At 37.1% G+C, this 144,179-nt stretch overlaps 7 protein-coding genes and 1 long non-coding RNA gene across 13 annotated transcripts in view; 4 read left to right on the top strand and 4 right to left on the bottom strand.

Annotated features, from left to right (window-relative positions):
- The window catches only part of LOC103026764 (mucin-12), a 103,639-nt gene extending 87,629 nt beyond the window's left edge, over window positions 1–16,010 (top strand). The window contains exons 12-16 of the mRNA XM_049474997.1: window positions 2,658–2,728; window positions 3,429–3,539; window positions 4,516–4,613; window positions 13,486–13,555; window positions 15,441–16,010. Coding sequence (XP_049330954.1) covers window positions 2,658–2,728; window positions 3,429–3,539; window positions 4,516–4,613; window positions 13,486–13,555; window positions 15,441–15,692 — 602 coding nt within the window. The 3' untranslated portion in view covers window positions 15,693–16,010. The remainder of the gene's footprint in view (window positions 1–2,657; window positions 2,729–3,428; window positions 3,540–4,515; window positions 4,614–13,485; window positions 13,556–15,440) is intronic.
- A 5,189-nt stretch (window positions 16,011–21,199) lies between these two features.
- On the bottom strand, window positions 21,200–22,452 carry ascl1a (achaete-scute family bHLH transcription factor 1a). The gene has a single exon (XM_007258998.4). The coding sequence runs from the start codon at window positions 22,256–22,258 to the stop codon at window positions 21,638–21,640; it is 621 nt and encodes a 206-aa protein (XP_007259060.2). The 5' UTR covers window positions 22,259–22,452; the 3' UTR covers window positions 21,200–21,637.
- Window positions 22,453–30,683: 8,231 nt separating this feature from the next.
- On the top strand, window positions 30,684–59,675 carry pah (phenylalanine hydroxylase). Of its 2 annotated transcripts, none has more exons than XM_049475006.1 (13): window positions 30,684–30,813; window positions 33,656–33,763; window positions 44,014–44,197; window positions 47,260–47,348; window positions 49,983–50,050; window positions 52,008–52,204; window positions 53,798–53,933; window positions 54,037–54,106; window positions 54,417–54,473; window positions 55,052–55,147; window positions 57,156–57,289; window positions 57,389–57,504; window positions 58,266–59,675. In XM_049475006.1, the coding sequence occupies exons 1-13, from the start codon at window positions 30,769–30,771 to the stop codon at window positions 58,307–58,309; spliced, it is 1,344 nt and encodes a 447-aa protein (XP_049330963.1). In that variant the 5' UTR covers window positions 30,684–30,768; the 3' UTR covers window positions 58,310–59,675. The 2 variants fall into 2 exon arrangements, with proteins under 2 accessions (XP_049330963.1, XP_022527492.2); XM_022671771.2 differs by having other exon boundaries at window positions 33,653–33,763.
- Window positions 59,676–60,206: 531 nt separating this feature from the next.
- th2 (tyrosine hydroxylase 2) lies at window positions 60,207–70,459 on the top strand. The gene is made up of 12 exons (XM_022671770.2): window positions 60,207–60,943; window positions 62,200–62,380; window positions 63,583–63,671; window positions 63,772–63,839; window positions 63,928–63,978; window positions 64,656–64,801; window positions 65,785–65,920; window positions 66,013–66,082; window positions 66,751–66,807; window positions 67,958–68,053; window positions 68,447–68,580; window positions 70,093–70,459. Exons 1-12 carry the CDS (start codon window positions 60,698–60,700, stop codon window positions 70,256–70,258), a joined length of 1,440 nt encoding a protein of 479 aa, XP_022527491.2. The 5' UTR covers window positions 60,207–60,697; the 3' UTR covers window positions 70,259–70,459.
- Window positions 70,460–79,151: 8,692 nt separating this feature from the next.
- On the bottom strand, window positions 79,152–80,398 carry LOC125799094 (uncharacterized). The gene is made up of 2 exons (XR_007437946.1): window positions 80,141–80,398; window positions 79,152–80,037 (listed from the first exon to the last, which is right to left on the bottom strand). It is a non-coding gene; the product is annotated as an uncharacterized LOC125799094 (long non-coding RNA).
- A 2,856-nt stretch (window positions 80,399–83,254) lies between these two features.
- On the bottom strand, window positions 83,255–105,358 carry nup37 (nucleoporin 37). Of its 4 annotated transcripts, none has more exons than XM_022671767.2 (10): window positions 105,166–105,358; window positions 103,360–103,564; window positions 103,132–103,256; window positions 102,023–102,095; window positions 100,979–101,073; window positions 86,922–87,012; window positions 85,887–86,068; window positions 84,572–84,622; window positions 84,389–84,482; window positions 83,255–83,449 (listed from the first exon to the last, which is right to left on the bottom strand). In XM_022671767.2, the coding sequence occupies exons 2-10, from the start codon at window positions 103,513–103,515 to the stop codon at window positions 83,336–83,338; spliced, it is 981 nt and encodes a 326-aa protein (XP_022527488.1). In that variant the 5' UTR covers window positions 103,516–103,564; window positions 105,166–105,358; the 3' UTR covers window positions 83,255–83,335. The 4 variants fall into 4 exon arrangements, with proteins under 4 accessions (XP_022527488.1, XP_022527490.1, XP_022527489.1 ...); XM_022671769.2 differs by having other exon boundaries at window positions 103,360–103,561; XM_022671768.2 differs by lacking the exon at window positions 105,166–105,358 and adding an exon at window positions 105,023–105,165.
- A 1,057-nt stretch (window positions 105,359–106,415) lies between these two features.
- Window positions 106,416–133,807, top strand: LOC103042771 (PARP1 binding protein). 2 transcript variants are annotated; one of them, XM_022671764.2, is made up of 11 exons: window positions 106,416–106,543; window positions 107,645–107,797; window positions 109,278–109,511; window positions 109,633–109,746; window positions 112,626–112,796; window positions 113,878–114,032; window positions 121,774–121,951; window positions 122,063–122,244; window positions 123,342–123,423; window positions 130,007–130,181; window positions 132,285–133,807. In XM_022671764.2, exons 2-11 carry the CDS (start codon window positions 107,648–107,650, stop codon window positions 132,590–132,592), a joined length of 1,749 nt encoding a protein of 582 aa, XP_022527485.2. In that variant the 5' UTR covers window positions 106,416–106,543; window positions 107,645–107,647; the 3' UTR covers window positions 132,593–133,807. The 2 variants fall into 2 exon arrangements, with proteins under 2 accessions (XP_022527485.2, XP_022527484.2); XM_022671763.2 differs by having other exon boundaries at window positions 132,282–133,807.
- pmch (pro-melanin-concentrating hormone) lies at window positions 133,769–137,511 on the bottom strand. Its single transcript, XM_022671766.2, has 3 exons — window positions 137,166–137,511; window positions 135,206–135,377; window positions 133,769–134,013 (listed from the first exon to the last, which is right to left on the bottom strand). The coding sequence occupies exons 1-3, from the start codon at window positions 137,409–137,411 to the stop codon at window positions 133,964–133,966; spliced, it is 468 nt and encodes a 155-aa protein (XP_022527487.1). The 5' UTR covers window positions 137,412–137,511; the 3' UTR covers window positions 133,769–133,963.
- Window positions 137,512–144,179: the final 6,668 nt, after the last annotated feature.

Genomic DNA, 144,179 nt, shown 5'->3' with positions numbered 1-144,179 from the left:
TCGGCCATTTTGAAAAAAGTGTGTTTTACACACATTTTTTGCATACTTTGTCGAACTCCTCCTAGGGAATTTGTTGAATACTCTTGATATTTGTCTGTAATAAACTGCTAACATACCTGATTGTAAATTGCGAAGGAATAGTCGATATCTTAAACGAGGACGAAATGGCGGACAGTTGAATTGCTTGAGATGCCCCGTTAAAACAGGAAGTGAATACATTCTGGTGTTAGTAGGTGTTTGAGGAGGTTAAAAAGGTTGAAAACTATCGAAAATTTACAGGCCTGCTTGATTTAAGCAGTAGTTTGATCTGAAATTAAAATTTCATATATACGTATTTCATTGGCTCTATAGCGCCACCTAGGTTTCAATGCATATTTGACATTACGGGAATGCTCAAAACCCCTTGAAAATTGACAGATTGCATAAGACCTAAAAACACTTTACAAATATTTTGACAATTTTTTCATGTATAGCTAGCGGACTCTACAGCGCCCCCTAATTTGTTCATTTAATAAATTAGCTGTGGATGTGTCAAAATTTGTCTAATCTTCTCAAATTTTGGTAGGAGTGTAGATAGTATGACCCTGCACATATTTGCAATTGGCTTGTATTAGCTCCGCCCAACAGGAAGTCGGCCATATTGGAATTTGTAATATTTTTACACATTTTTCACAAACTCATTTAAACTGCTCCTAAAGTCTTTGTCAGATTACCTCTTATTTCGCTGTAAATGAACAACAGACATATTTGATGATAACTGCCAAAGGATTAGTTGATCGGTAAAACGGTGACCCAATGGCGAGCAATTGATTCACTAGAGACGCAACACTAAACCAAAGTGAAACCATGACACGGTCAGAAAACAGATTTTTGAAAATTCATGAAACTTGGCAAAAACACAAAAGACATCATTACACACATTTTCAGCATTGGTAGGACTGACTCCGCCCAACAGGAAGTCGCCCATTTTGAAATATCTGCATTTTACACACATTTTTTGTGTACATTGTCAAACTACTCCTAGCAAATTTGTTGAATTCTCTTGGTATTTGGTAAAAATAAACATTGAACATATCTGATGATAAATTGTGAAGGAATAGTCGATATCTCAAACGAGGACGAAATGGCAGATGGTTGAATTTGTGAGATGCCACATCAAAACAGGAGGTCAAAACCTAGGTAATGCCAGGTGTTTTGAGGAGGTTATAACGGAGAAAAACTCACAAAATTTGACCGGCCTGCTTATCTAAGGCTGTTGTTTGATGTAGAATTAGAATTTCAAATACATGTATTTTAACAGCGCTAAAGCGCCACCTGTATTTTAAATGGATATTTCACGTGTTTAACAGGATAGAAAACTCTTGAAAATTGGCACACTCAATAAGACCTTAAAATTACTTTTACCGGTTTCTCGGTTTGGCCCGGTACGATTTGCGCTGTTGTGCGAGGGCCCTACGTCCCCCTGTGACAGGGGGACAACTCGTGTATTGTGTATTTGTTGAAAAAAGAAACAAAACTTCTATTAAACTACTGCTACAGATTTTATGACGTATCTAAAATTTGGAAACAAAATCAAACTCAATTTAAGAATTGCTCCACTTATATATAATAAGCTTTTATATCATTTTATATCTATTGTATGATGTTGCTTCAGAGTAACAATCCCACTTTCTTCACTTTTACAATATAAAACATATATATTGGTAAAATAAATGCTTAGTAACATGATAATAAACTTTTAATGACCTATTTTGTATTTAGTTAATCAGTAAATCAGTTAATACTGCGATTTTAAACATGTTTTTTGTCCTAGAACATCTTGTAGATGTTGCGCCATCATGTTTTAGCATCAGTTTATGGATCTATATGGATGAAAAATTATTATTTAAAATGTATTTTTTTTTTAATAGTGTTTTAGAACACTCCTATTGTTTAGTACTTCAGTAATGTACAACCCAGACAATCTGCTGTTTATTTATTTATTTTTTAATGTATTTTTTTATTTATTTATCTTTATCTTTATTGTCAATGACTTTATTACTGCAGTTCTTCACCTGTCAGATTAACTCTAATTCTAATTCTTCTCTTCTCTGCTGAAACTGAGACTCAGTTCTTAATCATGTTAATCTAAAGAGCTAAAGGCTAAAGCTGTTGTTTCCATGTGGGTCAGCCAGACGTCTTCCTGTAGCAGTTTTTTTTCTCCAGTTTCCAAGAGTCTTTTGAAGGTGTGGGAAACAAAATCTGTGTTGTCTACATAATTAAGTATGGGTGCGTTTAAACAAAAAAAAGAAGACAGCTTTTATGGAGATGCGGATTTCATTTTCCAGCACGACCTTGCACACTGCCCACACTGCCAAAAGCACCAATGAAAATCCTTGAAAGCTTTAATCATCAATACAAGAAATACTTGCATAAAATAGATCACTCTGTGTGTAATACATATATATATATATAATATTTAGGTTTCACATTTTGAACTGGACTTTTTTTTAATTATATTATGTGTAAAAAATACCATAAATACATAGAGGTGTTCCATTTTTGCCCTTATTAACACCATATTGTTGTCGTTGCTGTTGTTTTGCTTTTGCTGCTGCTGCTTTTGTTGTAACTGTTAAATGATACCCTTTCTTATTTTCTCTCCTTTTTTCTTACAGTTGATTTCCTGGCGAAGTATTGCATTATCAGCCCTGAGAAACTCAGAGCTTATGAAAGTGCTTTTGAAGCGGTATGTTCATTCATATTCAAGTATTGTGGTTGTTCCAACAATAAGAGAATAAGGAGCAATAAATGTTTAATAAATGTTCTGTAATTGTTGCGGATACCAAACGCTTATGAGAATAGTCAGGGACAGGCAGGGTCAAAAACTAGATGGCAGCATAAACACACAACATACCAGAGAGAGCAGGCAAAGAGGTCATACACAGGAAATCCATAGTAAGGTAGTCAAAATACAAAAAAGGTCGACAACAAAATGGCTAGCAAAAATATCCAAGGGCTAGGTAAAAGAGTAGTCAGAGAAGCAACAAGACAAGACAAACAGACAAAACACAAAGAAAATACGAGGTAGAAGAGATATAAAAAATACCAGGCTATAAGTGAGTGAGAGCATGGGGGGTATTTATACTGGGAAACACAGGTGTGAGTAATTTCAGAAGCATGGTGAGCCAGAACGCTGAAGTGTCACGTGATCCGGCATGTCCGGGAAGTGGAGTGCAGGTGCATCCTGGGAAGTGGAGTCTTTATCGAGAGCATAGAGTCCGTGGCAGGCAGACAGACAGTGATATAATATAATTCCAGTAACTCGTCTAACATCGTAGTATGTTTAATTTAATTTCTACACTGTAGATTAATATTAAAGAATGAAAAAAATTAAGGGACACATACCGAATTACTGTATGTAACTTTTTCTGGTACTGTATCTGCAGGTGGACAGTGATGGTGATGGATACATCTCCTGTTTCCAAGTGCTGCTGGCTCTGAAAGAGATCATCCCTCCAGAACTGCTGACTGAAGAGGAAGAAATCTACGTATACAGGGTCTTTATTACTGCACACACACACACACACACAATCTCCTTTATGCTCTTTTTAATAATTTTGCCACTTTTAACCCCCAACTTCCTGCCATATTCCACACTTTTAACAGAGTCTGGTGACCTTTTAGTGTTTTTTTAGTATTTTAAGGCTATTTTTTTGGTGTTATTTAGTTATTTAGATTAATTTTTATTTATATTTAAACACCTTTACCTCTACCTTTTTCATATTTTGCATTCATGTTATGACTTTAACTTTTACATTTACTGAGTATTTAAAAATATACATAGTTAAAAAATGACAATCTGTGTTCAAAGTAAAAAAAAAGTACAATTAAACTTAAAAAAAAATCATACATAAGGCGCACCAGACTTCAAGGCACACTGTTGATTTTTGCAGAAATTAAAGCATTTAGGTGCCCCTTATGTACACCCAATTAAATGCAACTGAACTCTCAGCTGAATACAGTTAAATACAATTAAACAAATATATTTAAAAATGATTGATTAAATATCATGATTAGCAATTTTAAATGTATCAATGTTAAGAAAAGTGCATCAATCACAATCAGTCACAGCCACAATTCAATTTTTTTGATCGACAACAACAACTTTAGACACAGTATACCAAATTTACCAGCTTTACATCAACACTGTGAGTGTTAAATCACTCCAAAGGTGTAAAAAGTATTCCCATTCTTTACTCAGTATGTAGAAATATAGATACTAGGGTTTAAATTACTTTTGTAGAAGTCAAAGTATCAACTCAAGCTTTTTTACTCTTTAAGTAAAAGTACTGGTTTTAAAACTAGTTTAAGTATAAAAGTAAAAGTAATGTAAGAGTCCTATAGTTAACCTACATATCTATTTAATTAAGTTAACAAAGTAATTATACCATAGATTTTAAGAAAAATAGTAGCTAAACATCATTTCCACAGTATAATTGTGCATTAAAATCCTTGAATCCCTTTTTCTCTCAGATTCTGGAGCTGGTTGATTTCAGGGTGATGGAGGGTCTAACTGATCTGAGGCTCTTCGCTGTGGTCGCCAGCCTGGCCCAGAAAATAGCCACACTGGAGTGAGTATCCTGGATCTCACATTCAATACTGATACACAATAAACTGTGAAGAGGAGTCACTGACCCTCCATAAATTAGGAAAACCACAGGACTGTGTGTGTATGTGTGTATATATTTATGTCTAAGCCATCAAACCACCAAACTGAACTGCTTGAATTTTTGCACCAGGAGTAAAGCAGCATAAAGTTATCCAAAAGCAGTGTGTAAGACTGGTGGAGGAGAACATGATGCCAAGATGCATGAAAAAAAAAAAATTGATTAAAAACCACCAGGGTTATTCCACCAAATATTGATTTCTGAACTCTTAAAACTTTATGAATATGAACTTGTTTTATTTGCATTATTTAAAGTCTGACAGTTCTGCATCTTTTTTGTTATTTCTCATTTTCTGTAAATAAATGCTCTAAATGACAATATTTCTATTTATATTTTGGGAGAAATGTTGTCTGTAGTTTATAGAATAAAACAACAATGTTCATTTTACTCAAACATAAACCTATAAGTAGCAAAATCAGAGAAACTGATTCAGAAACTGAAGTGTTCTCTTCATTTTTTCGTCAGAGCTGTAGATATATATGTGTGTTTCTGCTTTTGTAAGGGTGACCCTGGACGTTTGACCCAGTGCAGGCTGGGAGTCAGAGTTTTGGCCTGAAGTCCATTAGAGTGATGAGGCTTTTCAGTTGGACTCTGGGTTATAGCCCATATGCCAGAGATTCCCACACACAGACTCTTTTTGTTTGGGAGTTTTATGGGCCCTTAACTGCTTCTGCTGCTCTCTGGGGTTGGCTGAGGTTGTTCTCCGTGTCATTTCAGAGTCTGTGTGTGGGTGCAGAAGATTTTCGAAGAGTTTATATTTATACTTATTTGTCTGCAGTATCAAAAATTATATCCCAGCAAAGTAAAACCCCATAATTGAATCAATATATCTAATATTTATCATTCTGAGATTACTGATGACTATAAAATAATTGTTTTAAAATAAAATATTAGGTAGATAATCATATTACATTAGTTTACAGACTGTAAGGCACAATAGTAAGGAACAGGGGTGTCTCCATGTCTTCCCTTAAAATACAGCAGGTCTCATTGCTGGGGTGTTTTTTTAACTCATTCATTTTTTTTTATGCATTTTTTATTAATTTCACTCATTTTTGCCTTAAACTTTCTGTCATATTCCACTCTTTTCACTCTTTTCAAGTCTGGTGATATAGTAATTAGTGTTTTTTAGCATTTTAATGCTATTTTTTGGCTTTAATATGACAAACGCATATTCGGTGGCATCATCCAGACCTACCGATAACCAGAACTAGTAAAAAATAATTTCTACCCAAATACTCATCCACACTGCTTTTAAGCAGCCTCTAGATGTAAAATCAGATCCTATGAACCCTGTAATCATAATGCCCTATAAATGCATTCGAAGTGCATTACATGTCATGCATAACACCTTATAATGATTGTAATAAGCCTGTATAATAACTCATAAGTACTTACAGTTACATTCATAACACATTATTAACTACAAGTATAAGGCTTTATGAAGAAAGAGCTTGTAATGCCTTATAATATCTGTTCAAAAGAACATTGTACAATGTAGTGTTGTAATGCACTATAACACAGATTTGGTATATTTTAGTTAATTGCAATTATATTATGCAGCTATGATTTCTCAAATTAAGCTTTTATATAAGTGCGTAACACATTATAAAGCCTTATATACAATCATTACTGACTTTAAGTGAAGTAAAGTTTCATATGCTTTTTAAACATGAAGAATGAAGAATTTTATTATGTCTCGCTGTAATGTCTTGACAGCAATGACTGTATATAAGGCTTTATAATGTGTTACGCACATCTATAAAAGGTATTTTTTTAGAAATCATAGCTGCATACAGTATTATAATGCATTATACCAAAATATACCAAATCTTTTTTATAGTGCATTACAACAGTACATTGTAGAATGTTCTTATGAGCAGATATTATAAGGCATTATAAGCCAGTTCTTTAAAAAGCCTTATACTTGTAATTTATAATGTGTTATGAATGTCACTGTAAGTACTTACTTATTTAATCAAAAATTAAATCCTGGCAAAGTAAAACCTTATAATTTAATCAATATATCTAATATTTATCAGTTTGACATTACTGATGACTGTAAAATAATTGTTTTAAAGTAAAATATTAGCTAGATTATCATATTCCTGTAGTAATATGATAATCTAGCAAATACAGTATTATAATGCATTATACCAAAATATACCAAATCTGTGTTATAGTGCATTACAACAGTACATTGTAGAATGTTCTTATGAACAGATGTTATAAGGCATTATAAGCCCGTTATTTATAAAGCCTTATACTTGTAATTTATAATGTGTTATGAATGTCACTTTAAGTACTTAAAATGAGTAATTATACAGGCTTATTACAGTCATTATAATGTGTTATGCATGTTATATAATGCATTATAAATGCATTAAGGAATGGCAAGCCTTAACATTTTTTTAACCAGCCATGCCGAAAACGTACTGAAAATGTACCGAAAATGTACCAAACCGTGGGATTTTCTGTACCGTCACACTCATAGTAATTAGAGTTAGAGTTACAAGTTTCGAACAGGATTTACAAGTAGTGAACAACAAAAGGATGGTTTTAGTTGTGGAAATAGAGCAGATAGATTAGGTGCGCTTAAGTTGTGCTTGCAATAAGCATCACGTCAGCACTTCTGTGGGGTCAAACCAATATCAGGGTTCAGTGAAGGTTGATGGAGGAGGTTGAACTATGCAATGGCCGCCATTGTACGAGTTCCATAGAAACGTCCTTGTCCCTTTTCATTTGTTTAATTACTGGTCTTCTAGAATGGTGAAAGAGCTACACTCACAAAGCAGAGAGTGCACTAAATCAGCAGAGTGCCACGACCCCAGATCACACACATAGACTCACAGACATACCACACACACACACACACACACACACAGACTTTACTTCATCTAGTAATAGTGATTCATCGTCTCCATATATAGAGACTGTTGTGAGAATCCTCTTAGAATATATTAGATAGTAAAGGGATTCAGTTTGGATTACTATTGGTGCATTCCTATTGATGCTAAACTAATATTACACTAAATGTCAATAAAATGTCAGTTAACTGAATTCAAAGTATAGATAAATGTAAATGATCATGGTAACACTATGACATCCATGAATGTCATCTCTATAAGACTCTATAAACATACCCATAACAGCTTATAATGCATTGGTAAAGCATTGTAAACATGATTATACTTTTTTAAAATAAAAAACTGTATAACCCATCATAACCATGTTTATGCATGTTATGCATTATGAACTTAATGATCATAATGCATCATTAGCTGTGTTTATAACATGTTATACGTCAACACCAAGAAACTCAGTCCCAGCTTGCAGAATTATGCACCATTATTACACCTTTGGAGTGATTTAATTCTTACAGATTCAGAGTCAGTAATGATTGTATATAAGGCTTTATAATGTGTTACGCACTTGTATAAAAGCTTAATTTGAGAAAATCATAGCTGCATATTATAATTGCAAAAAACAAAAATATACCAAATCTGTATTATAGTGCATTACAACACTACATTGTACAATGATCTTATGAACAGATATTATGAGGCATTACAAGCCTCTTCTTTATAAACCCTTATACTTGTAATTTATAATGTGTTATGAATGTCGCTGTAAGTACTTATGAGTTATTATACAGGCTTATTACAGTCATTTTACAGTCATTATAAGGTATTATGCATGTCATATTTAGTTCACAGGGAACCCACAGTATTCCAACACAGTTGATTTAAAGATCTCATTCCATCATTTTTTCATTCATTTTAAAAAGTCTAGTTGTGTCTCTAGTATGAATGAATGCTATGTGAGCTATTTTTTGTGAAAAAAAAAATGATCCGGTGTTTCTATTTAGCTCTGTTTTAGTTCACTGAATGAGAGGTCCCTGAAAAAAGGCTTTGGTTTTGGCTCTTGCCTATGAATATTCATACATGCAAATATAAACTATATCACCTCTGATTGGCTAACAGCACTGCAGCAGAGAACACCTGCCTGCCTTTTCCCATACAGTAAATTTTACAGCTCTAAAAATACAGAGAGCCTTAGTTATAAAGTTACAGCACTGAGTGCTAGGTAAATTTAACCTCTTAAACTTCACTTAACGCCAGACCTGTGCGTCCCTGTGGCCGAGAAATGTTACCAACATTTACTGTATACTTAGATGTACTGGTTTATCCCATTAATAAAGAAAGTTGACTAATTCTAAATACAGATATCATTATAAGACACATTAAAGAACATGTTTACTAAAAAAATATATGTGCCTTATTTTATGTTAACATATTTTACCAGCCTTTATTTTAGATGGTTGATTTAGTCATTTACTATACTTTGCATGGTGCAGTCAGGGTGATTTAAATGTGATTTTTTATGTGACACTAAATACACTTTAACACTTTATTTTGTCAATATTTGTTAATGGAAATGCACCGATTCATCATATTCAGAGCCTTTAGAGCCCTAAATATATTGTAACTGAAAATGGCTTTATTTAATGCTCACTATTGTGACCAATTGGATTAAATGGGTTCAGTGCCAGATTCAGGAATGATAAATCTGGGCTTTATTTTCTGTGCTGATTCAGCAGGATGACTAACAGATACTCACCCAGTTTAACAGTTGTTTTCTCTCTCTCTCTCTCTCTCTCTCTCTCTCTCTCTCTCTCTCTCTCTCTCTCTCTCTTTCTTTCTTTCTCTCTTTTTCTTTAATTTCCTTCTTTCCCGCTCTTTCCCTCCTTCCTGACCTTGTTTAAAATCATGCCATCCGCTCTGAATAGCATGCCGCACGCATGCCGCCAAAACCTGCGTATTGAAAAACAAGCTATGCTATTTCTAAGCCCCAAAACTTTAAAAGTGGGTCACCCCCTCTATACACACACACACACACACACACACACACACACACATATGCAAACCCATGCATGCAAGCCCATGACCCTCTCTGCCCCACCCTAAACAAAAAAACAAAAAAGAAAAATGAAGGGCGCCAAAATTTAACCCATTACGTAAGCCAGAGATCTGCTAGGGTTGGCAGTGGCGGGATTTTGGGGGGTGGCACCCCAACAATAGAACTGGGTTACAGCTACCATTACCCCCCCCCCCCCCCAACCCCCCCTCCCCCGTCCCACCTCCCTGTCTCTGCGGGACCCGCGCGGGACCCTCGCTTAGGCTTGGCTATCCACACTGCAGCACAATTAATGATCATTAGCTGTCCTGTCCTGCCTCGTTCTCATCAAACCCACCCCCCCCCCCCCGGCTCTTTCTGCATCGGGACACTGCTCTGAAAAAAAATGATGAGTAAAATTTACTTTAAAAAAAGTTTCGCAACTTTCTGCATTTCCTTTTTTTAAGTAAATTTAATTTCAGATACATTTAAGTAACTTCAACTCAGTTTCAAGACTTAAATGTTACACAGAGTAAATAAGTGAACTGAACTTCAGTCAATCCTTTCTTTTAGTAAACTTTACTTCATTTATTTTACTGAATCAATCCTTTCTTTTAGTAAACTTTACTTCATTTATTTTACTGAATCAATCCTTTCTTTTAGTAAACTTTACTTCATTTATTTTTACTGAATCAATCCTTTCTTTTAGTAAACTTTACTTCATTTATTTTTACTGAATCAATCCTTTCTTTTAGTAAACTTTACTTCATTTATTTTTACTGAATCAATCCTTTCTTTTAGTAAACTTTACTTCATTTCTGCATACAATATTACCTAATTACAATTACTTCATTTACTTAAGTGCAACATAAGACTATAACACTAGAATAAATACAATAAATACAAAAGACGAGACAATTTAAAAGACAGGACAGTGCAGTACCGATACGGTATATTTAAGTGTATAGTGAGGATAAGGTGCAGAGATATGTAAAATACTTAACATAACATATGGAACATATATAATCACAGCAGTTACTGAGGTAGAGAGTTTATAGTATTTATAGTAAAGAATGTATTGCATGCCATCCATGTGTTGAGACAGTGTACTTATATGTGTGTTTTAACTAAAAATATATACATTTCAGGAATTATATGATTTATTATGTATCATAAATTATTTAAGTAATAATGTATAAATGAAGTAATTGTAATTAGATAATATTGTATGCAGAAATGAAGTAAAGTTTACTAAAAGAAAGGATTGATTCAGTAAAAATAAATGAAGTAAAGTTTATTAAAAGAAAGGATTGATTCAGTAAAAATAAATGAAGTAAAGTTTACTAAAAGAAAGGATTGATTCAGTAAAAATAAATGAAGTAAAGTTTACTAAAAGAAAGGATTGATTCAGTAAAAATAAATGAAGTAAAGTTTACTAAAAGAAAGGATTGATTCAGTAAAAATAAATGTAGTAAAGTTTACTAAAAGAAAGGATTGATTCAGTAAAAATAAATGAAGTAAAGTTACTAAAAGAAAGGATTGATTCAGTAAAAATAAATGTAGTAAAGTTTACTAAAAGAAAGGATTGACTGAAGTTCAGTTCACTTATTTACTCTGTGTAACATTTAAGTCTTGAAACTTGAAGTTGAAGTTATTTAAATTTATCTGAAATTAAATTTACTTAAAAAAAGCAAATGAAGAAAGTTGTGAAACTTTTTTCAAGTAAATTTTCCTCATAATTTTATTTTAGTGTGTGGGGGGATGCGGGTGGTGGGGGAAGTGGTGTTTTTTGGAGGGGGAAGCCTCCAAAGCGTGTGCTTCGTGGACCCGGTGGCCAAAGAGCGGCGTCCACCACGGCCGTCCACCTCCCAGCATGCTCTTGGAGCGGAGGAGGAGGCTTGTTAGCGGCCTTCGCCTCGCCACATGCTGGACAGCAGAGCTCTGTTCTAAATGAATGGACTGTGTCTCTGGATAATTATCTGAGCATGTGGGGAGTGTGTGTATGAGTGTGTGTGAGTGTGTATGTGTGTGTATGACTCTGTAATAATGTGTGTGTGTTTTCGGTCAGTAAGTAGCCACATTGCGCTACACTCTGTCCCCAAAACTCCCATTTTAAACCCCCAACCCCCACAAACCCCCACCCTGCACCCCAAACTCCGCTCTGCTGGGGCAGTTTTTATCGTTATAGTGGCGGGTTGGCCTTGTGTCCAGGATCTTTGTTAAGGGGGACAGGCCGCAATGAGCAACCACAATGGGCTCAGAACACTTTACCGTCAACAGCAAACCACTCCACTCATACCCCCCCGACCCCCCCAAAAAAATACTGAAACACGCGGTGCAAAACCCACCCTGCCAAAAAGGTTCGCGCCAAAACACCAACAGCATTATAACAGCTTTATAACAGCATTATATATAATAAATAACATGCCGGAGTGAGCATTCAAATGACTAATAATAACAATAAACCAAACAGATAAAGGACTAGCCAACTGTGAGTCAGAAACAAGTAAAAACAATAAAAATGCTTAGTAGAGGAGCTAGAAAAATAGATCTAATACTCTAAAAGCAAATAAAACTGAGGGGTATTCATACTAACATAGACCAGGTGAAAGCAATCAGAAGCTCGGAGAGCATGAACGCTGTAGCGTCATATGATCATCCGAGTCTGTAGAGTCAGCCGGTGTCAGTGCATGCTGGGAGTTTGAGTCTTTAATGTGTGAAATAATGTCCAGAGCAGGCAGACTGGCGCATACAGTATGCCTCCAGCAGATATTATACTGACACCAATCAGCTTTCTGCTGAAATAGACTAAATAAGGAATTAAAAGTGAAGATTAAAGCTTATGAATCAGTTGTCATAATAACTATATGTTGTAATTAGCTCGTTAAAAGCATCAATATATCAATATAAAAGCTGATTTTAGAGTAAAAGCAGATGTGGATCATTTAAGTCATCATATAAGGGTGAGGTTATATAGTACTATTACCCCCCGCCCCCCTTTCCCAAAACACATTTTTCTAAAAGCCATAATGAGTAATACTTGAAGAGCATGATTGGTAAGAGTGCCATTACTGTGCCATACTGGCACTTCTATAATCTCTAGAACCTCTCAGCTCACACTGTGGGATCTGTATACTGTAGCATTAATAAGGTTTAAATGTTATTACAAATAAAAGAACGTCTTTTTCAGTACTGTTTAAAATTCTAGTACTGTTTGAAATCATTGAATTATGTACAGTTACAAATCAGTAATTCATTAAATGAAATGACAGAAGTAGAATGCTAGTATCAAAGCACATCTAATTTATTTAACCCTCGAGTTATGGTCTTTTTTCAGGAACAGTAATGTTGTTCCGAGTCAATTTGACCCGGTGCATGTTTAACTCCATTACTTATTATTCTATCAATATTTAGTGCAATAGTATTATTGTGTTTATGTTTCCCAACGTTATTACTTTTGAAAGACCAACACATATAAAACAGTAGTTTTACATAACATTGAAACCTAACATTCAATTTTGTTTTAGTTGTAGTTTTTGCAAGGGATGTTTTTTTTGCAAATATGTGAGATGGACCAATTTAATATTATATGTTGATTATTACACTAATTAAGGCAAGCAGAAAAAGTTTCATACTGAAAAATACTTTTAACTACTTTTTTTAGATCTTCAAACTTTAAAATGGGTTAATTTGACCTGTAACATAACAGGAGGGTTAATGTACCAACAATAATATTGAATATTGAATATTGAATATCTCGTTTCTAACTTTTAGAGAGATATTCCAAACTTCACTTAATAACTGAACTTTTACAACAACATCTGCTCAACTAACACTAACACTAACACGTGCATTTTTATTTTTTATTTTTGCTTTGCAGTGGCTTCATGCGTTCCCTTATCAGCAAGATGGACTTCCAGTCGCTGGAGATGAAGCTGTACAAGGCGAAGGTCTGTCAGCCGGTGATGGTGGATAAATCAGTGTGCTCTGTGTGATTTAAACACATCAGCAGCATCTTAGCATCTCTCTCTCTTTTCTCTTTACGTCCTTCTTCTCTCACTTTCCTCCTTCTCTCACTCTGCTCTGCTCTGCTCAGCTGTGTCTCAATGGAGCGGGACAAAGCACAGAGGGGACTAATTATAGTGAAATAAAGACTACTAAATGCTTTGAAGGGCAATTCAAATGCTGGCTTAGTAAAACTAGCTGCTTGTATGGAGCGCCCTGGTGTGTGGGGCTGAGAGAGGGAGAGAAATTAGAGAAAGAGAGAGAGAGAGAGAAACTCTCTCTCTATTCTCCCTCTCCTTCCATCTCTCCATCTCTCTCTCTCTCTCTTTTATTCGTGGATTACAGGCGGTAATCTCATTAAAGTAGCTGGCAGTATACGGCTAGTGCTATGCGCTCTGTAATCAAGTAAAGACACACTGCTCATCTCAGATGGAGCTGGGGGCGGATAGCGCGGCCATTCAGGAGCGAGGGCCGGCCGGGCCCTCAGAACAGAGAGAGGCTGTGGAAAGGAGAGGAGCTTGAAAGCCCGTGGCGGAGGGGCCGGCTGGGCCCCCACCGCCGGTTCTTAGGGTTAGTGGAGAAAGGGCCGACTAATTACAGAGCAAGTTCTGGGTGGAATTGCTATTGGGGAGGAGTGGAGAGAGGAGCAGGCACATTGCCAGGGGATTACAGGACACACACACACTCATACACACACACAAAACCCTCACACACACACACACAACCCTTACACACACACAATCACACACACAGTCGTACTCATTACCTTGGATGCATTTAACTGTGCAAACAGGTGCACTCACAGAAGAGTCGGAACAGGCCTCTGTAACTTGAGCCTCCTTAGACACACGTGTGAATGGGGGAACACACATTACACACATTACACACACATTACACACACACACACACAAACGATTGCAGAGGAAATAAAAAAAATGTTGTGAAGAGTATAAATATATGCAGTACACAGCTCTGCAAATAAATTAAAATATGTTTTTTACTTTGATTTAACCAAATTGAAAACCTCTGGAATATAATCAAGAGGAGGATGGATGATGGATGATGGATGAATTGTTTTGCACCAGGAGTAAAGGCATCCAAAGTTATCCAAAAGCAGTGTGTAAGACTGGTGGAGGAGAACATGATGCCAAGATGCATGAAAACTGTGATTAAAAACCAGGGTTATTCCAGCAAATATTGATTTCTGAACTCTTTATGAATCTCTTTATGAATCTGAACTTGCACATCGTGCAGCTTGATTTAGGACATTGATTTGGTCTATCTTTGGCATCGTGCGAGCAAAAGCACAGCAAGAAACATGCAAAAGGCATTAACTAACTAATTATCTTAATTAATTATGGATGTGTTTTGGTCACTTGCTCATAATTCCCTTTAAGAGCCAGATGTGCTCTGACTTTGGCACATTCGTATCTTAACAGCATGCTGCTTTGTGAGAGACAGACAGACAGACAGACAGACAGATAGATAGATAGATAGATAGATAGATAGATAGATAGATAGATAGATAGATAGATAGATAGATAGATAGATAGATAGATAGATAGATAGATAGATAGATAGATAGATGGCGAACCTGTGTAGCTTAGATAGGTATGAATGGACTTTTGACTGTTGTCAGGGTTTAAATCGGTCAGTGGCGCACCTGTGTTTTCCCCCACCAAGATAGAAACACACCAGAAATTTACATGAACACACCTCACTTTCAGACCACCACACCCATAAGTGAAGATATATTCCTAAATATACGTATTGGGTTGTTAAGATAGAGCCCTAAGACTCACTTCCGTTTCCTGTGTTCTCGCTTCACAGCAGCTCTTCCTGTTCCTGATGGAGGGTCAGGGTGGAGGCGCTGCAGCGACGCAGGGCTACATCAGTGCTGAACAGTTGCTGGTGGAGCTAAAGGCTGGAGGAATCAGAGAAGAGCATGAGGCAGCGGTGAGGCGTGAACTCCGCAGTCTTCGCTCTCTCGACCTGCTCGACTTCCTTGCCCACCTGCCTCTCTTCATCCTCATCCACAACTCAGTCATCGCCAACCCTCTCGACGACTCCAGCAACCTGTAATAACCTGTCTATACACAGAGACGGAGCCTACAAACTAAGTATTGCAGTGTGTCCAATGAAATCAGAAGAAACCAATCAGACGAGACATTTGGTTTGGTATCCAAATTTTGATTATTTTTTTTAAAGGTCACCTTCCGTCGTTTTTTCTTTCATTTTAAAATGTCTAGTTGTGGTCTCTAGTATGAATGAATGACATGTGAGCCGTTTTTGTAAAAAAAAAAAGTGCTCAGGTGTCTCTGTATAGCTCTTTTTTAATGGACTGTTTTAGGGGTGTGTCCAAAATGACCGGATTCCAGCTTTGCTCATGAATATTCATACATGCAAACAGCATGCAAATATCTCTCCTCTGATTGGCTAGGAGCACTGCGACGCCCCTCCACCGCTCTGCCGCTCACTGCCTCCCACCTCCTAACTGATGAGCGGTGATGTTGCCTCGCTTCAGCTCCGCCTCTGGGAGTTTCTCGAGCCAAGGTGGGCTGGTCTGTGAGTTTCTGCCTAAGTAGGCAGAAAGATAATTCAAAATTCACCCGTTTTTCGGAGGGGGGGAGGGGGGATTTCTTTGCTTAGCTCCTGCAGACAATGGGGGCTGCAAAACAGTTTAATGTGCAGGTGTACACATTCAACTCGGAGAGAACTACTGTATTCCACAAAAAAACAAGAAAAATCGGATTTTCGCGGAAGGTGAGCTTTAAAGGAGTGTATAGTACAGTATATAGAACTGGGTAAGGGTTTTAGTGTTCACCTTGAATCAATAAAGAGAGCCTTTAACTAATGTCACTTTAATGAAACTCAGTCGGAGTACAGGTAGCTCCAGTTAATACAGTAAAAAATATATATATTTATTTTGCTTGAATTTTTCACCAGGAGTGAAGGCACAAAGTTATCCAAAAGCAGTGTGTAAGACTGGCGGAGGAGAAGATGCCAAGATGCATAAAAAACTATGATTAAACCAGGATTATTCCACCAAATATTGATTTCTGAACTCATAAAACATTATGAATATGAACTTGTTTTCTTTGCATTATTTGAGATTTGAAAGCTCTGCATCTGTTTCGTTATTTCAGCCATTTCTCATTTTCATCAAATAAATGCTCTAAATGACAAAATGTTTATTTGGAATTTGTGAGAAATGTTGCCTGTAGTTTATAGAATAAAACAACAATGTTCATTTTACTCAAACATAAACCTATAAATAGCAAAATCAGAGAAACTGATTCAGAAACTGAAGTGCTCTCTTCATTTTTTCCAGTGCTGTATAATTTGGAAATTATACACCAACTTGGCCCCATAGAGAGCAATTAACAAGCTGACCTCTAATTGGCTCTGCTTTCTCACCAGTTTTGTGTAGAAATCCCAAGCCCAACGGTTTCGTAAGGTTGTCGTTCCTTCTCACAACATTTAAAAGACATTTTAGCACCAGAGATAACAAGCAATAGAATGTTTCAAGTGTTATTATTTTGTCCCATTCTTCCTGTAAACATGTCTTAGGGATTGTTATCATCATAGTTAGGGATTGTCATCACATTACATTATTTGTTCAGTATGTTCAAAAGCCATACCTTTTTTGGCAGCCATCAACCTGACCACAATAAAGGTGATTTATGTAGCTTTTATTTTGTCTATAATATTCAATGTACAATGCAAATATATATATATATATATATATATATATATATATATATATATATATATATATATATATATATATATATATTGGGTTCATATTGTCTGCAATGAAATAAAACCCAAAGCAAATGTATATACTATATTTAAATTTTCCATGGTGTCCCAACTTTTTGTCTGATTTGGGATCACACAGAGGAACCCTAGAAGAACCATAATTTTACCACTGTAGATTTGATCACAGCACTCACACACCTGTAGCCTGAGAGACTTGCTTGCTCTGAGCAGAAAGGAGTGCTGCTGTCTGTGGTCCTGAAAGACCTTCAGCAACTTCAGCTTCTCCCAGTCAGACTGAAAATAAGTGATCTCAGTCTGCTACCACCCCATTTTCTGCAACATACTGAGAATGGACAACATATTTACAACGTGATCCACAAGTGTTTGAGCAGAAGTTGCTGAGAAATTGTCAGCAGAAAGAGAAACAGAGAGAGAGAGAGAGAGAGAGAGAGAGAGAGAGAGAGAGAGAGAGAAATAGAGAAAGAGAGAGATGTCTAAACATAGAGAACCTGGAGCCAGAATAAGGAGAATCAGCACACGAGAACTGTGGTCTTCAAGCATGTGTAAAAAGTGTGTGTTGAGAAGTTCTTCAGCACTTTTAGAAGGACTGAGAGGATAACAACCCCATCCCCCCCCCCCCCCCCACACACACACACCATCCCAGCCCCCTCCCACCCTCACCCAACACAACCAATGAGCACCAAAGAGCCGAGAAACCAATCAGTGCGGATTACGGAGAGAGCGACACACTGCCCCGTTCATGCAGCACAATGAGCGGTCGCATTCTTACACAAAAGCGTGGAACAGTGAGCGCGCGCCTCCGAGCACGCACGCACGCGCCAGGAGTCAACCTGCCTGCCTGCGCGCCCCAGCTTTCTATAAACTTAAACTAGAGTTTAAAACACTTCTGTAGAAGTTGAAGCAGAATCAACTCAAGCGTTTAAGTAAAAGTGTTTAAAAAGTACAGCTTTCAAAACTACTTAAATGTAAATACTTGTACCGTGCACTACCCCCCCCCCCTTTCTCAAAACACTAAAAGTTCTAAAAGCTATAACGACCATAATGTTAAAATTCATTAAACATATAAAAAATATAATTTTGGATGCACTCGGCTCCGTAGTGTTTCAGCTGCATAAATGCTCATTGAAAATTAATGTATTTTATTAGAATGTAAATATATTAAAGTTAAAACTTAGAAGGGACGTTTGAAAAACTAGAGTTCTCTTGAGTCTCCGCACGGATCATCTTCATACTAGGCTACATACGTCTGCTATGTTCTTGCTGGAGTGTTGACGTGTGCAGGTGTGATGGATCACAGTATAAACCAATAGAGAGTCGGAATGGTATATGTTTATACTTCTCTACATCCAATCACAATCAGATTCACTCTATCTGGATGGAGAGATCGTTTTTTAGAATAAAAACGAGATGAAATTAAATAGGAGTAACAAGGCATTTTTTTAAACGTAAGGAGTAGAAAGTTCAGATAATTGTGTGAAAATGTAAAAAATAATTACAGTTATGAAAACCAATTAAAGTATAGAAAACCAACAATTCTACTTAAATAAGACGCCTTTGCAAACATTTTGGCTTCATAAGTCTGTGGAGTCAATGCCTCTGTGGTTCTGAACTGTTTTGACAGGTGGTTTTAATGTTATGGCAGTTAACATGTTAACTAAATAACATGTTGACCAAGCATTAATAAAAAAGATACTTGATACCGAAAGATTTACTTGTATTCAAGTGAACGCATCTTAAATGCACCTGTGTTTAATGTTTCGTCAAGCTTACGATCAATACGATCAATAATAATATTGCTTATTTTATTTATCATTTATTAATCCTGTTATTTTTTACTTTCGTGCAACCATTTAATTCGGTTTTTGGTGGGATTTCTCGGCACATATTTGTTCTTTGAATCAATGTTGAATAAATGAGTCAGACTGGGTCTCGAGTCCTAATACAGTAAAACTGGTTTAGTCTGGAAGAGCCATAAAAGTGAGGGAACAAAAGTGTCCCTCCTACCTGCGCGTGTCTCTGTTGGAGTGTGTGTGCGCGTGTTTGTGTGTGTGTTTTGGGTGTGGACGTGAGCGTTCACGCGCGCGCGTGTTTTCTACCACCTGCCTCCCGTACAGAGCGCGCGCTCGCCGCGTGTCCTTTTCGTTAAGGGCCGCAGCGGTTGAGTGGCCGAGGCGCGCGCTGCTGTCAGAGAGGCACGCGGCGCCTTCAGCTGCGCTCGAGCGCCGCACGCTCCCGCGCCATCAAACATCAAAGGGAGCAGCACGCGCCCGTGGCCACGCGCGACTGACTTTACCTGACAAAGAGTGTGTGTGCGTGTACGTGTGTGTGTTCTGGGGGTTCTGTAAGTGTCTCAAATAGTTATAGAACTATTAAAAACGGATTTCTGGTTTTAATCTGACTTTTAAAGTGTTGCATTTTGGAAAGAAACGATTGATTTAACTTTTATTCATTTGACTTTTGAGTTAAAAAAGTTAACAAATTAAAACCTACACTTCCCTGAAAATACCGCATACTTATATTATACTATATTCTAACTTTAACGCCAGTTTAGAACTTAGAACAAAGTTGAATCTTACGTGTCTAAACAACACTGATCCACATGAGTGCATGGGTTTGATTGAATACCTTGCGAACTTTTATGTTGTTTTTGTAAGTTTTACTGTAAAATAAACTCATAAAATATGTGATTTACTCTGTGTGAGACTTGTAGACTTGTTTTAAGTGTGAACTTTATGTTTCTTAATCACCAAGTTTCTTTACTAGGCTATTTCATATCTATTATTGTCAATCAACACTGTAAAAAGAAAGCTTAAAATCTGACTCAATTTAAAACCTATTGTTTTTTCAGACTTTTTAAAAATGTTAATGTTGTATTTTATGCACTTAACTCTCTACAACTACTTTAACACAGATTCTCAATATTTTCCTTTGTTAATACTAGCTAAATTCACTTCAAATTTTTGGTCATTTTAATATTTAAAAAAATTAGGTTTCTTCATATTGATGGTGTTTAGCTTTTTGTTTAGAATCTCTCTCTCTCTCTCTCTCTCTCTTTTCACGCTTTCTCTCACTCCCTCTCTCTCTCTTTCTATATCTTTTCTCAATTTCTCTCACTCTTGGATGCTGGTCACGTCTCCTGGGGCCTGACAACAGGCAGACTGCCGAGAGAGCCCCGCATTAGCATTTATAGCACTTTGTCTCTCCGTTAAAAAAGAAAAGAAAGAAAGTTCTATTTTGCACCATTTTTAAAAAATATTTTGTATTAAATATATGAACCAACCAATCAAACATGGTCACACACATTCTCCTTTTAAACACGACATGAGTCTCAAGTATTTTAGAAACGTTTTATTGCAAGACTAAAGTGGTGTACAAAAATATGGACGTATAAGGCATTTATTTCCATTTCATTCTGAGAATCCCACACCCACACCCATCCCACCCAACCCTCCCTCCCCTTCAGTGTTGAAAAAGGCAGAGCTGAACAGATTACAATGCAGTTTCCATTCAATATAAGACACGTTGGTGCTGAAATAATTAAAAGAGGAACCTCAGCAGCCAGTTCCGCTGCGTTTAGACTACTAAAGAGTCTGAAGAGGCAAGAGGTAATAAGAGTAGAAGCGACTTAAGGTGTTCAGGCTATGCATACGTCGAAAAATATATATATACATATTAAAAGGAATGTGTACAAAACATCTATAAATCTCTTACATACAAAAATAGCTTAATATACTTTTACAAAAATGTTTTTTTATACAAATAGAGCTTCATATAATTAAATTGCTCCGGGCTGGAAGCGTGTGACAGGGACGGGTCAGTGTGGGTCACACCGGCGGCCGGTTGACCCTCTTCACTCTTGAGTTTTCAGCGCTTTTTTTGGGTCGGGGTGCCATTAAGAGTCCCTTAAATGGACATTGACGTTTAGGGGCCGAAGGAGCCTGGAAGACCCCTGATCTTCTTCTCTGTGTATCTTTATCAGTCTGTCTTTTTTAGGGGCTTTGCTATTCTTTCGAGTTCTTTGGCTCCAGGTTCCTCCACATGTGCTCCCCCTGGTTTCTTGGCTCTCCGCGAGACACGGGGGTCTCTGTCCGGGACAGGGAAGCGCGAGCGCAGTCAGTGCTCAGTGTCATCCCTCTGGAAACTGGAAAGTGACAGGGGATCTGGAGATAGGACGCCCCGAACCAGTGTTCGGGAGGGTGACCATCAAGTAGGGCAAAAGAGAAGAGAGGTTTTACTGCGCGTGCTCAGAACCAGCTGGCAAAGTCCAAGAGCTCCTGCTCCTCAGGGCTGAGCGGGTCGCACGAGCCCTCGTCCGACGAGTACGAGGACACCGGCGAGCCGGCCATGGAGTTGAGTTCAGCGGCGTGGCCGTGCACTATCGCCCCCGATCGGAAGGCCGCGCTCACGGCGTCGTGCTCGTCCAGCAGCTGCTGCAGCGCGCGGATGTACTCGACCGCCGAGCGCAGCGTCTCCACCTTGCTCATCTTCTTGTTGGCCGCCCCATGCGGCACGTGCTCGCGCAGCGTGGCGAAGCCACTGTTCACCAGCTTGACGCGGTTACGCTCGCGCTCATTGCGCCGCGCCACCGCATGCGGCTGCTGCTGCGGAGGGCTGTAGCCGAATCCCGCGAAGCTCAGGCGCCGCTTGCAGCGCAGCAGCTCCGGCGAGGAGGAGCGCGGTCGCTTGGAGTGAGCGCTGGAGGACGCCAAGGGCGCGCCGCTCGCGCTCGGCTGCACGGCGAAGAAGCACGCAGGTGGCACGAGCTGCTGCTGTTGCTGATGATGATGATGCTGCTGCTGCTGATGTTGATGATGATGATGCTGCTGTTGGCTCGCGCTTACTTCCATCGTCGTAGCCACGTCCATCACGCGAGGAAACGTGCAGTCAAAACAACAACTGACGAGAATGGAGTCAATCCTTCTTGGTGTTTTCCTTAATTTTCGAGCTTTTTATCGTGCTCGCTCGTTCGTTCGTTTGTTTGTTTGCGCTCAGCTCTGTAAGAGCTCTCCGTTAGTCGCGCGCACGCACCGGCGTGTAGATTGCTGCTCCTGTAGCTCGGAGCGCGCGCCCTTTTCAAGCGTCGCACCCTCCTCCCCGCGTACCCGCGTGGCCACGCCCCCACGCGCACAGCTCCATTCAGGGCTGCGCACCGCCGGGCGCGTGCCGCTTAGCCGCTGAACAAACAAGATCCCGTAGAGAAAGAGAGAGAGAGAGAGAGAGAGAGAGAGAGAGAGAGAGAGAGAGAGAGAGAGAGAGAGAGAGAGAGAGACTCTTGTGGAGTACTACTCTTGTGGATATCTTTAGAGATGTTCACAGCAGACGTCACACTGTTACGCATTGGATTTTTATGTGGAACTTTTTTAGATAATTAAACAACGCATAATGCTGGCACGCGTCATGATAAACCAATCATTCCCACTATGAATGTGTATTTATTGATTATGATTGTTTTTTATGCACAGAGAGGTACTTAACTGATCAGAAATGGTACTTTCTGCATGTTTTTCATGGATGAACAGGTGATCTGTGCATCAGTCTACACATAGGTCTATTTAGAGAGTCTTCTTAAGTGGCTGGTTGCATCAGTTTCAGTATCAGTACACGTCAAATCTACACATCTAAACAGTAGTGAACAAACAGTATTTTCTTGTGTTAAATAAACAAACACTTGTAGTGTAAGTGTGTAACTGTTTATTTAAACACTCCAAGTTATTTTCAGTTCAGTAATGGCGTGCACAGAGCTGAAGCTAGCCTTATAGAATGTAAACAGTAGTTTTTACTAAGCTTCTTGTGCACTTGTGCCTCATTTTAAATGTCAGGGCTCTCCAGATTCTAGCAAGGAAGTGTGGAGCTACTTTGAGCTGGATAACGGTGGAAAAAGTGATTTATCGCTGCAAATTATGCCCTGTGTCACCCAGTCCAAAGGGTGTTTTGACAAACTGTTTCTGGATCTCGGAAGGCTGTGGGAGAACGGATGTTAAAGCTAACATTTTATCATGTTTTACTACAGCAAAAGTCCATTTTACACAGGAGCTCTCCTTTAATCTTACTTTTACAGTAGGAGTGTCCATCTATACTTCACACGTTTGCGAGCAGCGTGCAACTCAAGTTGGATTACTTACTGCTTTGCTTATTGTTAATGCTGGTGTTCGCGCGCGCAAGTGCGTGTATATATACCATACATGTGGAGGAGAGTATTTGCCCATCACTGCTCGCGCTGCTGAGCGTTTGGAGAGGCGGAACGGCGCGCGGGTTTTGTGCCTGATTGGTTACACCCTATTTTGTTACAGTAGATGCGACACAGTGTCTTTTGATTCCATTCGTTTTGTTTCTTTGGAAAAAGCGTGATAATGGAACTTTCAGCCATTCTTTTCTTTCCAAGAGGAACGAAGACGACCAGACCAAGCGACCCTCAGTGAGCTTTAGAAGAATTGCACATGTGTGTGTGGCGAGGATGATGATGCATGTGTGTGTGTGTGTGTGTTTGGCCAGTCAATTGTGTAATTTTTCTTCGTTGGCTCCGGCATTCAAGATCAGGGCAGCATTCAACTCCTCAGCCCCCTCCAACTTTTCTCTTTTCTCTTTTCTTGTCTCTCTCTCTTTCTCTTTTTCTATCCTCCTCTTTTTTTAAGCCCAGCAAGGGAGTTTAGAAAGGAAGCGTGGGTTCTATTGAGCTCTCCCCGGAGCCCTCCCCCTATCTGAAACCTATCCACCATGCTCTGCTCCCACAGCCCAATTAGTGCTTTCTAAAGCCTGCCCTTTCTTCAGCAATCTTCTAGGCACAGGCCTAGCCATCCCTCTGTTTGGACGGTTCCAGTCAATAATTAATATGGCGTGCGAGCGCCCGCGCGCCCATTCAGACACCTCCGTGCGCCTTTGGAGGCTTCACTCACACATAACTAAACAAAACACGCACACGGGCCCATTTTTGCCTCTTTTATGGGTCTAGTTCAGTGTGCAACATTATTTGTGAGTTTTTTAGCTGCAGAAACTGCACTATAGTCATTTACCATTCATTGCCGCTAAACAGGCAGGTGCCTGCACGGTTTTTAACGCAGTGGCTCTTCAGAACTTTTTAACATGAGAATATAAACCCCTGCACCACCGACAGACAGAGATGTCGAGGACCACAAACCTGACGATCAATATATGCATTTATATGCAATTAGTATTAATCCCAATTTCTACAAAGCCTATTTTTTGATGGACAACCGTCGAAAAAATGATGTGATCTGCCAAACAGACAATGAAGACGCCAATAGTGAGTGTTCATCAAGTGTGGAAGAGCATTTAGGGGTTTGCAAGTTCAAGTGATGACAATCAGCAAACTTAAAAGTACTTTGGGACCGAGTTGGGAAAATAAAGAAAAAGAAAAAATATTTGTCTTAAAAAGGTGCACTATATATATATAAAAAAATAGACAACTTGACAACAAAGTTTGAATAACTTGAATTTGAAGATAAAGATGCTCGAGTTAAAAGCTTTAAAAAACAAAATCGTTTTGAGTATCAAGAAGATTTATAGTGAATTATACATGTATAGCTCTGAACTAATGTGTTTAATGTTCAAGCGTTTTAAATGTAAAGGATTTTAAAAATAAAAACTAGCATTTAAAATAATTAACAGCATTTAGCAAAGCATACACTGTCAAAGTGTGTTTTTGTTTTTCTTACACAACAAAAAAAGATTGAGAGTTACAATACTTATCTTGCCCAACAATTATTAATCCTATAGGATTGGACTGGAGAACATACCTGGCAACCCTACACTCTGTACATTTTTGTATGTTTTCTCTGTAGTTTATTCACTTTACCCTATTTGATTAGCCTCAGGAAAAGAAGATTTATTAGTAAGTTAATGAGTAGTGGACATAATGTGAAAACATCTGCATATACCATCTACAGGGCATACCAAACTTTTAAAGGACATTTTTCCTCTTTTTTGTGATTTTAAAGGAGAAACACCAAAGTTTTTTTCACACCAAAGTTTTCCTTTAAGATCACAAAGCAGAAGGAAGAATGTATCTTAAATGTTTGGTATGTCCTGTAGATTGTATATGTCACGGATTCCACATTATTCCCACTATGTATTTGCTACTGCTATGCCGCTATCACTAGCATTGTAAGCCTGTTGGGAGCATCGGCTAAAAGTGCTGTATTTGGGAATGAACAGAGGTAGGCTATTCAACAAAAGTTCCTACTCGTTATCATATTTCAAAGTCCATTTCACACCAGATTTCTTCTTTAAAAACCTCCTTAAACAAATTAGTAAGGTTTAAACATGAGAGGAACAGCAAAATAATATATTATAAATATATATATATATATATAATAAAATATATATATAAATATTTAGATTGGTTGATGGTTGATGGATTATAAATATACTAACTGAACAGATATAACATATTAAAGTGTCATTAAAAGTATATAAAAAAATACAAATGTAGATATAGACTATTCATGTGTGTACGCTGAAAAAAAATATATTCATTGGCTCAACTCAGTCAAGTTATCATTTAGATTTGATTCAGTTAAGTTGTAAATATATAACATTTTAAGTTCATTTAACTTAACTCAGTCAAGGTATCATTTTGCTTACACTCAGTTAAGTTGTAAATACATACAATTTTAAGTTTATTCAACAACTTAACTGAGTCAAAGCTAGATATTAACTTGAATCAGCTAAGTTTATTCATCTTAACTACGTTTTGTACACACAACAATAGTTAAATTAACTCAACAGTTATTTTTCAAAACTGTGGGCTTAAAGAATTTAGTTTATTTAATATATAAGAGCAGCATAAGAGTGAACTCTGTAAAGAAAAGGGAACTCAGCACCTCCAAGACAACATACTGTGAGCAGCAGGAACTCAGAATAAAGGTAACTTGCTCTTATAGCCTACAACACTGAGACCTGGCAACCAACACATATATTTCACTAAATCAGACTAGGATAAGGTAGCTTTGGGCAACAGACAACACTAAGATGGTAAGTAAAGGAGAGGTCACACCCAATATGCAAATATATGTTGCCAGCAGCCTATGGGAAAGCTGTATGAACCCTTACTGTAGAAATAGCATTGACATGTGTAGTATGACTAAAAATGTGGTTGAAAATTAAAATAACAACAAACATTTTCAAGATTTCAGGTTGAACTTCTCTGAATTTATATTATTGAGTTCACTTAACTTGATAAAATCAGTTATCCTGACTCCTAAAACACAAAATCCCTTTTTCTTAGAGTGTATGTAACTGCTGCTATCTGAATAGAGCGTTTTTAGTACAACAAACAAACGTTAAAAACAGCCACTCCACAACAAAGCCCTTAATCACTCTGCTTCAGAGAACCACGGTTAGTCTTAAACAAGCACTCATCTATATCCTCCCTCAACCATTGGAGTGAATCTGTGCGTTAAACAGCGTTATACAGTGTGGCCTGATGCTATCAACCCACAGCTAAAAACAAGAGAGAGGAATCTTATCCCAGTCAGGAAAACCCCTTCATAAAACACACTGACATGAGATCCAGCTTAACTTCTAATCATCAGTCAGTTATTGTATATTTTAGGGGCTTTTTGGGCTTAAACTGTCAGAACCAACCAAATTAAAGAGACATTAGTTTCATAATTGAGCTAAAATCAGAATTCAGAACTTTATCTGTGGTCATAAACAGCAGAATCCTGTTTATAATCACGGTTTTTGTTTAACTGAAAGTTAAGGTAAAGCATTATGTAACTCACTGCGCGTGTATCTCCGTGAATTATTATTATTTAAGGGCTTAAGCGATGATTGGTGAAAAGAACATTTAACTGGAGGATCATTCATATACTTTTACAACGCTTCCATCTAGTGGTGGTTTGGGAAAAGACAAGAGCTACGAATGAAAACAGAATTTCAAATAGAATATCACTGAAAAGTTCACTTTATCACTTTATTTCAGTAATTCAGCTCAAAATGTGAAACTCGTATATTATATAGATGCATTAAACACACAGAGTGATCTATTTTAAGCGTTTATTTCTTTTATTGTTGATGATTATGAAGCTTACAGTCAATAAAAAAAACCTTTTAAAAATCAGTATCTCAAGAAAATTAGAATATTATATTAGATCAATTAGTACTTTTGGCTGTAGTGTGGGCAGTGTGCCAAGTCCTGCTGAAAAATGAAATCTGCATCTTCATAAAAGTTGTCAGCAGACGGAAGCAAGCAGTGCTGTAAGTCAGGGCAGTGTTTTCCTGCAAAATCTTACAGCACTTCATGCTTCCCTCGGCACACTGCCCACACTGCTAAAAGTAGCTATTGGTCTTATATAATATTTAAATTTTCTGAGACACTGATTTTTGGGTTTTCATTGACTGTAAATAAATCAATAAATAAAGTAAATAAATTTTAAAAAAATATTTTTTAATGATATTCTAATTCTTTTTCAGATGCACTAGTTTAACCTACTAGAGACTCAGACTTGAGTAAAGGTAAAAGTGGTGCACATTTAAGTGGCAGTACTAAACTATTTAGCATGTTTTGTACTTAAGTATTGCAAGTAGTTTATACTAAAATGTACTACTTAAGTACAAGTATTGTTATTTAAAGCAATTACTACAGAAAGCACTCCCAGCTGGCATTTCAATATTGAATTAACGTTGATTCAAGTGTTGATTTTGAAAAGTGAATCAACGTTGATATAGCAATGTTGTTTCAACGCCATACATTCAACCTGTAATAAACTATAGCTCACTTAAATCAGAAAATCCTATGGTTAACAAAGTGTTAATAAACTTACATCACTGCAGTAAAGCTGAGTATAAAGAAAGTTTATAACCACCACTACCAATCGGATTCAATATCTGATCTCAAAAACACAAAGAAAATGTAAAATGCTGATTCAAAAGGCAGAAGGTTGAGGACATTATGTTGATTCAATGTTAAAATTTCAATGTTAGCACAACTATTGAACAATAAATGTTGATTCAACGTTGTTGCAACGTTAAAACAACAACCTAAGTTACTTTAGTCATATTTCAACCACATTTCAACGATGAAGGTCGGTTGTGTTCCAGCTGGGTTATTTATAATTTTTAAGGACACTCACAAACTCTGGAATGTGTAGCATAGAGGAATATAGGACACTTACATGCAGTCTTAATTAATTCTTAATTAACTCTCTCTAACTAACAAACTCGCCCAAAAAAGAGGCTAAACAGAACTGACAGACATTAGAATATTTTAACCAATTCAGTATAAAAGGTCAATAGTTGGTCTATCGCTACTGTAAAATCAACTAAAGCTCTCAAAGGCCACATGCAATATCCATGTTTTAACACACACACACATGATGTGAAACTGCACCATTAATAAATACACTCAGAATATTGATTTTAGAAAAATGTATTATAATGTTTAGTCTGTTAACTTCTTTTTTGTTAACTAACAACAGATATTTGTCTCCCTCTGCTGGTATTAAAGCTGAAACACGTATCAGATGTTACTTCCTGCAATATCTAATCTTCTCTGGCACTACAGTTAGCAAGGATTAATCAATTATTGACTTAATAAAGGAGTTTTCTATATATTATCTAATACAGGAGTTAACCTTAACCTTTTTAACTGTTCGACCCCCTTGTAGGCTCCAGAATAGTTTTACTAAATTGGCAACACAATTATTAGTTTGTTTGCTTAATGTGAATTATTGGGCTGTGTTAATGTGTTATGCGTATGTTAGCAGAGATTTAGGAACAGTGGGTAATCATAATCCACGTTTTTTAAACATGTAATTGCAGAAAACCCCATTGTAAAAACTTAGTGCTGGGAAGTCAGTTAACAATGAAGTCCAGTAATCAGGCGCAGAGCGTTGTGTAATCCTCTGTTTCTGGGCTGCCTCAGGGCTGTAAAAAAAACAAAAACAAATTACAAGTATTTTTCATCATATTCTCTGGAAGTAGGCTTGTTTAATCTCCACTTATAATTCAACCTTATTAAAAATGCTCCATTTAAATCCAGCCTGGACTTGCAGAGGCGTGGCACACATATGTGAATCAAGACTGTGAATCGATGAGTCCAGTAGAATGGCGAATGAGTCAGTTTGAATGAGTGAAAAGAAAACTAAGCATCTGGCAACCTGGAACAAGACTGAGAATGAGTCGGTTTGATTCAGTAAAGAAAAACTAATGTTCTCCTCTATTACAAAACTACTGAGACGCTGTCAGTGGCCGAAGGAAACATATTTTGCTGCCAAGAAATATATTTTTCTTTATAAAGCTGCTTTTATTAAAGTAGAGTTATGTGTCCTGGGCAGGGGTGATTCCAGGATCAGAGGTTTAGGGGGGCTGAAAACACAGAGAGTCTTATATCACAAGAAATAGAATTATTTACATTAAAATCAGACACACAAACTATCATATACAAGGGATATACTATATCTTTTCAGCAGATAGGAAGATAAAACATGCATTCTCCATAATCTAGTCTAATTTAAATTACTAAAAGCTAAAAGATAACTCAGCAAAACCCAGACAGTACTAGTCTAGCACCTCACCTTTAATATAATAAACACACAGACAGGACTAGTCTAGCACCTCACCTTTAATATAATAAACACACAGACAGTACTAGTCTAGCACCTCACCTTTAATATAATAAACACACAGACAGTACTAGTCTAGCACCTCACCTTTAATATAATAAACACACAGAAAGCTACTCAAAACTCAGTATATATATATATATATATTTATAATTGTAATAACAACAACAACAGCAACAGTAATAATAATAATAATAATAATAATAATAATAATAAAAATACGAAGAAGTAGAAGAAGAATACAGTCACAGTCACTTTATTTTATTGTATTTAAATATAGAATGAATTTCAATGCATCTAGATTAGAGTAGTAGAATTTTCTATAGAATTTACTACAATTTTCCTCTGGAATTCCTCTGATTCTGATTTGATATATAATATTTTGATGATAAGAAAAAAATATTTTGGATAAAGTATGTCAGATGTATATTGTTTTTATTTATTTTTTTGTAGTTTAGTTTACTTTAGTTTTTTAGTACTTCATTTCTTTATTGTAAAAAGTGGAACATTACTTTATATTAGTTTGTTTTTTTTGTCTGAATTGGGTTTGGTGTTGAGCTCACGTGCTGTGCTGGTTCTATAACGGCTTACAGGCTCGCGCTCCGCTGAATCCAGGAAGAGGACAGGTTTTTGGGGTGGCGGGGTGGAGGGGGCGGGTGGAGGTGGGTATCACGTGACTTAGGGAAACTTTAAAGTGCTTGCGTTGTTGCGCAAAATTGACCAGAGACTCCAAACATCCAACTAAACTCAACTGATTAAGAAGAAGAGAGAGAGAAAGAGAGAGAGCAGGGATGGACAGAGCTTTCAGCAAGATGAATGGAGACAGTGGAGTGCAGGTATGTATATATTATTTGTATTATGTGTTTTATATATATATATATATACGTATATATATATATATTATGTATTATATATGTTTATTATTAAACATGTAAGTCTATAATGTTATAATGAATACTGACCACTGTAAATATAAAACATATGGTTAAATATTTGCAGTAGGTAAACAGACAGTGCAGACACAGATGTTAACACAGTGTGTGCGTGTGTGTGTGTGTGTGTGTGTGTAGTCCTGTATTCAGTCTATTGTTGCAGTGGTTGTGGGTCAGCTGAACTGTTCAGTAGAGTCAGCAGAACTCTTTCATTCCTGAACATCATCAAAATAATCACCTGTTAATTAGTGCCTAAACTCTTCTGCTAAATATATATATATATATATATATATATATATATATATACGTATATATATATATATATACGTATATATATATATATATATATATATACGTATATATATATATATATATATACGTATATATATATATATATATACGTATATATATATATATATTGATTTTGCTTTGTATAGGTTTATGTTTGAGTAAAATAAACATTGTTATTTTTTTATAAACTACAGACAACATTTCTCCCAAATTCCAAATAAAAATATTGTCATTTGGAACATTTATTTGCAGAAAATGTGAAATGGTTGCAGAGAAAACAAGTTCATATTCATAAAGTTTTAAGAGGTCAGAAATCAATATTTGGTGGAATAACCCTGGTCTGGTTTTTAATCACAGTTTATTTCATACATCTTGGTATCATGTTCTCCTCCACCAGTCTTACACACTGCTTTTGGATAACTTTATGCTGCTTTACTCCTGGTGCAAAAATTCAAGCAGTTCAGTTTGGTGGTTTGATGGTTTGTGATCATCCATCTTCCTCTTGATTATATTCCAGAGGTTTTTGATTTGGTAAAATCAAAGAAACTAATAATTTTAAAGTGCTCTCTTATGTTTTTTTCCAGAGCTGTATCTATATATAGTACCAGTCAAAAGTTTGGACACGTCTCCTCATTTAAAGTTTTTATTTACTTCATTTTTTTTAACTGACTCTCCAAATTGTAGATTAATATTAAAGACATACAAAACAATTAAGGGACAGATATTGAATGAGATGGTGATTTGAGGTGATTTAATTGGGATGAGCTGGAGCTTCACAGCGTGACGGAAAAGCAGCAGCTGTTGTTCAGCACCTCCAGGAACTCCTCCTAAAAAAGACGCTGAGAAAACTATTCCAGGTGACTCTCCCTCATGAAGACACTGAGATTAAAATCTCACCAAGAGTGTTCAGATCTGTCCTTAAAGATAAATCTGAAATATAAAACATATTTTGGTTCGTTTAAAACTCAGCATGTGTTCCTGTATAACTTGAATATAGTCTTCAATATTAAATTTACAATATAAAAATAAATAATAATAATAAAAAGAAGAAAATACATTGAATGAGAAGATGTGTTCAAACTTTTGACTGGTACTGTATACATATATAGGTCTTGTATATTAGTTATATGTGTGAAAGTAGAAAATACTTGCCCTCTCTTAAGAAGGTCATAATGGATTATCATTAAAGGGTTAGAGTTCAGAAGTCATGCCCACTTAAACATTTCTGAACCCTGGGAATGTAATGCAGGGAATGTGCTGTGATGATAGTCATGAGATTGCAAAGCCCCCCTGCCTATATATTTTCACACACACACACACACACACACACATGCAAAAAGTAATAGAACGAACTATTATATTTGGGGCCAATTAGACCCCACTTAATGTATAACACCTATGAAAAAATTATGTTATTATGAATGAGGACAATCAAGTGTCACCATGTTCTCCTCCACCAGTCTTACACACTGCTTTTGGATAACTTTACGCTGCTTTACTCCTGGTGCAAAAATTCAAGCAGTTCAGTTTGGTGGTTTGATGGTTTGTGATCATCCATCTTCCTCTTGATTATATTCCAGAGGTTTTTAAATTGGTAAAAACAAAGAAAATCATCATTTTTCGGTGTTTTTTATTTTATTTTATGCAGATAATATAGTAGTATAGAGAGGAAGATAGAAAGAGAGAGAAATATACTCAACTCAGATAAAATAAGGTTTTATTTACACATGAAACTGGACACATTGATCCCAGCAAAGCATTACGTAATACCCTCACGTGGTGAGCTCACTCGTGATTAGATAAGGCTGGTGAACAGCCAGTTACACTTACATTTACATTTATGGCATTTTAATAGATGGTTTTATCCAGAGTGATTACGATAACTCTTAGCCATTCACTCTGATAGAGTCTGCTATTGGAACCCAAGCCTGGATAAGTTGAGTTTACTTAAAAAATGTGAGGAAACCGTTTGCCTTAAAACGTTAAGTAATGGGTAAAGAAAACTTGAGTTAGCATAAATTAAAACATCAAGTTATTACAACTAAAGGGGAAATTGATTTATTTGTAAGGTAGCCCAGGGGGAATCACTACACACTGATGGTGAGTGTCTGTCAGAAACTGTTGGACACGCCCAGTATGCAAATAGATTGTGACAGAAGCCAATAGAAAAGAAGCTGTTAATGGCAAAACAGACTAAACTCAGTTATTATAAGTTGGTTCAACTCAAAGATCTTAGTTTAAATAGGACAGTATATAAGTGCCCAGAAATGTCCAACTAACTCAAAATAGTTGAGTATTGTTTAGAAATATCCAATTTTATGTAAAACAAACTCAAATCATTGAGTTCAAACAATGTATGGCATTACAGTGTAAGAAGGATGCTTAGGATGATGATAATAAATGTGTCTAAAGCTGGTAAATTCCAACGTTCCTCGTTGTTTCTCATCTTCAGCAGAGCTCCATGTACCTGGAGGAGCAAACCAACAAGTCCGGGGTTCTGTCCTGCATCTTCTCCCTAAACGAGGAGGTGGGATCACTGGCCAAGGCTTTAAGGCTGTTTGAGGTAAGTTCATCAAAGCTGTATCTACACAAAAATCAGTGCCTCTTACACGTCAGTCGAGTTGTGACTTAGACCAGCCGGTTCCGAGACAGCTTCTTCCCCCAGGCGACCAGGCTGTGGAACAGCCAGTAGAACAGTGTTCTGCCCAACCCACCCCACTGACTGACACCCATACAAACTCTGTACCCTGCACTTTTCTTTACTTTACACTGCATCTATCAGACTTTCCCATATTATACAGCATTCTGCCCCCTGCACTCCCCACTTCTCACTCTACTCATTCCTTACCTGCACTTACTCATAGTTATTCTGTCATCTACTGCACTACATTTCCTCACTTCCACACATATACACACACACTCCAGATATCTGCATATCTACATATGTGCAATATTTGTCTATAGTACAAGTTATTATGTGTATTGTTATTGAGTATACTGTGTATATTGTTTATACTGTAAAGGTATCTGTATGCCTTATTGTATATTATATTTTATTTTATTACTTTTCTTGTAAATATGGTTCTCTGCACATTGGTGGGAATCTGCACACAGATTTTTTCACTCCCATGTACACCTGTACTCTGTGTTAAAACTTCAACGTTGATTTATTTGTACTTTGTTACATTTTTCACAAACATTAAATGTTATTAGTAGTTGATGTGGTGTGCTGCAGTGGATAACACCACTACCTGCCATGTGTGAGCTACCCTATCATGTGGGAGATTGGGGTTCAATTCCCACTCTGGGCATCTGAATTCTGCGCTAAACCCATAAGAGTCCTTGGGCAAGACTCCTAACATTACATTTGCCCAACTCTATAACAGGAATAACCTTCTTAGTGGCTCTGGATAAGAGCATCAGCTAAACAAACAACACAATGGTAAATACTGACCTGATCCAAGACATACCGTTACATCAAAAGCCAAAATCAAACACAAGATTAACCCTGAACCCTGACGTCAGCGTGTGGAACTGCTGTGTAAATCAGATTGATTTTTAGTAGACATTTAAATGGCATTGGTTTCGGCCGTGACCCCTGTGATCACGCCCACTCTGCTCCTATCAAAGTGCATGTTTTGTTATGAAACTGTTGACTTTTTCACCAACTACGTGCACTGCAGCACATGATGACCCCTTCAACACAAACATTCCCTCTGCTGTCCCAATCTCAAAAACATGGACGTCCGGCTACACAGCACATTTCTGGAGTTCAAAAATCTGGAGTTTAACAAAAATGTGTGAAAGTGTTAAACTGTGTGATTTTATTCTCCAACTTAAACTACAAGTTGAGTTTACCATACACAAAAAAAAAAATCTGAGCGTTAGTAAATGTAGCGTAATTAAATTTGTGTTATTAACAACAAAAAAATATGTTTCTACCTTTACATGAATATATCTAGTTTTTAATTACTCCACATTTGTTCAAAATACAAGACATTGTGTATTTTTTCCTTAATATAATTTAATTATGTAATCCTAACAAATCTTTTTAGGTACACAACAAACCTGCACAACAAACTAAAGTCTTGTTATATTTACTCGGGTTTTAGTCACTACCTGTGTCAATGCTCTTTCTACAGTGTTGGCTTTCCTATAGGCTCCTGGTACCATATATTTGCATATTGGGTGTGGCCTCTCCCTTACTCACCATCTCTGTGTTGTCTGTTGCCCAAAGCTACCTTATCCTGGGTGTGCAGTAATTATAATTGATAGATAGATAGATAGATACTTTATTGATCCCGAAGGAAATTTAGCAGCCAGTAGCAATTACACAACACAGTCGAAACAAACAATAAGTATTATAAAATAAAATAAAAGAGCACAGTGAGGAATATAAGACTCTAAACTATAAAATTATAAACTGAGACTTAAAAATATATACATAAATATATAAATACAAAAAAACTATACAAAGTGTGAAAGTAATCAGTCATAGATATGAGGTAGTGCAGTAAAATAATAATTTAAGTAGAGAAGGTATCAGCAGATATGACAATATTAAACATAAACCTGTGCAAGTATTGTATTTAAGTAAGGTGCGTAGTGTAGTGTCCAGGGGTGCAAATGTACAAGATGTACAGTAAAGTGACAAAGTGTCCAGGGGTGCAAATGTACAAGATGTACAGTAAAGTGTCCAGGAGTGAAAAGGTACAGAGTGTACAGTAAAGTGACAAGTGTCCAGGAGTGCAAATAAACAGTATATACAGTAAAAAGGCAAAAGAGTCCCAGGGTGTAGATGTGTAGGGTGCTTTCCAGTACAGATAAAAAAAGGCTGATTAAGAAAGCACATAGAGACTCGTTCCTCATCTGTCCTCTCTCTTCCGGCTCCACTGGGAGGAGTTGAAGAGTCTGATGGCTCTCGGAACGAACGATCTTCTCAGTCTGTCCGTAGAGCAGCTCTGTGACAAGATATACATGTTGATTGGCAGGTCTCAGTGTTGTAGAGCTGTAAGAGCACATTAACTTTATTCTGTATTTCTAGTGATCACAGTATGCTGACTCTGAGCTACAGAGTTCACTCTTTACCCAGTTTGCTCCTGTATTACTCCAGTATTATACTGTTAAATAATAATATACTAAATATGTTGAGAATACCCATGGTTAACTTAAAATGATAAGTTTTGTAAGTATTACTAAAGTTTTATTAATTTGAAAGTGTGTGTTAAAATAAAGATGAAGTTTATTTGACTAAAAAGATCATTTTTCAAAAAAAAACTTTTTAAACACTTGAGTTAACTCAGCTTTTTAAGTCAGCAGTGTACAAGAGAAAATTAAGTTGACAATACTTAAATTTCCCATGTAGTGTCATTGGACTCTTTTAAGTTGACACTTTTTGAAAAAGTATGTTAGCCCTACATGATGACATGATTTTTTAAGTAGATCAAGCACACTATTTTTTTCAGTGTAGGTGTGAAGTCTTGCCCACTAGGACGTCCTTTTATGGGGTATTTCATTATATTTTTTATATAACGGTTGTTTGCGTAGCCGACGTGTTGTTGGCTATAAGAGCAAGTTACCTTAAGTTATCTTCTGCACTGTTAAGTGTGAAATGTGCTGATAATGCACTGAGAACTGCAATGCAATGAAAAATATACACTGGCATATACTTGTTTATGAGTATGAAATTGTTATTGTGATCAGTAATAATGCTTTTTGTTGTCATTTTTACTCCTAAATGTTCCAGGGTTTTAAAATATTACAATGTTCTTTAATAATATTAGGTTAATAACACTTTAATAACGTTTTTGCATTAATTGTTAACACTGTGAAGTGTTGAGTTTATGTTTAATTGAACTCCAGCAGCTGAGAGCTGTGTTTTACTCTAGATGGGATAAATATTAAATAAATAAACTTCCACAACAGATTATATTTAACTCCTGAACAGAGTTAAAAGACCAGAAAACGAGTTTTAACTCTTTAACTCTGTTATAGAGTGTATTCCATGGTTACGCATATACTGTACACTTAAAATGAGTTGATATTAACTCTACAAAAACAAAATTTGCTGTGTAGCTGTGCGCTGCAGCTCTTTCGAGCCTTCCGATTGGCTGAAACAACCCACATACGCAAACTCTTCCCCCCTGGTTCTTGTGCCAATCAATAGCAAATTCATGCCAATTCAGCATCACATGTGGTTTCGCTCGTAAACATTATAAACTTGCCTGCTCTGGACCTATGAGCTCCCAGGGGACGTGATCCACCCCCTGCTCCACCTCTCTCTCCTCTTCCTCCACCGAAAAACACCCCATAACCACCCACTCTACCACTCCACCCCTCCACCGGCTCCTCCACTGGTACGCTCACATCCCAGCACCACCCCATTCTCCACCGCCCCCCAAAAAACTCCCCCACCCCTCACATCCTCACGCACATCCTCACCCAACACCCTTCCTCTCTGCTCTCTAATTGTAGCCCAAGGCTGCAGAGCACAGGGTGAGCCTCTTTAAAATGTTAAAAATTGAGGGGGATCTTGGCTTGGGTTCACAGTTCTTGGAAAAAAAGGTTAATTCCTATAAAAAAACAATTATACTGTATTCTGTGGAGCTTTACAGCTAGCTGTCTTCCTTCTTAAGACTTCTTATTTAAATATAAATAAAATAATGAATGCAAAAAAAAAGTAAAATGCTTTTATATTATTATATTAGTGGTGTTAATTAAAACAATAGCCTATAATACTTGTATGTTTGAGGGATGCAGTGAACCATGAATGTGTGAGCCATCAATCTGAAGTATAAACATATACCATTCCGACTCCCTATTGGTTTATACTGTGATCCATCACACCTGCACACATTTTAATAAAATACATTCATTTACAATGGGCATACAGGCCAAACGTTTTTTTATGCGTTTTCTTTATTTTCGTGATTATTTACATTCTAGATTCTCACTGAAGCATCAAACCTATGAATGAACACATGTGGAGTTTTATGTACTTAACAAAAAAAAGGTGAAATAAATAAAAACATGTTTTATGTTCTAGTTTCTTCAAAATAGCCCCCTTTGCTCTGATTACTGCTTTGCACACTCTTGGCATCATTCTCTCAATGAGCTTCAAGAGGTGGCCACCTGACATGAAAAGTTTTCCAACAGTCTTGAAGGAAGGAAGGAGTTCCCAGAGGTGTTTATTAGCACTTGTTGCTCCTTTGTCTTCTTCACTCTGTGCTCCAGCTCACCCCAAACCTGGATCTGGATTGGGTTCAGGTCCGGTGACTGTGGAGGTTCAGCTCATTTTTTATTAAGTACATAAAACTCCACATGTGTTCATTCATAGTTTTGATGCTTCAGTGAGAATCTACAATGTAAATATCAGTCATGAAAATAAAGAAAACGCATTGAGAAAGAGAAGGTGTGTCCAAACCTTTGGCCTGTACTGTATATGCAGCTGAAACAAGGAAGAGCCTAGTGCATCCCAAATTATATTTATCAACATTAACATTTTAATATTTTTTAAATATTAAAAGTCATTGTGGCTTTTTTGAAAAAATATATATACTTTAAGTAGTTTTGTAACCAGTACTTTTTCACTTTTACTTAAAGAGTACAAATCTTGAGCTGATATTTATTCAACTTCCACAGAAGTTTTTTATTAAACCCTTTAGAATTATATATACCATTCTATTCTACTTTAACCACTTTTTAACAATTTCCAATGAAATTACCGGGACAATGTAGTAATTTAGTTGCATATAAGGAGTTTTAGAGACTAAAAGTACACTGTAAAACTTAATAAGTTGACTAAATTTTAAGTACAGTGAACTTAACAAATACACACACACACACATATATATACACTGCTCAAAAAAATAAAGGGAACACTCAAATAACACATCCTAGATCTGAATGAATGAAATATTCTCATTGAATACTTTGTTCTGTACAAAGTTGAATGTGCTGACAACAAAATCACACAAAAATCATCAATGGAAATGAAATTTATTAACCAATGGAGGCCTGGATTTGGAGCCACACACAAAATTAAAGTGAAAAAACACACTACAGGCTGATCCAACTTTAATGTAATGTCCTTAAAACAAGTCAAAATGAGGCTCAGTATTGTGTGTGGCCTCCACGTGCCTGTATGACCTCCCTACAACGCCTGGGCATGCTCCTGATGAGGTGGCGGATGGTCTCCTGAGGGATATCCTCCCAGACCTGGACTAAAGCATCCGCCAACTCCTGGACAGTCTGTGGTGCAACGTGACGTTGGTGGATGGAGCGAGACATGATGTCCCAGATGTGCTCAATCGGATTCAGGTCTGGGGAACGGGCGGGCCAGTCCATAGCTTCAATGCCTTCATCTTGCAGGAACTGCTGGCACACTCCAGCCACATGAGGTCTAGCATTGTCCTGCATTAGGAGGAACCCAGGGCCAACCGCACCAGCATATGGTCTCACAGGGGGTCTGAGGATCTCATCTCGGTACCTAATGGCAGTCAGGCTACCTCTGGTGAGCACATGGAGGGCTGTGCGGCCCTCCAAAGAAATGCCACCCCACACCATTACTGACCCACTGCCAAACCGGTCATGCTGAAGGATGTTGCAGGCAGCAGACCGCTCTCCACGGCGTCTCCAGACTCTGTCACGTCTGTCATGTGCTCAGTGTGAACCTGCTTTCATCTGTGAAGAGCACAAGGCGCCAGTGGCGAATTTGCCAATCCTGGTGTTCTCTGGCAAATGCCAAGCGTCCTGCACGGTGTTGGGCTGTGAGCACAACCCCCATCTGTGGACGTCGGGCCCTCATACCATCCTCATGGAGTCGGTTTCTAACCGTTTGTGCAGACACATGCACATTTGTGGCCTGCTGGAGGTCATTTTGCAGGGCTCTGGCAGTGCTCCTCCTGTTCCTTCTTGCACAAAGGCGGAGGTAGCGGTCCTGCTGCTCGGTTGTTGCCCTCCTACGGCCTCCTCCACGTCTCCTGGTGTACTGGCCTGTCTCCTGGTAGCGCCTCCAGCCTCTGGACACTACGCTGACAGACACAGCAAACCTTCTTGCCACAGCTCGCATTGATGTGCCATTCTGGATGAGCTGCACTACCTGAGCCACTTGTGTGGGTTGTAGAGTCCGTCTCATGCTACCACGAGTGTGAAAGCACCACCAACATTCAAAACTGACCAAAACATCAGCCAGACAGCATAGGTTCTGAGAAGTGGTCTGTGGTCCCCACCTGCAGAACCACTCCTTTATTAAGTGTGTCTTGCTAATTGCCAATAATTTCCACCTGTTGTCTATTCCATTTGCACAACAGCAGGTGAAATTGATTGTCAATCAGTGTTGCTTCCTAAGTGGACAGTTTAATTTCACAGAAGTTTGATTTACTTGGAGTTTTATTGTGTTATTTGAGTGTTCCCTTTATTTTTTTGAGCAGTGTATATATATATATTTAAAATATATATATTTTTCCTGAACTTATATATTTTATTTATTCCATTACTGTATACTGCATTGGTTTTTAGTAAGAATTAATTAATATAATTATTAATATAATTTCCACCAATTTAACCAGAACACAAAATATATGATACTATATTCTTTTTTATTATTATTTATATCAACTGCTTTGCACAATTAATAATTCTACTTCGAATGTGATGGTGAGGTGAATAAAAATGTTACATTTGTATTTAGTCTTTTTTATTTAATTCAACTATTTTTGTTTAAAACTCATTGAAAAGCAGATAAAGAAAAAAAAACAGTAAAGAATAAAAAGTATTGAGAGCACGGAGCAATACAGAGTTACTGCAGCAGCTCAGAAAATGATGCTTGTTCTTACAGCCTAAAACAACACAGATGCCAAGCAGTTCATCCTTATAAACTCAGTTATCATAAGTTGTTTCAACTCTTATTAAGATCTCAGTTTGAATGTATATGTGTTCAAATTTTTTAAGCAAACTAAAAATAGTTGAGTATTGTTTAGAAATATCAATGTTTTTGTAAAAAAGACTTAATTTATTTGAGTTCAAACAACTTCTGGGTTTACAGTGAACAGTAAAAACACAATTTTTGCTCAATATAAACTAAAAATGCTTCGTCTTTGTTTGGAAACATGCAGAGTTTATGCTGAATTCTCATCAAAGATGGGAAGTCTGTGGGACAAATTATACTTTTGCAAAATTCCCTGGACTAAAACACAAAGTTATGACCAAACAACAGCAGTTTTCAGTTAAAAAATGTTGTTGTGTTGTGTTGTGAGGGTCTGTAAGCAGGCAGCATCCATATGGATCCAACTGTTTCCAGATGGACGAGAAAGAGAGAGGAGGGAAGAGTGACACTAAACACAGAGAGAGAGAGAGAGAGAGAGAAAGAGAGCTCTCACGCAGCCGGTCCGCCTACTGTCTGGACCTATAGCATCAAAGCTCCTCCCCTGTAAATAATCTGTAAATAAAAACCACATTGATGCTTTAATAACATGCTGCAGCTTTCTAAGGATTTTGCAGCAGAATGCAGAACAAAGGGCCTGAAGTCACGTACATGAGAAAATGTGCTGTGGCTAGAATTCAGAAAATATATAAATATATACAGTATACAGTATACAAAAACATATATTAACCTTTAAGTTATCCAGACAGACAATTTTTAGAACAGTTTACTCTATTTGCTATGATGGACTGACAAGTGCCAAAAAAAAACACTTGTAAAGAAGAATAGAAAGAGAAAAGTTGATCTATGCACAAATTAAACTAAAAGAATAATGTGCAATGTATAGAATGAGCCAATATATTTACACACGCCCAATTCTTCTTTTTCTGAAATAGATTTTGTATTGGTTTTTGCAAGTATATAGAGTTTACAAAGCAGAATATACATGTAAATTATTTTTAAAAATGATGAAAACACAAAACACAATGATGAGTTTCTTTAATTTTACCAAATTGAAAACATCTGGAATATAATCAAGAGGAAGATGGATGATCACAAACCATCAAACCACCAAACTGAACTGCACCTGGAGTAAAAGCATACCGTTATCCAAAAGCAGTGTGTAAGACTGGTGGAAGAGAATGCATTAAAAACCAGGGTTATTCCACCAAATATTGATTATTTCTGAACTCTTAAAACTTTATGAATATGAACTTGTTTTCTTTGCATTATTTGAGGTCTGAAAGCTCTGCGTCTTTTTTTGTTATTTCAGACATTTCTTATTTTCTGCAAATAAATGCTCTAAATGAGAATATATTTTATTTGGAATTTGGGAGAAATGTTGTCTGTAGTTTACAGAATAAAACAACTATTCATTTTACTCAAATATAAACCTATAAATAGAAACTGAAGTGGTTTCTTATTTTCTCCAGAGCTGTATATATGCAGTACACATATACACATACACATTTTTGAAAGACACTGGTGAAGAAGAATAGAAAGAGAAAATCTGATCTATGCAAAAATGAAAAAGAAAAAACAAATGCACTTATTAACTTTAATTAAATGAGCCAATACGTTTTCACATGCCTCATTCTTCTTTTTCTGTGATAAATGTTGGTGCAGTTTGTGTAAAAGCACAGAATCTGTGTGTTCCTGTAAATCTTAAACACGAGGTTCACCAAAGAATACTTTAGAGAAGCAGAAAGTCTCTGAGAAACAAGCTTTTACACAGCAAAGCAGAGAATCCCCCTTGTGGTAGAAAAATGAAGCACATGCTGAAGTTTATAAAGTCATCTTTTTTATTTATTTATCAGAACCTCCTAAATACAATAATATATATACAAGAAAGGAGTCGGTTTTGCAATCTGTAGTTAAATAATAATAATAATAATAATAATGTAAAATAATAAAATGCAGATAGTTCAATTTAATATTTTACCTTCACATTATCATTCTGCTCATTCACACAACAGAAAATATAAAATCACGTATGACACATATATTAGATATCTGGACAGTAGCAATATAATCCCTTATTCATTTCTATATATTCCTAAGTTTAAATATATATATATATATATATATATATATATATATATATATATATATATATATATATATATATATATATATATATAATACTAAGCATTGTTTCTAATTAAAAGTCCCAAAATGAGAATTAAGTTATATATCAAGCAGAAATCACTGATTGTTTGGTTTAAATTTGAACAATAGAATCCTAATAATTTCAGGGTGATATTTCAGATGTATTTTTTTATTCAAATTACATAATTTTAATTAATAAGGTGTAAATTCTAAGTGAGACTGATTAGAATAATTTCCTCTAAAGTAAGCAAAATAATCTTACACTTACACAATGATTAATAAGACATTTTTTTTGTCTTCATTGTATTTATTTTAAAATATTGCCTTGAAATTTGATAAATGCACTTGTTTTTTGTGCAATATATATAATATATATATATATATATATATATATATATATATATATATATATATATATTATACAGTATATAGAAATATTTACTATTTTACAATCCAGCTTATAAATGTTTACATATAATTAAGCACTTTATTTATTTACAGTCAAATACACTTCAATTAAATAACGTAAAAAAAAAAGGATATACAAAATTACAGTTGATCTCAAAGCAGTATTAACATTGCTGGACTCCAATGCTTAATTTTATTCCTCTATAGTCTCAGGCTATACGTTATTTCTTTCATATTTTGTTTCACCCATAGACACTCTATCTAAGCTTCACATGTTGGGACAGTGGATTTGAGCCAGTTCACAGTTATACCCTTATTTACTGCTGCAAATAAAATTGGAAGGAATCTTAACAGGATGCAAAATGTATTTGCAGGAAAAGGGCATCAACCTGACGCACATCGAGTCCCGTCCCTCCCGGAAGAACAAGCAGGAGTATGAGTTCTTCATCAGTGTAGATGTGTCCTGCTCCAAGGCTCTGGACGAGGTTATCGACGGCCTGCGCGCCGAGATCACAGGACAAGTGCACGAGATGTCTCGCAACAAGATAAAAGATACAGGTGAGAGAGAGAGAGAGAGAGAGAGAGAGAGAGAGAGAGATAAATATGAATTAATGGTGCCACTTTAAAATAAGACTACCTTTAAAAAGGGTTTATAATTGGTTTACAATTAGTTTATTAATAGTTACTTATTAGGTTGTAAATGCCTTAAAAATCATTAATAATCAGTTATAACACATAGAATACGTAGAAAGGGCAACAATATAGATGGCTGTGGGTTCACTATTTGGCAGCAGGTCATTGTGCCCTTTCTACGTATGTGTTATAACTGATTATTAATGATTTTTAGGGCATTTACAACCTAATTAGTAACCATTAATAAACTAATTGTAAACCGTTTATAAACCCTTCATAAAGATAGTGTTATTTCAAAGTGGTACCAAATTAAATATAATGATACGTGTGTATTATATATGTGTTTTGTGTATTGTAGGATAGAACACACGAACCAAACAAAAATAATTACAGTACATAAAAATAAACTCATAAGCAAGGAAAGAGGTAAATACTCATCATAACTAGAACAAACACTGCTTATTCAAATTTCCATCAGCAGGACTAAAACCTCCAGGTTAAGGTTAGCTATCTACAACACTGATGAGTACCCTTTCCATCAGCAGGACTAAAAGCTCTGTCTCTGCAAAGTTAGATATCAAACTACAATACTGCTGAGTTTAATTTCCAAACTCTTAACACTCGGCAGTTTTGTCCCCCCGTCAAAGCAGAGCATGTTCCCCTAGTCAATTTCAGACTCAACTCGACATTTAGCATGAAAATACGCATTCTGGCAACATTTTGAGGTAATTTATGCTGTTAATTTTAGATATTTCTCCATGTGAGGATTATGTTTTTTTATAAAGGGTACATTTTACAGACAGATAGATTAATTAACTTTTATTCAGAGCTTAGTATGTTTATAGAGTTTTAAACACAGTTTAGGTGTTCAGGTGTTTAAGCGACCAGAGCAGGCGTATTTTAATGATTTAATGATTTAATGATTTATTGATTTAGTGCCCGAATTCACTTGTGTTTCACCACTACTTAGTGAACTACATAATGACAGCCAAAATCAACTGTTTACCCTCACTTTTAAGGGTGCTGGGACTCGTTTTAAGGCTGCTTGAGCCCCAATAAAATAGGGCTAGCGATGCCCATAATGCTGGAACCGTTTTGGGATGTTAAGTCTTTGTCCTACAGTATGTAAAGCATCATTATTCCAACAGTTCTGCGCAAATGAGGAACATGGAAATCTGGAGATATGCTGAGTGACATGCCGAGATACTAACAGAGATAAATGAGCTTGAGGGAAGCTCTCCAGGCCTCAGGCTTAGAGTCTGAACTGCTGTTCTGGCTTGAATCTTGGTGGCATTACTGGGTTTATTACTGTTTAAAGACTCTGGTGGTCCAGTCATTGGTACACTGTGTTTGAGCAGTGTGGTCTGGCCTGAGGCGTCGGGGACAGAAGATAATGACGGCCTGATGAAGACCCTACGAACCCAGACTGGCTCTGGCCCAAGCCATAAATATCCCCAGCCTCGCTCTGTGTTATCTTATCGCACAGAGACATATATTGTACGAGGGTCATCCAGTTGAGGGCTATTGATTGAGTTAACATCCTCATTTTTCTGACATGACATGATGAGTCAGTGGAGGGGGGCTTTTTTCGGCGCGACACCGGGGCATTCCAGTTCCTCTCTATGAGTCTGTTTGTGCTCAAAAGCTAAACTAATATCATTTCAGAAGCAATCAATTAAAAACAGGGTCAAACGAGTGAGACGTGCCATGCGGCCATATAGAAAATGCATGGGTCCAGAGACACAATGGCTTTCTGTCTGAGCTTTGCCATTGAGTTTTTGTATTCTGTAGAACTGATAAAACTCCTGCAACCGGACTGCAATTGAAAAAACAGGCGAACCAGTGAGTTTTTAGGCTTTTTTCTCAGTCACATGACATTGTGTGTGTGTTCAGTAGCTCCTCTATTTCCACTCGCTGTTGTGTTTTACATGGATCTCCGTGGAAACACCCAAGCACCCAAAGTCAGAGATGTGCGTCTGGACGGGACTAAAATTACCAGAGGACCACGATTACAGGAGTTTAGCGAAAAACAGTAGACAATTCAGCCTGTAATTTTCTCTGTGGATGTTTAAATGTATTAATAAATAGTACACAATAACTCTAAAATATATTAAAAACATATTAAAAGCTGATGCATCCTGTTTTTTACCGTACATTTCCTTTACAATCAAAAATGTGGAATCTTTTATGCTTTATATATTCAACACCATTGAAAATCAGTTGAAAATGTGAAACCCATGTATTATATAAATGTATTAAACACAGAGTGATCATTTTTAAGCGTTTATTTATATTATTGTTGATGATTATAAATGGCTTACAGCCAATGAAAACCCTTTAAAAATCAATCAGTGTTTATCTCAGAATTTTAGAATATTAGAGAAGACCAACAGGTACTTTTGGAGCAGTACTGTGGGCAGTGTGCCAAGTCCTGCTGGAAAATAAAATAGCATCTCCATTAAAAAAAAAAACTGCACTGACTTTGGACTGGATAATAAAACACAGTGGATCAACACCAGCAGATGACAGACATGTCTTTCCAAACCATCACTGATGCACTCATGCAATTCATGCTTCCCTCTGCTGATAACAACTTTTATGAAGATGAGGATTTCATTTTCCAGCAGGACTTGGCACACTGCCCACAGTACTGCCAAAAGTACCAATTGGTCTTATATAATATTCAAATATTCTGAGATACTGATTTTTAAAGGGTTTTTATTGGCTGTAAGCTTCATAATCATCAACTATAAAAGAAATAAACACTTAAAATAGACCACTCTGTGTGAAATACATCTATATAATATATGAATTTCACATTTTGAACTGAATTACTGAAATAAATGGTATTTTTTCAATGGTATTCTAATTATAATACTCTAAAACTTTACTGAAAACTAGAAACTATTTACACAGATAAAGTGACTGAATGTAAAAGTATCATCAGAGTTTTTTTGTTCAATCTTGATTTTGTTTGATCTCTACAGTCCCATGGTTCCCCTCAAATATTCAGGACCTGGACCGATTCGCCAATCAGATTTTGAGCTATGGCTCTGAGCTGGATGCTGATCACCCGGTAAGACACAGTGATTTTTTTATACAATCAATAATGTGGAACCTTGCTTTTGATATTCAGTATCATTAAAAATCAGTTGAAACTGTGAAACTCATATATTATATAGATGTATTAAACACAGAGTGATCTATTTTAAGTGTTTATATCTTTTATTGTTGATGATTATAACTTACAGCCAATGAGAACCCAAATATAATATCTATATAATACATCTATATAATATATTTTTATGATCTTTATGTTCAGACTTTAATAATACATGTATATAATGCATAATAATGTATCTTCTACATTGGACACATATGAAATTACGTAGTAAACAAAAATATATTTATAGCTTTAATATACAGTAGTTTGCAATATTAAATTTACAATGTAATGTAAAAATCATGAAAAGAAAGAAGAATAAGAAGAATAAAACACATTGAATGAGAAGAGTTGTGATCAAAGGTTTGACTGGTACTGAATGTAAAAGTGTAAAAAAAATGTGTTTAGTGCTTTATTTTTAAGGGTAGAACATATATGACATTTCTAAAATTATGGAAAATGATTCAATAATGTATATTTTTAACCCTTTCAGTCCTAAATTACCTTCAGTGATGGGAAAAAATGTAAGAATGCTGTTTCTATCTGCAAGGCACAGAAAAGAAGAGTCTACTATAAAATCTACTATAAAATCTGTATAGCACATAAATCCAGTCAACTAAAATATTTATTAGTATGTGTGTAATATTTTATATTTTATATATTTTATATTGGCCTTTTTATTTCATGAATCATCCCTAAACAGTGAAAACGAAACTCTAGTACTACTGTTTTTCCAGTGTTTTTGCAGTGGGCGGGGCCAATCTACTGTTTTATTGGTTTGTAAGCTTGTTCATTGGTTGATTCACGGTCTATTCTGATGAACAACATCTTTCGAACAGTGTAAATAGTTTTATGTGCAACAAAACATTTAATACAAAAATAAAGAAAATACATGATCTGAAGGGTTAAAATGGAATACAATAGCTTAAGTTGCTTAAAAAGCAACCCTAAAATCTAACCCTACACCTAACTCTAACCCTAACTCTAACCTTAACCTTAACTTTAAACTTCTAACCCCTCTAAACCCAATACTAAAAATGTTAAGATTAGATTTTGGGTTAGAGTTGGATTTAGAGTTACATTCAATAGAGAATCATTTACCTTTAGCTTTTAGTTCAATTGCATTTAATAGACATTCAGTTGAATATTAGTTGGATGCCAGTTGAGCATCAATGAGACCATTAAATGGACCCTCCAAGTAAAGTGTTATCTTTATCTTTATTTATTTTACTGTAAAAAATACAGGAGTTGAATACAGTGTGGATGTTTGTATTCAATACACTACTGATTAATGTTTGTTTGGTTTGAGAAAAGGGGGTAAAAAATTGAGTGAGCTGAAATAGGGAAATAGAACATTTAAAAATAAAGAAAATATATGGTGTCCATTGTAATGAATGCACGGTCTGAAGTGGTTAAAATGCAATAAAATAGCTTAACCCTACACCTAACTCTAATCCTAACGTTAACCTTAACCTAAACTTTTAATCTAACCCCTCTAAACTTGATACTAAAATGTTAAGGTTAGAGTTTTGGTTAGAGTTGGATTTAGAGTTACATTCAATAGAGAATTTTTAGCTTTACCTTTAGCTTTCAGTTCAATTGCATTTAATAGACATTTAGTTGAACGTCAGTTCAGCATTAATGAGGTCATTAAATGGACCATCCAAGTACAGTGTTATCTATACTATATTTATTTTACTGTATTGTATCCAATAAACTACTTATTAATGTTTGTTTGGTTTGAGAAGAGGATAATATATTGAGGGAGGTGAAATAGTGAAATAGTAATTGTAGTGGATGTTCTGAAATGGTTTAAATGTAATAAAATTGCTTAAAAAGCTAACCCTAACTTTAACCTTAACCTAAACTTTAAATCTAACCCCTCTAAACTCAATACTAAAAATGTTAAGATTAGAGTTTGGGTTAGAGTTGGATGTTGGGTCACATTCAATAGAGCATCATTTACTTTCAGCTTTTTAGTTCAATTGCATTTGATAGACATTCATTTGAATGTTATTTAAGCATGAATGCAGCCATCAAATGGACCATCCAAGTACAGTGTTATCTTTACTCTATTTATTTTTCTGTAAAAAATACTGGAATTTGATACAGTGTGGACGTATTAAAAACTATTAACTAATGTTGAAAGATTGAGTGAGCTGGCCTTCAGTTTTCGTGTTGGTGCGAGTGGGTGTGTTTCCGGGGGATGCGTGGTTCGACATGTGTGACGACGGTCCGGCCTCATTCTCTATTCTAATGGAAACGGTCTGCGGCCTCAAATTGATGTCATCACTTTAATTGAGCCCCTATAATTATAAATAATTGCACCCTTTCCAGCCACCATTAAACTGAAATGCATTCATCATAAGCAGTGAACACTCTACAAAGGCTTCATTTGAATACGTCTTTCAGCACTGCGAGCGCGGCGTGAGTGAATAAGGGACACTGTGGGAGGCTAGTGGAAAAAGACGAGGCCTGGAGTTGGAGTTAGAAAGCTTATCGAGTCTCTGATACCATGATCCTTTATCTCCTGCCTGTTTTTCACAGGGCTTCACAGACCCGGTCTACAGGGCCAGGAGGAAGGAGTTCGCTGACATCGCCTACAATTACAGACAGTAACTATCCATCTATCCATCACTACACTTCATTTTTATCTTTATCTTCTCTCAAACTTTCTCTCCTCTCTTTATCTTTATCTCTATCTCTCCAACGCCGGCACCCAACGGCTCAGCACCACCTCTAGCTCTTTCCCCTGGTTGTTTTGTGTGCCTTTTATGGAAAATTACCCCGGCCAGACAAAAGGGGGGTAAATTAGAGGGGCTGGGCGCAGGCCGGTGCGCCTGCAGCTTTGTCATCATAATTGAGCTGCATTATTCCCATGACACTACAAAGGCCAGGAGTGCTCAATGGAACGCCCACTACAGAAACATGCATTTACATAGCAGTTGGGCCCACACACACACACATACACACACACACACACACATATACACACACACACACACATATACACACAGTGCTGACAACAAGCTGACTAATTCCCTAATTCACCACCCAGGACAGTCAGAGAAAACACTGTCAACAACTCACAACTCTGAGAATGTAAGATTTGAGTTAGACTTTCAACACATCATCTAATTTCTTTATTTAAAGAAATTTCCCCACTGTGGGATTAATAAAGGATTATCTTTTCTTATTTTATCTTATTTTATCTTATTTTATCTTATTGCATTTTTCTTATTTTTTATCTTATTTTATCTTTTTTTATTTTATTTTATTTTATTTTATCTTATTTTATTTTATCTTATTTTTTATCTTATTTTATCTTATTGTATTTTATCTTATTTTATCTTATTTTATTTTATTTTATCTTATTTTATTTCATCTTATTTTATCTTGTTTTATTTTATTTTATTTTATTTTATTTTTGATCTTATTTTATCTTATTTTATTTTATCTTATTTTATCTTATTTCATTTTATTTTATCTTATTTTATTTTATCTTATCTTATTTTATCTTATCTTATTTTATTTTATCTCATTTTATTTTATTTTATTTTATTTTATTGTATCCTATTTCATCTTATTTTATTTTATCTTATTTTATTTTATTTTTTATCTTATTTCATCTCATCTTATTTTATTTTATTTTTGATCTTATTTTATCTTATTTTATTTTATCTTATTTTATCTTATTTCATTTTATTTTATCTTATTTTATTTTATCTTATCTTATTTTATCTTATCTTATTTTATTTTATCTCATTTTATTTTATTTTATTTTATTGTATCCTATTTCATCTTATTTTATCTTATCTTATTTTATTTTATCTTATTTTATCTTATTTTTTATCTTATTTCATCTCATCTTATTTTATTTTATCTTATTTTATCTTATTTTTTATCTTATTTTATCTCATCTTATTTTATCTTATCTTATTTTATCTTATTTTATTTTGTCATCTTATTTTAATGTTTTTTTTTTACATTGTAGATTAATATTAAAGACAACCCCTTTAAAATGCCTTGTCCCATATATGGGTAGGTGATACAAAACCCTTTTTTTATGCAGTAAAATAAGTTTGAGGGAAACTTTGAGGGTTTGAAATCTCCTACAGGACACTTGGAGAAGCTGCCTGTTCACTTTCTCTCTACTGCACTTAATACAGTTATTCCAGATCAGTAACAATCAATCAGGATCAATCAAACCAAATTCTGCAGGCTTGAAAAAGGACATAAAAACGAGACAAACATAAAGAAACTAAAGATTTGATTTGTATTTAGAAAAATATTGAAAAAGATTTTAAAATGCTAAAGTTCAGGAAAGAGCCAATTTTATGATTTTATTTATTATATTTTGACAGATTTACTTGACAGATTTTTCAGATTTTCTATTAATTAATCGTTTAATGTCAGGCAGACAATTGATGAAAATCCTCTTGAACTTATGACAAAACACTGAGTAATAAATAGTTTATTAATGCACTACTGCAACGAAATGATAGTAAAACATTATTATATATTTATAAAACCTCCTATAGAATCTCACCATTTCTTTCATTCTTTATCCAGTGGTCAGTCGGTCCCGTATGTGGAGTATACGGAGGCTGAGAAGGCCACGTGGGGAACGGTGTTCAGAGAACTGAAGACTCTGTACCCGACTCACGCCTGCCACGAGCACAACCGCGTCTTCCCACTGCTGGAGGAATACTGCGGATACCGCGAGGACAACATCCCGCAGCTGGAGGACATCTCCCGCTACCTGCAGTGTGAGTTAAATTACATTAAAACCGAGTAAATTAAATACTTTACATTTCCTTACAATACTTAAACACTCCAGTTTTTCAAACTGCATTTTACATTTAAAACATCTTAAACTGATGCTCTTATCCAGAGTAACATACACACTCCAATTCCCAGCAATGTACTAAAACTAGACCTTTCAGACTCTGCTGATCACATGACGCAACGGCGTTCAAACTCGCCGAAGTTCTGATTACACACACCTGGTCCTGTTTGTATAAATAACCCTGCCACCCGGTATTAAATCTAGTTTCTAGCTTTTCAACTTAGCAATCCCTTGTAAGAGCTGTTTACCATTGCCGACTATTATTTTTTAGACCTCTCTTTTTGCCCAGTCCATTTTGATCCTGACCCTGCCTGTCTCTGACCACTTGGGTAAAACTAGCCTCTTTATTAATAAACTGTGTGTTTGATATCTGCGAGTGTCTGTCGTGTGTCTAGCTAGCGTGACAATCTGCAGAGGGTGGGAATTGAACCCGCGTCTCCCACATAGTGCTGTAGATCATTTGAAGGAGAACACTCACAGCACACAACAACAGTCCTACTTACCCATCATCATCATAATCATCATCATCATTTTTTATTCACACATATATTTAAGCAACAAGTGTAAGAAGAACTTAGTATTTAGATTATACAAAATTGGATACCCTAAAAAATAAGTGACATTTAACCAAAAGTTCAAATCAATTTTATAGTGAGTTAAATCCAAGAGTGCCCACCATTGCCAAGCGCACACACACTCAAACAATCAGGGTTTATAACATAGGCAGTTTTAACTGGAATCACACTCACACACACTCACATACACCTCCAACAAAAATAATAATAACCACAGCAAAGTGGTGGGTCCATCATGCTGTGGGGCTGTGTGGTCAGTGCAGGGACAGGGAATCTTGTTAAAGTTGAGGGAAGCATGGATTCCAGTCAATACCAGCAAATTCCTGAGAACAATGTTTAAGAATGAGTGAGAAAGTTGAAGTTAAAGCTGTGCCGGGACTGGATACTTCAACAAGACAATGACCCTAAACTCTAAACACTAAACACTGCTCAAAATCTACTAAAGCACTAAAGCATTCATGCAGAGGAACAAGTACAACATTCTGGAATGATCATCTCAGTCCCCAGACCTGAATTTTATTGAAAACCTGACTGAACTGGAGATGTTTTGTAAAGAAGAATGCTCCAAAATACCTTCAACCAGAAGTTTCAACTGTAGGAAGAGTTTAGAGGCTGTTTTTTAAGTCTGCATCTACTGGATCTGCTAAATATTGATGTAATTTTTCTTTTGGGTCCCAAATTTATGCACCTGCTTAATTTTTTCATAATTTCTTAAATATCACTGTGTTCTTCTGCTGTATGATATATTTAACTGAAATTGCTGATCCGAACAGCCAAAGATTTATAAAGGAAAATCATAAAAATTATCAGGGGTGCCCAAACTTTTTCATACCACTGTATTTGATTCAGGCTAAAGGCTAAACGCTTTTAAAGTGAATTGAACAATGGGATCAGCTTCTAACAAGAACTAAATTCTAATAAAGTTTTTTTTTTCCCAGCATGCACCGGTTTTCGTCTGCGCCCTGTGGCTGGGCTGCTGTCTTCTCGTGACTTCCTGGCCGGCCTGGCTTTCCGTGTTTTCCATTCCACTCAGTACATCCGGCACGGGTCCAACCCCATGTACACCCCCGAGCCGTGAGTACAGCACAGCAAAAATTGATTATGCATTTAGTTTACTGATATTACTAAAAATACTGCATAAAAGCTCATACAAATCTTTAAATCTGTATTTTTTTAGAGATATCTGTCACGAGCTGCTGGGACACGTTCCTCTGTTTGCTGACCCCAGTTTTGCTCAGTTCTCACAGGTTTGGTGTTTTTTTATTAATACTACATTACAAACTGTAATAGATGAAGTTCTAGTAATTATGAATTTATTAATATAGTTTGATAAAAAAAGAGGATTCATTGAGAAAAATTCCTAAAAAAAGGATGCAAGCTACATACATCAGGTGAACATCGTCAAAATGATACTTTCTTCTAGGGCTGGGCAACTAACTATATACTAAATAACATTATAAAGAAAAAAGTTATTTTTCATAAATCAAAATCAGGCTAATAATTAATTGTGTTGATTTGAGGTGAAATTACCAATCATTACCGATCCTTCTTCCGCAGGAAATTGGCCTCGCTTCATTGGCTGCCCCAGATGAGTACATTGAGAAGCTTGCTACAGTGAGTGAGAAATACTGTCTTAATAACATATGATTATAGAATATATATACAATATAGAATTGTATTATTGTTATATTGTTCTAAAGAACCAATTGGTCAAGTGTTTCCAGTTGTAACTTTGGTAAAAAAAAAACATCCATTAGAAGATTATTTAGTAGAGTTGCATTATTCTCATAACTCATATTAGTATCAGTAGGTCATTGGTTTTAAAATGTAGGGTTTTTTTTTTACGTTTGACTAATAACTGACTATTTATTTATTATAATGTGTATTATAATAAAGACTGTGCTAAAATAGCTGCAGTTTATTCATTCTTCTTTGTAAGAATGCCTTTGTATTGTAACTACATAGAAATAAATGTTACTGTAGTTTTTCTTCATAATTGTAATCCATGTAGATGTGGTTCTACATTTACCTTTCTTAAATATGTATATATTGACATTGGTAGATATACTTTAAACAGTATGTACAGTAAATAACATTCTATGTTAGCATCGGCTGTTTTTTTTTTTTTTTGACCAATTGTACAAAATATTAAGTGAGTAGAGATGAGCCTCTGTCTGATGATGTGTTTACAGGTCTACTGGTTCACGGTGGAGTTTGGTCTTTGCAAGCAAGGCAATGATATTAAAGCATATGGAGCAGGACTGCTCTCATCATTCGGAGAACTGCAGGTATGAATATTATGTAAAATCAATTAGCCAAAACATTGCTGCTTCATTCCCATCTCCGTCCACTTCAATACTTGCTGACTGCTTGGATGAGATAAAAGCATGGATGGAAAGCAACTTTCTTCAGCTGAACGGTGCAAAAACGGAAGTGATGTTGATTGGCACGCCACATCAGATCCAGTCATCTCCCATAGCCAGTGTTACAGTATCAGGTCACACCACTCCTCTAACCACGACAGTTACCAATCTTTGCATAAAATTAGACCAACAACTAAACTTTGAATCCCATATCAAACACCTCTGTAAGATTTCTTTTTATCATCTTAGAAACATTGCCAAACTCCGCCCTACCCTCACTGTGTCAGACGCTGAAAAGCTGGTTCACGCATTTGTTTCTTCAAGACTGGATTACTGCAATGCACTTTTTATTGGGCTCCCAAACAAGAGCCTTCAGAGACTACAGTATATTCAGAACAGTGCTGCTCGAATCCTGAAGAGAGTACGGAAACATGAACATATTACACCTGTTCTTCAATCACTTCACTGGCTTCCTGTCTCTGTCAGAGTCGAATACAAGGTCTCCCTCCTTGCCTACCAGTGCATACATGGCAATGCTCCTCCATACCTGAAAGAACTTCTCACACCGCAAACCTCATCACGATCCCTTCGCTCTGCAAATTCAAACCGTCTCCTCCTCCCCAGAACTAAGCTCAGTACCATGGGTGATAGGGCTTTTTGCTCTGCCGCACCTCGCTTGTGGAATGCGCTACCTGACGAGTTGAGAGCTCCTCAGTCAATAGATAGCTTTAAAAAAGGACTAAAAACATTTCTTTTTAGAAGAACTTACCATTCTTAATTAATTGGTGGTTTTATAGTGTTTTTTTACTTTGTTTTTTACTATGTAGCACTTTGAGATTTGTGTCCAAATGTAAAGTGCACTACAAATAAAATTTATTATTATTATTATTATTATTATTATTATTATTATTATTATTATTATTATTATAAAACAACTAAAACAGCTCTGAAGTTGTTTTGTAGCATCTGATACCAAGACATCAGTATAGTATCAGACCTGTATAATCCTGTAAGTTGTGAGGTGGGGCCTTCATGAATATTAGTAAGGTAAATTTGCTATAGGCCAAAAGAGCTGAAGCTTCAGCCTATACCTTTTTGCTCAGTATAGATTTGTTTAAATCTGAGACTTATTGATGTTTTCTTTTTCTTTGTTCTTTATTTGTATTTATTTCTTATGTGTGTCTACATTTTGCAAAAATGAAATAAACTAAATTACCTTATATACATAGATATATGCACACCAATTACGAAGATCTCATCAGCTGTATTAGTATTTAAGTATTAGTATATAAGTGAGCATGTAGTCTAAAGTTCCATAAGTTTGCACCCACCTTTCCACCATAAATACACCATTACACCAGTGTAAAGTGTTGCTTGTCAGTGTGGGCAGTGAGTTGAGCTCTTCAATGTCGTTGCATCAGTAGCAGCTTACAATTATGCAATTAGCTGCTATTAGATGAAAATTTGTTAAATGGAACAGAAAAACAAATGATTCACAAATTATTATAATCATATTATTGTGGAACATATCAGCCACAGCTGAGTGAACTGAGATATCACATTTATACAAACATTTATAACGTACAAAAGACCTGGACTTGAGTAAAATTACAAGGGGTCTATCAAAAAAGTGACTTGAGTAGAAGTTGAAGTGTTCTCTAAGCTCCACACTTAAGTGCAAATACTTAAGTATTTAACATTTTTTGTACTTAAGTATTCCAAGTAGTTGAATGTAAAAATGTAGTACTGAAATACTGTACTTTTACTGTCAGTACTTCAGTACTACATTTTTACATTCAAAAAAGTAAAAGTAAAGTAAAAAATAACAATACTCCAGTAGATACAGATACAGTATTTAAGTATTTAAGTACTTAAGTAGTGAAGTATTTCTCATTTGTAACCACACACCTCTTTTTATATGTTTCTGTTTCAGTACGCTTTGACTGACAAACCAAAGCTGCTGCCCTTCGAACCAGAGAAAACCATCTTGCAGAAATACCCCATTACTGAGTTCCAGCCCATCTACTTTGTGGCTGAAAGCTTTGAGGATTCTAAAGAGAAAGTCAGGTAAATTTACTGTGATATTTTGGTATTTTATATAAGTTTATTAGAGATTTTTCGTCTTTCTCTGGTTCATTTGTGTTTGTGTTTTAATTCATTTTATAGAAAGTATGCTGCCACCATTCCCAGACCCTTCTCTGTGCGCTACAACGCTTATACACAGAGTATTGAGGTGCTAGACAACACACAGCAACTGCGCAACCTGGCTAACAGCATCAGCGGTATGTCAACAAACATATAATTTAATATAAAAATTAATTAAGTTGAATTTACACTGAAGTTTTGAGATCAATTCATATTTAATATGAATATTACCTAGAAGAAAGCCTTAAATAAGAAATGTTAAAAAGTCCAAGTAGCTCATAATAACCACAGCCAATTATAATCAACACACAGCAGCTACTAAGATTTAGATTGGCTCCGAGTGGTCCACTATGATCAGGAGATCGCTGGTTCGAATCCTGTTCTTGTAGCTTGCCATCAGCTGCCGGAGCCCCGAGAGAGCACAGTTGATCTTGCTCTCTCTGGGTGGGAACAGTAAATGGCGCTCTTTCCCCTCATTATTACTATAGGGTGATCTAATGGATCAGTCGCTGTGCTTTCCTCCGAGTGTTAGCACTGTGATGCTACTCGGTAATGCTACAGCATCAGCAGCAGTTCAAAAAGAGGCAGAGTCTGGATTTACATGTATCGGAGGAGACGTGTGCTGGTCTTTACCCTCCTGGTGTTGGGGAGCATCACTAGTGATAGGGGGAGTCTTTAATAAGTTGGTTGGGTAATTGGCTGTGTAAATTGGGGAGAAAATTGGAAACAAATAGAAAGTAAAAAAAGATTTACATAGTTGCATTGGAAAATGTAATAATATAATAATATAATAAGTTTAAAGCTTTTAAGACCCACTTTGAGCTACACTCACAATGTTGTCCCAATATTCTCATTATTATGCAATAATAAATAAGAGTTTTTATCACTTGTGTTCCAGGTGAGGTGGGGATTCTGTGTAATGCTTTGCAGAAGATGGCATAGGACAACTCAACACCAGCTAGATCATCCCCTGTGATCCTCTCAGACACAGTGCTTCTTCTGTACAATTATAAAATAAAGCACCATACACTCAGAAAGAGAGAGAAAGAGAGAGAGAGAGAGAGAGAGAAAGAGAGAAAGAGAGAAAGAAAGAAAGAGAATCATGTTTCTTGTTGAACATGTATAATCTTTGCTTTGTAGACTCAGATACCTTCTGTTGTTTATTCGTCTTAATTATTAAGTAAATGAGTAAACATAGTATTTTACTTCATTTTTAGTATTGTTCTTTTTATTTTTTTTCTGACACCCTATCAAAATAAACATTTATGACAAAGCGTCTTAATTTCCGATTAAATAAGTAAACATAGTATTTTAGTTCTATTTTAGCTTTGTTTTTTTTTTTGTTTGTTTTTTTTAACATGAACCTTTACATAAATTTATTTCTTAATCTAAATAACAATCACATTGTGAATTTGAATTTACTTCACCTTATTTTTTATATTACAGCTCTAGTCAAAAGACATAGCAAATGACCCAAAATACCTATTTTGTGCAAATGTATTAATATAAGTGTGTGAGAGAGAGAGAGAGAGAGAGAGAGAGAGAGAGAGAGAGAGAAAGAGAGTGCGCGATAAAGTCACGTGGGTCCAAAAGCGCTTATCCCATTATTTTCTCCAAAACCCCCTGATTCATTTTAGAAAAGAAACGAAAATATCTGTACTAATAAATTTTATTCATCGTATAAAATGGCATTATCCACGTGTATACGTGGTTATATATATACTACATAAACATATTTACTCACAAGCTTTTTATCGATCTTAAATGCACAGGTCTTTGTACATAAACGCTAGAAAATTTCGAAGCTAATTCATCGACCAATATTTCGAGTAATTTAAGTGAAAGATGAATGACAAAATAATAACATTACACAATGACAATGATCCCCACATATAAACTAGCGAAAAATATAATAACCTTTTATAAATAAAATAAAGGTGTGATTATTAACCCTGAGCCGCCTGAAATAAACTTAGACCTGTGCAGATTTAAATTCGATTGCAACGTATTTAACGCTATAGTCATCTATATTTCCTTTATCTTCATCTTTATTTTATTTTGGCTCGTGACTGTGATACTGTGATATTATGATATGTGGTATAATATCGTGTATAATCTTTCAGCTGCTTTGAAGTGTGACTGCAGTGTATTAAACCCGCTTTAAGTATGCATGCGCAACTGACGCAAGTAGCGAATTTTTATAATTAGCTTTTTATTTCGAGTTTATCTCTAGATGGAGAAACTGTTGAGAAACTGTGAGAAACATTGTAGAAATGTGTTGTATGCATGCAATTTGTTTCAAATAAAATTTATCTACACAACCGCGTGTTTATTGACATTGAAAATGCTTATGTATTTATTTTATTAATTGTGACTATTTAAAATCTTTAATAGCTTTATTATTAGAAGTTATCATGTCGCTTTTCCATTGTTGATATTTTCTTGCTAAAGATTTTACAGCCTTGCAGTTATATCATTAAATATATACATACAATTGAGATTAAGTTGAATTCATTATTATTATTACTACTGCCACTGTTATGGTCAACGCTATTCTGTGTATATTCTGTTGTTTACAACAAGTTTTACATTTATTATCCCTATTATTAGTAGTAGTAGCAGTCGTAGTAGTAAAAGTAGAAGTATTTTATTTTTCATTATAAAATGCTAGATAGATAGATACTTTATTGATCCCAGAGGGAAGTTCTAGAATAATAGTTGCTGTTATTATTGTTATTATCGGCACTGATGCTCTTCATGTTTTGTTGTTAAACGCTTTTATTATAATAACTATTAAGTATTATCATTTAATTTTTTGATACAAAGTTTTTGTTGATTATTTTGTTTATTAGGAAGTTAAAATAAATTTTATGTCGGTCGGTTGGTTTCAGTACCTTGGACAGCGCGTCGCAAAGCGCGCGCCTCCTTGCTCTCCTTGATTCTGCATGGTATCGCGCAAAAATACCGTCCTGTGCGGTTGATTAGATGCAGTCCGCGTGCATCTCTGACTGGTGTCGTTTCCTCTGAAGCTGATTTGGTGGTTTATAATCGCACCTCTGCGTCAGATCATCTGCTAAATCTGACGCTCATCCTTTAGTCCCCCAAATAAAGAGAAGCGCGAAAAGCCAATGACGCACCAACCGCACCTCACCCGCATCTGAAATGCACCGCATTTCCATAATGTCCCGGCGGAGCTGTCTTTATATAAAGCGCTCAGCGCGTGAAGCATCTCATCACTCCATCAATTAATCAGTCCATCACTTCATCCCTCAGGGAGGTTAAAGCTGCGCTCTGACCGCATCCATCCTCCTTACCGGGTGATCCATCGCCATGAAGAAGGACAGCGTGGTCCAGAGCGCGCCCTTCACCGGCAGAAAGAGGAGTCTGATAGAAGATGCTCGAAGAGAAAGAGAAAAAGAGAGAGAGAGGGAGAGCACCTCAGCATCTCCAGGTCCTTCACCCAGCGGAGATAACTTCGTGTTCGAGGAGAAGAGTGGAAAAGTAACGCTCAGCGTGCTGTTCGCGCTGAAAAACGAGAAAAACGCCGGTTTCTTCAAAGCGGGGAAAGTTTTTGAGGTAAGTCATAAAGCTACAGACCTGGACACAATTTTCTAAAAGCAACTTAGCATTAACCTCATAAAGAGCCAGAATTCTTGTCAATTGTCTGCCTGAACCCCTAAATCTCGAGGATTTCTATTCAAAAAAAGCTTTCGTGATTAATAAGGAACGTTACTGAAAAATATACAAACTTTCCTGAGCCTCTTTTTAAAATCAATATTTTCCTAAACGGTGCATTTCTTCCAAACCCTTAGTTTCGTTATCTTTGTCTAGTTTTTACGTCTATTTTCAAACATGCATAATTGGGGTTGATTCCTGTTACTGATCTGGAATTATTAAGTGGAGTAGAGAGAAAATGTGTCCTGTAGAAGACTTCAAACCCTCCAATATTCAAAGTGTTAATAACTTATTTTACTGCAGAAAAAAGGTATAATCTACACTTGTAGCCTTTATAAAAGACAAGGCATTTTAAGGGGTTAAGAGAGAAAGAGAGAGAGAGTGCTTAGTGTGGAGCTCGCTTGACCATCTAAAAATCATTTTAGTGCTAATAACCTCTTTTACCTTCAAATATACCTTATAATTTCTTATTTTTTAAGTGGAATTAGTTGAATTAGAGAACGCCGTCAAATTGACGACGAAATGCTGCTAAGAAAGGCGCCTTTCATAAAAAAAATGTTTAAAAAATAATAAAATAGGGTGATCAATTGCGGATAAAAGGTGTAAAGTAATGAAGTACAAATACTTCGTTTTCTTACTTAAGTAGAAATGTAGATAATCTATACTTTACTGAAGTAATTATTTTTACACACAATTATCTGAACTTTCTACTCCTTACATTTAAAAACAGCCTTGTTACTCCTGTTTCATTTCAGCTCGATTTCATTCCGGCTTCTCATCGTTCAATAAAACCCCTATCCAGATAAATCTCTCCATCCAGATAGAGTGAATTTATCACAGACGTATGATAAACTCGAGAACTTGAAAAGTTTGAAGTTTAATGTATTTGCATTATACTAAAATACATTAATTTAAAAAAATTAAAAATGTTAACATTATAGTCATTATGGCGTGTTTTCCCATTACATTAACTTTACTTTTATACGTTAAGTAGTTTTGACACCAGTACTTTTTTAGACACTTTTACTTAAAAAGTAAAAAGCTTGAGTTGATGTTTGAGTTGAACTTCTACAGAAGTATTTCATTAAACCATAGTATCTATACTCTATTCTACATGCAGAGTAATAACTCGATCTCTCGATCGTTTTGTATTTTAGACGTTTGAGACGAAACTCCTTCATCTCGAGAGCCGACCGTGCAGAAGATCCAAGAACAGCTTATCATCAGACGACTTGGAGTTCTTCATGAAGTGTGAAGTGCACAGTTCTGATATCGACTTTTTGATCAACTCTCTAAAACGAGTGGCAGAAGATGTGCGGATCGTGCAGGAAGAAAAGGGTGTGTAAATTTATCTTTTTTTAATTTAAAACCAATACAATCCACTAGAATTTCAGAATGTAATATGTTTTTAAATACTTGGTTTTAATTACCAAAATGTATGTATACTCTCAATCTCAAGAGGGAAACTCTTTGCACATTATGGACACCATTATTGTTTATTAGTTGAATTTAACAAATTGCTAATATATATATAAATATGTACAGTATTGTGCAAAAGTTTTAGGAACCTGTGGAAATTTTAAGTAAAAACTGAGCTTTTACAGCCCTGTTTTCTTAACAGGTAATCTCCTAATCTCTCCTCATTTGAGTTTAACAGAGTTCTCATCATATTAATCAACACCTGGTTTGGTAAATTGGTAAATGTGGTAAATCAGGTGAGCTGCTGACGGAACTGAACATAATAATGTACACATGCTGGCTGAGGAGCATCCAGGAGAAATCTGGACTCTACACTTTGTTCTACAGCTCGGCTCACAGGGTAAAACATACTTATAGTTAAAAATGAGAATTCTTTGTTACGTTTTACTGTATTTATGTTTATTTGCATCTGTTCAAATGATATGTGGTGCTTTTTTCAGGTAAAAACACTCATATTGCTGAGATTAATGGATTAGTGTAATTTGCTTTGGTGCCTAAAACTTTTGCACAGTACTGTAAATATATACAGTGACATTTGCACAAGATGTCAATTTATTTATTAATTTATTTTTTATTCATTCATATACATCAAGACTGTATATCAGATGTAACATCTGGATTTCTGATTTTCCGATATGTAGACTACACTAAAACTGCTTGGGCTGCATGTAAAATTATATGCAATACCACATGCAGTAACTCACAGGCATGATTTAGAATAGAAGTACTGTATTGATTATATTCAAATAAATGTATTTAAATACAAATGCATATATATATTCTTCTTTATACATATTTCTTGTAATATGGCAGCTTATAAAAGCAGAATGCTCATGAGGATGCTCACCATTTCCATTTTGTTTGTCTAATATTTATATGTTTATGTATATTATATATGTTCATTTTATTTGTATTATTATATGTTTTGGAACTGCTCTGAGGAGCAGGTATATATACCTACATATTATATATAATGGCAGTGAGATTGTCATAACAGTAATAGTGCAAGAAGATGATACTTGTCCATTTACTTAAATTACTTAAATATTCCCTTGTTTTAGTTCCATGGTTTCCACGAAAGATCAGTGACCTGGACAAATGCAACCACCTGATTACCAAATATGACCCAGATCTAGACCAGGATCACCCAGTAAGTAACCACATAACTGTTCTAGAAACATATTTGTGCTCGTGTACAATTACTTTGGTTTTGGTGTGTTTGAATGAAACATGCTTTAAATTCATTGTAGGGATTCAGTGATCTGGAATACAGAAAAAGAAGAGCACAAATCTCTGAACTGGCTTTCAACTACAAACAGTGAGTACGAATCAAACTGTTTCATTTTGGAACAACAGAAAAATTATATTACATTGATTAAATAACATTTTCTTGACATGTTTCACAGCGGTGACCCACTACCGTGTGTTGAGTACACTGCAGAAGAGATTACTACTTGGTAGGTAACCTTTAGGCTACAATATTTACAAAAGTTCTTAGTAATTACTTATTTAAAGTAATTGTTGCTGTCCACCTAAAAGAATTATGCAGTTCTCCAGGTGGACCGTGGTTTCCGGCTGAGAGTATGCTGTGCGTGATTGGCTGCTGCTTCTGACCAGTGTGTATGTGTTGATGAGTGCTGAGTGTGAAAAATGGTTGTATGTAAAAACATGACTGTAAAGCATTTTTGGGCTTTTAGAAAGGCGTTATTTATAAGTTCAACTTCATGCATTCATTTACAAAACCATCTAACTCCATCTATATAATGTAATATTTTACATATATACACTATATTCTATATATATATATATATATATATATATATATATATATATATATATATATATATATATTCTAGAAAAAAATAGAGATTACTTGATGAGTGATGAGTTTCTTGGATTTTACCAAATTGAAAGTATAAACCTCTGGAATATAATCATTAGGAAGATGGATGAATTTTTGCACCAGGAGTAAATCAGCATAAAGTTATCCAAAAGCAGTGTGTAAGACTGGTGGAGGAGAACATGATGCCAAGATGCATGAAAAAAACTGGGATTAAAAAACAGAGCTGTATATATACACAGTTGAACCAAATTAACTGAAGTTCACTAAAAGATGAGTTTCATTATTTGTCAGGAGGGAGGTGTTCAAGACCCTGACGGATATCTACCCGACTCACGCCTGCAGACAGTTTTTAGAGGGGCTTCAACAGCTGGAGAAGGAGTGTGGCTATGGGGCCGACAAAATCCCTCAGCTCAGAGAAGTGTCTGCTTTCCTTAAAGGTATTGAAAAGTGGATTTTATTTCATCAATTTTGATTCAAAAAAGTGAAACTCGTATATTATATAGATGTATTACACACAGAGTGATCTATTTTAAGCGTTTATTTTTTTTTCTTTTCTTGCTGATGATTATGGCTTACAGCCAATGAAAATCCAAAAATCAGTGTCTCAGGAAATTAGAATATAATATTAAGACCAATTGGTACTTTTAGAGCAGTGTGGGCAGTGTGCCAAGTCCTGCTGGAAAATGAAATCTGCATCCCCATAAAAGTTGGAGCTGACCTGGCTCTTAAAGGGAATGATGAGCAAGTGAAATGCTGATTGGTTTATTTCATGTTATTTCCAAAACACACCCGTGGCAGACTAAAGCGCTGCTGCTATGAACGGGAGATCGCCAGTTCAAATCCTGTTCATGTAGCTTGCCATCAGCTGCCAGAGCCCTGCGAGAGCACAATTGGCCTTGCTCTCTCTGGGTGGGTACAGCGGGTAGATGGCTCTGATCTTTCCCCTTATCACTAATAGGGTGATGTGGATCAGCAAAAAGCGGCATCTGTGAGCTGATGTATCAGAACCGAGTCGCAGTGTGGTGCTACTCAGTAATGCTGCATCAGCAGCAGTTTAAAAAGAGGCGGAGTCTGACTTCACATGGGCTAGTCTTCATCCTCCTGGTGTTTGGGAGCATCACTACTAGTGATAGTGGGAGTCATAATGAGTGAGTTGGGTAATTTGCCGTGTAAATTGGGGAGAAAATGGGATAAAATTTATATATAACAAAAAAAAAACACACATGATTAATTAAGTTAATTAAAAATTATTACGTGCCTTTTGCATGCACGGTGTACTTTTCCTGACGTTACGATAACAAAGACACACTAATGCACCCTAAATCAAGCTGCATGGTTCATAGCTTGTCTATAGATCACTAAAATAGTGCCCAAAAACTCTTTTGCAACATTAATTTGGTGGTTCTGGCTGTGTTTTCAGAAAAGACAGGGTTCGAGTTGCGGCCGGTGGCCGGTTTGCTCTCTGCCCGTGACTTCCTGGCAAGTCTAGCATTCAGAGTGTTCCAGTGCACCCAGTACATCCGCCATTCTTCAGCCCCCATGCACTCCCCAGAGCCGTGAGTACCCTAACACACTCTATACACATCACACAGCTATATACTCAATTAATAACTTATTTTTTAAATCATTATCACTCTGTTTTAATCAGAGACTGCTGTCATGAACTGCTGGGACATATCCCCATGCTCACAGACAAGGAATTTGCTCAGTTTTCACAGGTAAATACTGATTAAATCACTATAATTACACTCTACTTACATCATATCATATACACAGCTCTGGAAAACAACAAGAGATCACTTAAAAATGATGAGTTTCTTCGATTCGATTCTTCGACCAAAATAAAACCTCTGGAATATAATCAAGAGGAAGATGGATGATCACAAGCCATCAAACCACCAAACTGAACTGCTTGAATTTTTACACCAGGAGTAAAGCAGCATACAATTATCCAAAAGCAGTGTGTAAGACTGGTGGAGGAAGAGAACATGATGCCAAGATGCATAAAAAAAAACTGTGATTAAAAAACAGACCAGGGTTATTCCACCAAATATTGATTTCTGAACTCGTAAAACTCTTTATGAATATAAACTTGTTGTTTTCTTTGCATTATTTGAGGTCTGAAAGCTCTGCATCTTTTTTGTTATTTCAGCCATTTCTCATTTTCTGTAAATAAATGCTCTAAATGAGAATATTTTTATTTGTAATTTGGGAGAAATGTTGTCTGTAGTTTATAGAATAAAACAACAATGTTAATTTTACTCAAACATAAACCTATAAATAGCAAAATCAGAGAAACTGGAATGGGTGGTCCAACTGTACAACTAATTTGTGAGATTTTTAAGATTTTAAGTCCTGTACTTCTGTTTATTGTTTTATTCTGTAGGAGATTGGTCTTGCATCACTCGGAGCTTCTGATGAGGATATTGAAAAACTGTCCACAGTAAGTAAATTTAATTTAATTTAAGTTAATTATGAACAGGCAGTTTTACACAGATTCAGAAAAAGGGACCCCGATATACCCTCTATACATCAATCTTTGCTGACCTCTAGTGTTTCCATTGGTGAATTACATTCGTACAGTGAAACTGTATTTGCAGTTATTTACATTTAATTAGTTAATTAAATAAAACTAAATTAAGTTCAAATAAAACTAAGTGTAAAATATTTAAGTGTAAAAAATAGCTAAATAAATAAAAAAGACTATTTTCAAGAATATTGTGATATTACCATATAGAGATTTTTTTATTGTGTTAAACACTTTTTTGATATTTTTGCATATATTATGTAATGCAATATTTCACACCCCTATTTGGAAATGCATGATGCATTACAACAAAGCATTGATATTGCCACTGACCACAGCACCTCTAATCACCCAATCTGACAAAACTGACATTAAGGTTTATTCCTGCTGGTTGATTCCTTCTGGGTTCAACTAGTTAACTATAATTTTATTTGGCAAACAACTGTTTAGATCAATAATTTCATTAATGATCTAGTTATTAACCTAAACTTTTAATGGCATAGTGTTGCCTACAAACTCCCTTTTTTTGGTTATTACACTTTTCTATACCATAATATACCTTTTTAAATGTATTTATTTGTTATTCATTTATTTTTAATATAGTGTTACAAGACATATCTACATCCAATACAATGAGATAATGGGTGGGATAATTGGTCATTAATAATAATAATAATATATATATATATATATATATATATATATATATATATATATATATATATATATATATATATATATATATATGTGCAAGAATATGTAAATAAATATATTTGCCTTTTTATATGTTCATGTTTTGGGTGCTTTCTTGCTCTAAAAACACCTGATTCAAATGGTCAGCTTGTTATCAAAAGTAAAAATGTATAAGTGTATGTTGATATATGAATATATATATATATATATATATATATATATATATATATATATATATATATATATTTTTTTTTTTTTAGGAGTCCATATTTATATATCAAACATACACTTATATAAATAATTTTCCTCCCAAATATGTTATATAATTCATGCTATAGAGGGTTAATAAGTGTATTATTACCTTCTCTTACAGCTGTATTGGTTCACCGTTGAGTTTGGACTATGCAAGCAGAACGGAGTGGTGAAGGCTTATGGTGCCGGACTCTTGTCCTCCTACGGAGAACTTATGGTGAGATAATACATATATACACACAGCTCTGGAAAAAAATTACAAAAAAAAAAAATCAAAGTTTTAAATAAAATATAATAAAATAGAAAGTTTTAAGAGTTCAGAAATCAATATTTGGTGGAATAACCCTGGTGGTTTTTAATCAGTTTTTTTATGCATCTCGGCATCATGTTCTTCTCCTCCACCAGTCTTACACACTGCTTTTGGATAACTTTATGCTGCTTTACTCCTGATGCAAATTTTTTTTTCCAAAGCTGTATATGGTTAGTTCATCAGTAGTACAATAATCATGTATATTTAGCATGAACATAAAGACACACCTTTTTAAAAATGTATTTAAAGTTTTTTTGTTCTAGTTTTAAATTTATGAAACCATGATGTTCTATCTTCCAGTACTCTCTCTCCAACGAACCTGAATATAAACCGTTCAGCCCTGCTGAAACCGCAGTCCAGCCCTACCAGGATCAGACGTACCAGGCTGTGTACTTCGTGTCTCAGAGTTTTGAGGATGCAAAGAACAAAATGAGGTGAGATTTATAATGAACTCTTCTGTTATGTAAACCACTGTGAAAAGGTAGTATACTTAAGAGCATTAAAAGTATGCTTAAATTAGCCCTTTCAGATCTGAAGTATGTTTTATTACTATCCTAATATTAAATCTGTATTAAATTATTTTTATTCCTAAACATGATAAAAAGTGTTCTAAACCACAAAGAATTAGTAAACAAATTAGCTTATATTACTTTCCTCATTTATTCTGTAGTGCTGACATGCCCTGACTGAGTGAGTTGCTGATTTATTTATTTTTTGTGCAGTGGGCGGGGCTAAGCTCCTGTTTTATTGGCTGGTTTATGATCTATTCTGATGGACAAATTTTTTTTTTGAAAAAAATAAAAATAAAAATAATAATAATTATATGATGTCCATTGTAATTGAAGCAGAGTTTGAAAGGGTTAAGTAAAGAATACTAAAAAAAAAGTAAATTTTCAATTTAATATACTTTATGAATATACACATTAAATATACTCTCTCTGTGTTTCAATAAAATACATTTTTAAGCAATATGCTTTAAATAATACATTGTGTTAATAGAATATATGTATATTCTTGATGAACGGACCAATAAAATCTCTTTAAAATGACCTGAAATAAACTCTTTTTTTACATTGACTTCCACTGAAAGTTTACAGTTTTTTTTTTCTCTCCTTGCTGTTTTGGGGATAAGTTTTTTTCAGCGACGATTTAAATAATGTTCTAATCCAGATTATAAGAAGTAACAACTACTCAACTAAATAAAGAAAAAATGACTTTTAGAAAGGTAAGACAATCCAAAAAGAAGAATCTCAAGAACTTTAAAAGTAGCAACTTTATGATGATAAAACTGGCATTCATCAGGAGAGCAAGAGTTTCCTCTTTTGTACAGGATAAGTTCATCAGAGTTTCCAGCGTCAGATAATAGCTTCTCAGATAAGAGCACCTAAATGCTCAACAGAGTATGTTGGTTTGTTTAATACTTTTTAAATTACATAAAAATCATAATAATACTACTACTACTACTAATAATAATAAACTGTATTTATATAGCACCTTTTATACATAAAAATGCAGCTTAAAGTGCTTCACATAGAGAAAAAGAGAGTAAGAAATAGCACACAAGCACAACAAGCAAGCAAGGCATTAAAAAAAGTAATCATGAAAATAATAATAATAATAATAATAATAATAATAATAATAATAATAATAATTAAAATGAATATAATACTCAAAAATAGATGAATGAAAATTATAATAGAATAAAAATACATTCAAAACCAGACAGAAATAAATAAGATCTAATTAAAAGCTATAAAATAAAAATTAGATAATAATAGAGTAAAAATTAAATCAGAACCAAATACATGATTCCTTATGTGTTCCTTCATAATCTGATAGATCACTTCATTTAATTTCTATTAATTTTATTAAATGTATTATATAAAAGTGTATTTCTATAGGAGACTGATGATAAAGAAGAATAAATGTGTGTTGGTTTCTCACAGGCAGTATTCCTCCACCATCCAGAAGCCCTTCACCATCAGGTACGACCCATATACCTGCAGCATGGAGGTGCTGGACAGCCCCAGCCAGATCCACAGTGTTCTGGGCCAGATCAGAGAGGAGCTGAAGATTCTGCACTGTGCTTTAGAGAGACTGACCCAGAGCTGAACCTCACTCACGCCTCAGTCATTATTTATTACACTGAACATAACAGAGATTTCAAATTCATATATAAATATATATTTTAAATGTAAATATAGATAAGTGAAATGTATGTTTGGCAATCTTTTTCAATACAGTTGAAATGTGAGAAAGTGTAAACATGTCTGTTCCAGCGAGATAAATGTGCATAAAATAAATCTTTATTTTAACCATTGAACTGACAGTGTGTCCGGCGTTCTTGTTTTAGAAAAATGAAAAAAATATATACATATATTATATATGTATATATTTGTATATATATAATATATATATTTGTCCAGCGTACATTTTCTCCTAAATGCCAGTAGATTCTCTGAATTGTATTGTTGTATAGTAGTCAGCTAATGCATTAATGTTGCATGAATGCAAATATATTTTAAATATATAAATATAAAAAATATAATATCATTAAATGTAAAACTCATTTATTATATAGATGTATTACACACAGAGTGAGAGAATCTATTTTAAGCGGAATATTTGAATATCGTATAAGACCAATTGCTACTTTTGGCAGTAGTGTGGGCAGTGGGCCAAGTCCTGCTGGAAAATGAAATCCGCATCTCCATAAAGGTTGTCAGTAGCAGAGGGAAGCTGTAAGATATGAAGTGCTGTAAGATTTTCCCGGGAAAACAAAACTGCACTGACTTTAGACTTGATAATAAAACACAGTGAATTAGGAGCTGCATATAGGAGGTGCTGCATATGATTCTATAATATATTTTAAGTGGTAATAAATGTGGGGAAATACTATTTTTTTTACATTTTATTACTCCCACCAAATTCAAAATTGAATCAGATCAATTAAGAATTGAGAAGATCATTAATATATATATATATATATATATTTTTTTTTTTTGAGGGTATGTTACTGTAAATATCGTAATTTTACAATCATGATAAAATAATTAAATGTCACAACAACAATTTCATAATATAACATAAGCAAGATGCTTGCAGTAAAAATTAAAAGTGACTTTAATTAACAGGCTAAACCAACAAATGTAGTCAAAGTACAAGCAATATCAGAGACAAGCCTAACCAAAACACATAGTCCAAAATGTATAAAATGCAGAAAATAAGGGTCAGAAACCAGAGAAAAAACAGTAAGTTTAAACTAGTAAACGGGGCCAGACAAACTCGCAAATAGCAGAGCAAACAGACAGGGTTTTATACAAGAGAAAACAGCTGAAAGACATCAAAAGTCAGGTGAGGCTGATTTACTAATCTGGTGTGCCAATTGGTTGGCTGAGACACATGACTGAGAAATGTTTTTGGGGGATTTTGTGGGAAGTTTTTTGATGGAGGAATTTTTTGGAACAGATCTGTAGAAGCTAAAAATACACTGTTAAAAGAAGCTAGTTCAGTTTTATCTCCAGCACTCGTTCTTACATTATGTAAGATGATCACAGATTCACACACTGTCCTCTAGGGATGTTTATTAGTTATATGACACTTAAAAGGGTCTGTGACACACAAGCGCATCACTATTTACGGTTCTTTTGGGTTAAAATGAGCTTCATAAGAACGTATGAGTCCACTTTGAACTCGATTAGCTTAGCGTGCAACATTCTCAACAATCCAGCTTCCAGAATCTCAGATTATAGCTTTAAGGAAAAGAGCGGGAGCTAATTACGAATGATTTAAGCATCAGGTTTCTCCTCCTGGCCGGAAGCCCTGCCGAGAACTGAAGCTAGAGCAGGTCAAGGGGACCCCTTGGCAGATTCTCCTTCTGTCAATGTGATTTCCTGATGATGGATTATCTGTGGTTAGACAGAAGTACGATCTGCCATGGATCTCTTCCACTGATACTCGAGATTAGCCTGCCTAGTTACCATTCAGTTCTGTCCTCGAGTCCAAACAGGAAAAGACCACCCTAAAGCACTGACCATAAAACACCACTGCTGGAAAACTACACTGTATATCTGTTCTCTTCTGTGAGATGAAGTCATGCATAATACAAATACAAATACTTTTTTGTTATTTTACCTAAGTAGAAGTAATTAGAAGTAATTGTTTTTAATTTTCACACAATTATCTGAACTTTCTTCTCCTTACATTTAAAAAATATCCTCGTTACTGCTATTTCATTTCAGCTCCTTCAATAAAACCCCCTATCCAGATAAATCTCTCCATCCAGATAGAGTGAATCTGATTGTGATTGGATGTAGAGAAACATAAACATATACCATTCTGACTCCCTATTGGTTTATACTGTGATCCATCACACCTGCACACGTTATATTGTTATTTAGAGTTTTTTTATTTAATTTTTTTTTTGGCAGAAAATGAGAAATGGCTGAAATAACAAAAAAAACATAGTTTTAAGAGTTCAGAAATAATCAATATTTGGTGGAATAAACCTGGTCTGCTTTTTAATCACAGTTTTTCTTTTTCATGTATCTTGGCATCATGTTCTCCTCCACCAGTCTTACACACTGCTTTTGGATAACTTTATGCTGCTTTACTCCTGGTGCAAAAATTCAAGCAGTTCAGTTTGGTGGTTTGATGGCTTGTGATCATCCATCTTCCTCTTGATTATATTCTATTCATTTTTAAGTGCTCTCTTATTTATTTCTTTTTTTCCAGAGCTGTATTGTGTACATTGTACTAAAATACATTCATTTTCAATAGGGCATATCTATATATGCAGATGAAATTGGGAGCAGCGTCTAGACTCTAGAGCATCCCAAATGATTTATATTTTTAGTCATATCATTTGAATATAATATTTTAACATTATAGTCATTATGGATTTTAGAAAAATGTGTTTTGGGGAGGGGAGAGGGGGGGTAGTAGGACCCTGTACTTTTATACTTTAGGTTTAGTTTTTTGAATCCAGTACTTTTACACTTTTACTTAACGAGTAAAAAGCTTGAGTTGAGATACTTTTAAACCCTAATATCTATAAACAAAAAGCTTTGTCTTTGTCTAATTTACAGTAACTGTGAATGATTGCCTTGTAAGAATGATAGTTTAGAGAATTAAAGAGAGAGAGAAAGAGAGAAAAGTAAGTTTTGGAGTCAGAAATGTGTGTAATATATGAGAGGAATGCAGAGGCACACACACATCCACTTACATAAACCAAAATTCGAATGCTTAATCGTTCCTCGTATATCATCTTCCTCCAATCCGCAAATCCTTCGGCAAAAACCGCGGCTCGGATCTAAATCTGCCGAGTTCAAAACAAACGTGTTGCCATAGCATTAAGATAACCAATGAGGGTTCCAGTGTAATTCTTCTAGCTCACATCTTGCCCACAAATCCCAGACGCTTATCGTTGTGCCACAGAACATAAGCGTTCCCTTTCTCTAATGCCACAGACTTCATTAGTTTGGCGCTGCAGCTTTAGCGAGAGGTCAGGGAGTGCAGCGTTTCTTCAGGGATGCCCGGAAAGAAAGAAGTGAGCGGTGTTATTTTGCACTGTCCTGCTCTCAACAACACTCGCTGAATCTGGGTGGTGGTGAGGCCTAGCTGACACTGTAAGGCTGCGTCCAGACCGATCCTCCTCCTCTCCTCCGTGACCCGGAAACTGATTTCGTGACGCCATCTTTCCGAACACCGTAGGAGACGAAAGAAGCCGCTTAAAATTCTCCTGTAAGAGGCTTCCAACGGAGGATACATAAAAGCATCCTACTCCGAAAGACTTTTAAGGATTTTTTAATGACATCACTGCATCCACGCCCACAGAGCACGCGGGAATGGAGAAGGCAACGCACAAAAATACATCATAAATGTATTAAATAACTAGGTTTCTTATCGAATTAAAGTAAAGCCAGTAAAGCAGTAATATAATTTATAGTTTAGATAAGCTGTGTGTTCAGTAAAACTATATTAATGACCCTATTTGTAACATGTTATACATATACATACATATATTATTCATAATTAATATATATAAAATTTAAATTTATCTTTTTTATTTTTTACTTAGGGATTAATGAGGAAAATGAAACCCTTATAAGTCTGAGGTCAGACAGGGTTGCCAGATTCACAAATATCTGAATTTGTAATGGGCTGCGTCCAGAAACTTTTGCTACTCCTCCCCTCCTACCCGGGAAGAAGGTGGAGGAATCAAGGAGAGGAGGAGGAGGAATGGAGGGAAGGAGCTGTAATTGGGGAAATGGGACAGCTGATCCCTTTTAGATAGGATGTTGACTACCGATGAACTGAGCCAATCACAACGCTCACTTTCAGCACATGCCGGATACTGCCCAGCCAATCACTGCCCAGTTATGTAATATGCTTATGACATATAGTTGAGTGTTGCCTTCTCCATTCCCGCGTGCTCTGTGGGCGTGGATGCAGTGATGTCATTCGAAAATCCTTAAAAGTTTTCCAGAGTAGGATGCTTTTATGTATCCTCTGTTGGAAGCCTCCTACAGGTGGATTTTAAGCGGCTTCTTTCGTCTCCTACGGTATTCGGACAGGAGGCAAGATGGCGTCACAAAATCAGTTTCCGGGTCACAGAGGAGAGGAGGAGGATCGGTAGGAAAAAGGAGACACGTTTGGGGTTTCTGGACGCAGCCGAGGAGGAGGAATGGAGGGAAGCAACTGTAATTGGGGAAATAAGACAGCAGATCCCTTTTAGATAGGATGTTGACTACCGATGAACTGAGCCAATCACAACGCTCACTTTCAGCACATGCCAGATACTGCCCAGCCAATCACTACCCAGTTAATTAATATGCTTATCCTTCTCCATTCCCGCGTGCTCTGTGGGCGTGGATGCAGTGATGTCATTAGAAAATCCATAAAAGTCTTCCGGAGTAGGATGCTTTTATGTACCCTCTGTTGGAAGCCTCTTCGAGGAGGATTTTAAGCGTCTTCTTTCGTCTCCTACGCTATTCGGACAGGCGGCAAGATGGCGTCACGAAATCAGTTTCTGGGTCACGGAGGAGAGGAGGAGGATCGGTAGGAAAGAGGAGACACTTTTGGGGTTTCTGGACGCAGCCATGTTCTGAAACATGTGCTGAAAGTGAGCGTTGTGATTGGCTCAGTTCATTGGTAGTCAACATCCTATCTAAAAGGGATAGGATGTACCATTTCCCCAATTACAGCTCCTTCCCTCCATTCCTGCACCTTCTTCCAGGGTAGGAGAGGAGGAGTAGGAAAGGAGGAGTAGGAGAGGAGGAGTAGCAAAATTTTCTGGACGCAGCCTTTAAGTCTACTGTCAGGAATCGCTCCACCTCGTCCCCGTCTCGCTCCTCAGAAGGTTTAAACTAATACAGAAGATCTCCTGATTCCTGATGAAAAGGATACTAATCTCCTGGAGGGTGTAGTGTATTGTGGTAGTTCCAGTTTGGATTTAGATTTCTTTTGTTCTTTTTTTAAGGAGGATGTGCACATTACGTGGATTAGGCCTGCTGTGCTCCTCCAAGCTTCAGACTACGCCCGCCTGCCTTTGATCATTTTGGTTTATTAATATTTTTAATCTACCAAGATCGAAAGCAAAATCTCAGAAAACCTTTTGAACTCCTCAGGTGTGTTTTGCTGGCCTTTCTGGAAATCCCATCAGTAGATACAGAGCTTTACAGAAATCTACGCTGACTGTTTAACCCTTAAAACCCTACAGAAGGAAACTACTCACGAAACCCTTCACACATAAACATAATCCATATATGGTTAGAAAGGGCGGAGCTTACTCTTTCTAAAAATAGTGATCACATCCCAGTGTGGTAAAGCTAAATCTACAAGAAACTCATTGAGAGAAAAACACCTAAAAAAGTGAAAAATCTCCTTCCCCAACCAATATTATTTACCTTTAGAGCTTCAAACATATTTATATGATGTTTCATCAGTAACCAAATAATATCAGTAAATAAAGACTCAAAAAAGTGTGAAACTACCTGCTTTACTCAAACTAAAGCTAGGTATGGTGTGCGCACTACTTTATATCCTCTTTTTATTTCACTTGCACATTTTACTAAGTAGTTATTTTGCACTAAATTAAAGTTTTATTTATTTAGACTAAAAAGTTTATATTTTTCTATATACTGTAGTTTTCTTTGTGTGTCCTGATTGATTAAAATACTGAAAGGTATAGGCTGGTCTGAGTTAATCTACATGTATACTAGAGGTGTGATTATCAAGATAAATAAATACGCCTGATTAAAATAGCAATCTGCCAAAGTCAGAGCTAGGGCTGTGACGATAATTTTATTACCGCAATACCGCGGTTATGGGACGTCACCGCGGTGATGAGCTCATTACCGTAATTACCGCATTTTTTTATGGCTGTCAAATCTGATTGACTGCGTTTTGAGCGGTAGTAAAATGCTCCATATAAGCACAACTGTGGTGAATTCAGTATTAATATGTCAAGTGTAAGTCCTACACTATAGGGCTGTGCAATATATCAAATATATTTTGATCGCGATAGATATTGGTGTCAAACGATCTCAAAATTCATAATATCGAATATAAAAATTTTTGTCATTTATCTGTGCTGCCGCTGCACTGGCGCGGCGGCGAATGGGTTAAGCAAAACGCGGTGCGTGGTACTCATTGAGGTCAGAACAGCTCTGGAGTCTCCTGCTCACTTCGTCTCCATTGAGGCTGCTGAAGAGAGTGAAGATTAGCAGCACTAATATTGGCTCGGAAATGGAAGCTACAGGGCAGGCTCAGTAAGTTGAGAAAAAAGGAAGAAAAAGACTCAGAACAGAAGAGAATCATCTGCAAGTTTTGCCGGAAAGTGGTGTCTGCACCTCTCGCCAACACATCAAACTAATTCACCCACCTCAAGGTAAACCATAGAGCCATGTAAGGTGTTCCGTGGTCACATTTTGAGAAAGTAAAATATATTAATTCATTGTCTGGCTGTTGGCTGTTCTGCGTGAGCACCGCGGAGAACGCGCGGCATTGCGCCTCAGTCTTGGGAAAAATAGTAAGGTTGGTTGAAGTGTAGTTCAAACAGCAAAGCAATGATATAAAACTATAACCACCATCTTTACTGAAATGTTGTTATCTGACCAAGTCTGAGGTAAAATGCGCTGCGCCTTGTCTCTTTCACAGCACGCGGAACTGAGTTCAGAACCGCTACAAATATAACCATATAAAACTCAGTTCAGATAAATAAACTTCAGATGAGTAAGGACACGTAAAGTGAAACAAAAATTGTCAAACATAAAGGACAGGTTTCTATTATTTTAAAATGGAACTAATGTCTTTTTTTTGGTCGGTTGTCTCTTGCGAGCCGATTTCTTAACGTCACGACATTTTAATCAACATATTATATGACGCGGGTCCCGTCAGGATATCTTGCGGCACAGACAGAACTGAATTGTTATTGGCGGGAACAGGAGTTTAATCAATCCAGAGGATGTGGGAGCACATTAATAAATAGTTAAGAAAATTGTAATAATCACGCAGTGATTCTCATGCACGCAACAAAAAAACCCTAAGCACAAAAAAGGAGCGGAGAATGGACCGACACGCGCACACACACACACCGATTTTTTTTTTTTGTAATGTGGTAAGAAACGTGACCGCACTATTCAGCGCAGTTTTAATAAATATTTTTTTTTAAATTTTAAGCACTAAATGTAATTTATTAAATTTATTTAGGACCGCGGGGCAGGTGCGGCAAAACTGTGTATGTGGCGGGCTGATGCGGGATTAAAAGAAGGTTTTTTTTTGCGGAACGGTAACGGGACAAAAAAGAAATGATGTGTGAATTAATTTCCTCCAATCAAATATAATTTAACATGGTTTAAGAATATAAAATAATTTATAAACAAACGAAATATTTAATATTGAGCTAATAGCCCAAGTGCAAAAATACAAAATCTGTAATACTCTGCACTGCACAATTCAAACGAAATAGCCGTAACGCAGCTGCGCTCCTGCCCTGCGATGCAGCCGAAGCCTGGTGTGAGGCAGCAGAAATTCTGGGGTGAAAACTACATAACTACACAACATAAGGAGACATAATGCACTCCAAATATTCAGGAGGGAAGTGAAATAAATGATACTGTACAGATATAATCTGTATCTAGTAGATATTTAATGAGAAATAAGAAGAGTGTGAATAAAAAAAAAAACAGACGCCTATCACAGACTTCTTGAGCCTTGAGCCCGAACGGCCCGAGGAAAGGGGTGAGAAATATATTTTTTTCGGGGCCGGGGGTCAGTGGAAAATTTTGCTGTGGATTAATTCGTCTTTTTTTTAAACGAATATTAGAATATTCGCTACCAATTACTGCCGAATATCCTGAGCTCAAAACCGCTATTCGGGCCAGCCCTAAAATAGATCTATGGATGGAGAAGGGGGAGGCGGACAAGCTCCTCCTTCAAAAAGTCTGCTCGGAAAAAGACAGGTTAGCTGTACAATGACGAATTATACAGGCAGCATATGTTCACTTGTTATGCTGTATTTATGGTTTATGTAGAGGTTGTGTGTAGGCTGTATGGTTTGAAGAATAAAGATCTGTTACCAATAAATTTGTGGTGTTTTTTTTTTTTTGGGGGGGGGGGGGGTGTTTTGGGGTCTCGCGGTTAACCGCAATATCGCGGTGATGCGTCAGTTTTTTACCACGGTTATAAAAAATCAATACCGCCCCAGCCCTAGTCAGAGCTCACCTGACTCTTAAAACAAATGATGAGCAAGTTACAATCTGATTGGCTTATTTCATGTTACGCCATGAAAGAGAATTAGTATGTGCCTGTTCTCGTTGTTACATATACTTTTTTCATATTTAATGTTGAATTAATAATGTCCTCAACCTTCTGCCTTTTGAATTAACATTATACATTTCATTACCATATACTTTCTAAAAACGTTTGGATGGAGGAATGAAAAAGTGTTTTATTTCTATTTCAGGTAACTGCTTTTTAATTTAACATCATGTTCATGTTCTAATAGTTTTAAGTGTTCAGATATTGAATCAGATTGGTAGTGATGGTGAGTATAAACTTTCTTTATACTCAGCTTTACTGCAGTGATGTAAGTTTCTGTTCATATACAGTCATTTTAGTGCATTCTTCACCTGGCTACATGTCTGCAGTCAGCAGATGGCAGTCTTTGGTTAAATCAGGCTGCGGCTCAGTGCTGATCTCAGGCAGGGGGATCTCAGAAGGGTTTGGGACGGTTAGTGTGAGAAAAGCTGCTGCAGTTTCTCTCAGTGAAAGTTATTATGCCCTTTGGAAGGCGGTTCAGAGAGTGTGTGCGTGTGGAGAGATTGTGGCAGGGTCTGACGTCGAGTTCTCAGGCCCAGCTGTTCCAGCCTCAGTCAGGTCCAGCACTCCACAGCCTCTCCTCACACCACAGCGGACTTGTTCAAACAAAGCCAGAAGGCCAGCAGAGCGGTAGCATGTTATGCTTGTGGATGGCGGTTTGTTCATGAGCTCCAAGAAACATAAAGGGCTGTCTAAAGAGCCTGAAAGAGTAGAGATCTGCTGTGTAGAACCAGAAACTTCAGTCACACAGAAACACCCACCTCCTTTATACAGCAGAACAATAGACTCCATTATTATAATCTAAACCTTCTCATCTTCTGGGTCAATTTCAATACACCGTATATTATTAGGGGCACTGGATTATAATGCTCACTATCAGTGAACGGGTCTATATCCATACATAAAGTGCACCAAATTATAAACTGCACCAGATTATAAAGCACACTGTATTATTTAGTGCACCGGATTGGTGCAAACTACCCTCCACTACCAGATCAGGAGAATCTCTCGCTATCTTTAAGAGACTCCTGAAGACAGAGCTCTTCAAAGAGCACTTACTCTCCTAACACCTCTAACTAACTACCTTCCACTACCAGATCAGGAGAATCTCTTGCTATCTTTAAGAGACTCCTGAAGACAGAGCTCTTCAAAGAGCATTTACTCTCTTAACACCTCTAACACACTAACTACTTCTAACCTCATTTCCTTCTTCCTCTCCTTCACTCCTCTATCCTATTATTCCCCTTTGTCCTCCTTTTATCCCTATCCAAAGATGTTTTTCCTTTAAACTTATTTTACATTGTACTTGACTATTGTAAGTCGCTTTGGACAAAAGCGTCTGCCAAATGTAATGTAATGTAATGTAATGTAATGTAATTATAAAGTGCACTATCAATGAACCAGTCTATGTCCATACATGAGGTGCACCGAATTATAAAGTGCACCAGATTATAAGGCACATCAGATTATAAGGCGCACTATCATCATAAAGGCGCACTGCATCATAAAGCACGCCGTATTATAAGGTGCACTAGATTATCAAGAGCACCAGATTATAAATTGCACCGGATTATAAAATGCACCATCAATGAACAGGTCTATTTCCATACAGAAGGCGCACCTGATTATAAAGCGCGCCGGATTATAAAGTGCACTGGATTATAACGTGGACCACATAATAAAGCGCACCAAATTATAAATTGCACTATCAATAAATGGCTCCATTTCTATTCAGAAGGTGCACCGGATTATAAAGCGCACTGGATTATAAAGTGCACCAGATTATAAAGCGCACCAGAATAGGGCGCACCGGATTATAGTGTGCACTATCAATTAACAGGTCTATTTCCATGCAGAAGGTGCACCGAATTATATGACACACTGGATTATAAAGCGCACCAGATTATAAAGTGCATCGGATTATTAAGCACACCTGATTATAAGGCACACTGTCAATAAACGGGTCGGTTTTCCTACAAAAAGTGCATTGGATTAAAAGGCACACCGCATTATAAAGTGCACCAGATTATAAAGTGCACTGGATTATAAAGCGCACTATCAACAAACTGATCTATTTCCGTACATAAAGTGCACCGAATTTTACCGCAAACTGGATTATAATGCGCGCCATCAATGATTGGTTTTATTTTCATGCATAAAGCGCATCAGATTATAAAGCGCACTATCAATAAATAGATCTATTTCCATACAAAAGGCACACTAGATTATAATATGTATTGTCAATGAAGGGGTCTATTTCTAAGTGCAAAAATGTTGAATACTTTAGTCCTTCCAAGAGTGGCTTTTAAATGTGGTTCTTAAAGAACACTTCAGCTTCTACTCAAGTCACTTTTTTGATAGTGTGATATTTTGCACTGCACTGTATGATGTGATGCTTATATTGTTCTACATAAAGAATCGAGGTGGGAGAAGGGTGATGAGTTCAAATCCATCCTTAGATAAAATCAGTGACCCAGATCTTTGACTGTCTGCAGGAGGATGTGCTCCTACTGGCAGGAGCTGCTCCTGCACTGAGCGAGTGTTTGAAGGTGGGCACCTGTTGAGCAGGGTGTTTTGTTTTTTCCCTCCTTCCTGCCGTTCGCTGACCTGTGACTCACCCCTGTTGTGGTTTGGCAGGACAGACTGAAGTACAGTACAGATACAGGAAGAGAGGCAAAAAAACAAAGCACTCGCCCACACGCACACACCAAACACACAAACCTCAGCTACACAACTATTCCTCTGGGTCAGAGACGTATAGTAATGAAGTAGAAGTACTTCACTGCTGTACTTAACCCTGACGTCCACATGTGAGGACATCACTTTTTGGCTTGTCTAGACTACAACACTAAATTTAGCTCTAAAAGGGCCTGGTGTCCTTATATGAGGCCATAATACTGACACCTAGTGGTGGCGAAATAGTTTAAATGAACAAAAGTAAATCCAGTAAATGTTTCGTATTGAAGCAGCACTTCAAATGAGCCATGTTGCTCAAAGGGACGCAATTGTTGTTTCTAATTTTGTTTTGCAATCAGACAAAAAAAAATGCTGCTGTTTTCAGGCACAAAATAAATGTTTTGCACATCATTACTAATTGTGACTTCATTGTGTTCTATCGAAATATAAAACTAAAGTCCTCATATGTGGACATCATTTTTCTCAGAAACTACAACATGTACAAAGATAAGTCTTTGTTTTTACACTGATTGGTGACAGAATTATTTGGTATTTTTTTACTTTACCACTGTACTTAAGTACTAAAATGCAGTATATATATCTACTTAAGTATTATTGGTACTTCACTACTTAAGTACTTAAGACTAAAATGCTGTATCTGTATCTATTGGAGTATTATTTTTATTTCACTAATCAAGTAATTAAGTACTAAAATGCTGTATTTGTATCTACTGGAGTATTATTTTTACTTTACTAATTAAGTACTTAAGTACTAAAATGCTGTATCTGTATCTACTGGAGTATTATTTTTATTTCACTAATCAAGTAATTAAGTACTAAAATGCTGTATCTGTATCTACTGGAGTATTATTTTTACTTTACTAATTAAGTACTTAAGTACTAAAATGCTGTATTTGTATCTACTGGAGTATTATTATTTACTGGAGTAATTAAGTATTAAAATGCTGTATCTGTATCTACTGGAGTATTATTTTTACTTTACTAATTAAGTACTTAAGTACTAAAATGCTGTATCTGTATCTACTGGAGTATAACTTTTACTCCACTACTTAAGTACCAAAATGCTGTATCTTTATCTACTGGATTATTATTTTTACTTTACTAATTAAGTACTTAAGTACTAAAATGCTGTATCTGTGTCTACTGAAGTGTTTTTATTACTTTACTAATTAAATACTTAAGTACTAAAATGCTGTATCTGTGTGTACTGAAGTGTTTTTATTACTTTACTAATTAAATACTTAAGTACTAAAATGCTGTATCTGTGTGTACTGAAGTGTTTTTATTACTTTACTAATTAAATACTTAAGTACTAAAATGCTGTATCTGTGTGTACTGAAGTGTTTTTATTACTTTACTAATTAAGTACTTAGGTACCACAATTCTGTATCTGTATTTTACTGGAGTATTATTTTACCACACTACTGTATTAAGTACAGTTCTACTGAAATCTCTTTTTTTATAGAGGTCCTTTACTCAGGTCTGGGTCTCTGGTACTTTCTACTCGTCTGGTCTGGGTTTTATTGGTCTGGGTTTTCGAGTGGCTGCACATGAGGTCACACTGGTTAGCCACAACACAGTGACAGCATGTGGAAAAATGACTCTTTATTGGAGAAATGGGTTATAAAAATAGACATTCTTCAGATGACAGGATTTGCCCTAAATACCAGCTCACATCTCCGTCATCCAGAAAGAGAGCTTTCGGTCTCCACCAACCACACACAGCGGGAGGTTCCTGTGCCAGCTAAGGCCCGCCCCCACGGAGGACGATCCAATCATTACAGGCTGCAAAAAGAAATGCATAATACAATATATGAGACATAAGGTAGCATATACTAAAATAATACAATAAATGTGAAGAGATCACTTCAGTTTCTGAATCAGTTTCTTTCTGATTTTGCTATTTATAGGTTTATGTTTGAGTAAAATGAACATTGTTGTTTTATTCTATAAACTACAGAAAACATTTCTCCTAAATTCCAAATAAAAATATCGTCATTTAGAGCATTTATTTACAGAAAATGAGAAATGGCTCAAATAACAATAAAGATTTAGAGCTTTCAGACCTCAAATAATGCAGAGAAAACAAGTTCATATTCATAAAGTTTTAAGAGTTCAGAAATCAATATTTGTTGCAATAAAAAACCTTGGTTTTTAATCACAGTTTTTTTCATGCATCTTGGCATCATGTTCTCCTCCACCAGTCTTACACACTGCTTTTGGATAAACAGTTTTCAGAGAAATCTAAGTCAAAGTAGGTTTACATCCAGTGCTTGTTTTACTTCGAAATAATTTTTTTATTATTATTATTATTTTTTTTTTAAGAATTACTGTTTTTGTTCACATTAGAAGGGAAACATGGCGACACCCTTGCTCACTTTGATGTGGGCATCCTTACTAGTCCTAACTTTATTATCCAGTGCATCTTATATATGAAAGCAGACCAGAAAATAGACATTTGTTAACAGGCGGCCTAATCATCCAGTGCACTTTACAGTCCAATAAATATGGTAAGGATATGTATGCATATAGACTGCTTTTAAAAAACAGCAAAACCAGTTGTACCCTGATGGCCCATATGGCCCTATAACTTGAATATATATCTCAATATATCATGATACCTCAATATGGAGCTTTTTACTGTGTCAGAATAGCTGCTATATTATTGCATACATTATGATATGGCACATCCAGGCCACATCCAGCAATATCATTTTCCTTTACCTGAGGATGACCAAGGTGATGCACTAACAGCTGGCTGTTGATCTTTCCTGGGCAGCCAGTGGTGGAGAACAGATTTTCATTGGCTCTCGACCACCTGAAGAACAGAAAGAACCATCATTAGCTTTAATACAGAAATAAAGAATGATGTTAAATGTTGTTGAGGGTTAAAATGTTTGTGTTTACCTGAAGAGTCGTGCCTTGTCCAGATGAGCTGGCCTCTTCTCCTGAGGATAACTACCAGAAAAACACGTAAAAACTAAATAAAACTGTGACTGAGTATTTCACCTTTATTCTTATTAAATACGTTCCTGTCCTTCAATGCTCTGTATTAATTAGAATATTGGATTTTATATTTCTTTCTGCTTTCACGCACCATTCAAATATAGCATTTATATAGTATTAAATATAGTATAATGATTTAGACAAGGCCTGCTTGAGCAGGAAATCATTAATATGTGCTGGAGTTTGTCCATTCAGGACCATCGCTCTCTTTCTTTAGTCTTTAGGGGTGTAAAATTTCAATAAATTAAACAAATCAATCAATCAATTAATCAATAAACTCAAAGTACATTGAGGGTAAAAATCATAAAATAAATATAAATCAAAAGGCAACAACAGATGAGTAAATAAAACTAATTTAACAGTAAAACATTACAATATAAATAAGCAATAACTAAAAACAAAGGAAAAGATCAAAAGAACGATAAAGGAAAGCATACTAAAGCATACTGAAATCTTAAAAAAAAGTAAATCACTGTAATTTCACCACTTAAAGAGCCATATTAAAAACTCTCATCAACGCTAATGTCACACAGTGAATGTTTTTTTTTTATTTTTTGGTATAAAGAATATTTTTCTATATTGTAAGTATATATTGTTTGTTAAAAAAACAATAGGCTGCATTATGTACAGATTATGCACCGGTCTCGAAAACCGAGCATTTATTGGATTTACAGGTTTTTTGGTAATTTTTAGTTAGATAACTGTTTATATTGGTTAGATTTCTTTTGAAACATGGCAAGTGTTTCTGGATATAACATGTGTTACAGTGTTTGCTGGTGAATATAATCAGTGTTGGGTATGTTACTTCGAAAAAGTTATTAGTTTTAGTTACAAGTTACTTCTCCAAAAAAGTAACTGAGTTGCTCCACTATAAAAGTAACTAGTTACCAGTAAAAGTAACTATTGCGTTACTTTTGTGTTACTCGCTCCTGTAACCCCCACCCCCCCACCTCGCCATCTCTCGCTATGTGCTGTCAACATCCGCCACTATGCATGCGCTCTAAACACCCACCCACCTATTGTCTCTGATTGGTTGAAGACGTAATCTTACTATACCTTAATGGTAACGTGTTATAGTTACAGTAATTAGTTAGATTACTCCTTACTGAAAAGAGTAACGGAGTTAGTAACACCGTTTATTTCAACGCCGTTACTCCCATCACTGACTATAGTGCAGCTGATTGTGAAATAGTGAAATGAGTAGAGCTGTTCTTACCTAGAGCGAGTAATGTCCCAGATCACCCAGTCGCTGCCGACCACAGCTCCCACTTTAATGGTGTTGGTGAGACACCAGTCAGCAGACATCAGCGGCATCTGTCCACAGTCTAGAGACAGGATGGCCTGCTGGGTGACCAGGTCATAAAAACGAATAGTTCCTTTCTTCTCGGCCACCATAAGCTGGGAGAAAACCAAAGGAAAAGGACTTCTTAACATATAAATAACTTGCATATATATATACATACACCAATACTTATACCTACTTAGAATTAATAAATCAGGAGCATTATGTAATAGTGTAGTTCTTGGTGTAAAGTAGTGCAATATCGAGGCCTCGTTAGCAAGTACAAGTACCGTATTTTTTGGACTATAAGGTGCAATTAAAATTCTTTCATTTTCCCAAAAATCCTCAGTGCTGCTTATAATCCGGTGCTTCTTAAGTATGAATTCTATTAGTCAGGTATTAGGGTTGGGTGCAGCAGCATTAGCATAAGCTCTTTAGCTGTTCAGAGGTAAGTATTTTGCACACTGCGCATTTGCTGTGTTAAAACAAGCTTTATGTTTTTTGGATACAATCCGGGTTAGCATACGAACATCCCTTTCAGACAGCTTCCTCTTACATACAGCGTCCACAGTTAATCCTGTTGGATGTGGTTGGTACTAATTGGTGGTATGATGCTGACATTACCCTGGATACCGTGACTCTTGATGCATCACAAAGACTTGCTGTCTTGGTCACAGATGCTCCAGCAAGACGTGCACCAACAATTTGTCCTCTTTTGAACTCTGGTATGTCTCCCATAATGTTGTGTGCATTGCAATATTTAGAGCAGAACTGTGCTCTTACCCTGCTAATTGAACCTTCACACTCTGCTCTTACTGGTGTAATGTGCAATTAATGAAGACTGAACACCAGGCTGCTCCAATTTAGCCATGAAACCTAAAATCCCACACTAAAATGATGACAGGTGTTTCAGTTTCATTGTCCAACACCTGTATATACATACTAAAACTATTGCTTACTCTAACTCACCTTAAAGACCTCCTCAGGGTGCCAGCATACACTCACACCTGGAGACCATAGTCGAAGTGAGACCGTTTCATTGCCTTCCAGATCCCAAACCCTGCAAGAAGCAAAGCGACCACATGAACCCGAGTTAAAGATTTGTCTTTTTATATATTTTTACAGCAATAAAATGCCTGATTCCTATACTGTCCATCTGCCACTATGAGCAAAACTGCAGAGCAACTGGAGGGGAAAAACTAGTCAAAAATGTATGTAATATATGCTTACATATTTAGCAAAGCAATTTTTTCTTAGTAAGATTTCCTAAAATAAGCTTACTGTCAAAACCTTATAATTAATAATGTGAATTAAGACTTAAATAAAGCAAAAATCACAGATTATTTTGGTTTAAATTTGAACACAACAATAAAAAACTTTAAGGGTAAATTTTAGGGCTTTTCTGATCAAAATAACCAAATTACTTAAAATAAGGTGAAAGTTCTAAATAAGACCATTATACAAGATCATTATTCCTAAAATAAGCTATATAACAAAACAACACAAAAGTAACAAAAATCAGATAATAAAAAAAAAATAATGTATTGCCTTGAAATTAGATAACTTAATGCAGTCTAATGTTTAATTTATAACCTATAACATGATCATGCAGCACAAACATAGTCCAGGACACGTGTACAGTCTCTTTCTGGGGCAAAAGCTGCAGATCCTGTGATGACATTTCAGGACTGTTGGAGATTCTTTACACATGTATTATCTGAGTTTCCTCCTCAGTGTATTTATGACATTAAAATTGATTTGGAAAGAATGCGCGAGGAGGGAGAAGTGATGAAGAAATGTAGAATTCTTTCAGCTTTCTTGGAACATCTCAAAAAAAAAAAAAAAAAAAAAGAGTATATGATCATAAAAATCCCTGGATAAGTATTTATTTAATGTGTATGAGATCTTAACACATAGATCATTTAAATGGGAGGTTGACAAGTTTTTTGTATCAGACATATTTTGACTCACAGCTATTAGAAAAATATATATTTTGACTAAACAAAGCTAAAGAAAGCTATAGTTTATGAACAAAAACATAAAAAAATAAACCTATATGAGTGCATGCAGTTTAGATTATAATGATGAGTTTGGGAAATAAGGTTTAAAACAGGCAGTACCAGTAGATATAAAACTGCATATGTATTAAATTAGATTAGTACTGAAAAGTTACTAAATTTCAATTCAGTTCAAAATGTGAAACTCATATATTATATAGATGCAATAAACACACAGAGTGTCTATTTTAAGCGTTTATTTATTTTATTGTTGATTATTATAAAGCTTACAGCCAATAAGAAAACACAAAAATTAGTGTTTTAGAAAATTAGAAAATTATATAAGACCAGTTGGTACTTTCGGCAGTGTGGGCAGTGTGCCAAATCCTGCTGGAAAATGAAATCTGCATCTCCATAAAAGCTGTTTTCAGCAGAGGGAAGCTGTAAGATATGAAGTGCTGTAAGATTTTGTGGGAAAACAAAACTGCACTGACTTTAGACTTGATAATAAAACACAGTGGATCAACACCAGCAGATGACAGACATGTCTCTCCAAACCATCACTGATCATCAGTAAATTTTACATTTCATTTGTAAATCAAGGGAGCAGAGTCTTTTTTAAACAGGTGTATTAGTTTATCTGATAGGTATTTTAAATGTAGAAGTTGTCTTTATGTTACTCTGGCATTTTCCTCTTCAGAATAAATAAAGTTATATCTAATCTCATCATATCTTCATATTTTCTGCACTGACCAGAAAAAGTACACACGTTTTTTTTTTTCAGAACGGGAGGCACGCGATGACCCCATTTCCCCTGAAAACAACTAGTGGTGCTAGGACAAGAGGTCACGGTCACAGAGGAAGTGGGCCACAAGCCAGAAGCAGGAAATAAAAGAAGCCAGAACTGGGGATATGACGCCATCTTCGTCATTAAGTGCTCTAATTCCATTTCTGTTCTCTCGCACAGAGGAAACCAGAGGGCAAAAACAAATCAAATGAGATGGAAGCTAAAAAAAGGAGCTGCGTTGTCAGGAACAGGCTCTTAATCAAACTCAAAATGAAACTAATAGGCACCCTATTAGGCACTCAAAAGGACAGGGCTGACACACAGGTTCAGCTCCAAAAAAAGAAATGTTTCAAATGATTACAGGAATAAAAACAGGGTTCAGACACTTTCTAACCAACACATTTCCATAACTTTTTTATGAATTTTCCATACCTTTAAGGCACATTTTCCAGACCATATGATTTTTTTAAACATCAGTGCAGACAATAAAACTAAAAATCAACTAAAACTATAATCAAAATAGATTTTAGTAGGTGTAAAATGAATCTAAAAATGTTGACACACAATCTTTATTAATAAACACTGAATTACTGCATTAACTGATGTATTTGTTAGCCCAAAAAAGATTTTTTCCCCATTGATTAACAGAAACGCAAAGGATTGTAGAAAAAAAATCCAAATTTATGACTTTTCCAAAACTTTCTGGGTATTTCTATTTTTCCTAAACTTAATCAGGCTTGAAAATCAAAACACAATTAAAAAGTCATGTATGGGGTTTTTCGACAGATTTGGTTTCAATTCTTGTCCATCATTATTCTTCACTTCTACAGCTTCTCAACAATATCTTTTGCCAGGTTCACGCTACACGATTTTAGCTAGTGCTGGGCGGTATGATCAAAAATGTACATCACATTATTTTTCTGTATTTTGTTTTATTTTATTCATGTATTTTAAATCATCCTTCAAGCTACAGCATTAATCTATATAAAAGGGTTGTATTCTTACTGCTCTTGAAGTTTATTTGCACCTCGTATCCAGAGTTTTAAGGAGTTTTATCACTTATGCTGTATAAATCATTCTGAGCTTGTCTGGGGGATGAGAGGAAATGTTCTCCAAGCTGTGGATTAATTGCCCAATTCCATTTGTCTCCTAGTTGTTTTTCTATTTTACTCCGAGAAGAACAATTATACAGTGAGGAACATATTTATAACTGGAGTCTAAAACTTTAAAAATGATGTCTGCAGTATTGAAACATTAAGTACCAGGGTTCATACACTTTTTAACCAATAAATTTCCATTATTTTTTCATGACTTTTGTCATGCCTTCAAGGCAATTTTTCATGACCATCAGATTTTTAAAACATCAGTGCAGACAAAACAAAAAATCAACTAAAACTACAATCAAAATTGATTATACTAGGTCTAAAACAAAATCAGATAAAATGTTGATCTTTATAACAAAATGTACAACAGATCCTGAGATTTTCACAATTAATACTGAAACTAAAACAAAACGATTTGTAGACCAAATTTTTATGACTTTTCCTAAACTTTCTGGGTATTTATTGGTATATATCCAGGCTTGGAAATTGTAAATTTTTTAATTCCATAACTTTTCCAGGTTTTTCATGACCGTACAAACCCTGAAGTACATATTTCAGTATTAAAATGATAAGACATTTATAAACTCTGACTTTACTCAAGTGTTTCATATAAACCTATTCATTTTGGACTCACTTTAAGTGCGTATTCTCCTCTCTATAGATTCTATGGAATGGCATCGCTAGTTCTTTTGTGTGTAATTCTGACATGTCCTCGTCATGAAACATTTCCCACAATAAAAAAATTGCATAATCGTGAATAAAACATTGACTGACAGCTCAGTAAACAGATCTAAGACAGATCTAAAACATGATAGAGTCTGCATGTACATGTAACCTCCAGGCTGGACTACTGCAACGCGTTGTTGGCTGGAAGTCCACATAAATTACTCCATAAACTCCAGCTAGTTCAGAATGCAGCCGCAAGAGTGCTTACCAGAGCTAGAAAGTTCGATCACATTACACCTATTCTTTCATCCCTACATTGGCTACCTGTTAGATTTCGTATAGATTATAAAATACTTCTCCTGACGTATAAATCCCTCAATGGTCTGGCCCCGCATTATCTACAGGAACTCCTTACTCCTTACAATCCGCCGCGTTCACTCCGCTCCCAAGACGCTGGCCTGTTATTAGTCCCGCGTATTAGAAAAAACTATGCAGGAGGAAGAGCGTTCTTTTATAAAGCTCCCCAACTTTGGAATAGCCTCCCTATTAATATACGGGACTCAGACACACTCTCAATCTTTAAATCTAGACTCAAAACATTTCTATTTGCTCAAGCTTTTGAGTAATGTCTCATTACAATTTTCTTCCTCTTACAGCTTATCCAGCAAATATAAACCCTGTCCTAATCATCTGCTTTCTCTTTCTCTCCCCATGTCCTGAGCTGCTGCTACCAGTGCCCATCCCACTCCAGCAGAGTTTTATAAAACCATTCTAACCCCTTTCTCTTCCCTCCCCTCTCTGTTCTCTCTCTCTCTCTTTCTCACATGTGCTGAGACGCCTGGTCGGCCGGTCTTCCTGGATGTGTCCGTCTGTGGTTCCAGCTTTCAGGAATCAGCCCTGTCCTTCTACTCATCAGAATTATTTCACAACCCTTCTAACTTCTGCTTTTTGTTTCTCTCTCTTTCCTTTCTGTTTTCTCTATCTATCTCTTTTACATGTATGGAGATGCTGTTCCTGATGTTCCCAGCCTGGCTCTCCACTGCCCGCTGTGTTGTTCTCCGGCTCTGCAACCCTGCACTGATTACCATTAACACACTCAGTATCTGTTTCTGTATTAGCCATAGCTCTATAGTTTGTGCCCATCACATTCTTATATTCATAAATTAGTACCTGTTATATTACCCATAGTTCACATTAATTCTCTGTACTGTTGTTTGTACTGAGCGGGTTGACCCGAGTAGGATGGGTTCCTCGGACTGAGTCTTGGTTCCTTCCAAGGTTTCTTCCTCTTAAAGGGAGTTTTTCCTTGCCACTGTGTCACCATAAAATTGGCATCTCTGTGGTGCTGCTCATAAGAGGCGTGGAGCTGTTTTTCCTGTAAAGCGGCTTTGTGACAACCTTTGTTGTAAAAAGCGCTATATAAATAAAATTGAATTGAATTGAATTGAATGTACTTCTCAGGCTTCTCAATCTGGAGAAAGAGGCTTTTTTTCTTGCTTTCTTGCCCTTTAATCTGGCCTCTCACAAAGCTGACAGCCTGGCCACAGAGAGCACATATACAGCAAGAGGCCTTGCATGCAGATGTAATAAATCACTTGGACAGAGAAGCCGGGTAATCCTGAGAGAAGGATCCTTGGTCTACCACATCAGAAGCAGTCCAAGTGAATGGGTTCCCCGAATGGGATGAGCTTGCTGCAGGGGTTTCTGGGAATCCAGAAAGCAGAGCATAGGAGTGAAGAAGAAGAAAAAAAATGATGTTTATGATTACGTGATTGGGAACGGTCCTAGTAGCTGTGTGATAAAGGTGTTTAAAAGATTTTTAAACATAAAGAAGCTCAGAAATACCACCTCAAAAAGTCCCTTAAAATATCTAATCTACAGCCATTCTTCCTGGTAGATTCACGATCCATGGTGCACGAGGACACGCTAATTCTTTGGATAATCCAGTTCTGTGGTTCAGGGCAAGCCTCCTGCCAGCTAACGCTAACGCTCACAAGTGCACAACTCCATGTTTGAGTTTCCCTGTCCCGAACAGACCCCCTTATCCAGCAAATGAGGTTTCAGACCACACCACACAAACAACCATCGCAACCCATACACTCAACGCCTTGCCAAGAGAGAGGGATCGATTGCATGCAACATCAGAAACCACCAGCCATGAGCCTTCATTGATGAACTAACTGTGCACTCCAGTGTATGGGGGGTGGAGAGAGAGAGAAAAAGAGAAATCTAAATCAAAGCAAAACAGGACAGGGTCCTCAGTCCTCAGAGCCAAACAAACATCGGAGAGCAAAGGTTAAGAGGCGAGGAACACAAACAAGACGGGAGCAGGATCTGACATAGCAGCGCCAGCATTGCAGAAGGTGGTACCATGGAAGAAGAACAGACACAGTAAACACTGAAAGAATGGGAAGCATTTGGCATTCGATGAAGCAGTACATCACAGAAAATACGAAAACAAGAAGCGCTGGCTCTTCTGCCTTTTTTTCCCCACACCTTCTTACTTACTTACTTAATTTCTCACAAAAATAATTTACAGCCACGCTGTAAATTAAAGATTCAAGCATTATAGAAAATATAGCAGGCCCGTTGCAACAGGGCAAGCAAACCAATCAATTGACGGACAAATGCAGGAAGATACAACCACACTGTTATCGGGAGCGCCCACTAGTTGCTGATAGCAACCAGTAGGGTTGGGTAACATGGCCCTAAAATAATATCACAATATTTAATGTTATTTTTACGATAACAAAATTTACGATAAAAAAAAAAAAAATCAAGAATATACTACTGCAACTAAATTAAAACTGTATATCCCCATCACTAGTGATGCCACAACACCAGGAGGGTTAAAAAGACTAGCACACACCTCCTCTGACACATGTGAAATCAGACTCCGCCTCTTTTTGAACTGCTGCTGATGCTGTAGCATTCCTCCACGCTCGGAGGAAAGCGCAACGACTTGGTTCTGATACATCAGCTCACAGATGCAGCCTTGTGCTGATCCACATCACCCTTTTGGAGTGATAAGGGTAAAGAAATAGCGACATCTACTGTACTGTACCCACTCAGAGAGAGTAAGACCAATTGTGCTCTCTCAGGGCTCTGGCAGTTGATTGCAAGCTGCATGATCGGGATTCAAACCAAGGATCTCCTGATCATAGTGGCAGCGCTTTGGACCGCTGGACCACTCAAAGCCCAATATAAGAGAGATCTTTTTATTATGCCCAACAGTGTTTAGTTGGTTAAATATGAATTAAAAATTAGTTTGAAGCTATTTGGTGTGAAAGTTATCCAAAAGTAGTGTGTAAGACTGGTGGAGAAAAACATGCAATGTTGCACAAAACAAACAGGGTTATTTTACCAAATTTAGATTTTTCTAAAATCTTAAAACTTTATGAATATTAACTTGTTTTTTTCTTGGCATTATTTAAGGTCTGAAAGTTCTGCATCTTTTTTTTTGTTATTTCAGCCATTTCTCATTTTCTGCAAATAAATGCTCTAAATGAGAATATTTTTATTTGGAATTTGGGAGAAATGTTGTCTGTAGTTTATAGAATAAAACAACAATGTTCATTTTACTCAAACATAAACCTATAAATAGCAAAATCATAGAAACTGATTCAGAAACTGAGGTGGTCTCTTAATTTTTTTTGTAGAGCTGTATATGCAGTTTTTCTTTTATCGTATTTCGATAAAACCAGCCTAGTTTACAAAATTATGTTTTAGCATTTGGGAAAAAAAATCTTATATTATATATTATTTTATTGGACTTGTTTAAAACCGTACAGGGCAGATCTGATCAGCCAATCTAATGGTGAGCTGGTAAGTGGTAGGAAGGTAATACTATACAGCTGTAAAATCAAAGTTTTCAAATTGTTTCTCACAACAGGAATCAGATTAGTCAGGTGTGCGTTCCTCTACAGCAGGGGTGTCAAACTCATTTTGGCCGAGGGCCACATTGGCATATTGGCTGTCCTCCGAGGGCCAGATGTAACTTATAAATATAAGAAAATGTAACCAAATGTAATATATGTAAATGAATGTAATTACTCCTTAATGTTAAATAACTCTCAATATATTATTTATTCAATCAAATATTACAGTTGCATGGAAAAAATGTTTGCTTGTTGCTCTATTAACATAAATCCTGTTATGAAATCCAAAAACTCCATCAATCAAGAACCAAACTATACAAGTGAATAGAAATGACATAAAATACAAGTTATATTAACTTTGATCAAAACGTTTGATACTGAAAAGAGGCTTAATAAATATAAAATCAAAAATTGTGAGCTGTGACAGATTTAGCATTTCCTCATCCAACCACTAGTGGGAGCTGCAGCAGCACAAGCCCACAGTCTTTACTGAGTCAGAGCTACAGCCCAGCCACGGGCTACAGGACTCAGCTGAGCCAGTCTGGAGCGTTTTTAAAATTTTAAGTTCTTCTGTGTATGAAATAAAATAACCCCACTAACCGGATAATACAGCTCTCTACAGTTCATATTTCAGCCCAAGCAGCTAACAGCAGCAGTTTAGAGCAGCCATCCCGGAGTCACTGCTCGGATTACATTATAAACAGGTCAGTTAGCGCGCTGCTAACCTCAGGATGTTTATAACTACGGAGTTTAGTGGACACACCACGGCTGCAAGGTTAGACTGTTGAAGAAATCAGTAAAGGCTGGTTAGATAAGTGATTCACCTCCTCGTCCTTTGCTGAGGTGAAACTGCGACTAGCGATGTCACAGTGATGTTTATTAACCTCATTAAAACAGATTTTATCAGCTATTGTCTTATAAATATTTACACATAATTTATATCTCTTCTAAAAAGCGTTTATTTTCGTCAGTAACACAAAATGCATACCGGTCTTTCGCCTTGAAGCACAGCCGTCCGTCTGCATCAACTTTTCTTTTTCTGGATATTATGGGATAAACATGTCTCAATTCCACCCGCGAAGTTACACCTTCCCTCCGGCAGGGTTTCCACATCAATGACTACACTGCCGTGTAGTGGCAGTAAGCCGTAACTTTGCGGGTAATACAATCGACAAGCATTGTGGGAAATGTATTTTTTGGTCAAAGAACGCTTCTGACCTATTTATTATAGACACTAAGATTTTACAAGCTCTCGCGGGCCACATAAAAAGACGTGGCGGGCCACATTTGGCCCGCGGGCCTTGTGTTTGACACATGTGCTCTACAGGAATGAACTCTGTCAACTCAGCATTCCCTTGTTTGACCTGCACTTGCACGCTCCGCCTGTAGGGGGCAATGCTGTGAAAAATGCTGTATTTCCCAGCAGAAATAAACCTGCACTGATCATCAAATTTAATCAAACTCAATCTCAGCGCAGGGACCACACCCACACCCTGTGCTCCTCACACACACACACACACACACACACACACACACACACACACACACACACACACAGATTTCTGCAGACATGTGATGCAACATGCTGACAGACGGCAATGAATCTACAGGTGCCACTGCAGGAAGAAATAACACGGATTTTATGAACAAACACTGCAGGGCCTTGAGGACACTCCAAACACAACACACACACTATATGCTCATGTGCAAAAGCTCTCTCACACACTCACACACACACACACACACACACGAAAACAGCTCGGGTCAGCTGAGACCGACCACTCCCACTTCACTGCATCAGAAGTGCAGTTTGTGTGGGCTCACTTGAAAGGCATCTCTCTTGTTCTCTCACTCTCTTTCTCTCTCACGCTCTTCCTCCAGCGTCCTATATTTTCTTAACGTGACAGAATTTAAATCTTTCTGCAGATGGAGCACTCCACTGTTTTCTCTGGCCCAACAGGGGAGGGAGACTAAGAGGCTCACGGCGGATGTTTCCTCTAGAAGGCCTCCTCTGGCCCTCCGCTCTACCCCACACACACACACACACACACACATAATACACACACACATAATACACACACACACACATAATACACACACACACTCAGAGACAGAGAAACACACACACATAATACACACACACACAGCACAAAAGAAAAGCGAGCTCTTCCAATGACCATTGAGGGTTCCCAAACTGCTGATTCATTGATTCACTCCGGTCAGCACTAATTGCAAGACACATAACCGAGATCAGACAGTAGATACAGTGGCTTGCAAAAGTATTCATACCCTATCACCATTTGACAAGAAAGCATTAGAAGAGCCTCAACACTAGCTTAAAAAAAACCTTCATGTTTGAGCCTTTGATGCCTTCAGTTCAGTTTAAAAATAAATAAATAAATAACATAAAAAAACCTACAGCTCCGCACACTTTTATTCTGTAATGGTGCTTTTTTTTATTTATTTTTTTATTCATTTTGTTCATTTTCCTTCTTTTAAACATTTTGGTAAAATCTTACATGTTTGTTTGCTCTTTGCCTTGCATTTAGTCACCTTACAACCACAAACTTAAATGTATATTTTTATTTCTCATTTTTATCCCATTTTCTCCCTAATTTACAAGACCAATTACCCAACCCACTCATTAGGATTCCACAACACCAGGAGGGTGAAGCACACTAGCACACACCTCCTCTGACACATGTGAAAACGTGTGAATTCAGACTCCGCCTCTTTTTGAACTGCTGCTGATGCTGTAGCATTGCCGAGTAGCATCACAGTGCTAACGCTCGGAGGAAAGCGCAGCGACTCGGTTCTTATACATCAGCTCACAGATGCAGCCTTGTGCTGATCCACATCACCCTAAGTTAGGTTTATTTGAGACACTTTGGACTCACTTTAAGTGCGTATTATCCTCACTAGAGATTCTCTGGCATGGCATTGATACTAGAGGTGTGCGGATCGATCCAAATATCGATAATATCGATACCAACGCTGGTATTGGTATTGAGCAATACTCGTGTAAAAATATCGATATTCAAGCTTTTTTCTCTGCCGCACGCACTCACTGCTTCGCACGAGATTCACCAGTCTACTCTCTGGTCTCTTGTTGTTGCACATGCGTCACATGGCTCAGCAAAGCCAGCCAAACCGCCACGCAGGTAGGCTCAGCCTGGCCCCGCCCACTCAGCGCTCTCCTCGAGTCAACACGCCTCTACCTCAGGAGATTAGTGTTGCATTTAGACTTGCATTTGAATTGCACTGAAAGGAAGACAATTCCTTTTTTTTTTTTTTTTTCCAAATGACAATTCTATTAAAAAAAAGAAACAAAGAACTAGAAAAGATGTCTAGTGAGGGGAGAATTTTTATTTTTTTATATTTTTTTATTTTATATTTAAACTTTGTTTTGTTACTGTTCCATTGTTTCTAAACAAAAAATGTTGATTGTGATACTAAAGTATTTTGTTATCACTTACAATGTTTGGTGAAATTATATCCTAGGTTTTTGGATAATTTGGATCTATAAAGCTTAAATATTAAAAAGTATTGGTATCAGTATCGATATCGGCAATACTGGCCCTGCATTTACTTGGTATCGGATCGATACCAAAATTCCCGGTATCGCCCACCTCTAATTGATACAGTTCTCTTGTGCGTTTAGTTCTGGCATTTTCTCGTGACAGAGCATGTTTTTAAAGAGCAGCCAGGTGAGTCTGAGACTTCTCACCGTAAAAAATACATGTCCCTGTGTGAAAGTGCAACAACTAAAGGACTGTGCTGTAAGGCGATTACAGCACAACCACCTGACGATGCAAAAAGTTGTGTAGTGTGAACCTGGAATCAGGTAAGGTTTAAAAGCTCAGAACTCATCCTCGGGATCAGAGGCTTTCAGCAGAGATCTCAGCCTGTCCAGCTTCTGGCTGAGCCGAAAAAGAGGTGAAGCCCATTAATTCTTGAACTACTCACTGTAAGGCTTTCGCCCCCGACCGTGACAAAAACCAACATTCTCTCTTTCATCCCAGCCTCCAACCGTAACATCCACCAACGTCAACAGTACGGCTCGGGGGGGGAGTGAGGAGCTCCGAGGGTTTGGGTTCAGAGTCTGTGCGTGGAGCTCCACCCGGGGTGACGAGTGCAGCAAAACATTATAGTAGCTCTACAGGGCCGGGCCGGGGCTGCATGCTGATAGAGGCGCTGCTTCCATGGGAAGTGAAACAGCAGATCAGAAGAGAGAGTAACACGTCTAGACGTTAATATAGACATTAATAAAAGAGTGGAGGGTCACGGTCACATGAAGTATCTGTTTCAGGGTTCTTGCACCATTTTAAAAGTCAAATTTAATGCTTTTTAAGGCCTTTTTAAGACCTCAATAAATATAATGTAAGACCCAAAAATGAAGTCATAATTTATTTGGTAGAAAATATATTTTTGGTGGAAAAAAATACATAAACTTAACCTTCTTTCTATCATTTTTTTGTTCAACTGTGATGCAGAACAGAGCCGACATAAAGTTAGCTAGCTCTCCGCTAACCTTAGTTCTCTTCCCGGTATCTTTAGCTAGCACACCGCTAATGTTGGCTACCTCTCCGCTAACCTTAGTTCTCTCCCCGGTAAATTTAGCTAGCATGGCACTAATGTTGGCTAGCTCTCCGCTAACCTTACTTCTCTTCCCGGTTACTTTAGCTAGCACCTCGCTAATGTTGGCTAGCTCTCCGCTAACCTTAGTTCTCTCCCCAGTAAATTTAGCTAGCTCTCCACTTACCTTAGTTCTTTTCTCGGTTACTTTAGCTAGCACACCACTAATGTTAGCTAGCTTTCCAGTAATCTTAGTTCTCTCCCCGGAAACTTTAGCTAGCCTGGCGCTAATGTTGGCTAGCTCTCTGCTAACCTTAGTTCTCTCCCCGGTAACTTTAGCTAGCTCTCCGCTTACCTTACTTCTCTTACCGGTTACTTTAGCTAGCACCTCGCTAATGTTGGCTAGCTCTCCGCTAACCTTATTTCTCTCCCCGGTAACTTTAGCTAGCATGCCGCTAATGATGGCTAGCTCTCTGCTAACCTTAGTTCTCTCCCCAGTAACTTTAGCTAGCATGCCGCTATTGTTGGCTAGCTCTCTGCTAACCTTAGTTCTCTCCCCAGTAACTTTAGCTAGCTCTCCACTAACCTTAGTTCTCTCCCCGGTAACTTTAGTTAGCACGCCACTATTGTTAGCTAGCTCTCCGCTAACCTTAGTTCTCTTTCCGGTTACTTTAGCTTGTAGGCCGCTAATGTTGGCTAGCTCTCCGCTAACCTTAAACTAACTAAAAATCCAGAAAAATAGAGATACTTTATTCAGACTTCTACTAGGGCTGCACGATATTGGCAAAATTTGACATTGCAAATTGTTTCGACAATAATTAAACAATGCAGGGCTAACAAGCGGACCAACCAAGAGCTGAGTCAGCACCAAGCTCTCAAAACCCGAGTAAAACAGCAAAACAACAGTAATCGGCCCTTTAATCAAGCATTTAAACGGCTTTTTAAAAGGTAAATAAGAGCGTTTGTTTTTCTGTGATTAAAAGCGTGAATTCAGCTTTAACTAGAAATATCTGTGCTGCAAAACTTTGCACAGCTTTCCACACCTTGCACTCCCCCCTCCCTCTCGCACTTCTCAGGCAGCAGCAGCCTGTCACTCACACAGACACAGAGACAGTGCTGTGTAACTACTGTACTTGACGTACATGACGTGTTTGATTCAATTGCCTTAAGTGACATTGCACATCCTGTGATGTGACTATTGCACAATGGCGATGCTTAAACGATATATATCGTGCAGCCTTAACTTCTACTCTATGAAACTTCGTAAGTATAGATAAGTATAGAATGACTTGATCTGAAGGATCAGTGTACAGATCAGTTCAAAGGCAAATCCTCCACCCCAAAACTTCTAAGCAACATCACCTCGAAAGTCTGGATCTGGTTGTGAATTCACAGAGCGCACAGTGAGAATGCTGATGTATGATCTATTTTAATGACCAGAATTACCATAATCCTGGATCAGCACTGCACACTCCAGCTGTGAATGACTTTATATAAGAGAAAACCCTCTTCTTGGTTCCAATCCACCTTGAAGCCATTAGGGGTTTTTGATTTCCTGGTTTGCGGGTTATAAAAAGGGGGCGGAAAAGGGCCTGGCCCCCTTGGCCGGTGCGGCCGACGGTGCCGCGGAGTCCAGGTGTGTCGGTTACACATCTCTGACGTAAAAGGGAAGCCCTGAGACTCCTGGAGCGCTCGCTTAAGTTACCTTGGACTAACGGGAAACCGCATTTACCTCGGGAGCTGATTGATTCGGCCCCGGCCGGGGCACTCGTTAACCGTTGCTGAGGAGAGGAAAAAGGGCCTCAGCCGTTGATTGGATTTCCACGTTTTACCAATTACTAAAGAGAAACGGGGGCCGACGGGCAGTTCACACTTACGCAGAGCAGCGGCGGGGCATGTTGTGCTTAGGGTCGGGTTTCGCGCTGGAAAACGGGGTCAGGACTTTCTGCACCATTAACAGAGAACAGAACACAATCGGGCGAACAGGCACGCACACACTCACGCTCGAGCTTCGACTGACCTGCACGTGTGATCATCACTGACCGATGCCATTTGCTTTCCTTCTGTAGGCTCAAACACTACATGATTGATGTAGCTGGTGTGTCCTTCCATCTCCTAGGCAACACAGGAAACATGAAAATCACAGACATATGTACAGTGTATAGCTGTAACATAGAGAAAGACCACAGTTCAGCCCTGTTTAACTAGAGTGGAGCTGAGAAAAGGAGGTTTATATACAGACGTGTGAACACTAAGTTACTCAAACATCAGAAGAGGTACTGCTCTATACCAAGCACATATGATTTTATTAACCCTCTATTACATGACTGGTATGATATATTGCATCTTTTGGTTACTATGACATTTCATAGGTTAATATCATACAGCTGGTTAGTAGCAATGGAAATAAACTGATCTTTATTAGAAACGGATTTTAAAAATGTCAATTGCCAAAGTCTTTATCTGCAGTAAAGTATACTAATCATAATAACTAGAAAAAGACAAAGATAAAACACAGAGAACTCTGTAACTATAAAGAGTAGACGTTCTTTTCTTCAGAGAAATTACAGCTAAAGCCAGAGAGCGATGAGTACTGTTTCCTACACCTTCAAAAGGAAACGCTTGGAAACTGGAGAAAACAGTTAGACTGCTACAGGAAGACGTCTGGCTGACCCACATGGAAACAGCAGCTTTAGCCTTTAACTCAGATTAACATTGGACTTAGTCTCAGTTTCACACTTTATGAATTTATTTTTATTTATATATATATATATACACACATAATGACTAAAACAAGTTTTTTTTGTTTGTTTGTTGCTTTGGGAAACACTTTTAAATCACTTTTGTTGGGGCCATCATGATAAAGCCTTTTGTTACAAAATAAAAATGTAAAAAATATATATGTATTTTTTTCTCTCCAAAAATATAATACATGCCATAGAGGGTTATTTAAAAAATAAAAATAAAAACCCAGAAACAAATCACTTGTTTTAAATCACATTGGCTTTGTATTGGTGTAGTTTTGCATATGTGCATCTATGTGCTTAAAGAATGGATAAATTACCTTTACTTCATGCCGGTTCTGAAGATCTGAAGTAAACAGCCTTAACTTTCGGTCACCTGCAGCAGTGCAAAATCTGGAACATTAACAGCAAATGTGCCGCCGGATTGATTATCAGCATTATTTAATGAATCAGATGCATCCAGGCTAATGAAAAGAAATCTCATCATGCAGCCAGAAAACGAGACCGAAACCCTAAACACACATATATATATATAAGGTTGAGTAGATGAAACATGAAATTTATCTTGGGTTCATACTGTCTGGAATCAGATAAAGTCACAAATAACAGTACGTAAACTTAGACAGTAATAAATATTGTTAAATGGTTCATTAATGTCTCAATACATTATTAACAGACACTAGTTAAGACAATACCATTAAACATCAATACATTTTAACGCTTAAAAATGTTAACACTTAATAATTATTAGTTGTAAATGCACCTTTATTGTAAAGTGTTTGACACACTGCATTGCAAAATATTTTACTTACTGTCTCAACTTTTTTTCTGATTTTGTGCTGTACTTAATAAAGCAACAGACATTATTTAATGTGTATTTAAGCAGTTCGCATTCTTGCACTAAACTGTACATTTACACAGTGCATTGCAGAGGTGGGCGATATGGTCCTAAAATAATATCACGATATTTTATGATATTTTCGAGGTAACGATATGAAAAAAAAAAAACTGAATTAAAAAAATACTTTAAGAATACAATACTGTAACAAAATGAAAATTACATTTTATGATTGCATCCAATATGATATGGCACACCTCTAACTGAGATATAAAAAATTACAAGCCTTTTATCAGATTTGTAACAGATCCAGTCATTGATCCATAATGTCATGATACTAATAATAATAATGCACTCCAGATATCTCCAGATATCCAGGATTAAAGTAAAATAAATGATACTGGACAGATATAATCTGTCTCTAGTAGATATATAGTGGGAAATTAGAACAGTGTGAATTTTTCTTTTGCTAAAAACAGTCTAAAAGTAGTACCAGTACCCTCATGTGATAATTAGGGATGGGTAATATGGCACGATATTTCAGGATTCACGATATTTAAAAATGTGTGACATATTATTGCCATTATATACCTGATAATCTGGGGTATTTTATCCAACCTCGTCTCTGGACTCCATGCAAGAGCATCCACACGAACCCCGTGCACAAAGGCACGTAAAGTGTTAAATTCTACTCCTTCTACCTCCACATCTTCCTCCTGCAAAGACAAACAGTCTTTCATTTACTTAAACTTTACAGAATGTAAAATTTCCTGTGTGTGAAAAAAAAAAAAAACTCCATACATTAAACACTGCTCTTACCTTAAAGCGACAGGTGCCCACCACTACATACTGATTCCCCCCGTACGCCAGGAGAGAAGCTGCAGAGCCGCAGTCGTACGGGCTGAACTCCACCACGTGGACGTAGTCTTCACAGGGTACGGTGTAGGTAGATGAGCGACTCGGATCCTCCTGCATTCTGATTCTGCATCAACTGTAGCTCTCCTGTTGGTCTTTAGTTTAACTACTGGAGGAAAAATAACAAAAGCACAAATATAGAAACAAGTTAGCCATCAGACTCAGTATTTTAGATTAAAAATACTGTACAATATTGAGTAGCGACTAAATATTTACACCTAACTCTGAGCAGCAGAAGAAAGTTATAACTAAAACTAAATGAAAACCAATATGTGTGTATATAGGTTCTTTGGAGCTTCTAGCAGGAGGAAACAACATTAATAACATTAATAAAATAGCAGTACAACTAGGGGTGGGCAAGATTATATCGTATACAATATATCGTGACACAGAAATATCATGATATTAAAAATCCATATCGTGATAATAGGGATGGTTTGTCTTAAAAGTAGTCCATTATTTACTGTGAAGCTTTAGGTGTATTTATTGTATAATTGTTTTAGTTTATAGTTTTTGTTTGCAGTTTATATGCATGAAAATATACTGCAATATTTTTTGCTGCATTATATTATTTTATGCTATATCATTTATTTTGCCACATCATGATTATACTGTTATACTATTATACTATATTCCTGAAATTAATTAATTATTTTTCTGTTTTCCTATACAGCCAAGTATATTGTTATCGCAAAAATACCCTGAAATATCGTGATATTATTTTAGAGCCATATCGCCCACCCCTAAGTACAACCCATATACACTATAAACTTTACATTATGCCATATATTACCCAATAAAACATGCTGTTAAGGCTGTGATAACTACTTAAATATTTTTCCATACATTGTAAACACATCTATGCTGGTTGACAACCTTATTTTCTTGGCAACAATCTGTGACAATCTGTAACTAACTCTGCACATGCATTAATACGTTTTTACTAGTTAACCCTTTCAGATCTGAGTTATATTCCAGTGATGAAAAAAAATATATAAAACATCATTGGCTGGTTCATGCTCTATTCCAATAGAATAGAACAGTTCAAAAAATAAATAAATAAAAGAATAGTAATAATAATACGTGATGTCCACTATAATAGACAAAGGGTTTGAAAGGGTTAAGAAGGTTAAGGGTTAAAAAAGATTTGTTTAACATTAACAAATGTAAGTGATATGTATCTGTATGTAATGTGAATTGATACCTGTATATATAAAAAAAACTTAAATTAGAGAGACGAGAGACTCGTAGCTTTATAAAGGGTTATAAATGGATGAGTTAGCAGCTCATATGTGGAGCATCTTTTGCTGGAGTGGAGAGTAAACAGCTGCTCTGAAGTTCATGTTCAGGTCCAGGAGGTGAAAAAAGGACAGGTGGTTTGCTTTTGCTGTTTTTTTTTTTTGCAGCTATAGCTGCACCAAGAGATGTGAGGGTTCTAAAGAGAAGAGAGAGACGTACGTAGTGCATGCATAAAGGATTAATATACAACATACGGGTTTATGTTGCAGACAGATTTAAAAAAAAATAGTAACTAACGTAACTAAAGACTCAGTAAAACTTTACTCACAAACTTAAGAAGAAACGTACGCAAAAATCGGTGTAACCCAGCCCAGTTTAGCTAACCTAACTAGCTAATTACTCAGACTCACTCTCAGCATTAGCATTAGCTATAGTGACACACTGGTACTGATAGATAGCTTAGCAACTTACTCAGTTTAAGGCGGAGAGCATTAACTGTAGGCAGTGAGAAAGACTGAGCCGAAAATTATAGTTATATTAAACACATATTAATCCCACAGAGCCCTGTTTACTGACTGAATTAATAATAATCCCAGAGTTATTAAACCCAACGCGCCCTCCACCACGTTCAAACCGGTTCACTGTTTACATCCGGGTCCTGCAACTCTTTCCCCGCCTAGAACAGGAGTCTGCGCAGACTGCGCGCTTTCACTGATCTACAAATTATACCACAGTACATCCAGTACAGCAGATGATCTGTAGATCAAACAAACCCCTCAAATAGCGCCTGCATGGTTTCCACTACAGGATTTATAATCTAGCTAAATTATGGTCTTTTTTTCTGTATGCGATTTTCACTTCATATATATATATATATATATATATATATATATATATATACATACTAGTGCATGTAAAAAAATAGAATATAATTTAAAACTTACTTTATTTCAGTACACACAGAGTGATCTATTGTATGTGTTTATTTCTTTTATTGTTGCTTTCAGCCAATGAAAACCCAAAAAATCAGTGTCTCAGAAAATTAGAATATTATATAAGACCAATTGGCACTTTTGGCAGTGTGGGCAGTGTGCCAAGTCCTGCTGGAAAATGAAATCCGCTTCTTGGGAAGCATGAATTGTGGTAAAAGTTTCTGGGAGAACACTACACTAACTTTGGACTTAATATAACACCGTGGAGTAAATTTTACATTTCTTTTGAAAATCTTCTTTTGGGACCAGAGTCTGGAGGAGGAGTGCAGAGACACACAGTCCAAACCGAATTTGTCAGTGATGTTTGATTTTATATTAAGTTTTTTACAGGGTGATACTAAGCACATTAAAATTAAAAACACATATAATATCAAAGTGTTATCTTACTTTACACCACAATGGATCTTAATTGAAATGAGCAATTTGAGGGAATTGTCGTTTTATAAAAAAAAAAACAAATAATAATAATCTTCCAAATATTAAAGTGGATCATTAACGTAGGATTAAATCGACATTTGTGAAAAATATAAATGCATAGCATTGTACAATAAAATAAAATGAAGAAAGCATTCCTAGACACGGAACACCAAATATGCGAGGACTATAAACATGAGCGGACTACAGGATGATGCATCACTGCAGGCGCTACTCAGTAGCGCGCTCTCTGAAAAGGGGGCGCGGCTACAACGGGTACTTGAATCTGATTGGCTGACGTGCGTGTTCCTGTGGATTTAAATTTTAAGACGGGTTTGGGGACAGTAACACAGCACAGCTGCTACAGTTCAGAGGAACAGGATAAAGTTTTAACTAACGCTCTCTAAACACAGTATTAACCTCTCTCTGAAAGAACACGTGCGGTAAGTTTTATTGCAGATTAGCTGATCTAGATTATAGCTTTGTGTGATCTGTTAAAGTAACGTTAATAAGGTGACTGTTTATGTATTTATGTGATTTTATCCAGAGAACTACACTCTAAGAAACTGTGCCTCTACCTTATATTGAGGTACAATAAAGTAACGTTACCTTTCAGTGAAACGCTTTCTTTGTACCTATGTGTTTTGTACCTGTAAAGATTATAATCACTTTAGTTTCTGAATCAGTTCCTCTGATTTTGCTATTTATAGGTTTATGTTTGAGTAAAATTAACATTGTTGTTTTATTCTATAAACTATAGACATTTCTCCCAAATTTTCCCCCAAAAATTTATTTATTTGCAGTAAATGAGAAATAACAAAATTCAGAGCTTTCAGATCTCAAACAATGCAAAGAAAACAAGTTCATATTCATAAAGTTTTAAGAGTTTAGAAATATCAACAATATTTGGTGGAATAGCCCTGGTTTGTAATCAGTTTTTTTATGCATTTTGGCACCATGTTCTTCTCCACCAGTCTTGCACACTGCTTTTGGATAACTTCAACCTATTCCAGCGGTTTTCAATTTGATAAAATCAAAGAAACTCATAATTTTTAAGTGGTCTGAAACCCTCTCTAATATAATCAAGAGGAAGATGGATGATCACAAGCCATCAAACCACCAAACTGAACTGCTTGAATTTTTGCACCAGGAGTAAAGCAGCATAAAGTTATCCAAAAGCAGTGTGTAAGACTGGTGGAGGAGAACATGATGCCAAGATGCATGAAAATTGTAATTAAAAAACAGGATTATTCCACCAAATATTGATTTCTGAACTCTTCAAACTTTATAAATATGAACTTGTTTTATTTGCATTATTTGAGGTCTGAAAGCTCTGCATGTTTTTTGTTATTTCAGTCATTTCTCATTTTCTGCAAATAAATGCTCTAAATGACAATATATTTATTTGTAATTTGGGAGAAATGTTGTCTGTAGTTTATAGAATAAAACAACATTGTTAATTTTACTCAAGCATAAACCTATACTTTTCAATATTAAAGAATTGAAGGCCTGTAATGAACTTATGTAATGTCACATTTTTAAAGATCATGGGGAGCGTCGAGTTGAGCCTGAAAACAGTGGTCCGAGTTTTCAGAAGAGAGTGCCACCGGGTTCTAGACTCTGAGAGAACCATCATACATGGAGCAGACAGCATGCTGATGGTTCTACAGCTTTCTGCTGCTGAAGTCTGCAAACAGGTAATGTCTATTGTCTACAAAAACTGTGCATAAAGATTTATATACTTATTTAAATACAATATATTAAGAGTGATTTGATTGTCTCTAGCAGAATTGAGCTCTTATTAAAGATTAAAGGAGAAGTCTGGTGTAAAATAGACTTTGTTTGTAGTGAATAATGATGACATGTACAGTTGTTTTTTAGGCAAATACTCCACCTTCATTCACCCCCAGAATTCCCAAATACAGAGCTTTTAGCCGATGCTCCCAACAGACTTACAATGCTAGTGATGGGGGCATAGTTACCCATGCTTTGGGTATACATTGGAAACCTGCAGTGATTTTGTTTTATTTTTCTTTCTTTATTTGTTAATAAAAAAAGAAACAAACTGTGAGTATACTGTCTCATGCCAAAAACATAAAGCTAAGGAGTTTATTTTATTTTTGGGTATTAAGTATAATCATTATTATTGTGATCAGATGTTTGTGCCCTCAGATAACCTTTTACATCGATCCCACCATCATCATTAGGGAGGATGGATTGTGTTTTAGGCACAAGAATTTGTGTTGCAACCGGCCAATGTTACATTTCAGAGATTGAGGGGAAAAAATTGCATTTCATTTAAATGAACGTCTATTAAATGCATCTTAACCCTAAACTGAATGTGAACGATTCTCTGTAGAAGCTAACACTACACTCAATCCTAACCTCAACTGTGAATCAGCACTAAAACCTAAACCTAAACTTTAAAAAATGTTAAGATTAGAGTTAGGTGTTGAGTTACATTCAATAGAGAATCATTTACTTTTACAGAGTTCAGTTGCATTTAATAGAGATTCAGTTGAATGTTATTTGAGCATCTATGTATGATTTGGAATCATTGAGCCTTGTGTATTTTTATGTTCAATTTTTTTTTTTTTCCATTTTGGAGAATTTGAAAGGTTTTTTTTTTGGTCATTTTTTTCTGATGTGAATAACTATATACAACTCTGGGAAAACAAATGAGAGAGCACTTCAGTTTCTCCGATTTTGCTATTTTATAGGTTTATGTTTGAGAAAATAAATTCTCCAAAATTCCAAATAAAAATATTGTAATTTAGAGCATTTATTTGCAGAAAATGAGAAATGGCTCAAATAAGAAAAGTTTTCATGCATCTTGACATCATGTTCTCCTCCACCAGTCTTACACACTGCTTTTGGATAACTTTATGCTGCTTTACTCCTGGTGCAAAACATTCAAGCAGTTTAGTTTGGTGGTGTGATGGTTTGTGATCATCCATCTTCCTCTTGATTATATTCCAGAGGTTTTTAATTTGGTAAAATCAAAAACTCATCTTTGATGATATATTTTCTCTTAAACTAAAGGAAGAGAGATCCTGTAGATAAATGGGAAGGTTTTTTTCTTCTTCTTCTTCTTCCAGTGCAACTAAACTGTAAAGTTTTCCATTGCTTGGCCTGTAGTGTTCTTGCGTGTGATGCTTGTCTCTGCTTTTGCTCTAGGAAAGAGGAGACTTCGGTGTGGCTTTGAGCGACGTGCTGGTGGCTTGGAAATGCTTGCTTCTGGACAAGCTCCACCTGTCCCATGACGGCTCCCCTGCTTCAGAGAATTATGACCTCATCCGTAAAGAGTACGACAGCTTTCTGAAGCGCACCAACACGGTAGATCTGATCGACGTGTGTAATGCGTACAAGCAGTTGAGGCGAGATGAAGACCCAGAGGATCCTCTCACCGCAGTGAGTGCTGAGAGCAGTGTGTGGCGTCAGCCCGGCTCCCCCGAGGACGGGTTCTGGCATTCGTCTCCGCAGAGCATCATTTAACAAAGTCTCTTATTCCTGGTATTGTTTTCACACCTAGATGCAGCTGTTTGAGTTTCTGCATGGAAACGCAGAGGCCTCGGAAGAAGCTGAGCTGATGATCTCTCAGTGTCCCACCACCCCATCAAACCGAGCTCGCCACTGCCGCCCACAGGTAGGCTTTAGTATAGGATGGAGCAGATGAAGTGGAAAATGTAGAGTAATGGGATTTAGTGCTACAGACTAGCAGCTCTCCAGCCCAGAGGGTTGTTGAACCCAATTGCAGAACAGTTGATCTCAAAGCAGGTAAACCCAAGAAGAAAGGGAAAAAAATAAATAAATAAACAAACACACCTCTCCTCATGCGGAATTGAACCCGTGTAGTCAGCATCGCAGTCCAACACACTACCGCTGCTCTGGATAATGAATTGGGACACAGCCGGGAAAAAGGGAGCCCAAGAACGGGTGGAAAAATGAAAACAAGCGGAAACTAAACTAAAGTCACGCTGAGCGCGACAGAGAGAGACACCGGGGAGGCATGTAAACAAAAGCTCACCAGAGAAGCATTTATTTGAATTATTTTTCATTATCGTTTATTATGCTTCAAACTACCTCACGGGCCAGATGTTTCATGCTGCCTATTGCTGACCCCGGGGATAGATAGCTTAGATCGAGCCCAAAATCTGTTTGAATGAGCCAAATCTGTTTAGAATTATGATAATTAACATTGCAAAAACATATTAAGAACAAATTTCCCAAAGATTAAAACACAAACAATGCAAACAACGATCCTCAGGCCTAAACATCAGTAAATTAGGTTACAAGAATGATGTCTGAATGACTTTCCTCTCATTTAATATAATTCAACATGGGTTAAGAATAAAATTTATACAAGAAGAAAAATTATATTGAGCTTATAGTCCATGTTCAAAAACACGAAAAAGTGCGTAATACAGACAAGGGGAGTGCGATGGGAAAAAAAACAGTTTGTACAGTAGTGAATTAAAAATTATAAACTGATTAACTCCAGTAGATACAGATAAAGCAATTTACAGTACTTCTACTTTGTTACTATAGTACATATCTGCTGTCTAATGTGCTTATGAGTTGAAAGCAATATATATTATACAGCCCGAGCAGGTATTATGATTTATACAGTGAATTTATCTACAGCTGCAGTTTTTACTCTTTCACTTTTCCTTTCCTCTGAGTAGTTTCACTATGATGAGAGAATGGCTTGAATTGTTAATTGGCACAGAGTTGCGCTGCAGAGGTGTTCTGTCGCTCTCCTGTTTCTCTGCTTGGCATACTCTCTCTTTCTCTACCCCTCTCTCTACTCTTTTTCTCTCTTCCTCTACATTTCTCTCTCTACCTCTTTCTCTCTACCTCCCTCTCTTTCTTTACACTCTACATCTCTCTCTACTCTCTCTCTCTGTACATCTCTCTCTACCTCTACACCCCTTACTCTACTCTGTCTCTTTCTCTATATATTTCGCTTTCTCTCTCCTCCTTTTTTTACATTCTCTCTATACTCTTTGTATCTATATACACGATATATACTCTAACTCTCTATCTCTCCCTCTCCATCTCTACATCTGTCTACCTCTACATCTCTCTTTCTCTACTCTTTCTCTCTATATTACACTTTCTCTACTGTCTCTCTCTTCCTTTATTTTCTCTCTATACACTCTTTCTATATGTGTATACACACACATGTGCGCTCTACTTGCCTCTCCAGGAACCGTCTCTCCCTTATTAACAGGAACATTAAATCATATCGCTCTGATTTAAGAGAGAAATGTGAATTCAGTTATAATGCGGATGTTTTGGAAGTGCTGAACGATGTGAGCTGAGTTCGGGATTCAGTCCCCTGCCCTCCTCTCCTCTCCTTTTCTCTCCTCTCCTCTCTGTTTCTCATTGCTCTGTCAGCATCAGATTTACAGGGGAAGTTGCTGGAATTAGCTACTGTAATACTGAAACTAATGTTTCTGTATGAAATAAGTCTGTTCAGAGTGTTAAGGGCAGAACAACTGGGCCCAATCCCGTTTCACTTTTGTGTACCCGAGTGTATGAGGAAGGGGAGAAATCCTCCCCTAAGAAATGGGACAACCTTTCAAGAACCTGATAAAGAGAGAGCTAAGTAATTCTAAAGTTCTAGCTGCTGGTTTACTTTATTGTATATCTTTAGAAAGATTGAAGGTGCTGCAAAATTCAATTATTAGTGTTTATTCCTTAATTCCTCTGTGATGGTTAACTAAAATTAGCTTTAACTTTTTTTTTTTTTTCATTCCACCTTAAATTCTGCAGCCTCTGCCATCTGTTGCACCATTTTAGAAGTAACGCGAAAGTTAGCTAGCTGCTAAAACAAACTACTATTTTATTTTTCTTGTTTAAAACATTGCCTTAAAATGCTGAAACTACACATTAAACTATGCAAAACAGAGGTATATGAGGGTTTTAAGTGGTCCAATGAGCTCAGTGCTGCCGCTATGATCAGGAGATCGCTGGTTCGAATCCTGTTCATGCAGCTTGCCATCAGCTGAGAGAATACAATTGGCCTTGCTCTCTCTGGGTGGGTACAGTACAGTAGATGACACTCTTTCCCCTCATCACTCCTAGGGTGATGTGGATCAGCACAAGGCTGCGTCTGTGAGCTGATTTATCAGAACCGAGTAGCTGCGCTTTCCTCCGAGCGTTAGCGCTGTGATGCTACTCTGCAATGCTACAGCATCAGCAGCAGTTCAAAAAGAGGCGGAGTCTGACTTCACATGTATCGGAGGAGGCATGTGCTAGCCTTCACTCTCCTGGTGTTAATGAGTGGGTTTTGTAATTGGCTGTGTAAATTGGGGAGAAAATCAGGGAAATATCACCTATTATTCATTTTAACTGACAATAATTAAATTTTTTGTAGCTGCTTATTCTCCCATTTTTCCGTCTATTACTTTGTTTTATGTGTTTTATTTTTATTTTTTAGCAATAAAGGGTTTTAGGTGTTCAGTTGTGGTAAGTTTTGGTCATGCATGCATGTTAATCTTCTCTTATTTATTTCTGTAGGTGCGGAGAGTGGTCAGAAGGGTCTTTTGCTCGTATTTAGGATTGCTGGTGAACTCTAAAAATGACCTGGCCCTTGCTCACGCTCTCGACGTCCCCAGCCGTTCTTTGGGACACAGAGCTTTTACCGACCTCAAACGTGCAGCACGAAACAACACCACATCTCTCTTCCTGGTAATTTTATTTTTCATTTTAATTAATTTATTTATCACATAAAAATAGGTAAAATTTGTGAATTGCTCTAATGTGGGACTCCTGAGCTTTATATAGTGTCCTCCATGAATGTTTCCATGTGTCACTAAAACTTTTGTTGTCAAAATCATATGTCTTCAAATTACGCTCAAGTTAATTCCTTTAGGGTTTCAACAACTAATCAATTATATTGATTAATTAAAAATAAATTGAATGATTGATTAGTTGGGTTTGTGTCATTATATAGTCATATATAAAAGTAGCATGCTAGAATCATTCTTAGTAAATTTATCTCACTCCTGTTTATTGAGTTAAACATGCTAAGAAGTTAGCATTAGCATTTACCCCAGATATTTCACTTCCACCTTAAATATGGCACCTTTAAACAGCAGTTCCCAAATAAGCTGTCGTTTTAGTCAAGATAACGATAGCGACAAATACTATTTTTTCGCTCACTCAGTGTTACTAGGGCTGCTAGAGTAGTTAAACAAGATAAGTCTCATTTTTAGTAAATTTATGTCTCGTTTGCGTTTAGCGAGTTTTCTGTTCCACCTTAAATGTGGTGTCAGTTAAGGTGCCACATTTAAAGAAAAAGAAAATCAATCTTTTCTGACCCACGTTCTGAATTACAGTGTATATTTACATTACATACACTTATTGTGTTATTAAATTATGATTATTAATTTAATTCTTAATTTAAAGACTTATATTTTTAATATTGGTAGGTTGTATGTTCCTTAAACAATTACAACATTGGTTGCGTAAAATATTTTATATCTGAACAGTAAATAATATCTGAAAAATTCTGGTCAAATATATTAAATGCATATTAATTGCATTGTGTTTCCCATTTACTCTCAGCACATGGCAGCATCACTTAGTGTCCATTTATTTAATTTAATTTTGCCTTGTCAAAATCAGTAGTTATGAATTTAAATAGGTGTTCATGCTCTTTTTTTTATCTGATTTAATAATCAGCAGATTAATTGAGCTTCTCAAAATAATCATTAGTTAATCCTGTTTAAATTGCTTATCCGATATTTGTGTTTTTACGCCCCTTTAGGCAGCGACATCGTTTATGAGGGCAGTTCAGCTGGGTGGGAAAGGGTACGCTCCGTCTGAGACCGATCCATTAAGGAAGCACATTAAGGGTCTGTCCCAGTTTGTCCATTTCACAGACCAGTTGGAGGAGATACTGGGAGAAGTCTCAGATCCCAGGTATGTCTACATCACTGTAAACTGCTGTTACCTGTAACCTGTGCTGTTTTTTTTTTTTTTTTTTTTTTTTTTTTTCTCCTGGTTAAAGAGGATATTGTCCAAAACTCACTTTTTGTGTGGTTTTGTATTTCCTCTTGGGCCTCGAATGCCTCTTTTAAGAACATTTCAAACACCAAAAAACAAAATCCATCTGTTTTCTGTAAATCAGCTGAAAGGTGTCAGGAATCGTCATGTGCATCTATGAGACATTTTATCGCTGTCTTATTAAGGAAATTTGCATAGTCCCACCCACTAGATCAGTTGAAGATCTGGCATTGTGGTCTGCTGTTTTTTTACGAGGTCTGTGCGCAATGGTGTGGCCAGCAACAGCTTATTTGCATAAAAGTGACCGAGCCCTTAAACGGCTCATTCTGAAAGGGGCTGAAATGGTTAAGAAAATAGTTGTTGAGATCCTTATATTTATTTAAGAATGATTTTGTGTAAATAACTTCATGCACATGTTTTGTATAGAACATAGACCATAATTAAAGCAGACACAGATTAAAGCAGAATTATGTGAAATTATATTTCCTGCTCCTTTACAATCAGGAATGATGATCCGTAAGGCTCATAGCACGGAGAATATGCTTTACACATGCATTTCTGGACAAATCGAGAAATACAGGACTGAAGTGAACAGAAGTGAAGGATCATTGGACTTGAATTAGTAGAGTACTGTATTTTTCGGACTATAAAATCCTTTAATTTTCCCCAGGATCGACAGTGTGCCTTATGTATAAATTCTACCAGTCAGGTATTAAGGAGCAGTAAAGCCACTCCACTGAAGTACAGGGTTATAAGAGTGAGTTTCTCCAGCACTAAGGCTGGGTGCAGCAGCATTAGCATTAGCCGCTAACCACAGCACTAGCTCTTTCACCGTTAAGAGGTGAGTATATTGGATTGGAGTCTGGGTGTTTACCATGTTAAAACAAGCTATGTGGGACAGTAAGCAGCGCATTACGCTAATAAATGCTGCCCGACAGTGTTATGCACTGCTAACTGCGGCTAGGGCTGCTGCTAATCTGTTATGTCCTGGAAAATAATCAAATTTAAAGCAAAGCCTCAGCCTCATTCATGGCTACTCTCATAATTTAATAGTGTCGCTGCTACGAGCAGTGAATGCTGCACATACCTTGCTCTTAGTGAGTAAACAGCATGGAGCAGCAGAGACAGCAACACAGCAGGAGTGCAACCGCGCTCCGCAAAACCAGCAAGCTGATTGGCTGTTTCTCCTGAGAGAAAATTTTATTTGGGGCCTTCATTTGGCGCCCCCTTTAGTGCAGCGGCCCTATGCAGTGGCGCAAAAAGGGGGTATGCAGCCTATGCGAAATGTGAAATTGGGGGCTAAACTAAGTGGTGTAATTAAATGTTGTAAAAAAAATATATATATATATATATAGATTCCAAATCAATCACATCATGCTTTAAAAGCTCTAGTTTTGTTAGATTTGTGTACTTTTGTTAGACTTAAAGAGCTTTTGCCCTCTCATGTTGTCATCACCTACCTAAGCTGCGTGTCTCTATGCGCGTCACTGATTGGCTGTTCGCTTCAGTTCCACTGAAAACAAGGTTGCAGGGAAAGGTGTTACGAGGGGTTCTTTTGAGCAATGTCCTGCAAAACTTCAGAACCTTAAAACACTGTGTTCCTCTTGTCTTCCTGACTTGCACAATAATCTCTGGCCTGTGCAGTATTTCATCTCTCTGTTCTATTATAAGGAATAATTTGGGCAGGTTTTTGTCTAATGTTTCTCTGTTGTCTGAGCAGCTAAGACTGATGAGTGATGATTGGGTTTCTCTGTGTTGTTACTGGAAGCTCTGCTCGGCGTTCTCGGTCTCTGTGATCCTAGATGACAGTCAGTGGCAGTAACCCCTGTGACTCTGTGGTACACAGTGTTCTGTCAATAAAAATGGCTCTGTTGACTCCTCTCTAGTCACATATTGAGCCCTACTTCCTACATATTGACTAATAAAGGAAAGAACTCTGTGTTTTGCAGAAATAGCTGTTCTGTTTTGTCCTTGAAAATTTCAGGATCTATGATTTCTGCTCAGCAATGTTTTTATGTGTATATATATATTAGGGGTGTCTCGATTCTCTAAATCCTCGATTCGATTTTATTTCCGATTTTAGCATCACTATTGATTCGATTCTCGATTTTCTTTTTTCTTTTCTTTTTTTTACAGCAGAGAGGCCTATGCCAGTTTTAGATTAGTCTATGGTCAGTCATTGGTTTGATTCATGAAATTTACAATATCTTATTTCAAAAGGTGGGCTTGATATAAGTGATGCAAAGTGATACAAGTGATCTGTAATACACCACATTAGGCACTAATGGTCAAATTTAAACAATTTATTTAAGATATATTTGTAATGCCATCTAGTGGCTTTTTTGGTAGCAGCAGTGTGCACTATTAAAACAGCAATGTGCAACATAACAAAATAAATAATAAACAAATACAGGAACAGGCATGTGCAAAATAATAGAGGCTTGAGACCATGACAATTTCAATCGATTTCGATGAAATATTGAAATTGTGACACCCCTAATATATATAATATACTAGTGCACCTAAAAAAAATTAGAAAAAGTTACTTTATTTTAGTAATTGAGTTTTAAATGTGAAACTCGTATATATTATATAGATGTATTAAACACAGAATGATCTATTTTAGTCGTTTATTTATTTTATTGTTGATGATAATAATGCTTCCAGCCAACGAAAACCGAAAGTGTCTCAGATAGTTAGAATATTATATAAGACCAATTGGTACTTTTGGCTAGGGGTGGCCGATATGGCCCTGAAACAATATCACAATATTTCATGGTATTTTCACAATAACGATACTCTTGGCGATATGACAAAACACTGAATTACAAAAAAATTATGAAAATTACATTTTATTACTGCGTACGGTATGATGTATGGTACACCCCAAACTAATATATAAAAAAATTAAATTGTTTAAATCAGATTTGTAACAGAAAGCAATGATGCAGAATGTCTTGATACTACTAATGCACTTCAAATATCTCTATATATATTTAGTATTAAAGTAAAATAAATTATACTGGACAGATATATAATCTCTAGTCTCTAGTAGATATATAATGTGAAATAGTAAGAACAGTGTTTATTTTTTATTTTGCTAAAAACCGCAAAAAATTGCATGATATATTAGGGTATAATTAGTTTGAATATCTTTCACGATATTCAAAAATGTTAACAATATTATCGCATATGATACGATATGGCACACACCTACTTTTAGCAGTACTGTGGGCAATGTGCCAAGTCCTGCTGGAAAATGAAATCCACATCTCTATAACACAGTGGATCAACACCAGCAGATGACATGTCTGATCAAACCATTACTGATTGTAATTGGTGGATACTTCACACTAGACCTCGAGCAGTTTGGACTGTGAGTCTCTCCACTCTTCCTCCAGACTCTGATCCCTTCATTTACAAATAAAATAAAGTAAAATTTACTGATGATCAGTGATGGTTTGGATTAGCACGTACTACAAAAACGTATATAAGCAAACACACGGCTAAAATCAATCACTTCAGAAAGTTATTCTCGTCTGCTGCGCTTCCACAAACAGTGTCAGTTGATGTGGGGTTGAGAGAAAAGCCTTCTCTCAACCCCGCCCAGGTTGACAACTACAGACCGGTCTCACTGCTACCCTTTCTCTCTAAAACACTAGAAAGAGCAGTTCTAAATCAGGTCTCTGGCTTCCTCTCCCAGAATGACCTTCTGGACCAGAACCAATCTGGGTTCAAAAAAGGACACTCTACCGAGACGGCTCTGTTGTGACTGAAGCGTTAAAAACTACTAAATCGACTACTGCAATGCCCTGCTAACTGGCCTCCCGGCCTGTGTAGTAAAACCACTCCAAATGATCCAGAATGCAGCAGCACGTCTGGTCTTCAACCAGCCAAAACGGGCACATGTCACCCCGCTGCTCATTGAGCTCCATTGGCTACCAGTTGATGCTCGCATCAAATTCAAAACTCTTACAATCGCCTACAAGGTGATGACAGAACAGCTCCTTCCTACGTGCACTCACTCCTGAAGGCTTACGCTACCTCCCGGCCGCTGCGCTCCTCCAGTGAACGTCGCCTCGCTTTGCCAAACATTCACACAAAGCAATCCAGACTGTTCTCATACAGAGTTCCCCAATGGTGGAACAAACTACCTTCCACTACCAGATCAGGAGAATCTCTCACTATCTTTAAGAGACTCCTGAAGACAGAGCTCTTCAAAGAGCACTTACTCTCCTAACACCTCTAACACACTAACTACTTCTAACCTCATTTCCTTCTTCCTCTCCTTCACTCCTCTATCCTATTATTCCCCTTTGACCTCCTTTTATCCCTATCCAAAGATGTTTTTCCTTTAAACTTATTTTACTTTGTACTTGACTATTGTAAGTCGCTTTGGACAAAAGCGTCTGCCAAATGTAATGTAATGTAATGTTAAGTTCACTGTTAACAACAGCTGGCTTTACTGTTCTACTACTTCTGTTCTTCATGCTGGTGTGATAAATGCCAGACAAATATTGATCCCAGAACCTCATCTGGTCTTTATCACCTTTACTTTGGTCTCATGAAACACAAAATACATCTGATCTCTAAACCCCTGACCCACATCTACTACAACTTTACACTCCTATTCGATTTCACACTTTAAAATGAGAAAGCTAGACTGTAGGAAGTAGGGCTGGATGATGCAATACACAATATATTTCTTGCTTTCAGTCAATACAATTAATTTTGCTATCAATATAAACAAAAAAAGCCACAACAGATCCGTCTGTATCTACAAATACTACTATTTGGAAGCTCCCTTATTGTGATGTCATAATAAGAAACTTTGGCACCACCAGAGACCCACCCATTAGATCAGTTAAAGATCTGCTGGGTGAGAACCTCAAAGAGTACACAGCAGATCTAGCTAGCAGACTTCGTCTGAGGGAGGAATCTGTACCTACTGTCCATGGCAAGTCAGCAGATGAGGGAGATTTAAAAAAAGGACGTATGCTTTTATCGCAGTTAAGCATTAACTAGTGTTGTGCTAAATGGAAAAAAAAAAAAAAAACATGCACAGGATAATGTGTAGTAAACACAGCATAAACATGGGGCGTGGCCAGAGACACAGAGCTTACAGTATTGCATTAAAGTGTCAGAGCCCTTAAATGGCTCATTCTAACAGGGACTGAAACTGATGAGAATAGAGCTGGTTAGATCTTTATCTTTATGTTTATGTGAGTAATTTTGTGCAAAGAATGTCATGAACATGTTTTGTATAGAACATAGATCTATTGTATTCTAACTTGTGTGAACAGAGATACATGTCCCCTTTAAGGTATTTTGGAATTAATGCACAAATATCAATATTCTTCTAACTATAATTAATTATATTCCGTCCAATGTTCAGTACATAAGGCAAAGTACTAGTGCATCTAAAAAAATTGAATATCCTTGAACAATTATCACTTTACAATGATATTTTAATTTGAGAGATTCATCTGTATTTTGTGCAAAAACTGAGTGGAAAAAAGTCCACACATCCCACTTTTTTTTTTTTTTTTTTTTTTTTTTTAATATATAATTAAATCCCACCCCTAATTATTACATAAAAATTCACTGTTCTCACTTCCCATTATATATCTACTAGAGACAGATTATATCTGTACAGTATCATTTATTTTATTTTTTTATTGTTTTCATTTAATTTTCTTTAATCCTGGATATATGAAGATATTTGGAGTGCATTATAATTAGTCTCATGACCTGGAACATTGACTTCTGTTACAAATCTGATAAATCTTGTATTTATTTATTTTTTTTATATCTCATTTAGGGGTGTACTATATCGTTTTGTAGGCAATGATGAAATGTAATTTTGCATTCTTAATTTCTTTTCTTTTTTTTAAGTTCAGTTTCTTTATCGCAAAAGAAAATACCATGACACATTGTGATATTATTTTGGGGTTAAATCGCCCACCCCTATTAGATAGCTATAGATAAAAGGAAAATAAGCAAAGTGTTTTTCACTGTAAAAAGGTTTTCTATGTAAATTTCTTATAGCAGTCCATAGGCATTGTCACCATAAAATACAGGAATATCCTGAGTCTGTGTGTTTGACCTGTCGTATGTTCTCTGCTGTAGATATCTGATAGACATGTGGGCTGTTACCTGACCTTGACTCCAACTCTGTCTCTCTCTCTGTCTCGGTCTCTCTCTCACCCTAAAAGATAACTAAAGCCTTTGATTTTCTGTTCAGATCTTTTATCGTATCGGTCAGAGAAGCCCCTCCACGCTTTCTTTATCAGAATACACCTGGGGTATCTATCTGCAGATCTATTTTTCTGGTTCCTCAAAAGAAGCCTCTAATGGCTCCTACGTCAGCATTAACGACGTGGGCCGAATTGCTCGAGCATGTTTATCTGCTCAACATCAAAGCCCATTGTTGTTTTTGAAAAGCGAAAGGCGATTGTGAGCTTCCGAGGTTTGATTGCTGAAAGCTGATTAAAGATCATACATTTGGAATATTTCCTTGATTGCCCTCCACTTCAAAAACCGTGCCAGGGTGGGTTCCTGAACGTCTGGCAACACAACACAACACATAGTGTAAAGGGAACTGATGATTGGCTCATGAAAGCCTAAAGATAATTTCCTCTGGAGCATCAGTGCAGTTCAGTGCAGTTAGGCCGAGACGCGAGTGCCTTGAACCTGCTACAGGGCTTCTCCCAGAAGATAGGAGTCATTTAGTTCTGAGCCAGAAGGGTTCTTTCATCAGCCTGCAGCCCTCCTCGTAGCCACGCACCCGCCCACCCCGCAGCACCTCGTGGAGTACTGTATTACCACACACAAACACCACTTACTGCAGGATCGCCGCCTCTCCTTCAGCTCACATCTGTTTTCCCAGATGATTCTGTTACTGTAATTCCCTAACGCTCAAACCGGCCCCACTCCTTCCCCGGCTGCGCCCCGGTGTGTGTACGTTCATTAATACGTCCACACACACCAGTGTGTTCACACAGAGCGAGCGCGGCGATGTGCAGCTCTGCACTAAATTGCGGTGCTCTCACAATAACCCCTTTTGATTGGCTAGACTTTTTTCACTTCTTTCCTTTTCTCTAGCAGCCTGTAAACTGAATGACCCTGTTTCAGAGTCCAGAGTGGTAGGGCTGAGCAATGTGGCCCTAAAATAATAGCACAATATTTCATATCATGGTATATTCACAATTATACAACAGTTAGTCCCGACCTCACAATCTGATTGGTCGAGAAGTGTTCTATCTCTCTTATCATGCTGAAAAAACTGTGGATGGACTGTTGATGTGGTGATCTGTGCAAGCGCAGCAGCCAGAACAAATTGAAAAGACATGTTTTTTTTGTGTGTGTGTGTGTGTGTGTGTGTGTGTGCATTATTGAGACAAATGTTATCAACTCTTCACAAGCTTTGAGTAATAAGTTATTTTGACCTTTTTAGTTTCCAGTATTAATTTTTTTATTTTTTTTTGCTCGTTCCCATTTTAAAAAGCCTGTTGCATGGTCTAGTATACATGTTACTTAGAATAAGTTTATGTAAAAACCCGTAAACATGTATTTTATCTAGTTTGAGTTATTTCTTTTTGGTTTTGTATTACTAAATCTCCTTTTTTTTTTATTTATTTTGTTTATCTCTTTTTAGCATTGCTGCATGCAGGATAGTGTCCAGCATCAGGGCGGCTCTTTTGAAGGGTCTCAGTAATGAAGATCCGGTGTACTCCGCTGCTGAAGACACAGTAAAAGCGCTTAAAGAAAGGATCAGTCAAATCCACACCACTCTAAAGGAGGTTTCTTGCGGCACAGGAATTAGTCCAGCAAGGGTAAAGTTAATTTAGTAAATTTGGGTCCATACAGTATAGAAAAAATATAACATCTACCTTTCCTATATTTGCTGATTTATCTTAATAATCTGTTATAACCGTTAATTGCAGCCCAAAGCCTACGCCATCAATCACGCCACTGCCTACGGGGGCAGAGAAAGCGTTAAACTCATTATGGCTTTGCTGGATGAAGAGGCTTTAGCGCCGCCCTGCAGGAATAAAGCTGAACTGCTGACTGAGGAGCAGGCCATTTTTAATGGGACTGAAGGAGGATGTCTTCTCTCCTTGTACAAGTAAGTTTTTTTTTTTTTTCAACATTCTACTTTACATTTTTCTGTTCCACCTTAAATGCTAAAGTCTCTGTCTGCCGTCTGTTGCACCATTTAAGGTGGAATGGGAAGTTAGCTATCGTATTTTTCGCACTATTAGGCACACTTAATCCAGTGCACCTTATGAATTATGAATTCTATCAGTCAGGTATTAAGGAGCAGTAAGGTAACTCCACTGAAGTACAGAGTTATACAGGAGTTTCAGTTTAGTTATTAGCATTAGCCGCTAACCATTAGCTCTTTTTGCCGTTCAGAGGCGAGTATTATTGTCCTGTAGTCTGCTGCTAACCTCGGCTAGCGCTGCTGGAGCACCATTAGCATTAGCCACACCAACCACAGCGCTAGTTCTGTTGCAGTGCAGAGGCGTGTATATCGGACTGTATCAGTTAGTAGCTAATGCTAATGCTGCAGCCTAAGCTGCAGGGAATCTAAGCTTAGCACTTAGCACACTTAACAGTTTTCAGGAGATAAATCATATATGTTTTGGTTACTTATTTTAGCTTTACTTAACCCCCAGCCAGTGGCAAGACCTGCTGGATTAGAAGAAAAACATGGCAACACCCCTGTTCCTTACTAGTGTCGCATGATGCACCTTAAAGTCTGAAAAATGCAATATTTATATGATTTTTATATAGAAAATTGGAATAAAACTTTGAAACTACACATTAAACTATGGCGATTTAGTCATTAGTGTAATTTTTAACAAGGAAAAAGCTCAAATCTGTGGCTTTTTTAGTCAATTATGATTATCATAATCTTCTGTTTGGAGTGTTCCTCTGAAAAATCTCAGTTTTAAGGATCATGTAGCCCCAATACTTTCCTAAAACAGAAGAACAGGGTTAAGTGGTAAAGCTGAGGGGTGAAATTAGATTGGGCGTAAGTGTGAAAGCCTTTGTTTCTAAAGCGCATCCCTTCATGGTCGTGCTGTAGAGCTGATTTCAGATTAGTGTTGGCATGTTTTTTTGTTTTACATCACTTTTGTTCTGCTATTTGTCACATTTAGATGTTATACCTCTTGTTTATTCATGGGCTTCTGCTTTCTTTCAAATAAATGCTTGCAGATCTCCAGAGGCTCCCACAGGAATCTCTCCGCAGCCATTACGAAACCGCATCCAGAGCCAACAAGGACATGTTAAGTCTAAGGTAGGAAATCGCCAAGTGTGTGCCTCAAAACAGAGCACTAATTTTAATGAAAATAAATTATTGAAGTATTTGTATTATTCTATATATATTTATATATATATTTTTAAAGATTATTAAGGATTTAAGTAAGGTTTTAGTAATACTGGAGCGCTGTGATTGATGGATATCTTTAATGGAAGTAGCTGTTAAAGGAAGTATAGCTGTTTTGATGGTTGCTATGGTGTTGCTAAGTGATAGAAAGGAGGCACAGGAAGGATTTAATAATGTTCTTTTTTTATTGAAAGAAAAAAAGAGATCATGCAGAACTATCTGGAGCTGGAATGGTTTTTATGATTTAATCTGTGTTTCATGATTCACAATAAAAAAGAAATTGGCAAAAAAGTGAAAAACACACTCAACATAAGCACAGTTTTTCTGACTGCTACAATGACTCTTCACGATATCTGTCTTTTGTGGATGATCTTTTCCCAGAAATTTTTGTGATAAACAATATTATTCTCATTTTAAGAAGACTAAATGCCACAAATGTAACTATGATAGAAATATTACATATAAATATATAGAAATATATCTAAATGTTCTGTAGATAGATTTATGTTCTCATATCCAACTAGAATTGTGTAAAATCAGTTTTTGAAGTGTTTGTTCCAACATATTGTCATCAAAAACAAAATGAAATAGACTTGAAACTAATTTCTACTACAGAGTTCAATGTCGAATCCGTACCGACGCCTACATGGCATAATCTGCACATTTTGTATTATCTAACTGTAACTCTAGAGCATCAATAAGCAGCAGGTTAGAAATGTAACTAACTGATTGCAATCACAGCAGCCCTGTAACAGATCATGAGCGGAAAATGCTCCTTTCCTTCCAAGCTTCTTAAACTGGCAGCCAAAGTGATTAATCTACTTTTCTCTGTTAATATTAGGACTTTATTATCGTAATAATATGACTTTACTCTTGTGACTTTTCCTGGTAGACTGTATTTGTTAATATGTATATGTAACCTATTTAATAACCTATTTAATAATGAGGTGTGCTCAATGGCCTGGGATTTATGGTATTTACAGTATATATTCTTACAGTTTCAGTCACAAAAACACGATTTATAGTGTTGTATGCTCTGTACAAAACGGGATCCTCAAATACATGTTTCAACTTCACACAATTTAATGACCTATTTATCACTGTGTTAAAGTTTAGTGTATATGAAATGGTTTGGTGATGTTCAATGTTTGTCTGTCTTTTTCAATAGACTGATCCTCATTCACTCTGTGGCCTTGTAAGGTTTTACTATTAGCTTGTAAAAGTATTTAAAAAAATAAATATAACCTTTAGTAAGCTCTAAAACCACTTAAAGTAGCCCGTTCCAAAGCAGAACCTTGAAGAGGCCTGAGAAAGCCTGCGGATTTCCGTGCATGATAAACAATGTCCGTTTTTTAAATTTCAGGAACGAGTTTCTGTCCAGAGATGAAACTGCATTAAGCCCTGCGCTGCATGCTAAACACATTTTGGGAAAATGGTTTCTTTATTTGATTGCGCGAGCAGATGTCACTTTAGCTCCCTCCACTCTGGCCGGCTTCCTGTGAGTGCGCAGTAATGGTCCCTAGGTAGCTCACCGCTTCCTGAACTCGGCGGGCGGAAGCTTTTCCGCATCCATTTCGCTTTGAAGCCGCCGAATCGGCCGCGTAACTCGACTAACAAGAGGGAAACTTGAAAGGTTATTGTTTCCTGTTGTCTGCAGAACGACTTTATCCCATCGCCCTCTTCCCAGCCTGACGTCAGCCGACACACACACACACACACACACGCAGTAATGCAGGAGACTCTGCAGCACTTTCAACCCAAAGTATTTTATTTATTTGTGTGCTTTTTATGAAACACATCTTAGTCTTAGTCTCTTAAACTGTCCTGCACTTTTTCCCATTTTCGCCCCAAATACCCAACCCACTCATTAGGACTCCCTCCATCACTAGTGATGCCCCAACACACCAGGAGGGTGAAGACTAACACATGCTTCCTCTGATACATGTGAAGTCAGACTCCACCTCTTTTCGAGCTGCTGTTGATGCATTGCCTTCACGCTTGGAGGAAAGCGCAGCAACTTGGTTCTGATACATCAGCTCACAGATGCCCTGTGCTGCAGACATCACCATAGGAGTGATGTGGGGAGAGAGTGCCAGCTGGACCCACCCGGAGGGAGCAGGGCCAATTGTGCTCCCTCTGAGCGCCGGCAGCTTGATGGTAAAGCTGCATGAGTGGGGGTTCGAACCTGTGACCTCCCGCTCATAGTGGCATCATACAAATGATTTGGAGAAAAGATATTTTGCATTTGATAGTTGATTTGCCTTTTTAATATGGTTCTTATTTTAATATCCAATACAATATTTTAAACACGGGCAGCATTTATAATCGTTATATTGAAATTTATTTTATTTTGCACTACCTTGTTTTTGTTTTTGTAAAGTGTAAAATTTTTGGTACAAACTAATTTAATAAAGGCAGTAATTTCACGAACAGTGTGGAAGCTGCAGCCAATAGCGCACAGCGTACTCTCAACCGGAAACAACCTTCCACCTCGAGGGACTGCATCCAGTCATTTAACCAGGACAGAGTGCCAATCTATATCTGGGCAGATAGTCATACATACATTTTATATACAGACAATACACATACCTATACATAAAAATCAGTTTAGGGTATTCAGATACGGATTTAAACCCAAGACCCCAGTGCTTCTACTTTTCTGTTTTTTTTTTTTTGTTTTGTTTTGTTTTTCTTTCTGTTAATGTAGGGTTATTGCTGAGCGTACATTAATGTGCACATGCATGTCGGTGAGTTATATTTTGTATTGCACAGCAGGCAGCAGTTCTAGTTGTCGTAGCATGAGAGCATCACTAACAGACGAGCACTGTTGCACCTCATTGCATATTTTTGATTTATCAGATCGATGCAGAACAGCACGTTCTGATAAACCCACACTCCCATAGGCAGGGGGTAATTGCTATCACCTGCTGCTCTCCAGCATTGTGGGCCTCCTCCATCCGTCTCCTTTCATTGCTTCTTTGAAATGCTTCACTGCCCCCTTTTTGCCCCCTAGGTCAGCTGGTCCAGAGAGGTTGTGTCAGGACAGGCACTTTGCTGCACTATTGCTGCACTTGTACATGCTGTATATACCTCAGTTCCACAAAGAGAAGGGAACAATCCGATACAATATCTGTATCAGGGCTGATATTGACCTTTTATTTAACGTATCGGATATTGGGCAGGGGTCGTTTGATCCTCTTACCGATCCATATTCCAGTCCACAGCTTGAGCTGGACAATAAACCCGCCGTAACATTAGCAAGAAAAGCGTCAATGATCCGGATTCCAGTTCCACAGTTTACCCTGAACCCCCAGCAGCTTCAGTCTGCGGCTAACTGAGTAACGTAAGCTGTTTCTCTACAAAAAAAAAAAAATACTTTTTTTTTTTTTTTTTTTTTTTTTTTAGATTTTTTACTTTGGAAACACCGAACAGCTATACATAATATTTGTAAAGTCAGCATCTGAGAGGTGAACAGATTAACACCAGCAGTCTGTTAGCCTAGCATTAGCATTGAACCCACAGCAGCTGCATTCTGGTGTTGGTATTATATATTATAACTACAGGATCTACAAACACTAACCAGCACCAACGCACACCCATCTGCTGTTAAAATTAGCATAAAATTAATTTAATTCAGAAATAGTTAGCATCGCCAGTTAGCAGTTAGCCATCTCCATTAAGATCTGCCATCTGTTAGCCTAGCTAGCATCGCGGCATCAGCAGCATTCCAGCAATGTAAATGTAATAAATAACTATATGAAGTGAACTACCGCCATAATCCACATTATGTCAAACCACTCATACCCACTTTAACCAGCACTAGGAAATCAATCTGTTATATGAAAAAAAACACAAAACAGTAATTAATTCAGCTCGGAAATACAGTTAGCATCACCAGTTAGCCGTTAGTCATCTCCATTAACATCTGCAGTGTGTTAGCCTAGCTAGCCTCTAGCCATCAGCAGCATTCTGGCATTGTAAATGTAATAAATAACTATCTCAAGTGAATTACAGCCATAATCCACAATATATATTAAACCACAGATCTTACGCACTCTAACAAGCACTAAGAATACAATTTGTTATTAAAAAACACAAACTGAAATACAGTTAGTGTCGCCGGTTAGCTGCTAGCCATTGCAGCTAATCCACTAAGCTACGTGTCAAAATAAAAGACTCCTGCGCAATCAGTGCAAAAATTAGTCTAGAGCCCTGTATTTATTATTTAACATATTTAATTTTATTTAATAACTTTTAAAAATATATATTTAATAAAAAACTGTGTTTTGTATGGAGAGCATGTTAAATAAATTACTATAGAATGCATTTACATTAAATGCACTTGTATATACTCTTCAAGGGCTGTGTGGTCTGTTTTAGCCCTTTTTATAATGTATCCTTAATCATAGTACTAATAATAAACTAGTAAAAGTATCAGTATTTGTATTGGTATCGCAGTTTTATATCAGTTAAATGTCGTAATCGGAGCGGTAAAAATTGGAAAAAAAAGTGGGTAGTCACATCACTACTTCCAAACACAGGGATTAAAAGTTATACTTCATGCCGCCATGTTTAGCTGCAATCGTCTTTTCCTGTGTAATAATCGGGATGCTCTCCATTAGCATGCAACCAGGGCATCCTGCTGCACTGGTCTAAGCCTCCGTGTCTGAGAGCTACTGTTGTTTTAGGTGTTCTTTCAAGAAAGTGCTTTGATCTGCTGCCCCTTTCACATTTCCAATCCCACCCAACTTTTTTTATTCTTCTGAATTCCACTCAATTTATTGCGGCCCGCTGGCACAGAGGAGGGGGGGACTGTGGAATCCCGCTAATCCCAAGCAGGCGTGGATCAAACGAGCATGACTGTAGCGGATCAGCACTTCTCAGAGACCCTGGAGACCTCTAGGCCTCATTTAGGTTTCATGAGCAGCTCGTTCTGTTCTCCACGGCCACTGGTTTAAAGCATCTTCGCTCTGTCTGGACTGGCAAGACTCCTCAATGCATCAGTTACTTCATCAGTATTTGCAGCAACTTCAGTCTTGAAGAAAAGACCATTAGAAAAGGAGATTAAAGAAAATGTAAGATATTGTTACACCTATAATTTGTTTTATCTTGTATATATGCCCTTAGCTTGGTTTGTTTTCACACAGGGGAAAAAAATAACCCAAGTGCACCGAAATGCATTAAATCTAACCATGTTAGAATGATTTCTTCTTTTTAAAGGGCTTTTTCTCACCAGCACTATGCAGTTTGTTTGTACCATTTAGTGTCTGTTCGTTTGAGCAGGTGAGCAGAAAACAGTAATCGCACTCATGTAGCTCAAAACAACTAAAAAAAAAAAGACCTCTGGAGTGGTTCACTTGTGGTGAGAACATAATCTGGTCTCAATCCGACCAAGCTATCATATTTATTCCTGCTTTTATTGAGCTAAACTGCTGATAAGAAACAGTTTAATCTGAGACATATATTAGCCAGATAACACTTATTACCATTAGCTATGAACAAACACTGTCTTTGCTGCTGCTCCATGCTCTATGCTGTTTACACACTGAGTGCAGTCTGTGCTGTATTTACTGCTCACAGCTGCACGACTCTTTATTTAATACACGTACATCTGCATTTAAGTTTATGCCTGTGTGAAACCAAACCAAACAGAGGGAGAAACGCTCCAAATAAACAACCTATCATTAACTGATCCGGACCATAGAAAGTTTAACAACTACAGGTGTAAGAACGCTCTTATTGGTCAGACCTGTCTGGGATGGAGCCAATACAGTTCAATACAGGAAGTGTGTTTTATCTGAAACAATGTTGCAAAGTTCAGCTATATAGACAGCAATGTAAATGCAAAGAGACCAACTGAAAAAGATATAATAAAAGCTTTTTTGCGTCCATTAGAATTTAAAAAGGTTCTGTTTTAGGGTAAGTTGCCGGTTTGTTTATATAATGTATTTTATATGATCTCAAATACAAAAAAAGTTCTTGGTTGTAAGGTGAAAAAAATGTAAGAAAAGCTTCAAGTGGCTGTAACACTTTTGCAATCAACTAAATATAGACCAATTGAAATTAAATGCTCTTAAATTGACTTTATTACAACTCTATTACAAGATTTTATTCCATCAATTAAAGGATAAAAATTGGTTTATTTTCTGTTCTCTGTATAGTTGCCAGTTTGTTTAGATCACACTTCTTTTATATCTGCAACACTTTGATTTCCATGTTTTGGAATCTGTCCTGTTTCTCTCTAAAATTAAAGCAATGCAAAAGCTATATAAACTATACTGCTCGTTTCTCCCTAAATGCAGAACTGCTAAGCAGAAAATGCCTGTGCCGTATTTCTAGCTGTCTAACAGATGTGTAAATGGAATGTAGATAAATCTTATCAGGACGTTCTGTTCACACGAAACCTAAAATGCTGTGTGTAAATAGTCTTTTAGGCTCTCCTTTAAAAGGCAATCCATCAAAATATCCGTCTCTTTGTTTTTCTTTTTTTCAGGTGAAGGAGAGAATGATCCGCTCTCAGTTCGCCTGCACGTATCAGGAGGATCTGCTGCCTCTGAACCGGGTGCTGGAGTTTCCCAGCAGCAGCCAGCTTCCCACCTGCGTTCATCCTGCTCCCAAACTCCCTTCACCTGTTCCTGAAGAGGAACCGGACACCAGAGTAGCAATAGGTAAACTCCCAAATACTGTCTTTTACCTACGGATGTCCCTGATCTGATCACAGGATCAGAAATCAGGATGGATCATGACATTTTAAAGGGATAAGAATAGCTATCTGCCTATCGAGCCATCTATTACTTTCATCCACCACGCTTCATTTTCCTCCAAATTGTCGACACACGCCACCACTGTACTGAACCCTGATCTCTCAGCCCTTCCTTTCTTGCTTTGTCTCTTTTGTTGCTCTTTCTCTCACTCTCTCTCTTTGCCTCTCTCTTGCACATTGGCCTGCTCTTTTTCTCTCTCGCTCTTACTTTCTCTCTATCTTTTGCTCCATGTCTTGCTATCTGTGCGTTCTCTCTCTCTCACTCGCTGTCTGTCTCTTGTTTTCTCTTGCTCTCTCAATGTCTGTCATGCTGTCTGTGTGGGTTTTTTTTATTTTTATTTATTTATTTATTCCCCCCCCCCCTCTCTCTCTCTCTCTGTCTCTCGCTCTGTCTCTCTCTTGGTCTTGCTGTCTCAATGTTTCTCTCTCTGTCTCTCTCTCTGTCTCTTGCTCTGTCTGCCACTTTTTTGTCTTGCTGTCTGTTTTTCTCTTGCTCTTTGTCTTTCTTGTTCACTTATTCTCTTTTGCTTTCTCTCTCTCTCTCTCTTTCTCTCTCGCTCCATCTCTCTCTTGGTCTTGCTGTCTCACTGTTTCTCTCGCTCTGTCTTTCTTTCTCTCTCTGTCTCTCGCTCTGTCTCTCTCTTGGTCTTGCTGTCTCAATGTTTCTCTCTCTGTCTCTTGCTCTGTCTGCCACTTTTTTGTCTTGCTGTCTGTTTTTCTCTTGCTCTTTGTCTTTCTTGTTCACTTATTCTCTTTTGCTTTCTCTCTCTCTCTCTCTCTCTCTCTCTTTCTCTCTCGCTCCATCTCTCTCTTGGTCTTGCTGTCTCACTGTTTCTCTCGCTCTGTCTTTCTTTCTCTCACTGTCTCTCGCTCTGTCTCTCTCTTGGTCTTGCTGTCTCACTGTTTCTCTCGCTCTGTCTTTCTCTCTCTCTCTCTCTTGCTCTGTCTGCCACTTTTTTGTCTTGCTGTCTGTTTCTCTTTTGCTCTTTGTCTTTCTTGTTCGCTTATTCTATTTTGCTCTCTCTCTCTCTCTCTCTCTCTCTGTATAATTGTCTCTCTCTCTTTCTGTCTTACTCTCTCTCTGTTTCTAACTGTCTCTTGCTCTCTGTCTTGCTCTTGCTTGTTCTATCTCTCTTTTGCTATTTCTCACTGTCTGTCTTGCTGTCTCTCGCTCTGCCTCACTTGTTCTGTCCCACTTGTTCTTGATCTCCCTCCCAACAATACAAGGAACTACCAGTACTTAGAAAAAAATCAATTTTTCAAACATTTTAAGAAGTGCAGACTAGTACAATATTAGACTTTTACAAACACATTTGTTATTAAAATGGTTGATTTATTTATTTATTTATTAGTATTTTTTCTTTCCCTTTATTGCCAAAGTATCAGATCAGGACTCTGAGTATCTTCCGATACGATCGAATAACTCGATCGAGACGTCCCCAACCCTGAACTTTCCTTCAATACCAAAAACGACCCGTTTCATAATAACCTTTGTGCGTGTTTTATGGCAGTTGTGCACTTTAGAAATACAGAAGTCCAGCGTGTTCCAGGTCCCTCTGACGTCATTCTGTGGGATTAATGCCCAGGTCCTCCTCCTGATCCAGTGAGCCAGGGCTTCCAGCTCTGCCCAAGCCTCTGCCGGGGGACTGGTACTTAAGATCAACCTTTTAAAACCATTCCCTGTGCTGTGGAACCTGGCCGGCCCTGGTCTGTAGTAAAAACTCGTATCTGTACTGCTGTGTATCTCCGGCTCTCTCTCTCTCTGTGTGCGTATGAGAAACCGGGCTCTGCTCCACAGCATTACATGACAAATGTTCAGCTTCAACTCTGTAATATAAACACGCTGCCTGTTAAACTGCAGGCTAACGTCAGCAATTTCATCATCGCTTCACCCCGATCCTTCTCCTCCATTTTTCTTTGTTCACACCAATTCCCATACATGACTCATGATTTTTTATTTATTTCTCTCTTCTTTTTTTTTTTTTATCTTATTCACGTTCTCCAGCAGAGGTGGATCCAGGGGCCGTGAGGGCTGTGAGTTCGGCCCTCGGGCAGCGAAGCAGCAACGCCTGTCCACGAAAAGGTAGCGCTGGGCCACGTGACCGCACGGCACAGCTCCAATCGGTCGCAAAGACCTCCAAAAGGAAGCTGGCAAGCAGAGAGTGTGAGGAACATGGACGCGAGGAGAACCAGCCGCCCCAGAAGAGACCCCCCGCCAAATCCTGCAACCCAGGCCCAGCGAAGAAGAGCAGCAAAGCCTCCAGCAAGAAGCTCATAACGGGTCAAGGAAAGCTCACGAGCTTCTTCAGACTGTGATTTAAAGCTTATCTGTGGCGCCTCATCAGCAGATCGGCCTGTTTTATTTATATTTATTGCCGTTTCAGTGGTCATTTCAAGTGCGTTTAATGTGGAGCAAAGTGAAATCGTGTCCCCTGACCTGCATTTGCAACACTTCAGATGAGATGCATGTATGAAATCATTCTTTAAAGAAGAACTCTGGTGTAAAATTGACTTTGCGTATAGTAAAAAGATTAAAACATGATTAAAAAGTACTTACATTTGTTGAATAGCACACCTCCGCTCTCCTGCAGCTTTCCGAGATCCAGTAATTGTGCTTTTTGCCCAGCACTCTTTACAACGTCCAAATCGGGGCATATTTTGCCACGATAAATTATTTTTACAGGCTCAAAGTAGCTCCACACTTCATTGCTAAAATCTGGAGAGCCCTGACATTTAAAATGAGGCACTAATAACTTAAAAAGTACACAAAAAGCTTATTAAAAAACACTGTTAACATCCTATAATGCTAGCTTTCAGCTCAGAGCGCCGCCATCACTGTACTGATAATGACGTAGACCTATATATACATAGACTCCGCATAGCCTGACTCCTGGCGTAGGAGTTTAATACACCTACTTTATAATAATAATCACAACTTTTACCAGATTTTCACTTAATTTGGTTTGTTACAAACAGTAGATATGTAGTAATTATACAGGATGCTGTCATACATTACAAATACTTGCTTTCATGCTGAAATACTTTGTATTTTGTCCTTTAACAAAGACAGACGTATGGTATAGCGTATTAATAATTGTTAATATGCCTCGATTTAATTGTCAGAGCTCTTCAGATTCTACCAAGGAGGTGTGAAGCAACTTTGAGCCTGGATAACAGTGTAAAAATTGATTTTATCAGAGCAAAATATGCCCTAGTATGGCTGTTGTAAAGAGTGCTGGGCAAAAAGCACAAAATTACTGGATCTCAGAAAGCTGTAGAAGAGCGGAGGTGAGCTATTCAAGAAAGTGTTTTACATGATATGCCAAAAGTAAATTTTACACCGGAGTTCTCCTTTAATGTAGGATTATTTAAAGATTTTACTACTTACTACTTGCTGCTTGAGACTAAACCCATGTAGAGACGAGTATTTCTATATGAAGGTTGTCTGTATGTATATATATAATGTGTATAATTCTTCACAAAGCATCACTCTTTACCTTTTAATAAAGTTTTATTCAACTTGTTTTTTTACATCTGTACAGCAACTTCATTTCGTTTGTGTTTTATTATATTATTTTCTCAGAACACAGAAACAGAGCACAGTAGCATACAGCAGATCTGCAGGATATTCATGGTGGGGTAGAAGCAGTCAGTCTGTGTGTGTTAGTTTGGTGGTGTGTGTTGGGGTTAAGCTTGCCAGCAGGGTCGATACACTCTCCCGATCATACACCTCAGCACTGAAAACAAACACACACACACAACATCTTTAAAAAGAGAACTTCAGGAAACAGTAGAAACGCGTATTAAACAGCCAATCAGAAGTTTCACATTTATAACAATAAGTTGCTGTTTTCTTCAAGGTACAGAATATCTATTGTCTCTTTTGTGATTTGTGTTTAATTTGGTGTCTAGAACTTTTTTTAATATAGACTACTAATATAAGCCATGTATCTGTCTGTCTGTGTCTGTCTCTGTGTCTCTCGTTCTGTCTGTGTGTCTGTCTCCGTGTCGCCCGTTCTGTCTGTCTCTGTGTCTCTCTCTCTGTCTCTGTGTGTCTCTGCCTGCTCTCTCTGTCTCTGTGTATCGGTCTGTGTGTGTGTGTGTGTGTGTGTCTCTCTCTCTGTGTGTCTGTCCATCTCTGTGTTTGTGTCTGTCTCTGTCTGTGTGTCTCGTTCCCTCTGTGTCTTGTTCTGTCTCTGTGTCTGTGCGCCTTGTTGTCTCTGTGTCTCTCTCTCTCTGTGTGTGTGTCTTGTTCTCTGTCTCTGTATGTCTCGTTCTCTCTGTCTGTGTGTGTCGCTCTCTGTCTGTGTTTGTGTCTGTGTCTCATTCTGTCCTTAGCTTTACTTGCCTCACCAAACTTCATATTCAGACTTAATATACTAAATTCAGAATTATATACTAAATATATTTTTTACTTACTTTAGTCCACACTGTGTGTGTGTTATGGAGTCACAGTTATTGAAGAATGACTGGCTAAAATACTGTTCACTATAGGTGTACAAACAAATAGACAATAGACAATATTTTACGATTATCAAAAATGATTGAGGTCATGTTCATTTTTTTTTTTTTGTACGATAAATCAATTCGATATTACGTTGTAAGAGAATTATCTTCTCTGTTCTCTTTTGGGAAAGCAGTCCTACAGCATGGGTTTTCGTTTCTGTTGTATTCTCTCAGTTAAGTAGTAAAACACTCAATGTTTGGAGAGCTACTCTAACTCTGTCGAGGATCAATGTCATAGGTGCTGTCAAAACGTTGAAATCCTATATTTACTTTCCTCTGAACGACTCGAAACGACTGAGGAAGCTGAAACCGCGTTGACGAAACACATCGCCCAACCGAACGCACGGCCAACGCGGGCTACCGGCCACGTTCTAATTCTGCATTCATCAATGAAGCCCAACAGAAAAGAGAGGGAAGGCCTACGTGTGCTGTCCAAGTCTCTTCTGGCCACGGCGTTGAGGCCGTCTACATCACGCCGCTCGTCTTTCAGGACTCCGGCAGGAGCACGATCCGCTCTCCGCAGCGACAGCAAAGGGAAGGGTCGGCCAGAGGTGGGGCTAGTGTCGCTCGCCGCAGAACCCTTTAATCCAAGATCCTGAGGGAACAGATCGTTTCATGATCACAAAGCGAATTTTACAGGCCGCTGTAAACCTTTTCTGCTGACCAACCAGCAAAAGCAAGCAAGCTCATTCATAAATCTCAACTCAAACCACCGTTTCCTCTTCGGGAATCTGTTGTATGAAAGCTCGAGCACATCACGTGTGTGTTTTTTCTCTTTCTAACCACACCTGGAGATGTTTAAAGTTAATTTGAACAGCCTACACCCAAAGGCTCCTGAATCGTTCTGGTATGTCGTATTGAGCGTGGAAGAGAACCCCACATGGAAGAAATGGCTCAAATTGCAACAGAGTTTCCCATCCATGCCTCACTTTTACCCCCACTTTCTTTCTCTTTTTCCTTCCTCTCAAGATCACACTGTGGCTGCTTTTCTTCGTAGCTACGTTTTTTTCCCCTCCATGAGTCCCAAGCCTCTCCTCTGTTTGATTGTTCCATTACAGCACTGATAACTGTTACAGCATGAGGCTCATCCATTGAGCTCTTTCCATTGGGAAAGCCATGCTTTAGGATGGATTTGAGCCAAAGATGTAGATGTTTTTAATGATGTTTTAATGATTAAACATTTTTTGTTGGTTCCTACAATTTTATGACTTGGTGGTAGAAGTTTATGGAGAAGAAAACACTTAATGTGTATAGAGGGGAAGGTAAAATTGTACAAGGGGTTGTTTTTAAAGGTTCTTTTTAAGTGTGCTACTGTCAAGATGTGAACGTACATAAATATGTGATTTGATTTTAATTTTCTTTTCCAGCCTTCATTTATTCCTTCCTTTCTATACCTCCATCTGTCCTTTCCCTCTCTTTTTCTTGATTCCTTTCTGTCCCTTTTCAGCTTTCCTTTATTGTTTTTCATTGAACTTTTCCTTCATTTTTTTCCTTCCCATACCTCTTACCTTTCCATCTTTTTTGCACCCCTTTCTTTCCTTCTACCCATTCCTTTCCTTACCCATCCTTCCTTTTTTCCTGTCCTTCATTTCCCATCTTTTTTTTCCTTTCCTTCCACTCTCTTTCCCTTTTTTCCTTCCTGTATCTCCCTCCTTCCTTTCCCACTCTGTTTTCTTCATTCCTTCCTGTTCATTCCTCAGCCTTCCTTTATTCCTCTCTTTCAGTTCCCTTCCTTTCCTTTTCTCCCATCCTTCATTCCTTTATGTCCCTTTCCCACTCTTCTTTTCTTCCTTTATTACCATCCTTTCTTCCTTCCTGTCCCTTTTCTTCAACTTTATTTATTCCTCCTTTTCACCCTTTTCCTTTTTATCCTTTCTTCCTTCCTCTCTTCCTGTCATCCCTTTTCTGTCCTTCCTTTCTTCCTTCCTGTCCCTTTCTCAACATTTTTTCTTTTCTTTCTCTCCATTTCCTAGTCTTCTGTTATTTTATCCTTCCTATCCCTTTCCCACACCTTTTTCCAGTTTTCCTTTATTCCTTCTTTCCTTTATCTCCTTTCTTCTTTTCCCACTTCTTTTTATTCATTCCTTCCTGTCCTTTTCCAAGCCTTCCCATCCCTTGTTCCTTGCTGTCCTTTTCCCACTCCTTTCTTTATCCCTCTCTTCCTTACTTCCCATCCCTTTCCATTCCAATCCATCCTTACTCAAATACATGTACTAAACCTACCAAATAGATAATTTATTGATCCCCGAGGGGAAATTCTAGTAGATTTTCTAGAATTTTCTACCACACCTGATTTCAGTAAATTAGTTAAATTAAATCTGTGTAAGCTTGCAAATTAGATTATTACACATGAATGTATTAAGGATTAATGTAAGAAACTTACTGAAAGGATGAAAATCCTCTTGGTCCCGTCTTCATCAGCCAGTCTTCCCTCTATGATGGGGAATCTCCTTGAGAGAGCGCCGCTCCCCACTGCGTTCAGTAGATCATCATCCAGCGCTGAACTGAAGCTGTCCGGGACGAGTCGCTCTTCGTCCGTTCGACCTGCAGGCAGAGCGAAGGCTGCTGAATGAAAGGTGCACCTGATGAAAAGCGCCAGAGCGATGATGAGTGAAGATGAGTTGACCATGATGTCGGGATTCAGCTGATCTGGTCGTAGAACTTGCAGTGAACTTGATGTTGCCTGTTTGATGTTTTCTGAAGACTTCTTTTATAGTAAAGCTGAGGAAGTGCGCTGTACATCAGTATGGGCCACCAATTGTTGGAGGATTGTGACGTTATATTCTTTTCTTTTGTGTATGAAAGAAATAAAAAAAAACTAAGAACTAAAGAAAGCAAGGGCTATTACCTCCGTAAGAGGTGGATGGCCCATCGTATGGGGCTGTTGTGTAGGGCGTAATATGATGGATTATATTTTTGAGTGTTTTTCTCGGTGAATACACTGTAGACGTTTTTGAAAGGCAGGATTATAACTGTGTTTAAGACCAATTTAATGCTTATACATCAGCAGAATAGCAGGAAGTACCTTTTCAACCATCCTTTATCTTCCTCCAGTTTTTCATGTCATCATGTCAGGTCAATGGGTCGTGCACTGATGCCACAGTTTAGATAAAGGAGTAGAAAATGTGGTAAAAACGCATACTGTGAGTTGAAGAGTTGAATGAAAGGAAGGCAGCAAGACACCATGATCCAATAGATCAACAAATATATTTAGTCTATTGTATCCTGTAATTCTGTCATTTCTTCCTACGCTAAGCTCTAGCTCTGTGACCTGCTGTAATTTGCACTTCGACCTGCAGTGTCGACGTGGAAAATGATGCGGACAATGTTGCTGAACAGAGGCGATTGCTCTAAGACTGCAAGGGAAGCTCAGCTTCCCCTAAAATGTCATAGTAAAATAGGTGATCAAATATGTACTGTTGTCTGTACATGTCATTTAATAAATATGCGCAACAACGCGTGCAACTTTTAGTTCAGAATCAGCTTCTTATCACTGATAACGACGAAGCTTTCCTCTCATTCATTCCCGCAGCTTCACAGCGCTGCTTTAAACAGTTTAAATAGTTCAATAGCAAAGCAAAGCGTGAAGCAAAACGAGACGAGTCATTGCATAAATGCTGGGCTTTGTCCCGCCCATCGGACGCTCAGCGTCTCTGGGGGTCTATGGGGCAGTGGGCTGGCCTCGGCTGGCCCGCAAGCTCAGCTTCTTAAAGATGATTGGATGATCTGTCTGAAGCTGAATCCCTTTTTGATTGACAGCGAAATGAGCGAATCAGCGATCTTTTAGTGTAAAAATCAGTGCTGGGAGCATTTAATTTTCATTCTGTTCTGAGTTGAACCGGAGACTTTCCTAATCCTCTCAGTGGCATTTTCTTTATTACAAACGACGAGCGACAAATCCAGCTTCTATTTCTGGTGTTTTTTTGTAGCTGCTTGTGTTTGGAGACTGACTTCTGTCACTCTTTCTAACTTCTATCACTCTTTCTGGCTTCAGTCTGTCTTTCTGGCTTCTGTCACTCTTTTTGACATCTGTCACTCTTTCTGACATCTGTCACTCTTTCTGACTTCTGTCGCTCTTTCTGACCTCTATCGCTCTTTCTGACCTCTATCGCTCTTTCTGACATCTATTGCTCTTTCTGACTTCTGTCGCTCTTTCTGACCTCCATCGCTCTTTCTGGCTTCTGTCGCTCTTTCTGACTTCAATCGCAGTTTCTAACTTCTGTCGCTCTTTCTGGCTTCTATCGCTCTCTCTGACTTTTGTCACACTTTCTGACCTCCATCACCCTTTCTGACTTCTGTCACCCTTTCTGACTTCAATCACTCTTTCTGACTTCAATCACTCTTTCTGACTTATATCGCTCTTTCTGACTTCAATCACTCTTTCTGACTTCAATCACTCTTTCTGACTTCAATCGCAGTTTCTGACTTCAGTCACTTCTTTCTGACTTCTATTACTCTTTCTGACTTCAATCACTCTTTCTGACTTCAATCGCAGTTTCTGACTTCAGTCACTTCTTTCTGACTTCTGTCACCCTTTCTGACTTCAGTCACACTTTCTGACCTCCATCACCCTTTCTGACTTCTGTCACCCTTTCTGACTTCAATCACTCTTTCTGACTTCAATCACTCTTTCTGACTTCAATCGCTCTTTCCGACTTATATCGCAGTTTCTGACTTCTACCACCCTTTCTGACTTCTATCGCAGTTTCTGACTTCAGTCACTTCTTTCTGGCTTCTATTACTCTTTCTGACTTCAATCACTCTTTCTGACTTCAATCGCAGTTTCTGACTTCAGTCACTTCTTTCTGACTTCTTTCACCCTTTCTGACTTCAATCACTCTTTCTGACTTATATCGCTCTTTCCGACTTCAATCACTCTTTCTGACTTATATCACTCTTTCTGACTTCAATCACTCTTTCCGACTTCAATCGCTCTTTCTGACTTCTACCACCCTTTCTGACTTCTATCGCAGTTTCTGACTTCAGTCACTTCTTTCTGGCTTCTATTACTCTTTCTGACTTCTGTCACTCTTTCTGACTTCTATCACACTTTCTGACCTCCATCACCCTTTCTAACTTCAGTCACTCTTTCTGACTTCAATCACTCTTTATGACTTATATCGCTCTTTCTGACTTCAGTCACCCTTTCTGACTTCAGTCACCCTGACTTCAATCGCTCTTTCCGACTTCAATCGCTCTTTCCGACTTCAATCACTCTTTCTGACTTCAATCACTCTTTCCGACTTCAATCACTCTTTCTGACTTCTATCGCAGTTTCTGTCCAGCGGGTGCTGCCGAGCCCCTTCACCGTCACAAAGCACTCTCAGAGGGACACACTTCACACTAGCCTCGCGCCATTTGCGCCATTCACGCCAGTCTCTAGCTAGGTAGCAAGCTGCACATAATGTCAGACAGTTTTAATGTTGAACCGGATTTTGGCGAAGCCATTTGATAGTCTTCCTTACGAAGAAAAACGTAAGAGCTAAACAGCAGGACAGATCAACTCCCCAGATTAATTTGGTTCAAAAGGTGGGGAAAAGTAAAGACATAGTGAGCTGGCTGAGTGGAAGTGCTCTAACAAATAAAATGTACTGTTGGCCTCTTGATGAAAGCATCTCAGGGAGGTTAGAATTTATGTATAAATAAACTGAGCTTCCCCTCCTTGAAAGACCAACATCTGCCACTGCTCCTGAACCTGGAACTGCTGTTACCTGTTGTAGGGAATCACTTTAAAACGAATATAGCTCTTCTCCAGTATGTGACGCACAGTTAAACATGCATTATAATCTCGTTTACCAAGACAAATGTTGCCTTTTAGATGATTCAGTACTGATGCAGAAGTCGGTGCAACTCTCCCAGGCTCCTCTTCAGTTCTTAGGAAAGCACAAGCCTTTTCCTTATTAATATCAATGAAGCTGCTGCACAGGGAAAAAGAAATGGGACATGAATAATAGTTATTGAACTCAGCTGAAGTGATTTTAGTTGGAACACTCAGCCTTTATTTTGTGAGTATTTTCGTTGGAGGAAGAGGGCCTCTACTGAAGGACTAAACTGGCCTACGGAGACGTTGGCATTCCAGCAGCGGTACAACCGAGTTTGAAGCACTCTGTTATTCTAACCTCGCTTTCTCTGACGTCTCTCACTCTCCCACTGAAGCATCCATAAGATTTTTTTATTTTTTCCCCAGCTCTAGCATAAATTCTTAATATTGATATCTTAACATAAAAACAATAAACTATTGGAATAAACTTTAACAGGAGCTAGTATTGTGTCCCATGCATTGAATGTGGATGTCCTATTGTGATTTACTGTTATTGAAATCCCCCCCCCCCCCCCACTAGTTACTGACAGTAGCCAGCCAGCCAGGTTAGTCATTCCTGCAGCCGGCAAAATATGAACCTTCAGCAATCATCAAACGATGGAGTTTTTCATCAGAAACACAGAAAAAAAAGAAACAACAAAGATAAATTATGCCTAAATTTACTGTACTGTAAAAATTATGTAATCTAGCAGCAGGTAGGCTAGCAACATAATATACAGCTCTGGAAAAAAAAATTAAGAGAGCACTTTGAAATGATGAGTTTCTTTGATTTTACCAAATTGAAAACCTCTGGAATATAATCAAGAGGAAGATGGATGATCACAAACCATCAAACCACCAAACTGAACTGCTTAAATTTTTACACCAGGAGTAAAGCAGCATAAAGTTATCCAAAAGCAGTGTGTAAGACTGGTGGAGGAGAACATGATGCCAAGATGCATGAAAACTGTGATTAAAAACCAGACCAGGATTATTCCACCAAATATTGATTTCTGAACTCTTAAAACTTTATGAATATGAACTTTTCTTTTAGCCATTTCTAATTTTCTGCAAATAAATGCTCTAAATGACTCTAAATTTTTATTTGGAATTTGGGAGAAATGTTGTCTGTAGTTTATAGAATAAAACAATAATGTTCATTTTACTCAAACATAAAACTATAAACAGCAAAATCAGAGAAACTGAAGTGCTCTTTTCATTTTTTCCAGAGATGTATATATGAGTAATATTTGTTATCTACATTACAGCTAAATATAAAATAAAGTTTGTTTTCTTAATTTCTTTTTTTTCTTCTTTTTTCTTAATTTTTAATAATTAATAAGAATAATAATAATAATTATTATTAGTAGTAGTAGTATTATTAGTATTATTTATTTTAGTTCCATCATTTACTTTTTTATAATTGTGGTTATTTTAGTCCTTTATTTTTTTTTAACTGTGTTTATATTGTATTATTCTAAGTATTTATCTCTTTGTTTTATTGCTTTACATATCTCTTTATTTTCAATCATTTTGTTTTTTCTTAATTAAATCTTACATTGTTTGCTTGTTTTCATAATTTAAACGTAATTCTCAATCCCTTTTATGTAAGCTCGGCTAAATTGAAAAGTAACGTTACCCTCAATGTATTTACCGAGTGAAAATAAAGGTCGATTGATTGATTTATTGATAATTTGTTTAATTTTCTCATGCAAATTGTTGTGTAAATGTAAAAACACTCTCTTGCCAACATAAGCTGGTCACCTGGATTTTCTGTCAGGGTTGCTGAATCTCCTAGAAATCATTAATGATGGCCTTTAGCTAAGTTCTATGTTCTTTGGCAGTCTGGGAACTTTGTGCACCAACTGAGTTTTTCTCCTCAGCAAACGTCTCCTCTTACTGCGTGAACTGAAGTTACAGACATCCTGTAACTTAAGCACAGCACTCTGATGGAAATCCATTTCTGTCCTCTCAGTGTTTTGAATGGGAATTGCCTGAGGTGACACAATATACGCAATGACATCAGAATTAGAGTGGACTTATTACTACTCAGTGTCATGGGTTTGGCCCCGATTTCATGGTCCGGTGCCAATTTTGCCAAAGAAGGATCCGCAATTCCACAATTATACGGCAATCAGAATGTGCAGCAATGGAAAAGGAGAGAATTGTCTGAGTGGTTTCTTGCGGAGGGTAAAATTACATCGCATGCAGTTGCTGAATTGGCAATATTAAAACGCTGGATTGTGAGATTACACGTTTTTGAGGAAGTTACTGTACAATAGGACAGTTTCCAGAGTAGGAGCTTTTGTGGAGCCAGAAATCACAAGTAAAGAAATATATCTAAAAAAATCTCTGGTACAAGATCTCAGCACAACCCTTTCTGTAATATATACCTATTAAAGAGAATAAACAGCACAATATTTCTCATAAAAGCAATTACCACAGAGTTTCGGTCATAGGTTGCTAGATCTGTATGTTCTATAGGTTCTATACAGATCTGGCAACCTATGACTGAAACTCTGTAATTAATGCTTTGTGTTAAAGCTTAAAGGGGGTTGCCACTTTAATACAGAACTCTAACATAAAGCTTTTCCACCAAAAGAACTCGGTTCCATTTGGGATTATAAGGACTGTGGTGCTTTTCCGCGAACCAGCCCACGTTTCCACCAGTTTTAGTGGAACCATCAAATTGCCACATCATGCGTCATCAACAGAGGGCGTTGCACAGTGGTGGTGAACACAATTCACACTGAAAAACTAACATTCACACAACGGCACAATATTTCTCATAAAAGCATCAACCACAGAGTTTCGGTCATAGGTTGCCAGATCTGTATGTTCTATATGTTCTATACAAATCTGGCAACCTATGACTGAAACTCTGTGGTTAATGCTTTTGTGTTAAAGCTCAAGGGGGGTGCCACTTGTATACAGAACACTGTAAAAAACTGAAGAGACTGAAGAAACTCATGTGAGATCATACAGGAGAGAAGCTTTATGGATTTATGGTAAAACCTGCTTTAGTACTTACAAACTGTTGTGTCTTTTACATGCATATGTAATTCATAATCAGAATTGTTTAGCAATTTGTGAGTTTGTCAAATAAAATACTTGCAATCAAAAATATCAACTTTCTTGTAAACCCAATACTGTGTCTTGTCTTGTCTTGTCTTATGAGATGAGTGTCTCGTATTACCTCTATATGGTAGAAAAGTGGGTATTTTGGCTCTAAACAACAAAAGCCAAATCCTTCTTGGTGGTTTCTATAACCATTTTTTCAAAAAGCAGAGCCATTTTTTTAAGCAGTTAAATGGTACTTTAAGGGAGTTGTCATCAAAGAAACTTCTTAAAGAAATACCTTCTTTAAGAAAGAAAAAGTCTACAGTTCAGAAACTTCTTTGTTTAACAAGAGCATTGTTGAATTCCTTTGTTCTTCTTTGTGTATCTCCACGTAGGACTGATTTGTGGAAGAAAAAAAAAAGATAATAAAGAACATTTTGATGGATCATAACTACAGTGATCGATAATAAAATGCCAGGGTTGGAGAGCGTGCAATAACATACTGTACTCTCCAGCTGTAATTAAATGGCTGTGAAA

Source organism: Astyanax mexicanus, chromosome 2, assembly GCF_023375975.1.
Source record: "Astyanax mexicanus isolate ESR-SI-001 chromosome 2, AstMex3_surface, whole genome shotgun sequence".
Taxonomy (NCBI): Eukaryota; Metazoa; Chordata; class Actinopteri; order Characiformes; family Acestrorhamphidae; genus Astyanax; species Astyanax mexicanus.
This window is presented reverse-complemented; position numbering and strand designations above follow the sequence as displayed.

Excerpts from the sequence above, each read along its gene's own strand:
- ascl1a (XM_007258998.4), bottom strand. The coding sequence starts at position 22,258 with ATGGACGTGGCTACGACGATGGAAGTAAGCGCGAGCCAACAGCAGCAT.
- pah (XM_022671771.2), top strand. The coding sequence starts at position 30,769 with ATGGACAGAGCTTTCAGCAAGATGAATGGAGACAGTGGAGTGCAG. Across the intron at positions 50,051-52,007 it reads ATCGCCTACAATTACAGACA|TGGTCAGTCGGTCCCGTATG; the intron begins GTAACTATCCAT and ends TTCTTTATCCAG. Across the intron at positions 53,934-54,036 it reads CCCATGTACACCCCCGAGCC|AGATATCTGTCACGAGCTGC; the intron begins GTGAGTACAGCA and ends GTATTTTTTTAG.
- th2 (XM_022671770.2), top strand. The coding sequence starts at position 60,698 with ATGAAGAAGGACAGCGTGGTCCAGAGCGCGCCCTTCACCGGCAGAAAG. Across the intron at positions 64,802-65,784 it reads AGTGTCTGCTTTCCTTAAAG|AAAAGACAGGGTTCGAGTTG; the intron begins GTATTGAAAAGT and ends CTGTGTTTTCAG. Across the intron at positions 68,054-68,446 it reads CCTCCTACGGAGAACTTATG|TACTCTCTCTCCAACGAACC; the intron begins GTGAGATAATAC and ends TCTATCTTCCAG.
- nup37 (XM_022671767.2), bottom strand. The coding sequence starts at position 103,515 with ATGCAGGAGGATCCGAGTCGCTCATCTACCTACACCGTACCCTGTGAA. Across the intron at positions 101,074-102,022 it reads AGAACCGGCATGAAGTAAAG|GAGATGGAAGGACACACCAG; the intron begins GTAATTTATCCA and ends TGTGTTGCCTAG. Across the intron at positions 84,623-85,886 it reads TGGGACATTACTCGCTCTAG|TTATCCTCAGGAGAAGAGGC; the intron begins GTAAGAACAGCT and ends TTTTTCTGGTAG.
- LOC103042771 (XM_022671763.2), top strand. The coding sequence starts at position 107,648 with ATGGGGAGCGTCGAGTTGAGCCTGAAAACAGTGGTCCGAGTTTTCAGA. Across the intron at positions 109,512-109,632 it reads CAGAGGATCCTCTCACCGCA|ATGCAGCTGTTTGAGTTTCT; the intron begins GTGAGTGCTGAG and ends TTTCACACCTAG. Across the intron at positions 122,245-123,341 it reads TGTCTTCTCTCCTTGTACAA|ATCTCCAGAGGCTCCCACAG; the intron begins GTAAGTTTTTTT and ends AAATGCTTGCAG.
- pmch (XM_022671766.2), bottom strand. The coding sequence starts at position 137,411 with ATGGTCAACTCATCTTCACTCATCATCGCTCTGGCGCTTTTCATCAGG. Across the intron at positions 135,378-137,165 it reads AGAGGATTTTCATCCTTTCA|GATCTTGGATTAAAGGGTTC; the intron begins GTAAGTTTCTTA and ends CTGTTCCCTCAG. Across the intron at positions 134,014-135,205 it reads AAGAGACTTGGACAGCACAC|TGCTGAGGTGTATGATCGGG; the intron begins GTAGGCCTTCCC and ends GTTTGTTTTCAG.